This window comes from Corvus moneduloides, chromosome 2 (genome assembly GCF_009650955.1).
Source record: "Corvus moneduloides isolate bCorMon1 chromosome 2, bCorMon1.pri, whole genome shotgun sequence".
Taxonomy (NCBI): Eukaryota; Metazoa; Chordata; class Aves; order Passeriformes; family Corvidae; genus Corvus; species Corvus moneduloides.
In genome coordinates, this window is record NC_045477.1 from 55,583,889 (window position 1) to 55,728,067 (window position 144,179).

General features: G+C 39.6%; 4 protein-coding genes across 6 annotated transcripts; 2 read left to right on the plus strand and 2 right to left on the minus strand.

Annotated features, from left to right (window-relative positions):
* Positions 1–2,885: 2,885 nt before the first annotated feature.
* RCBTB2 (RCC1 and BTB domain containing protein 2) lies at positions 2,886–35,229 on the plus strand. 2 transcript variants are annotated; one of them, XM_032099750.1, is made up of 13 exons: positions 2,887–2,991; positions 11,238–11,298; positions 13,222–13,380; positions 13,877–14,027; positions 15,124–15,290; positions 15,978–16,136; positions 17,198–17,305; positions 19,416–19,558; positions 21,288–21,478; positions 24,340–24,466; positions 27,480–27,616; positions 28,215–28,345; positions 31,617–35,229. In XM_032099750.1, exons 2-13 carry the CDS (start codon positions 11,260–11,262, stop codon positions 31,755–31,757), a joined length of 1,653 nt encoding a protein of 550 aa, XP_031955641.1. In that variant the 5' UTR covers positions 2,887–2,991; positions 11,238–11,259; the 3' UTR covers positions 31,758–35,229. The 2 variants fall into 2 exon arrangements, with proteins under 2 accessions (XP_031955642.1, XP_031955641.1); XM_032099751.1 differs by lacking the exon at positions 17,198–17,305 and having other exon boundaries at positions 2,886–2,991.
* Positions 35,230–36,268: 1,039 nt separating this feature from the next.
* On the minus strand, positions 36,269–107,578 carry RB1 (RB transcriptional corepressor 1). Its single transcript, XM_032099749.1, has 27 exons — positions 107,390–107,578; positions 107,089–107,206; positions 97,088–97,200; positions 94,989–95,123; positions 94,035–94,073; positions 93,151–93,218; positions 91,500–91,610; positions 89,100–89,248; positions 88,290–88,367; positions 84,513–84,622; positions 83,508–83,585; positions 82,116–82,203; positions 81,542–81,658; positions 80,805–80,861; positions 80,685–80,716; positions 80,530–80,606; positions 80,112–80,314; positions 44,350–44,468; positions 43,817–43,962; positions 42,977–43,122; positions 42,325–42,429; positions 41,174–41,287; positions 40,923–41,089; positions 40,030–40,060; positions 39,563–39,708; positions 39,261–39,310; positions 36,269–38,275 (listed from the first exon to the last, which is right to left on the minus strand). Exons 1-27 carry the CDS (start codon positions 107,476–107,478, stop codon positions 38,202–38,204), a joined length of 2,760 nt encoding a protein of 919 aa, XP_031955640.1. The 5' UTR covers positions 107,479–107,578; the 3' UTR covers positions 36,269–38,201.
* Positions 63,778–66,702, plus strand: LPAR6 (lysophosphatidic acid receptor 6). Its single transcript, XM_032099752.1, has 2 exons — positions 63,778–64,061; positions 64,174–66,702. The coding sequence occupies exon 2, from the start codon at positions 64,419–64,421 to the stop codon at positions 65,439–65,441; it is 1,023 nt and encodes a 340-aa protein (XP_031955643.1). The 5' UTR covers positions 63,778–64,061; positions 64,174–64,418; the 3' UTR covers positions 65,442–66,702.
* A 7,060-nt stretch (positions 107,579–114,638) lies between the features above and the next one.
* On the minus strand, positions 114,639–141,513 carry ITM2B (integral membrane protein 2B). 2 transcript variants are annotated; one of them, XM_032099753.1, is made up of 6 exons: positions 141,249–141,513; positions 124,222–124,350; positions 121,929–122,135; positions 119,870–119,980; positions 116,647–116,797; positions 114,639–115,366 (listed from the first exon to the last, which is right to left on the minus strand). In XM_032099753.1, exons 1-6 carry the CDS (start codon positions 141,345–141,347, stop codon positions 115,278–115,280), a joined length of 786 nt encoding a protein of 261 aa, XP_031955644.1. In that variant the 5' UTR covers positions 141,348–141,513; the 3' UTR covers positions 114,639–115,277. The 2 variants fall into 2 exon arrangements, with proteins under 2 accessions (XP_031955644.1, XP_031955645.1); XM_032099754.1 differs by having other exon boundaries at positions 121,929–122,132; positions 141,249–141,471.
* Positions 141,514–144,179: the final 2,666 nt, after the last annotated feature.

The window sequence follows — 144,179 nt, forward strand, 5'->3', positions numbered from 1 at the left end:
TCTAGCTTCTGTCCTGTTTTCTCCTGTGTACATAGTATGATGTAACTCTGAAAGAAAACTGTTTTCAGAAGTTACATGGACATCACTAAAGTTTGTATTTCACAGACTAAAAAATAATTTAAAGCAAATTTTTCATAGGTAGAATCTAAGCAATGTAATCATGGAGGTAGTGGAACCTTAATTCTTTGCTCACTGAGACTAATAGTGAAACAGTATTTCTGTTAAAATATCTGGAAAAGATCAAAAAAGATTAATTAGGCTGAAAACCACTACTATTGAAGCCATAAAAAGAATGATACTCAAGGTGAAGAGGACCCAGAGATTATCTGTTGAAATGCTTACCTAAAATAAAAAGAACGAAGATTTACATTTCCATAATCATGATTTTTCAAAACTAGAAAAATCCTGATTTGTTGCAAACATAATGGGTAGTATCACAAAATCACAACAGAGATGGCACCTGAATATCAACAAAGACTTGTCAGCATCAACCTATCAGACATTACTGAATATAGAAGCAAAATAGATGGTTCTTCCTAGACTTGTTCTATCAGCCATGTGATATCTAACCTGTAGTCTGTTATTCCATTCTTAAAATATTTCATCCCTGCAATAAAGAACAGTGAACCTTAATGGCTTTTTAAAGGGAACTGAGCCACTAAAACTGCTCGAGTATTTTGAATTATTAGGTTATTGTGAAATAATCTTTTTATTAATCAACATTTATATGAAAGACACTTTGTTTTGATTAAAAACTGCTATTTGTTCCTATTTTAACTACAGGTTCTATACCTTTTATTGCAATTTTTTTTTTTTTTCATTTCCTGTACACGGAAACTATAATGGAGGTAACGATATAATCCTAAAAGTGGAAAGTACTTCAACAGGTCATCTGATAAATTTTCATTACATGAATTAGGATCAACAAAAGTTACTTTATTTTTGGTCTACAATTTCAAATCATGGAAACTACAACCTCACTGGGCAATCTATTCCCAACTTCCTTATTATCACTGTGAGAGCAGTTTTCCCTCTTGCCAAAGCTGAATCTCCTTTACTTCAGTTCTGTTCCTGATCATGCAGCGATCAAAAATTCTCCTTGCTCTTTGCAGTAGCATTTTCTCACAACTTGGCAATGTTTCTTTTCTGTCTTAAGATACTATTTTTGGATGCCCCAGTATGAGGTTTACCTGTTTTGCAATGATGTGATGCTACTGTATAAACTAAAATTAGACAGCCTTGCCGTGCACCATCAGTCCTTCCCGGCTTCATGTCCAACAAAAATGGAATGAATATCATCCTAGTCATTAACTGAAATACTGGAAGGACCTACAAACTGCTTGTAAAATGAGACAGGCAAATATTAGAATCACACAATCATAGAATAGTTTTGTTTTGGAAGGGACCTTTAAAGGTCATCTAGTCCAACCCCCCTGCAATGAGCATTCCTTTCCATTCCAATTCCTTTCCATTCATTGCTTCTGAGTTCTAAATTTGGCATTGCATTTAGGAAAGAAGAAAAACAACCCAGGGACAGTTCAAATGAAACGAAGAAAATGAGACAGGAGTTCAACAAATGGCATGTAAGAAAAGGCAGAAATAACTGGATCAGGTTTTCACTTGAAGGCATAAAAAATGGAGGCCACTTTCCACTTTCACTGTCAGAAATTTGTGCACCATTTCTGGTTTGAACTCCTGAGGTTTTAATTTCTCTCCACAGCTTCTTATAATGGCTTTTTTTCTTTCCATTAAATTAAAACGCCATTTGGTACCTAATATTTTCTCATTGTAAGGAACCTATAAACTGCAATTACCTTTAAACTGTTTTCAATAAGCTAAACAAATAATCCCTCTGTCTCTTATTTTCAAATCATTGATCATTTTCATTCACCATATCCCATTTTCAACGTCCCTATCAAAATGCATAGTAGCATTATGTGCAGCATCCTAATAGCTGGTCTAAAAAATACTAATTACTGGATGCAAATTTCCTTTTAATTACTGTTGATTCCAGTCTTGGCACATTCATGAATTAAATTAGCCTTTTTCACTTCTACATTCTCTGGCATTCAGCTGTTGTTCACTGAATTCAATCCTTAAGCTAAATGTTCCAGAATGCACTTTCTCTGCTCAGAGATCTACATCTATTGCTTCTAGATTTAAGGGCTTCACTGTATCAAACTGCATTTTGTTTCAGAGGATCGAATACACCACGTGTTCCACTGCTTCTAAGTGCGACCTTCAGCCTGATGCAGTACATAGCACTTCCATGAGCCAAATCGAGCATAACTTCTAGAAAAACATTGTTTTAAAATATGCATATTGTTTTAAAATACGCACTGAAGAATCAATACACAGCTCACAGCCCAAGATGAAACTTGTTCTAGGGGACAATTACTCTTTGCTTTACTTCCAGTCTGAAAATTAACAGCTTCAGCTTCCACTGGGTTTTGCTACCACTGTCTGCTTGGCTGAAATAATCACGTATATGATTATTCTTATACACTCATCTGAGATCCAGCAAGGTCAGGCTGAACGGGGCTCTGAGCCGCTTAGTCTAGAGGAAGATAGCCCAGCCTATGGTGGGGGGGGAGGGAACTGGATGATCTTTAAGGTTCCTGCCAAGCCAAACCATTCTGTGATTCTTTGATTCCGTGCATTGGGGAGCATGAATTTTCCCAAAGCAGCCATGTCATCACAAAGGGCCAGGCCCCGGGAGTGCTCCTGCCTCTCCCGCAGCTCTCCCCGGCAGCCAGCACTGCCCCTCTGCCGGGGAGCCCTACCCCCGCCGGGCTGGGAGGACAGCAGCCGCCGCTCTCCAGGATCCTGCTGCAGTGGGTGGACCCCTGGGAGGCGCCAGCCGCTTCCCTCCCCTTCCCCTCTCCCTCCCCGGCTCCGCGGTGAGGAGGCGCCTGAGCGCAGCAGCATCTTCCCTTGGCTCCCTGGAGCGGGGGGAGGAGCCGGGGCCGCCGCCGCCTGCGGGGAAGGAAGGTAAGCTGCGGAGTACGGGGGTGGGAAGGGGAGGGAAGGGGCTTGGCTCCCCCCCTTCTTTGTGCTTCCCTTCCCTGGGCGGCCGTCAGTGGGGAGCGGGGCTGGGGCAGGGCGCGGCCGCCCGTGCTGCGTGGGCTGGGCCGGGCTGGGGCTGCTCTCCCCGGGGCCTCGTTTCTCAGGCACCCGGTCTGTAAATGGCCGATAACGGGGACGGCGGTGTGTCTGTCTGTCTGTGTCTGTGTGTCTGTCTGTGTGTGCTCCACTTCCGTCAGTTCTCATCTGTGTGGTGGCGGTGCGCGCTGCCCGCAGGTGCGCAGAGGTGTGATGGTGGTGGCGGCACTACGGACGAGCTGAGCTTGGCGACCGCTTACGGTTTTAAGGAAAACAAGGGATACTTTGGAAACCAAGCATCGTTTATTTATTGTGTGGGAGATGGGAGGATTTCGTGGCGTTTCCTTGTGCAGGTGAAATTCTAATATCAGGCACAGTCAGCAAAGAGGTTTTACTCAGGTTATGAATGGGGTGAGGTCTGTAGGAAGTGATGCTTGTGCACCATCAGAAACCATTTGGGCTGATGAATCAATGCGCCTTTCAGTACATGAAGGGAACTTGCAGGAAAGATAGGGCAAGACTATTTACAAGAGAATGTAGTGACAGGACAAGGGGGAACGGGTTCAAATTGAAAGGGAGTACATCAGATGTTAGGAAAAAATCTTCACTGTGATTGGTAAGGTACTGGAACAGGTTGCCCAGAGATACTATGGATGTCCCATCCCTGGAGGTGTTCAAGGCCATGTTGGATGGAGCTCTGAGAAACCTGGTCTAGTGGAAGGTGTCGCTGCTCATGGTAGGGGTTGGAATGAGATGATCTTTAAGGTCCCTTCCAACCCAAATCATTTTATGATTCCATGTTGGAGGATGTGAAAGCAAACACAGGGTAAAGGAAACATTTAGAAACGATCATCCTGCTCAGTGTTGATAGAAGAGATAATACTGTCCTGGTATAGGAAATAAATGTGACAGAATTATGCAGGATGTGAATGATGTGACAAACTGTAAAATAGCAGAAAGAGATTCTGTGGATAAAGAGTCACTTCTTTGAAAGAAGAAAATTATAAGAGCTTTTGATGATGTCTGCTATAGACCATGGGAGTTGGATTTGTATAAGAATATTGCTTACTGAGAGAAGCTGTTCAGGAATTATGTCACAGATGGATTTCTTTCTTAGACTGTAGAATCACAGAATGATTTGGGTTTGAAGGGACCTTAAAGATCATCTGGTTCCAACATCCCTGCCATGGGCAGGATTGCCATTCACTAGACCAGGTTGCGCCTGGCCCCATACCGTGGCTTTGAACACTGCCAGGGACGAGGCACCCACAACTTTTCTTGGCAAACTCTTTGTGCCCTCACCGCCATCTGAGTAAAGAATTGCTTCCTAGGATCTAATCTGATTCTGTCCTCTTGCAGTTTAAAGCCATTCCCCCTTGTCATATCAATATCTGCCTGTGTAAAAAGTGACTCTCCCTCTTTCTTATAAGCCCCCTTTAAGTACTAAAAGGCCACAATGAGGTCTCCCTGGAACCTCTTCCTCTCCAGGCTGAACAACCAACAGATATAGATGATGGCATCATTTAGACATGCAGTAATCCAGATGATCTTACATGCAACTGCTGTAAACTTGCCAAATAAGCACTGAATTGTCTTAGACTTGCTCTCAATTAAGCAGTGTGAAAATTCTGGGAAAAGGTGGTTCGTTAGTCAGCTTGGGGTCTTGGATCACAGTTTTAATTAGATTAAATAAATAGAAATAAAATAGGTGACTAGAGAGGTTTGAAATTCTTAGTTTTAGAAGGGCAAACTTGGAAAAATCAAGAGGATTAATTAGTGGTGTTGGTTGTACAGGAGTCCTGAGGGCCCTAGAAATAAAGAAGGTAGACAGCTGTATTATGCCATAGGTAGAATTCATTTGGAATTTACATCCAAAAAAATTTTAAGAAAGGTCTATTGAAAACAACTTCTAACCATGAAAAAGGATTTTAGAAATAAAGACTAGGAAAAGGATAGTTAACTAAAGTGAAAATGAAGAGGTAAATTGTCAATTTCACAGTAAGAATTGGCAAAAGTAATTCTGAGTTAGTTATAGACAATTGTTTTTTTAAGCTTCTTTAATCATGTAAGTGAAAACAGTAATAGAAATAAGACCTCTGAGTGATAAAGTTGAGGTAAAATGGCCTTGGCATCGTGATGCATATCATGTTGCAGTTTGGAGGAGGCTACTGCAGTGGGTAGACTTAATGTTAGATGCTCAAACTTTTACCTTGAAAGAATGAGATTTTGTCTCTTAATTATTTTTTAAGGATTGGGAAACCTCTGTGTGTTATGTCTGATCCAATGCTCTTGCCACTTAATGTTCAGCAGTTCCACTATCAGAAGACTGGAACAGTACATTTGGGTATTTAACAGTCATTTACTGGTAGAGGAAGTGGGGTAACTTTTCTTTCACATACACATTCTATTTACCATTTTGTCTCTCTTACATAACATGCACTATCCTTGTACGCAGACAGCATTAAGAGTTTTAAAGATCAGAGTTCTTAGCTCCAGGTATATAATACCTGTGGTGTGTGTATGTGTATAATCTATAGTATTTTTACATATGCATTTATGTAGATGTGTGTTTGATGTATATACCTAGTTAAATTCTGACTTTGTCAGGCTCCCACATGCAGGTACAATGCCACCTGACATCTGAAGCTGGTACATGTTTTATCCTGAACAACTGACCTGTTGGTGCTTCTTAAGTTCTTAAAGCTTCAATATTTCCTGTACTACAATTTCTTAAATTTATAAAAAATAGTTGAGTTTTTTGTGTATTTATTGCATTATTTTGAATTGTTTTGTTCTGTTGCATAGTCAGTATTTTTAAGAAAGTTTTTTTTTCTTAAACTGAATCTTCGGATTAATTTTGTTTCCCTAAAGCTGGTTCCGTGGCCTCTCATGTTGGAAGGTCAAAATGAAGATAAGTTTTCAATTCTACCAAATCAGTTGTATGGTAAATGAAGTTTTATGTAGAATATAAAGTAGGCAAGAGCCAACAATTGCATCAGTTGTATTTTGTTTGTGTGTCTGTATGGATTACAGGAAATGAAGTGTATGTAGAGCTTGGCTAACAATTCAGCAAAGAGAAGGAACTTCTCAGGTTAATTTTCTGAAGATCTTGGATTAACCACATCAAAATTGTGAACAGATGCTTTTCTATAGCATCTCAGGTTAGATTTAGGATACATTAGATTACATTAGGTTAGATTTTGATGCAGGAATGACATCTTGTTCCCAGGAGACTGTCTGACAAAATGTTTGATTATTTTATTGATGATCTCAAGGTCTGGAGATAATGCTCATTTTATTTTTTTCCTTTTACTGGAGAAGTAAACCACTAATTATGTGAAAATGACTCCAGCACTGAAAGTAGTTCTTGCATTGTTTCCATGATCTGAAACACTTGTTTGCCTCCAAAAGGTATTTTTGCAAGTGTAGAAAGAAGTGTAAATACTTTTAAGTGAAAATGTGTTTAGATTGACATTTTCTTAGCAGGCTTTTTTAGCTGCTGACTTTGACATTTCAATAAGTCTACTGGAGGCTTAATTTTTTTATAAACATTACTATTTTCTTGTCTTTGTATTTCTGCCTTTCATTTGTTTGTTGTATAGCTTCTCCTTCTTAGTAGTTGCCAGCCACTTTCTTCAAATCTTTTTTTTTAAGTCAAGTAGATGGATAGCCAAAGCTGTGGGGTTATTTTTTCAGATTGACTATAGGGTTTGTAGCATGAGAAAAGAATTTGGGATTATTTTTTTATTTCTGCTTTAAGTATTTTCCTTCTGGTATATGATGATGACTTTTTCCAGTTGCTTCCACTCTTTTTTCTGGCTGGTCAACAATCCACTATTCTATATCAATGATATTCATTTCTAAGGGGGAAAAAGTAACTGATGTAGGAATAAGAAAAATTAAGAAACTTAATATGAGCGCTTGTCTTACCACCACTTAGGATATGCATTCTGCATATGAACCTCTGGAAATGTCAGTTGGGTCATGCTGGAGGTCCATCCCTGGAACTGGATGTCCACCTGGAACAGGTGGAACTGGATGTCATGCCAGAAGAGAGGTGGTGTCTGACAAGATGCTTTTGACTGAAGTTTTGCCTCTGGAGATGGAGCCAATAAAGAGTTTCTTGGATCTAGCCTCTAAACCGTGTGTTGATTTGCTTCTGTAATGCATAGGCACGCAGTGGAACTTGTGTCAGGAGCAAAGAATTCAGAGTCTGGTGTCATAAAGCAAGAAGGGAAAGAGAGAAGATGATGCTTTAGTTGGAGTTAGTTTTTTGAACAACCACTCACTGTTTCTGAAGGTCTGCAATTTCTTGATAGTGGAAAATGACACATCAGTGGAAGAATGAATGACAAGCTGAGTTCTGTCAATTTATTGTCAGCACTGGGTGTAGTACTGACATCTCACTGTACATGAAGAAGGAAGATAATTTTGAAAAGAGTCTTCCTAGAAGGGAATGTGACCTGTTCAATAGGAGTACATGTTGGCAGTATTGCTGATCTGATCTCTCCTGCAAAATTGCTTGGACAAGTCAGCATCATGTCATGACTATTCTGGTAGGAAACTGCTGAGAAATCAGGAATATCAGAGGAGATTAGGTTCCTTTTCTAAAAGTGTCATCAAGTCCCTTTTCTCTGTGACTGTTTCTTCCTAATCTTTCCTAAGCTTGTGGTTAGAGTCCTTGGGGAAGAAGCTGCAGACAGACCTTTGATTCAGCAGATGAGATTCATAAATGCCCAAGTTAAGTGGGAGGAAGTATTAAGTGGAGTTCTGAAAATTTTTGTTTGCTTGCCAAGTTCCTAGAGAGAGAATCTACAAGAATGTTTACATTCAGATGAGTCAGTGAACCTGTTTAAATATTTAGGGTTAAATGGTCTTGGCCTGCTAATAGAGCTTGGCTATTAGGATTAGTATTTATGTTCCTTAACTCAATCTTATCAGAAACGTGTGTGCCTTACCCAAAGGCCTATTGTGGCTGGACCAAAATAAGTGTCAAGCCTTTCAGCTTCCAAAACCAAAACTCAGACTGCCAGAGTATGCTGTCCAGATTCTTAATTGTACTTGGATTCCAGATAAGAGATTTGTGGAAGTTCGGTATAAATATTTTTTGTATCAAAAGGCTGTGCACGTCCTCAAGAAATGGATGTTTACAATAGTGTTATCTCCTTTAGAGCTGCACTGGGGAATTTTTTGGGGAAACACAGCTAGTGAAAATTATAAAAAGTTTTCATGCATGAGAAATATTTCTTGCTTGTCTTTTCACTTTCTAAAGTGAGTATTGCATTTTTTTTTAAATGTAGTGGCTAGCTATTTCTAAGTAAGGGGTTTTAGCAGTTATGCACGTATTATAAGATTTAGTAGATGAACAAACCCAGTAAGTCATCTAAAATAACTAAGATATGTTTTTCTCCTGTACCTGATTTACTCAAATATACAGGTTTTTGTCTTTCCATTTTTTGATGAAAATACTGGTTTTTTCTTTGCTTGACTGTATTCACAATGGTTATTTTTCTGGAGGAAAATTCTTGCAAGTAGGCCAATATGAGTCATTGCTAGTATTTTAAAGGTATATGGATAAGAATGGTTCTTAAACAGGCCTAATTTTTTTTCCGTCTATTTTTGGGATCCCCAGGTGGATATATACTCTTAAATCAATTACAGGTTTTTAAAAAGAACAGCTTTGCAGATACAACTATGTGGCACTCAGTATGTACTTTTATTAGAAGACATGAATCTGAATAAAAGAATAAACTGGCATAATTTTAGTCACCCCATGTGCTCCTATGGGGTTGCTCAGAAATAAGGTGTCCTTGTTTGCAGTGTAAATTGAAAATGCATTTGCAGGGTAATTTTCTTGTCGTTTTAGATAAGATGAAGCATGTTCTAACTTTTGAGTTGTGAGGGCATGTAACTGATCTTTGTTCTTGAAAAGCTGGAACAAAATTGTGCGGAATCTGAAAAGTGGTGAAGTGGAGCACCTTCTATTAGGTAACTGAGGTGGTTAGATCCTGATGTATCTTTATACTAACAAATCAACTGCTTTTAAAGTCAAACTATGCATTTGTCTGAACAGATGCAATTGAAGAGAAGTACTAGAACCTGAAGAATCATGGGTATCAGTTTTGTATCAAGTGGCTTGAGGAAGGAAATACGGAATTCTACATTTGTTTAACCTAGAAAATTCATAGTTAGTAATTATTCCCTTGGGGGCCTGAGTGTAGGCTAAGGATGCCCAAGAAGTGGGTAACATATGTCAGCATTGCTAGGGAATGCTGGAAATGGATGCTGCAAAATATTGGATAGCCTCGATAATCAGTTTCACAGTAGGACTACTGGCATACTTGAAATTAAATGCTTCCAACCAGTTCAGTAGTACAGGCAAAGGCCTTGATTAGGCATATTGTTTCTACTTCAAAGAGAGATAATGTGCACAAAATTAACTGGTTGCATTCTTGATGTTTGAACAAGTATGTTGAAGAAAACAAGAAACTGCTTAACCGCAAGAGTTCAGCAAGTTGCCGCATTTCCATGAAGGTGTGAAGCTTGATAAATGGCTGTGTGTTCTTATTCAGGGCTCTGCTCAGCTGCCCAGGCAGAACTGTCTGGTGCCATTTAGTTCTTAGCTGCTGCTCGAGCTTGGCATGGATACATGGATATCCCATGGGTCCTGTATCGTATCCGCCAGCGCCGTTCAGTGTCGGGGATCCCAAGGTCATCTCAAATAGCAGCAGGTGCTGACGTGGAGGCAACTGAGTCAGCCCTTGAGTCTTTTCCAGTTGAAGGGAAATATAACTTAGCTTCTAGTTATTTCAGTTTGCTGTGTGTTTGAGCCTTGAGCTCAAAGTCAATGTGGACTTTCACAGGAGCTGAATTCATCATTTAAAGTCTCAAACTAGGTGTATAAAATACACTCTGTGTGTGTAGATTTGTGGGTTTTGTTGAAGCTTAAGCTTAACAGTTGTGCATATTCAGTGGTCGAGCTGCAGTAGTTGTTCAGGTTTTCATTTGTTTCAGGAAAATAATTTTTGTTTGTTTATTCAGTAAATTACATTGTATTTGTTGAATTATTAACATTTATAATACTTAAGTCATACTAATTTGAGGTATTTTGTGTCATTGGATTAGGTCTTATGGCGTGAAGTCTCACATAAGAGACATGTTTAGTAGTAAGGTAGTTTCATGCAGCTACATTTGATACTTATTTTAGTGTGGTATTACTCTGAAAATTAACTCAGTGAAACAGTAACTTGTTTGTTGGATGTTATTCTGCCTGTTGGATGTTATTCTGCCTGTAGTCAGAATTTTACAGACATGTAATTTTATGTAAGAAGTAAACAGATTTTTAGCTATGTCTGAACCAATGTACCTCAAAGAAAATGATGTGTACAACTTCCATAATTGTTCGGTGAAAGTGGCTTGTACAGCTTCAGAGCTGCTTCTCATTTTTGTAGTTTTATTGAAAACAGAGTTGCATGGCTTTATGTTAGGCAATAATTTTAGGATAGTAGAGTTGTGCATATTTGTGAAGAAACATCTGGTCTGAAAATCTGTTTCTATTGATAATGTACGTTGTAGAAATTATACAGGTAATTTACAGAGCTGACAATATTTTCTGAAGTAGAATGAATTTTTTAGGAGGTCTCAGTAAACCTGAAAAGACACAAATGTTTTTCTAACATTGGTTTCAGAATGGAACTGGAATAAGAGCATTTGAAAGCTTAAGCCAGAAATTGAATTCTCTGAGGTGTGCTTTTTCTTTGCTGAAAGAAATGTCTTAAAGCATTCTGTCAGCAACGTTTTCGATTTATTTTTACTGCAATAAAAGGGCGTTGGAGTATGGTGCTCATAAAACATCTTTCTTTCCAATCACAATCTGATTGATTTTCCTACTTGTTTTAAAAGAAATATTTTGTCCAATGATTAGTATTTTAGGTAAGAATACAGAAGAGCAGGGTCTGCCTAACTGATCATTGTACAATTGTGTATAAAAGCAAAACTGAGTGAGCTTTGTATTTCTTGTTTTCTCACCCTAAAGAAGAAGATAGTTCTGGCTTAATATTAAGTGTGTATAGTTTCAGAAAGTATTGTTGCAGCAAAATGATATGATGATTTTAACCACAGTTCTCTCTCTGCAGGGGGACACAAATACAAATCCATATGGAGGATGAACCTCCTCCTCAAGGAGTCAGTGCCAAGGTCAGAGTGTTGATTTGTATTGAGAATTCTGTACTGCTCTGCTCAAAAGGTTCCATTTAGCAGTAGCTTAGTACATGCAAGTAGTTTTCAAGGTGGACAGAAAACAAAAGCTATAGGTAGAAGCAATGATACTAGCAGAAGAAATCTCGCTTAAGTCATCCACAAAATATAAGAAGAACAATATATTCATACAGCATCTGAGATTCATGTCTAAGTCTGCCTTTCGTGACTTTGTGCAATATAATGAGGGAACTGGTCACTTATGGGATATAAATATTGGTAGGCTAAGAGTTCAAGCTGGTTTTCATATTTTTGAAATAAAATATAATGTAGAAGTGTATGAAGGGAGAAAGTCTTGAAAGGTGAAAGAATATCTCTTACTGAGTTGAGTGTAAGTAATAATTCCAGAGACAGAATTTAGATTATGGATACTTTTTTGTCTGATAAAGTTTTGGTTCTTTCTGTTTTTTAAAAAAAGATCAGTATCATAAGTATTTCCTTGAGTGCTTTTTATAAGAGTAGTTGGGGATTTTTTCTTTCAGTGTATTATTTTAGTGTTAAGAAATGCTACAGTTCAGGGGTTTTTTTAACCTGTTAATTATGAGGGCAGGACATGAATGCTTTGTAGAGTGAGGTTACAGGAAAAACAACTTTTCTATTTAAGAGGAATGGGTTCTGACCCACTGAGCACTTGGAATTTAGAGCCCACATTGTAAAGAAACCTATATGTTATTCCAATAAAGGAATCTGTAAAATTTAAGGACATCCTGACTGTCTTTTTGAATCTCAGACTTCTTCAGTCATGAGCAGAAGTGGGATGCAGTTTTGTTGATGCAGTTGGAAGAGTAGTCTGTGATGCTTTCAGTATTTATCCATATCTTAAGAGGGCCTAAAATTCTCTGTAGAATAAATGGTAGCCTCTTGACATAGAAAAATTACTCTGCAAACAGCAGATGAACGAAGACTGATTCCATATGGATTCTGGTCCTTCGTCCCTTATGACCCTGCTATGTGTCACAGAGAACAGCATTTGCTAGGATTAGCTTGGACCTACTTGCTCACTGACTTATTTCATAACATAATGTCTGTTTGTCCAGTTGCCTGCTGCTAAGCCTATTGTGTCAGCAGAATCTTACTTCCCTTTCACTTGCCAATTTGGCTGAAGTTGGTCAGTTATTTGCTGTGAGGAGATGGGGAAAGGACTGGTGTGATCAAAACCACAACTTTTTTTCCTGTGAAGATGGCCAATCCTTCTTTCCCCTCCTCAGAAGTATATAATAAAGAAATGTGTGATTAACTGCTATTTGTCTAAAGAATTTAATTTAGGATTAATTTAGGGTTTCAGTTTTGGATTTCTAATATTATGTTTGTGTATATTTTTTCATAGTAAGTGATACTAATTGAAAAATTCTTAAGGCTGATATAACATGCTTCTGACTCCAAACTAGAATTTATTCACATCTTTGTATGAGTTGGAGGTAGAAAAAATACATACATGAGAACAAATATGCGTATTTCTCAAAGGTAAGTGTATTCTTGGGCAGACTTCTTTTATGGTTTCTTATTTTAACAACAATTGTAGCACCAGGGGAAAAGACACAGGTTTCAAATTTTGAATATAGACTTTACACTTTATATTGGAATCCTGTACATTGAATTCTGTAAGATAGCACTTAAGTTGTATGAATGTAGTCAACCGTTTAACTTCTTACATGGTACTTTTCTCCATTAATATAGATCCTTTCTTTCTAGATCATGATATATTTTGTTTGTTTATTTAATGTCTTCCTTTCAAGTATTGTAGAATTAAAATACTGGTTTGTGGCTGAAAAAGGAGGTGGTGGTATTTATCTAATTTTTTACTATGCAAAGGCATACATTTCTCTCTGTGCAAGTATTTGATAGCATTTTTTATAATACCAGGCCTTGGAGGCAACACTGTTGTCAGCCCTGAAGATGCTGGATGTTGGGAAATGGCCGATCTTTTCTCTGTGTTCCCCAGAAGAGCTCAAGTTAATTCGCCAAGCCTGTGTATTTGGCAGTGCTGGTAATGAAGTGTTGTATGCAACTGAGAATGATGAGGTAATTGTCCAAGAGTGTGTATGAACATGACATGTTTAATCAGTTATGTATCAAGTTATTCTGAAGGCCAGCAGTAGGATAGTACACCTAGAGAAAGTACCTAGAGAAAGTTGCATGCAAAAATGTCTGATTGTTTCATTTGCTACTGAAACATTTTCAATTTAAATTAAAGGCTTCCTACCACTGTCACAGAACAGAGAAGATGGAGTTAGACATTTGTTGCAAGTGCATAGTGACAGGATGAGAAGCTGTGGACACAAACTGCAAGATGGGAAGTTCTGATTCAATACTAGGATAAAAATTGCCGTAAGAGGGGTTAAATCCTGAAGGAGTTGCAAGATTTGTTTTCCTTGGAGCTGTTCTAGAATCTTTTGGACATGGCCTTGAGTCAACTATCTGTTTAGATCTTTGCTGAGCATGAGGGTGGACTAGTTGACCTTTGGAGGACGTTTTCCATTGCAACCTAAATTATGAGTCTGTGATTCTTTTATGACAGGTTTTTGTGCTTGGCATGAACTGCAGTGGCTGTTTGGGAACAGGAGACATGCAGAGCACTATAGAACCACGGAGGTTAGATTCCCTGTGTGGCAAAAAGATAGCCTGCCTGAGTTATGGAAGTGGCCCTCATGTTGTTCTTGCTACAGAAGGTAAAGTATGATCTGAATATTGTTTTTTCAGAGAGTCCACTTAAATTCATCCAGCAGGTGTGAAAAGTCTGGGCTGATAATGTGTGAGAGAGAGTTGAGATAAGTATTCTGGACTGTTAAGTCCAGTGTATTTTCATTGGCAAATATGACATGTCAGCTTTTTATTTTTAGAAGTTTTTCAAACCCTACTTTGATCTTGTTACTACTTCAGTTACTACTATTCAGTTGCGTTCCATCATTTTCTCCAGTCTTCACGGCAGACCATTCTACTTGCTTTTTTAATGTATGCATCTGTATTCCTCTGAGCTCTGTTGCTGGCAGATCTCACTGACACACTCATACTCCTTACTCTGATGATGAAGTACTGCCAAAGAGCAGATCCAGAACTGATCCTTGATGATTTTTCTTCATAACTCCATTTGCATTAATAGCCTTTTTTAACTTGCCTTTTAGAGGGCTGTGATACGTTACACAATTCTTGTGTTAATTATTGTCATTTCCACTTTGCTGTATATTTCTGTGCCGTATGTTTCATGTGTTTACTGAAATTTGTATTCACATGTTGGTGAACTGAAGAAAAGGTTGATTGCTGTTGACAAGATAAAGTAATTAGACTTAACCAGTTCTTACAGAAAAGTATTGGTTTAGTGTAGCATTTTTTGCCTTTATAGTTCTTAGGGAATATGCATATTGTCAGGGAATGAAAGCTTATTATTTGAATTTTCCAAAATGGGAAGCAGTGCCAGGGCATAGACAAAAATTCTAATCAATTGTCAGTAACAAAGAAATTTAAATGGGGACTCTGAGCGTCGTTTCATCCTTTTCTCTTCTGTATTGCACCATCCCTTTTCTTGCAGAAATACGTTTTCCTTTACTATGATTATGGTGATACTATCCTTTTGGATTTGTGGTTAACACTGTGAGAAGGTAGCATTGTTACACCCATGGGCTGAAGAGCCCCAAAGGACATGTATCTATTTAGACACTTAAGTATGCATATTGTTATTGAATTTGACTTTTTAGTTTGTAATTTTATGTTGTGTACTCGTTGGAGAAACAGAGATTTTTCAGCCAGCTCTTTACGTTTTTCTTGTAGAAGGAGAAGTGTATACATGGGGTCATAATGCTTATAGTCAGCTGGGCAATGGTACAACAAATCATGGTTTCATTCCCTGTCAAGTCTCTACTAACCTGGTGAACAAGAAAGTCATTGAAGTTGCATGTGGCTCTCACCATTCTATGGTGTTAACATCTGACGGAGAGGTGAGTGTAGTGAGAATAAATACCTGTTTTCTCTTAGTGGAATTCACATATGTGAGAAACAGGAGAACACTCTGCACCTGTAGCATTAGACCTTGCTTCTTGCAATCCTCACAGTGCTGATGCAACACAAATGTTCCAAAAATATTGAAACTTGTTAGGGTGTAGCTGCTTTGAAGTTCATGCAGAACGTTGATTTTGTGTCGCATCTGCTTGTAATAACAAATTATGCAGCCAGTTCCTTCCTATGCTATACTCTACTTTAAATGCTTAATGGCATTAAAGCTGATGTTAACGTAAATCACATTCACTGTAAGGAATTCTACCTGCCAAAGTAGAAAGTTTCCTGGAATTTGCCTTGAGGTGCCATTTGTGCCACTTAGCTATTCTACTTTGGATTCTGGAAGAGTAGCAATGGATTCTTCCAGCATTAACTGCAGCCATCATCTTTCCTCTTGCCTTTGTGTGGAGGAACATAAAGGAATGGAATATATAAATACTTAGATTGGCATGTTTTTGTTAGAAACAGTTCAGTTGTAAACCTATGTGTCTTCCTAGGTCTGCAAAACAATGCATCCACTTGCACATACAAAATGAAATTTTTTCTGCATACAGCTTTTTTCTCTCTTGAATATGTACTTTGAACTCTACATTATAAAGCCATCCTTGATGACAATTCTTTTGCAACAGGTATACACATGGGGTTATAATAACTCGGGCCAGGTTGGATCTGGTTCAACAGCAAATCAACCAATTCCTCGAAGAGTTACCAGCTGTCTGCAGAATAAAATAGTAGTTAATATAGCTTGTGGACAGATGTGCTCTATGGCTGTGGTGGAAAATGGAGAGGTAAGAAATTTTAAGTGAATATTTGAACTGAATTTTATTTTGTATAATAACTTGGCATGTAGATAATTTCAAGCCTGGTAGTAATGAGCTATTATTCTGAAAGAAGGTTTACCCTTCCAGACTCCCTCAGGGGTAGCTGCTTATACTGCTCATAAAAACCTTTGTTTTTATACCACTGCTGTCTTTAGCATTCATAGACAAATAAATTATTGTCTATACTAGAATCTTAAGTGTTGTGTGTGAGAGTAATCAGTGAATGTGAGAATAATCACTGAATGATATTTTAATTTTCAGTGCTCATATACACACATCTTAAGAGAAAACAAAGAAAATAAAAGTACATTGCATATATTTGTTGTACGGGAGTACCTGTTGAATCTCTCTCATACTTTTTTGTCCTCTTTGCAAAGACACAAGGAGGTTGTAGAGTTCTTCATTTTGTTCATATAAGCTGATGGTGTTGGGCAGCATACATCCTTGCTAGCTCCATTTCTCCAAACACTTGAGTTTAGAACTGAGTAGCTATTGACTGTTTGCAGTAGAACATACGTCACTGAAATTACCAGAGCTCAGTATTGTCCCTTTTTCTTATGTCTGGCATAAAGCTGCCTACTCAAACTGTTGTGCATAGCTTCCAGTTTATACTTGTTCTAGTGTGTTTTCTGTTAGAAGATTTTGGAATGAGAAATTAGCTCTTTGAAGAAGGGAAGTATTATGCTGGATTTGCTCTGTGCTGGCAGGCAGCCATATGAATCACTGAATTTCTGTTCTTCATATTAAAATATTGTAGTCCTACATAATCTAACTCTTAAAGAGCATGAGTATGGAAGTTTAGAATTCTAGATGAACATGTAACTGGCATTTTAAAGAGAAACGTGTATATATGTGTTTATATAGGTAGGTATATGTGATCGTCTGTGTGTATCTACATATAAAGTACTAAAATATGGGGTGAGAAAGATTGAAGAAAATTACTATTATTCAAACTTTGAAGCAGTTGTATTGCTTTCAAAAGAAGTGAATAGTAGCAACCAGTTAAAAGTCCCTGTCTCTGTTTTAAGGTCTATGTCTGGGGGTACAATGGGAATGGCCAGCTGGGGCTGGGCAGCAGCGGCAACCAGCCCACGCCGTGCCGGATCGCAGCCCTGCAGGGCATTCGTGTGCAGCGGGTACGTGTGTGCTGCTCCACCTCAAACCCTCTAGGAACCTCTGCAAGTGTCCTATAGGCAGCATATGCTGCCTTTGAAGGAGGTAGCCCTTTGTTTCAAGTGACGTCAGAATGAAAAACACGTGTCCTAAAATGGACCTCCGCCAACAGGGGAGAAACTGTGACCCTGTGGAGTTCAGTGGGAATTTTGCCTTTGACTTCCATGAGGTCAGGATTTTACTTAAAGAGGACTAGACCATTAGAAATGTTTGTTTTGGTTTTTTTCTTCCTTGTGAAAATTAATTTAAAAAAAAAATCCTGTTATTTTAGTAGATAACAGTCTTTCCAGGATGTTCCATTCTTCATTAACCCCGCCTTCTTTTCTGGAAAAATGCCACAGTTTAGCATTTTGTCTGTCTTGCAGACTGAATTTCCCTTTCAGAACTGCACTCCAGCCACACTGACTTACTGGTGTTTGGAGTCTGAACAAATTACCTCCCACTGCATTTGGCTAACATTTGGTATGATTCCATGGTTAGTCTTGACCTTTGGAGGTTATTGCACTTTACCAAATAGTGGGGCTGCCACCAGTGTAACTAGCAAACTGATAACTTCTTTTGGCTAATAAGAAGTATGCAAATGGACTGCAGGACTGATACTGGAAGTCTTTCATTGATTTATGCAAAAAAGAGGATACTGTCAGGAAAATGATACAAACATTGGTTTTGCAACCCAGTGAAAATTTGCAAGAGTGTTTTGAACTTTGGATCGTATTTATTGCATTTACTCAGGGAAGCTGTGGATTTTTAAAGTCTTTTAAAAGAAACTCATTTAATTACATCATTTTACATTCAGTGCCTAGGATGTAAACAGTAGCTTTGCTGGTAGCAACTGGTGTTGGATAGTAATATAATAAAGTGAGTATTATGTTCCCCTGTATTTATTCTTCTATTTAGAGAGTGCTCCAGCAAGTTTGGCTTAGATTCTATTTCCATCCACTTCATTTACTTGATATTGATTAATACCATGCTGTAGATCTTTCTCTTTAAGTAAATAACTTAAAGGTTTATTTAATTTAAATTACATCACATGCTTCATGGATGTCAGTGGGGTATATGTAGTTATGGTAGATCTGCTTTGCAGGTCATATAAAGATAGGTGAGCTAGTTTTGAACAATGTAAATTGGTTTTTGATAGCCATCTATCTCTACTAAGTTACACTAACTCCTGCAGAGCAAGACTGTTGCTGGTAGTGTTGCCACTGTGTATCTGTCTGTATGTGAGGCATGTGCTGCATATGTAAAGTGGACTTTTGAACAATCCGATGTGAGGTTCCTGGGGAGGCAGCTCAGCAGGACCAAGAGGGTTTCCCGCTAGAGGTTATGAGTTGACACAGTTGTGTGCTGCCATCAAAATGGAGAGTTTTGTCTCTTCCCTCTCTTTCCTGGCAGATTGCTCTTGTTGCTTACCTTGTGTGGTCCTTAGACCCTACTGTGAGAGTTTTCTTCCAGTGATGTAAGTTTAGAGAATGGCCTGGGTTGGAAGGGACCCTAAAAATCATCCAGTTCCACCCCCTGTCATGGGCAGGGAGACCTTCCACTGGACTGAGTTGCTCAGGGCCTCGACCAGCCTGGCCTTGAACACTTCCAGAGATGGGGAGTTATGTCAGCAGAGGGTTCTCTGAGCACTAGAGCTGGCACAGGGAGGGGGCAGTTCTGTGTGGCTGTCAGTCGGGGATGAGAGGAGCAGACAGGGAGACCCCACCTGTTTTTCCAGTGGTAAGCTCTTCATATTGGAGCGATTGCTCGTGGAGCAAGGCCAATGCAAGGCAGGCAATCTTCACTTTTCTGCATGTTGTTCATATTTGTCATAAAGCTTTCCTTCTTTCTCAGTTTCCAGCTATTCTTTTTGCTCTGCTCTTGAGATTATCTGCCAGGGTTTCTCATTGGTATATTTTTTCCTCAAAGTCACCTCATCTAATTTCCTTCCATTTGTAATCAACTCACCTGTATTTATAGTTTTTACACTGGTATAGAATCAATGGCATTGACGTATAGCATAAGATGCATCTATCTGTATTAACTTACAATTACATAAAAATGAGATTTTCTTCTTTTTATTATTCCTTATAGGTTGCCTGTGGCTATGCACATACATTAGTGCTAACAGATGAAGGTCAGATATATGCCTGGGGAGCCAATTCATACGGCCAGTTAGGTACTGGGAATAAAAGTAACCAGTCTTACCCTACAACAGTTATTGTGGATAAGGACAGGTAATACTTACAGTCTTGCAATCAGACATTGGTTGACATGCTCTGAGAAGAACTACATAAAATTATGGTATTTTTAATCTATTTTTTGGGGAGAAGGAGCCTATAATTTTTTTCAATGGTTCATCTGCTAAATGTGAACAGAATTTTCACTGAAAGTGCTTGAATCTGCCCCATAACCATCCCTGTGAAAAAGAAACTGGATATTCTGAGCCTGAATGTGCTATTTTCTGCTTCGGCTCACACTGTACTTTACAGGCCTTAATTGCAGTTTCCCTTCAGTGGTGTAGTTTCATTGTTTGTTTGAAGTCAACAATAAAAGCTTTATTGTCTGTGAATATAAATTGTATTTTAATGTGCTACTTTTGACGAGAAGCATACTCAGAAGTAGTGAAGGGTGGACATCAGCAATTTGTGTTTTTTCTGCTATTAAATCTGGCTCATAACCCAGGAGAGAGAGAAAGGGAGGAGTTCTTTCTTAGCATTGTTGCCTAAAAATTAAGCTTAGATTTTTGCAAGTTTAATATTTTCCTCTGGGTCCTCGAGGGGTTAGTGGGGCAGTTATTTCTATTGCTATTGTAAAGCCATGTATGTATATGATCAGAGGTCTTGATTTTGGCCTCCTGTTGTGAATAAGAAGGAAAGTGAGATGTCCCTCTTAACCCTCTGTCTGAGCACGTCATTGTGAGGAAGTGGCATCGCTGCTCTGGTGATGAGACATGGCCTGATCTTGAACATTGCTATTTCTTTGTGTCTATTTGTGGTTTTGCTTAAAACATTGATTTTGTTTTTTCCAGACACTTAGGCCTCAGTTAAAATGTTACAATAATGATTTTAATACAAGTTTTAATGTTGCATGCTGCCTTTCCCTTTTGTTGGTCAGAATATGAATTCTTGGTGCCAGTGAAAATCTTGCCTCAATAAAGCCTGCAAGATTTGTGCATACAGCTTTAAACAAGTTGTTACCCTGCCATTATCCCCAGGCAGCTGGAAAACAAGTAAACAAGCAGTAGTTCAGACTGCAAAACAGTGGATTGTGTAATGCTGTACACAGTGGGAGTTTTGAAGTCCTAAATCAACCTTAGAATTAGAGACATAGCCTAGCTAAAAGACACTTAGAAGCAACTTTAAGTGCTGTTTGGTTCTAATATTTAATTTTAAAAATGAAAGTCCTTTACATGTAAGTAATAATAATTATATGAGTAAGATGAAGATGAAGTATGTTTAACTTTTTGGTTTATAAGTGTTACCAATAAGTAAAAAGGCTTTCATTAATTTTCAATTATAAGCCAAAAGGCAATTTTTTTTTAATGCCTCCTCATTTCCTTCTTCGTCTTCTCCAAGTATTTGTTCTCTACGGCTCAATGCAGCCACTCACCTCACTGTCCAGCACCACCAAGGACACTCAGAGACTTGAAACTCATCATAGCTTTGCTTGAGATGGCTGAGGGGTCAGCAGTGTGCTGCAGCAGATACAGGGCTCTACTGCCACTGTGGCTGCTTGCTCCCAAGATGCTTTTCCACAGAGAAAGTTTGACTGCATTCTCTTTGAAGAAACATTGCCAGCCCTTTTTAATTTTGCTATGTATGACCAGAAAGCATCCTTACTTACATGTGTGCTTACAAGCATGTCTTGCACCAGCAGAAGACAGGAGGCCGTGAGATTATTCACTGCATTTTGCTCTTAATGGGAGTGACCTGCTTTTATTCTTTTGTTTGCTTGTGAATTCAGAGTTATAGAGATCGCAGCCTGCCACTCTGCGCACACGTCGGCTGCCAAGACGCAGAGTGGCCAGGTGTACATGTGGGGCCAGTGCCGGGGCCAGTCCGTGACCTTCCCCCACCTCACCCACTTTGCCTGCACTGACGATGTGTTCGCCTGCTTCGCCACTCCCGCCGTCATGTGGCGCCTGCTCTCCGTAGGTGAGCTGAAATACTTCTTTTTCTGACATCTTCTAAGTAGAATCATTACTTCATAAAACAGTTGTGTGTGTTTGAAGCCTAAACTTAGTTTCTCTCAAAAATTTACACGGGGAAGTGTAGTCCTAGTGACATGTTACATATATGTAAGTGTAATACAGAATTGTAAAAAATTGCTAAAGCCTGATGGCAGTGCTAAGTAATTGTCCATTTTATTGATGTCGGTTATTTCTATGGGGAAATGCCTTAGGTTTGGGATGGGGCTTTTTTTGTATAACCTCTGTATGTGACTGTCCAGTGGCTCTGGGTGGAAAAGCTGAGTTTTAATTTGGAGATTTGAGGAAGCCATGCAGAACCTTAGGAACTCTGAAGCTTTCTTTGATGCTCTTAAGTAGACTGCTAAGAATTGAGGGACCCAAATTCCCGTGTTCTGAATTGGCCACAAGCATTCAATCTCATTACAAGTGATCATGACCTGGTCTTCTGAAGAGACAAGTTGCTGGATCTCAGATATTTGGTTAGCATTAAGATCTGTCTTGCTGGCCTTGACTAGAAAGAGTTAAGTATGCAGCATTGGCTACCAGAGAGCTCATTCTTCAGCTACAATTTAATCCCATAATGGTTTCTAATAAAGTTGCTGGGGTGTTGCTGGGTTTTTTTGTTTGGTTTGTTGGGGTATTTTTGTTGTTGTTTTTGTTGGTTTGGTTTGTTGTGGTTTTTGTTTGTTTGTTTGTTGTTGTTCTCGGGGGGTTTGTGGGGCTTTTTGGGGTTTTTTTGACCATGACTTCTTGGTCCCTTTGGAAATACCACTACTGCAGCAACGCTGTACCAAAGCATAAGGTGAAGCCTTACAGGAGGAAAAAGTTACTTTTCTTTTTAAACAAAACAAGTTTCAGATGCACTTTAAAAGCCACATTCTGATATGTGCCAAGTGGTCTGTTCAGCATCCCGGCACTATTCAGGGGCTCAGAGCAGGGTTCCTTGTGATGACACAGGGTATAGGATGCTGGCTATCAGGCCCTTATCATGTCTCCTGGGTTGTTTTTAGTTAGATGACTGTGCTGGTTTCAGATGTGCCTTTTTGCACACTCCAGGAGCTGAGTGTGACTGTCCTCTTCATCCTGTCCTACCTTGGCTAGTTGTCAGGACTGACTCACTATTGTTTGTTACCTGATGTATGCGTGGTGAGAATCCTCAGACAGCTGTGTCCTGGGATCTTACATCTGCTGACCTCGGTGCCATGGACATCTGCCATGCTTACAGCCCTCTCTGTTTTATTCTGGTGCTTCCACACCCAGGCATTCCCATTCTCTCCATGTTTGTGGCAGTTTGGACATTTCTAATACAATTCTTAGCACAGGCTGCTAAGGAGTTTTCTTGGCTTTGTGCCTTGTCAGTGTGAACTGCCTCTTCATTCCCTTCCTCTGGTTCCCCCTTCACTGCTGTAACAGTGAAATAAAAGCATGTGGTTTCCCTCTAAGCTGAACCCCACTATATTCAGTTCTCCTCTCATGGCTGTAGAAGTCATCTGGAGATGTATCTTGGACATCTGGATTGCCAGTTAACTTTGAAGAAGAGTTTCAGCTTTGCATTAGTTGTTAAAATGCTTACTTGTTTGGATAGCAGAGGTCTGAATAAATAAACCACATATTGTACAAAATAAAAACAAACAAAGTATTTTACAGTATCATTGTTTCAGAAATATTTCATTTTTCTTACCACTATATTGGATTTTTCTCACCCATCCATTTTACCTGTACCAACCCAAATTGGGTATACCTGACATTCTCTAAATGAAATGCAAAATGATTGTGCTAAACAAAGTGTAACAGTATCAAAGTGTGTGTGTGGGTTAAGCTTTTTCTAGAGCTTGTGGAGAAGGTCTTTCCATTTCCAGCTGAATACTATTATAATTTCTAGCTTGCTAGGTTACAGGACCTAGCATTTATGTAATTTTCTGTAGAGAACAACTAATTACTGACCCACAAGATCTGTATAAACCTATAATGAGTATTTATATGGTAAGAAGACAAAATGTTGTGATGGTTAAGAATGAGATTTGGGGGTGGAAGGGGTTGTTGATTTTTTTAGTAGTATTAAAGAAGATGGTTCTCTGAGTGTGATGAAGATTTGGATCAGTTCAGGAGGTAAAATTTTGTATGCAAATGATGAATGACTTCTCAAAGCTGTCTGGTAACTTTATAATGCAAATGTTATGTACACAGTGGGATATACAGATATATGACACAAACAGGAATATGCAGACATTGACACACTATGCTTCTAACACCATTAAGTCTAGGGAAAGCTATCCTTTTAGAATAGACTTGTAAGTGTTGGTATTTCCTTTTAGGGATATTGCACTGGGCAGTTTCACTGCAACCAGCAAGTTGTTTCTGTAATAGATTTATTTTTGCTGTAATATAATGTCTCCTCATGAGAGCATTTCAGAAAATTTTGTTATGATTTTTAATTGATCTTTTGAGGCTCTTATAGTAACTAACAGTTTTAATTTGAGATAATTTACTCATTAATGGTTGACAGTATTTTCTATCAGATGCAGCAGTAAACTTCTGAGACCTTTTTTTTTTTTCTGGCCTGATATAGATGAGTTAGAGGAGTGGAATTTACAGGTTTTTTAATAGAGATATTTTCTTGGAGCAGGAAACTAAAAAGAACTGAAGAAAGCTGTCCTTTCTTTGCTTTTCTGGCTCACACAGAATGCACAGGCTGCTGGGGGGTTTTACTAGCCTTAAGGAGATGTATTTATTAAGAGTGTTAATTGCTGACAGATACCCAGAATGTTGTAGTGGGAGATACTTGTATTGCTTACTACTTTATAGTAAGTCCCCTATTTATTCTAGAGCCTGATGACCATCTGACAGTAGCCCAGTCACTAAAGAAGGAATTTGACAACCCTGAAACTGCAGACCTGAAGTTCCTAGTGGATGGAAAATACATTCATGTTCATAAAGTTCTTCTCAAAATTAGGTAAGGAACAAACTGTATAAATTGTATAAACTAAACTGTGTAGTGTAGTCCACTGTGCTGAGTCATCACTGAAGAAAATTCTTGACTTATTCTTACAAATTCCCTTTTCCCTGAGTCAGGGATTCATCTGCTGTTCTTTGCTGTTACTCTCTGTCACTCCTTGTAATTATCAAACATGTTGCTCTACTACCTGTCTTTCCATCACTTCCCTCCATCTGACATCTATCCTCCTTTGTGCTGCCTAAATGGCCTTGACCATGATTTCCAATAACCTTGGTTATTGCTGCTGAGGAAAAGGCTCACTTACTTCTGCTGTCTTCCCAGTAGTTAAAATCAGTTTTTTTCCTTCTTTATATGTTTGGCTTCCTCCACCAGAATGATTTGAGGGGATTCTGTTTATTCTTGGCTTTCTTTCCTTCCACAGGACCCTTCAGTTGTTTCAGCAACTTCTGTAGGTGCTCTCCAGATTATCTTTTTTCTCCTTTTATGACAGATTTCTTGTTCTACTTGTTTTAAACCTTCTTATCAGTGAATTTGACTTTTAAGCTGGCTTCTCTTTTTGCAAGTTAAAACCACTTTACAGTGAGATTTGACATAAGCAGTTCTACAGAATGATCTCATTATTATTAACATGCAGAGAGATTAATTTGTTACTGCTGATGTGGTTTCTACTGGGATATTTTAGAGACACTGCTTTAGATCTCTTCTGCCTTGCCAACTGCTTCTGCTTCGTCCTCCTCATTGTTACAGTATTTTTTTCTCTTTGCTATTTTTTTCTCAAAATGCTTGGCTATCTCACTCAGTTTATCACCACTCTCATCTTCCTACTTTTGCTCCTGAGTCCTAGTAGTGATTTCTTGTATATTACTGTGTAAAATTGAAATTCCCTGTTAAGTCTTGCCTGTTCTTTTTTTGTTGGAGTTTTTTCTGCTCTCCTCTTACTGCATCGATTACCTGTATTACTTTTGTCTTCCCTTTACTGGCTTCATTGCTTGTACATTACACTCATGCCTATAGTCCACCCTCTTCATTTGGAATGCCATGTGTTCTCTATCAGATACCACCAAACCAAAATCAAATCTTGTGTATGCCCAAAATGTTCCTGAGGTTCTTTTTCCTGATAATCAGACTGTATGTAGCTTTCTGTTACTTCTTTTTTCTTGCTCTCTTTCTCAGATTATGTGGCATTCTCTGAAGGAAATATGTCTAATTCTAAAATAGATTTAAATATATGGTGTTACCAAAATACTATGAAGGAATAATAAAGCATCAGGCACAGTCTGTAAAATTAATATTTTGTTTGAGTGTCATGATGCAACTGGATCAGGGTATTTAAAATGGTATTTTGCAGCATTCGGCCTCTTCCAGAGCACTGTCATGAAAGCAGTGCTGGTACAAGTTCCTTTTCATTATCCAGTCCTTTCTTTACTGCTTATGAGGACTGCTTTCCATCTTGTCCTATTCCTGTTCTTGAACTGGATCCCCTTGTTGGTGGTTATTGGCTGGCGGTGGTGGCGAAATGTCCGGGAACGCCCGGCTCAGTGAGAGCAGCCCAAGGGCAGCGCTGCCTGCAGGAACAGATACATCCCAGTGTGTGGGTGGGACTCATCAGCTCTGCATTCAGCCAGCCAGAACTGGGCTGGGCTGTCCCTGATGGTAACAGGGAGAGAGACACTCCAAAGGATGAGTCACTCCAAGATGCTTTTCAGGCTGGAGGATGTGTGCTAACCAATTTTTATTTTCATTTACTTATTACTTTTTCAGGGATCAGTGTGTACCACCTTCTCTCTGACTTTTGTGTGGTGCCATTGGCGAACAGACCATTCCCAAGGTCTGATCCACGCTGGATGGATAGCATGGTCACCACTACTTAACATGAGGCTCTGGGAAGCAAAACAATGAGGTTTTTTTGGCTTCTCCCAATGCCAGAATGTGGTAACAGATATGCAGAAGCTAGATAATGACTTTTTCTTTCTTTATGAATTTGACAAGCGTTTCCATTATTTTACTAAAAGCCCCAAAATACTAAGATAAAAAAAATTATTTCAATAACCAGTAAAATGTGAAGAACTTAGGTGATTAGTTAATTGTTTTTCATTTGGATTTAAGTGATACTGTCTTTCGGTTGTAGTCTTGTCTCAGAGACATTAAAAGGAAACCATCCTACTTTTTATAGAAAAGTTTGAGTAAAAGAAGAGAAAATTTAGATGTGGGAGAGTTATAAATTAGTGTAGTACAAAAAGGTACAATTAAATTGTGGTTTTTATAGGAAAAGTTATCAGAGGTGGTGATATTCATTTATATCAACAAAAATTTTGAAAACAGTGCAAATGTTAGGATGCTTTTTAGGGAACAGTATGTTACACTACATTGTAAATTACTGTGAACAGCAAGTTGCAGATTACAGCTGTCAAAGGCAGTGCTTTGTCCTTGTTTGTATCTGTTACAGAAGTATTCAGACTTGTAAGAAAAAGGTGATGAAAGATCTGAGTGAGAGTGTCTTCGCTTTCAATAATTTATCCTTGAATATAATGATTAATGCTAAATTGTGTATGGACTCTGACACTGGAATAAATGATATCTAAAACTATTAATGATTTCCCTCTTCATTAGGTAGTGTTGGAGAAATCAGGGTCAAATGTCGGAATTATCTAAGTTAATTGTAAACTTTATCTGCTACGAGACAGGGAATAAAATTGATTGCTAATGTACAATGTAATTAAGAAAATGGCATCAAAACCAGATGGATAATCCTTATAGATATTGTAAGTAGAAATGGATCCTGCCATAAAATATTAACAACAAATAAAATTCTGAATTATATGTATCAGGCTTATAAGCCTTATAAGGCTTAAAGAAATTAAGATGTTCAAAGCAAGAAATCATGTAGCTAGAGGTTCTGCTTGTGTATTTAGTCTGTTAGGACTGATTTATTTTTTTACCAACTTCTTGCTGCAGCTCATCTTTCAAGCTTAACTCTTTACAGTGTACAATCTTTGTTCATGTTTTGTAGGTGTGAACATTTTCGCTCCATACTCAATAATGATGATGAAATTATAGAAATGAGTGAATTTTCTTATCCTGTTTACCGAGCCTTCCTGGAATACCTGTATACAGACAACATTAGGCTCCCTCCTGAAGATGCAATAGGTATTTGTCATAAATGTAAATTACTCTAGATTATTGTTTTTGAAAAGTTCAGTCTGTGTCATTACCAGGTAAGGAAAGCAGGGCTTGTTAATTTTAGTTTCATTAGCTCTTAAATCTTGAGGTTGGCAGGTGTCAGGAAGAAAGGATGCAGTAGCAGGAAACATGCCCAAGGAGAATGAGTGGTGGGCATGCAGTGAGATCAAAGATGCAAAGTTTTCAAAAAGAGCTCGTTGTTGCTCTTATTAAGAGCTTTCTTTTATTTAGAAAGGCACTAATGCCATCCTGAAACTTTTCTTGTTTGAGTAGCTATAGCGATTTTTGTTCCTGAACGAAAAGGGAGCTCTTCCCTGCATGAATTTAAGAGGATGTAATTGATGTCCAGAATGGGAACAAGAGAACAGAACACTTGCATAGTAATACAATGGTTCCTTTTTTGATACATCTGTAGGGGACCTTAAAAAATGCACACATCAGCTAGGGAAAAAACCAGAGCAAGTCTTTGATTAATTCAGCCTAAAACAAAAGGGTAGTTGATTAATTTGAAGAGACACTTGTATATTTTGCACCACAATAGTTAAAGCTGTATGAATTTTCACAGGGCTGCTAGATTTGGCAACACTGTATAGAGAAAACAGACTGAAAAAGCTTTGCCAGCAAACGATCAAACAAGGCATTTGTGAAGAGAATGCCATTGCTCTTCTTTCTGCTGCTGTCAAGTACGAAGCTCAGGTAAGAACTTCTCTTCAGGTAAGCAGTTGTTTTCTGAGAAATTAAGCTGCCTAATGTAAACATGACTGTATTTAACTGGTAAGGCATGATTACTGTAATTTCCCTTTCTGGCTTTCCAGATATTTGTTTTCCCCTTTTTAAGCTGTAAAATAAAAATTGAAAAACCCCCAGTTACTCGTGTTTTCTTCCTGGTCTTTTGGCTTGCACCTGTGAGTCAGGGTTCTTAATCTGCTTCCTGCTTTGTTGTGTGGCATGCAAATTTCTCACTGCCATTTACATCTCTGCCTTTGGATTTTGCCCTGTCTTTCAGTCCCTGAGTTCCTCACCCACTCATTTTGTCTGCCAGTGTCTGGTACAGTCACTCTGGTACTGACTTTTACAGGCAGTGGGAAAATTTACGTATAAAGTCCTTGCATATTTACACTTGTGCTTATATAAAAAAATCCATTTTGCAGTATTGTTTTCAATGAATTGTGCTGACATACAACAAATCACCTATTGTTAATATTCTCCCCATATCCTGTCATCCCCATATCCTGTGGTCCACCCTTGATTGTGGAATGTGTCACTAGCACTCAGCCTGTTAGCAGTGCTTTTTGGGTAAACAAATACTTTCAAAGATATTTTCCTTTTCTCATCTTCTTAGTGCTGTGATGATTGTGGAAGTAACTATGTGGTGGGTTTTATTATTCAAAAAGTCTGCTTATGTATTTTAGTCATAGGGGACATTGTTATAAATACCTTTCAGGTGTGGGAGGCAAGTAGAAGGAAGAGACTGAAACAAACACTGAGTTAAAAATGTTGCAAAAGTCAGTGCTGTATGGAGACAGCAAACTATAGGAGATAATTTTGTGTAGGAGTTGCAAAGGGGAGGCTGGAAGTCAGTGAGTTCTGTCCATTGAAAGGGGATAACAAGGGATTAGTAGTTAGTAAGATTACCAGCTGCCAGTTACAAGGCATTTGTAACCCAGGTGTCAGAAACAGAGGGCATGAACAGCTGGGGCAAAGACGAGCTGTGCTTTCAGTGTGCTGTGCTGGTACAAGCCCAGCATAGCAGGGAAGACTCTACAGGAAGGCATGACCCAGTAATTTGGTTCTCTTAACAGCAGATTTTTCATTAAAATTTTATTCTGTAGTTTCTCCTCATACAAGCTTTTCAACATTTTTGAACTCTTCAAAGCAGAAGTATTTTTAGTTGATCTGCATCTGGTGAAGTAGTTAAAGAGTAGTTAAAGATATGTTTATGTGTGTTGTGAAGTAGTAAACCTAGTCTGGACAAAGTACCAAAGTTCATAATGGCTGAGACATAGTAAAAGGGATTGGCTGGATAACTAAATAAGTGTTATCTTCCTTCTGTGATTCAGTATTTTACTCTTTCAAAACATGTTACAGTTTAACACAATTGTCAGATGATGAATTGGTTCACCTGCCCTGGCTGCAGCATGTGCCAAACTCGGGAGTGCATTGTTGCCCTCCTCCCTACACCCACAGCTCAGAAAGGGATGGAGTAGAATGGCTTTGGGGGAATGCAGCAAAGATTTCTTTATCAAAGACATGGGGATAGCCTCTGGCTAAGGATCTTCCAGTGTACTATATTAATATAGTAACTCCTGTTTTGAGAACCACGTGCAGTGTGTCAGGACTTCAGTAGAAAACTGTCGAAAGGATTATGAAAGAGGCCTCATATTTTGAAAGTTTGAAAAGATAGAATTCAATTTTTTTTGTCAATAAATGTGAAGACTGCAAGTGAAAGATTATAGTGGTGTGTGATATGCCATTCACATTACAAATTAAGACTGACTTGACTACTGTATGCATTGTTAGGATTTAAAATGCTTGAAAATATTTTTTCCTATCTTCAGAAAATACAAAGAGTTGCAACTACAAGTTACTTTAAAGCATATTTCTCATATACTCTGTAGCAAATTTTAGACTAATCATCTTCTATAAAACAGAATAAAAAAGACAGTATTTCTTGAAACTGCAAAATGAGTGACCAGGATTCTCTGTAATCTATGGTCGGTCCTCTTCATACCAGCACCAGAAAAGGCAAGTGCTGTTCATTTTAGTTAGCATAAAAGTTCACACATTGACTGTAAAGCAGCTCAGGTTCTGACAGTACCATTTCAGAAGTCTGCTGGAACTTAAGCTGTCACTGTCTTTGACTGTTTACGTTTTTTATTTCCTCTGGTTTTTTGCTTCTGCTATTCTCATTCCGTTTCTACTTTCCCAGTAGTTGATGAGAGATACTTCCTATACCATATATCTTCTTTAAGGATATTTTGTGCTTCATTTAAAGCTTTAATTAGATCTTGAAACATGGAATCTAAGGAAAAGGTTTCAAAAGGAAATGCACAGGTAGTCTTCTGAGTATCTTTCTACTATTAATCCCAGGCTACAATGTTTGTGTAGTTAACATAGAATTAAATTGGCATGGGTTACTCTTTTTGCTGTAACCCTTGAAGAGTTTATAGTTTGTGGATCAATTCTGACTTCCTTGCTGCTGGCTCTGGCTCTGGCTGCAGAAGGTAATGAATTTTCCTTCAGAGCAAGTTGTTGCAGAGGACCCAACTAAAGGAGACTGACCCAGTGTATGGACAGAAGGATTGCCACTGTTGTGAGGAGTTTGGGTGGGAAAAATGTGCGGTGTGCAGTTGTGGTTGTATGGCTTGTACCCATCCTGTGCTGAATAGCTGAGTGTACTCTTACAGTGAGACCAGAACAAGACAGAACCTTTTGTGCTATCCGGGAATCCCATTAGACAGAGGGATACAATTCCTAGGTTTGCCATGAAAGACACGTGTATCCTAACATGCTGTTTGTGTTCAGCAAGCATCATCGCATTTTGCATCATATTTTGTTTTTATTTCCAGCATGACTAGGATATCTGCTATTTTTCACAGGACCACTACTGAATGCAGTGCAGGGAGGAAAAGAAAGGAGTTATTGATGCTCTAGTAGTTCTGTGTGGGGCAAGTTGATGGTTTCACCCACTAATAACTTTTCTAATGAATGTGTAGTAAGTTCTAGTAAATGTGATGGAGTTCTAGAGTTGATTTAGGTGGCTACTCCTGTTTTTTCAAGTTGGCTTTATTGAGTAGTTTGTGTGAACAAATTTCATCCTGTCATTTGGGATCTCATCAAAAGGATCAGAAAAGGGTGAACAATCTGGTATATTCTCTGCTAAGTAAATGACAGATTTGAAACAAAATAATAATGTTAATGGATTTATCAATCATTCATGTTACAAATTACTCCAATTTGTTCCTAGGACTTGGAAGAATTTTGCTTCAGATTTTGCATAAACCATTTGACTGTTGTTACACAAACTCAAGGCTTTGCAGAAATGGACCATGACCTCCTGAAAAACTTCATTAGCAAAGCCAGCAGAGTGGGAGCATTCCGAAATTGAGGTCTGACTACTACCAAGCTGAAGAGCGTGTCCTCTTCCTTCCTGGAAATACTTCTCCTTTGGAGAACTTCTCCATGGTCAGAATGTGCAATGCTTTGGAAGGAAAGTCTTGGTGTCCATCAGCTTAGGGAGTGTGTGGAAGTCCACTAACATGTTGGCTTTGTAAGGACGGCTACAGTGTAGGTGTGTGGTGACTGTTGATTGCCAACAGCCAGAATTTAACACAAAAATCTAATGTAGTAACTACCCTTTCCCTCTCAAGCAAACTAAGCTTGTCATTATCTAGTCTGTCTAATTTTTAAATTTTTTTTAAACAGTCTGTGTTTGGATTTTATGGGACAGTGACCTGTTTGCTGCTAAAACTTCCATGGTGTCCTTTTGTCTCAAAACTCAGTTAATATGCCATAGTGGGCTTCTTTTTGTCTGGTTATAATTCAGTGAAGATACAAACTTGTTTTTCTGGACGTGTGGTAAAACAACGTAAGTTCTTTAGGGTGAGAGGCTTTTTGATTTGTAGGAGGATATGTCTCACTTGGTTGTTGTTTGGAGTTTATTTATGAGGAGCTTCAGCAGGGTATTACACTTCTGAGTTCCCAGCACCTGTCTCATATTTTAGCCAGAATGTAAAGAATCTCCCTTTCCATTATACCAGGCATGGTCCCTGGCACCCCAATGGAAGCACTCACCAAGTTTGTCTGGATGTGAATTGTCATGCTGTGAGTTTTGCTACTAAGAAAACCACCTAGTTACAAACCCAAACAAGATTTCAAAAAAAGGAAGTTCTGCTTGAGGCTTATTTATTCCTGTCTTACTATCTCTCAGACAGATCAACTTCAGAAAAATGGAGAAAAAGGTGATTTTGAAGTGGTAACTTCAAATTAATTGAATTCATGAGTGAACTGACACTATATTCCAGATGGTGATAAAGGCACCTTGTCCAAATACAGCGTTTCAGATTCTCCTGTGGTCAGAGCTGCGAGGTGCCCATACCACTTTCCTTTCAGGGCTGTTCAGGAGAGAGGAGGTGCCCTCTGGATACGCCTCTCTCCCAGCACTGATCATCGGTGGCTAAGGTAGAGGAGATGCTTCATTTCTAACTGGCTGCAGCGAGGTAAGGTGAAAACCCCATCCAGTGCTGCACGGAGGGGGGTCTGCCCCATTACAGAAGGTGGGGAGGAGCTCATGGAGCATTTACTTGAATTTTCTAACAGGTAACTATGAATTCACCCTGAGAATTTCTCTTAAAGTTCTGGCTGCGTGAAGTGACTTCAAGTGCCTTTTGCAGTATTTTATGGGAAAGACAAAAAGCTGGATGCCAGGCTCAGTACACTAATTACATAAGTAGTCATGCAACCTTTCTGCAGGTCCCTGCTGTGCCACAGCATCCTTCAATGACTTTTTCTAATCCTCAAATGTGGTCGCTAAGAACTTAATTCCCTTAAATTATCACATCCTCATGTCTAAGGTAGAAATAGCTGTTCCTTACTATATTGGAGGCTCATTTCTCAAACAATCCTGTTCTTTGAGGAAGAGTAGGAGGAAAAGGAGCAGAAAAGCAGTAGTGAGTAGTGCCCTCCACCCCAGACCCTGTGGGTGTGAGTGGAAAGGTGAAGCACACAGACAGCAGAATTTACTTAGGAGGAGGGTGATGAGCAAATATTTTGGAAAATGCTGTGGTAAACATTTACTTGTGTTTGAGACATTTGCCTCAGACTCTTACTAGAAATACACTGGATCATCTACTGCTAACAAGCACATTCTGCCACCCCCTCAGTGATGAGTACGACTTCCTCCAGCAGCATTAAGGCTGTTCTTAGCAGCTGTGTCAGTATTTTGTATTCAAACAGAAGTGGTCAAAACCTTTCCAGTACATAATGCAGATTCATCAAAACCACAACGTTCCTGGGGGAGGAGATGAGTTTTGGTAAGTTTGTGTTGAGAAGCACTTGACACCAGCACCCAGATAGAGGTTACTGCAGACAGTAAAACAGGGTCCTGGTAGGGCACAGCTTTACCACAAACCCTGTGTGCTCTAGCCCAGCCCTGGTCATACCAAAGCATGGACGCGAGGAATTCTATGTCAGCCAAGGCTGCACATCGCTGGTTAAGCCTGGGATGCCAGATTCACCTGCCAGCATTTCCTTAAGAGTAGCAGTCCATGGAATGAGGGTGTACAACCACATCCCAGCCTTGGGGCAGCAGCTGGCACCAGCCCGATGGCATCACACTGGCACACATCCAGTCTCACTGGGAAATGGAACCAGCTGGGCACCTACACCCCTGGTACTGGCTTGTCAGTGGTCACTCCAGCTTTCCTACAGCATGTGGTACAAAAGGTCTCTCCACACATTTCTGTTTTACTCAAAAGAATCAAACAAAAAACTATAAATGTGAAATGATGAGGGGTTTTTGACTCAACATCTGATAAGAAACCTTATCTGGCTCCCTGGAGGCACTACTGCATGGAATGATAGCACTGGAGAGGGACACCACTCTCCAGTATTGCCTCAAGTTCATGAAGTAGTTGAACAGTTACTGCAGCTGAGATGGCATGCTGCTTGGAACAAGGCATTTTTGGCTTAATATAACCAAGTGCCATTTTTTTTCCAATTTATTTCTTTGCTGCTCATAACTTCCAACTAACCATACACATTAAAGCCTACTTGCACTTTCAGAATAATTGACAAAGCCTGTAATTGTGAGAAAAGGCATCTCTGGACTGAGTGAGGGTGAGTCTAAAGATCCAGTGTGTCAGCATTGGCTTTTATTCTGTGTCAGCTGACCTGGATGTAATAGTATTACATTCATAGAAACATTTATTTATTTAGTTTTTTAATTTTCGTTGCATGCATTTTCAGGTCAATGTTCAAAAAAAAAAGTCCTAACTGGCTTAGGTGGTTAAATGTGGGTGCATGGATGTAAATATGTGCTTGAAACCCAACCATGGGACATTTCAGAAGAAATTAGGGATGCATTTTACTGTTGTGAGATAGTCTGCAACCACCTTGTTTGTGGATCTTGCAGGTTAAATACTTAATAAAGTATTGTTCTGTTTTAGGATACCACAGACAAAAGGTATTTATTAAAAAGTGAAAATATGGTCAAGCATAAACTGTGTCTGGGGTTTAAATAAAGAGCAATGTTCCACTTTCCAGAAAGGAGTCTGGAGAGACAAAGAAATTAGATGGGTAGGGTCATTTAAAGGTTCTCCTAAGTTACTGAAGCTAAAAGCCAGCACTGCATTGTCATCTAGTACACACCTGTAGAGTTTTGTTACAATGCTTGGTAACTATGTAAACTGCTGTTTTTATATGATCTGAACAATTATTTGCCCCATAGAGGCAGGATTCATTGGCTACCACCCAATGATGTAGAAAGTTTACAGCCTGAACATAAATGATTTTTTGTTTCTTTACAAACTTACCCGGTTTAATAGACCATTAATAAAAATGTCATAGTATTTAAAACAGTACGAGTGGGATTTTTTCCTTTCTTTTCAGTAAAAATGAAGAAAATTTGATGCTTCTAGACTGAGTTAACTGTGTGTGGGAGAAAAGTAAACCAGATTAATATTTCACAGAGGTACCTTAAAGGTTATTTGTGTTCTTCAGGAAATCACTGTCACCAGATAACACATTTGTAAGCTGGAGAATTTGCTCAAGTGTATCAATGCCCTTATGCCTTATTAGTGACTTAATACATTGCTATTAATAAAATGGTCCTCAGAACACCAATCATCATTTCTTAAGCAAATGCACATTATGACCAGCTTGTTACATTTTAAAATATTTCAGCTTGTACTGTGCACTGGTATCACACAGCCATAATCTTCTCCAGCTGCTTCACATTTGATACAGGTGTCTTCCTGCAGCCACTCCTGTACCTGAAATTGTGCATTTACACGTTCCCTGCAGCTGTCCCAGTACCTGTGAGGCACCTGCTGTTTAGTGCAGCCCCTCTGCACAAGCACTACCTAAGCACAAAATTCTTCACTTGCAAAGAAGGCAAAGGCAGTGAGGAAGAAATAAATTCCTATGACATATAAGAACAAACAGCATTTGGAAACAGTGGACAGCAGGAAGATCATAAGGTATAAAACATCAAATTAAGAGGCTGGGAGTCAGCTCATCCACCTTCAGATGGCTACACAGCCAAACCAATAGATTAAAGTCCCTTAAGCACGAGTGGATAGAACAGGCCTTTCCAGGATGCAATTTACCTGACCTCATCTTACACCCAGGGCTTAGGCTTTCTACAGGAACGGCTGCTTGTTGTTAAGCACCTAAAATGGCCATCGTATTTTGTGTCCAACTTCTGCTGTGATTCCTAATTTTCTTTTTTCCTGGAACAGTTTCAATTTTCCAGGCCATTTTTAGTACAGCAAGGTCTCACTCTAAGAAGAGTGCTGTAAAACACAGTAAGATTTCCATATCTAATAAAAAGCCATTGGTTTCAATACACATTTATTTGCATAGGTACCATATGAATATAAGAAAATTACTGACTATAAATCCTTTAAAAGCTATTTTATTTATCTTGAAAGGAGAGAAACTGATTAGTTGTATAAAATAATATTGTACATTTTATGTAAAGCCTTCAGTCTGTTTGAACAAAAAAAAAAAATACATTGTCACAGTAAAGAAATAATGAAGCTGTTTAGATACTGGACTGTATCATCCCTCTAGCCAAAGGAAGAGTCTTGACTGCTGTAACAGAGCTTACAGTCAGTGTACCCCAATGTTAACATATATCCTGTCTGTAAAACTGCAAAAAGTGAGAAAATAAACATAAGGTACTTATGGAAGTCTGGAAACTTCTGTACATTTTTCAGTAGGAAAATTGAAGCCATACTGAGTCTAAAAAAACCCTCAATAGTATTTTAAAATTAATTTACAATCAGTTTGCTGCTCATGTAATTTTTAGTAGCTCTAGGGTTAGCTTTGAATTAACACAAGAATGGATCTTTAAAAAACTTCCTACTATAAGTATTCTAGGATCAGCTAAGCAATCTGTAAATAAGCTACCTGGAAGATGTTGGTTTAAAACATTTGTGTCATGAACACCATGCTTTTCTACTGTACCCGTTCCTAATTTAAGTAGCTGCAAAAGTTAAATTTAATAAAAATGGGTAATTTTAAAGCAAGACAATTTATTTGCTTATGTTTTAATCCATTGTAAATAAAACATGTGCTTTTGTTAATTGGGTATTTTACAAAACTTTGTTGTGGCAAGGAAAGTTCCAGTATCTGAATCAATAACTTACAAACACAAAAGATGAAAAAAGTATTGGATGGTTTTGTTTGGGTTTTTTTGCTAGTTGCAAAATTCACAAGTTGCTCAATTAACTGCCTTTTCAGTGAAGTAAGGCAGATTGATTTTCCCAACGTGGGTTTACCACGTTCAGGTATTTGCAGATGCTGCAGTAAGGCCAATGGGAGATGCCCTGTGCTTTTAGAGAGCAGGCTACCCTTACCTGGAACCCAGCTGGAGACACTCAGCTTCCAGCTGTTTCTCAAGCTGTTTGGCTTGGCTACAGTTAGGTGGAAATTCAAAGAAATCAAGAAAATTCTACATCATTAGAATTTTGAAATCTTGTGTGTACCAGGTATGGTTTGGGTTTGTTGTTTTGTTTGGTTTTGCTTTTTTTAAAATACTTGAGATTTCCCACGATAGGAAAGGGCACATCAATTACTCTGCATATGGGAAGAAACTTCAGCTTCTGGGAAGATTCTCTGTAGGATTCTGGGGTGAATCTCTGTGGGATTCACATTCCATGAAATTCAAACTGAGGGACAGTGTACCTGCCCCTCTGAAGTGACAGTGGGGTGAGAGCTGGGGAAGCAAAACTACAAAATGCCAAGTGTTGGTTTCAGTAGTAAGGCTGCGAAATGAGTTCACTTTGAATTCAGGTTGTACTCCTGAGGTGAGGCCCCGACTCTGCAAGGCCCCCAGCTGCTCTGCAGTTTAATTTCATGGGAATTTGATGTGCTAATTATGACCAGAGACAGAAATCTTTGCAGTAAGTGGCCCACCATTTTCAAAATTTTCAAGTGATGAAAATCTAAAAATCAAATCTAAGAAACAAAATTAGTGCATTTCAAATCATTCTAGCTAACATTTAATCTTCAGACATAAAAAAATCAATCCAACAAGACTGAACTGGCTTAAATCAGTAATGCTGCAACAGGAAATTCAGACACTTTCCAAGACTTTAAAAATCCTCAAAAAAAATATAAATTAAATTCAGTGGCTTACATTGTATGTATGCTACATCATAAGACAAAGTATCATGGAAAACATTTAACAATTTAAAAAGTACAAATGCTTTCAACTAGCAGTTTGGAATTAAAAGCAACTAAAAAAGCAACTCTATTAATGAAGGCTGTAAAACAAAAACAATCTTAAGAGGGCCAGCAGTGCAGCCCCTTGTCCTGAGGAAGAATCTCACTTTTCTTCACTGGCTGAGGTATCATTTCCATCATTGAGCTTCTGCTTTTGCATTCTTGTTCGAGTAGATGCTACAAAAAAACCCAACAAACAAAAAGAATGAGGTATTTTCTTCATAATTACTTCAGACTGATTATTGGGAAAATTTGTAATGACACAAGGAATAGAAGTACATTCTATTGTAAACGAACCAAATCGCTCATTATAGGATAAACACCTAATTTTGGATTGTTTCAGCCGTTCTTGCTCCATCTTACAGATCTTACGAAATTCATTCCATCTGTTCACTCCAGTTCTCATTGTCCCTGTCCCCTCACTGTGTCTGTTTCCATCCTCAAGGAGGGCAGATGGTTTGTGTCACACCGGGAATCTCGCCTTGTAGCCAGGCAGATGCTGTGGGCTGAGCACTGCCCACATCCCTGAGACAGCCTGCCCAGGAATGCCTTTTCCCCCCAGTGGCACACACTAACACCACTGGACATGAGACAGAACTCTCCTTCTTAACCTCTGCCATAAGTAAACACTGAAACATTTTCCCTATCTTAAAATAAAGGAGAGGTGCCTGGATCCACACTCATACCTATTTTGATGAGCAAGGTAAGAGTTTTTAATGGGCAAATCTGCTCAGCTGCAGAGCTCAGATTCTGCCATAGAGTAAGAATGCCTGGCCAGGCCAAGTGTGCTCCTTTACATGAGTGGAAAATACAACTCAGATGTGGGGGTTGGGGCCGTTTTGCTTTTCATGAGCTAGATTTGAGTTTCATTTTGAAACAGAAAAGTGATCCCATAAGATCTGAAAGAAATGCTGACCCACAGTAGAAGAAAAAAGCAGTCTCAGACGTTTCAATATAAAAGACAGCAAAGCAACAAAACCACTCTATATGGTTTTCCTGTGTACATAAATTTCCATTTTGTAATCTGCATTTTCAAGATTAAATGCAGCATGTACAAAAGCTAAGCAAGCTACCCAAATCACATTGGTGTTGAGCAGTGTTTTCATCTGGGTGGGCCCAAGGCACTCAGTGCTGTGCAGATTATGAGAAAAGTAATACTCACTCATTTCTGCAAGCTTTTGTTGGAACTTGGACTCCTGGGGTAGGTGTTTGCTGCAGACAGAAAGCATAAGGTTAAGTTAATAAGAACAACTTTTTACCCTCGTAACCTAAACTTTAAATCAAGGGGAGTGACTTCTGACATCGAAGCATGTAACTGAGGGGCTTCATGCTTCCATCTCTCTTTGATACAGCTGCTAAACCTCACGAATTAACACAAGATAGGATATCAGGAAGAAGTTAGGATGAAGACCCTGGGAACCAAATATATGCAAGATCTCTGAAAAGACCAGGACAATCTCTCACCTTCCATCTGCCTCATCTTGCCCCTCTATATCAAAGCGCAGCCTCTTCAGTGGCTTCGGGGCAGCAGCACCTACTTCTGCACTGCGCTTCAGCTGGCACTCACTGTTGCACAACATCTGGTTTATTTTTTGAAACTTTTCAGAAGTCTGAAGTGACAAGAAAATAGGGAAAGAATTGCCAATAAATCCTGAAACCACTCCAACTTCCAGATGATCCACAAAAAATTAGAAGTTCTAAAACACTGGAGTTTTAAGAACTCTTATCTTGTGCCAAAGCAACTACAATAAAACGCAACACATTTTAAAAATGAAGTCTGGATATTTGAAAGGAGTTAACAGAACTTCCCTATAATTACTATATTAAAGCAGACACACTCACTGGCCAGCTCTAGAGATGTGAGCAGGCTATCCCATTCCTCCAAAAGTTATATGCATTTAAGACCAGACATTGAAAACATTAAAACTCACCCCAAATGATTCTCCAATTGACACCAAAATTCTGCCAAATGAAGAAGAAAAGTTGAAGCTACATTTTACAATAACAGAAGCATCCACTAATTTGCACAGGTTAGCACAACGCATTAACAAGGTCTCTTCCTCTCTCCCTCTCTGCATTAACAGTGCAAATCCATACTGTGCTTTACTGTGTTGAGACATTTCTCTTTGAGCCAGTGAATGCTGAATCACCAAATGAACTGAATCACACAGACAGAAATGAAATTGTGGCTTGAAAGAATCAGAGGCCCCCATAGTCTGTCCCGTAGGAGCAGGAAGACCCTTCAGTGCTGGGTACCCAGACTATCATCCTCTTATCTTTACCTTTAGGTGTTTGCTAATCAACCTAAAATACACAATAACATTTAAACTTCTGTGCACGGTGGGACTCACTTGATCCTAGCCTGAAAAGCCACTGGAAACTGGTACATTTGCTGTCATCCTCATCTGCTAAGAACTAAAACCAACAGTTTAAAATGTTCTGTTCAGCCAGCTAAATGAACATTTTGTTGCAAAAAAGTATTTTCCCTTTAAACATGCTGACAAAGCTCATCTGTGTTTTTTGGGAGTGATGCAGGGTCCAAGCCAACAACATTTAAGCAACCAGGTGAGGAAACTCCTCTTAAGTGGGAGGTAAAAAAAAAAAAAGAAAAAAAACAACTAACAAAAAAAACTCCTTGAGCACAACAGAAAAGCATTGAATGATGAATAAAGATTCCAAATGCAGGACAAAAACTATTAACCAGAAATTGCATGATAGCCACAGACTGCTGACAAACTAGATTGTGCAGGTTTTCCAATTTTCTTCCACTAAAATCCCTCAAATACCTTAAATTTAGTCAAAGAAGTACTTGTCAACAACGTACCTAGACCTTGGAGTCATCTTTGTGGGTGACTGAAACCCATCAGAGAATTTGTATGGGCTCTTCAGAGGTGAGATGTAGATGTTATTGCCAGCAGGAACACGCCGAGGAGAGTTGGAAAACTGGTAAGGACTGCGAGGAATATGTGGGATAGGTGACAGAGTGGGAGGCTATAAAAATAATAAAATTATCATAAGGATTTATTGCCTGTATATTTCTAGTCTGTTGAATAAGGAACAGAGCTAATGGCTTACCCTGCTGGAAGCATACTGCAAAATGTTTGTTTTCAGCTTCTGCATAAACACTAAGTTGTAAAAGACTATGATGGAGTCATACTGTTCTTCCCGGATAAGAACACGTTTGAAAGTCTGCGTAGGGTGAGAAAATCATACACAGATTTAAAAAAACAAAAAAACCCCGGAACGATAATTTTACATTTGACAGACTCATAAAGTCACTCAAAGTCTGTGTTAGATTAAGAGCTAGGATAGCACATGGGTTGTATGCAAGCCATTGTAACTTCTCTGAACTGTTGGGGACTTTTCCAAACATGTATGAGCACCAGTACAAGCACCTACTTCATTAACTGGCACAGCCCCTTGGTGGGAACACAGTTCTAACATTTTCCAAATTTAAGAACAATTTGCTTTCACACACACGTGTCAAAAAGTCTAGACTACTGTGCGTGCCTTGGAAGGCTAAAAAACTCATTACTGACCTGACGGGGATAAAATAGTTCTCTAGGCTTGGAGACAATAGCTGGAGTTTAGCCAAGATCCACAAACACACTGTGAGAAATTCTGCTACTGAAAGGATGCTACAGTTCCATTAACCGGTGAGGGTTTTTCTATTGATTTCATTACTGTGCTGTGCAAAAATTTCAGTACATTAAAACTCCTGTGAAGAAAGGAACTTCTTCATGTTAGAATTAAGCCTGCAACTTTAATACATACACAGCTGTTTGATATATAGCCATACATCTCTACTAGGTATCAAACCATGTTTCTATTGAAAGCTTCACTAGAAAGTCATCTGCTTCTCTTCCCTTAATGCTCCATGGAAGTTAGACAAGTCATAAAGGAACTTGGGTTGGTTTTGAAAGTCCTATTAGCTCTAGACAGAAAATTTTTATCTAGACTCCAAATAGAATCATAAACCTTTTTTTAGTATCTTTCAAAAGATGGAAAGAAATTTGTTTTCTGAGGAGAGTTACCAAACTATTTATGCAAGATGTTTAAAAGAGATACTTAGTATTAGTCAGTTTTCTCCTCCATAAAATGGAGATGCAGTGCAGCAGAAGTTTTCTTTTGTATGTCCAAGTGTAGTTTGTTTTATTTTGATTTCAGAGGAAAATAATTAGTTTGTAAGATTTTTATGGAGGAGTAACATTTAAGAACTTCCATACCTCTTGATTTGTGTTGCAAAGCTCCTTGTATGCTGAAACTATTATTTTAAATCGAAGATCTACATTCTTCACTTTGCATATGCCATACATGGAACACATCATGATCTATTAAAGAAACAAGACAAGACAACTGAAAATGCAGAAAATTAATTCAGCTTCTTCATTTCAAGTTAAGAAATAAGCTTTCTATTACGGATTGTGCTCTATAAACTAGCAGCCAACTCAACTTCATAAGAACTTCCAGAACATAAGTCAGCTACTGCTACCTCCATTTCTATGTGACAAACAACTAACTGGAGCTGACAGTATCTTCTCAATACCACATGCTGCAGTTTTAGGGTAGAATAATGAAATATTTATCAGCCACACATGTTGTTTTCCCAAGAAAATCACTATATTTTAATGTAAATTATTAGAAATTGTGGTCTCTCATCATTATTTTGAAGATAGCTGAAAATGGTATTTGAAGGTGCCGTATTAAATAATTGCCAGTGCTTAAAAAACTGAGATGACAGATTTCAGTCTAAATTAAGTCCTCCTTTCAGTGATCAATAGATTAATAGAAACTCAGAGTACAATTTCTAATGGCTGAAGAACATACAAGGAACATTTTGTTCAGGAGAGCCTTTTTAAACTTTTTTGTTCATGTTACCTGGTCCAGGTGCCTGTCTCTCATTAGCTCATACTCATTTTGCAGGGTGTGCTGGAAGAGGGTCCAGATTAAGGGTTCCAGGTCAGGATGTTCGGAGAGAAGGTGAAGGAACAGGGTGTGGAGTCGACGATAGGCCAGTAGATACACTTCAGAAACAAAGAAAAATAAACTGAAATTGTTGTAACAGGAGTATACAAAATGAAGGGAGTGCAATTGAGGAGGGACAGCATTGGACTGTTCACCATCTCCAACAAAAAAAAACTACCACACATCAAGGGAAGGTAGTAGAAGCCAAGTTCAAAATAAATGGAAAAGGTTTTCACATGAGAGAGTGGACACATGGAAGGCCACACCAAACAATGCTGCACATGTGTGTCTATGCCAATTCAAAAAGAGTCTGAACAAGCACCTGAAACATGAATCTGCTGAGAGTTACTAAGCAGACACAGCCACAAAAAGTTCAAAACCCACCCCAGCTGGACAAAGTCAAAGCTTGGGAAAGCATTTAGGGGAAGCACCATCCATGCCTGCCCAGTTGTTCAGCTTCGCAAGACATCTCTTTATGGTCACTGCCGGGAAAAGGACGCTAAGGCAGAGCTCTCTGAGCCCATATGGACATTCTTACAGCCAGGATAGGTAAGTTTTTAATTCAAACTCACAGTGGGCAGAGTGCACACAGTAACCACCTGTTGGCACCATTCTGCCCTTTCTCCCAGAGGTTTGCATGGTGTTCATTACAGATCCTACAATGAACTTTTCAGAAATGCTGAGTGCCAAAACCCAAAAAGGATAAAAGCAAGAGAGAACTTTGCAATGTCAGCACATGCAGAAGGAACAAACCTTTCTTGTAGAACAGAGAGAGGGAGGTAGATTTCTGTGGTTTCTGTGTTTGGGGGATCACAGCAGGCTGAACATCTGGAGTGGAAGCAGCACTTAGAGGAGGTCCAGATGCTTTCTTCTTAGGAGATTTCACAGGAGAAAGATAGCTGGAGGTTCAACACATATTAAGCACTTAACATCGCAGGATAAAGGAACAATTCTAGATGAATAATATTTGCAGGAACTCTTCCTTCTTCCCCATTAGAAGAAAGGAATTGCTATTGTGACCTGTTATCCCCAACATTTGATGCAGGGACTTATTTATTCCTAGGCAAGCAATGTAACAGTTTACAATTACAAGTTTGATAGGGCTGGGGAAAATATATTTCAGCATTTGATTTAAATGTTTTATGTATAATAAATATCTGCAAATACAGTGGTTTAACAAATCTTAAGTGCCAAGCCTAACAAGTAGGAAAACAGAATACAGGTGGATTTGAATATTAAGGGTAATATCAACTTCACATTTTCCTAGACCTCAGGCATTCACTTACAGGTCTGCAGCAGTGTGGTTATGCTGGAGAGGCATATTGAGAGTAGAAGTGGGTTCAGGCTGATCAGCTTGACCTTCTCGCTCTTTTGACTGCTTGATAAGATCAAACAGAGGCGACCCCTAGAAAAATTACAGGAATCCTTCATTACACTAAGAATAGACCACCACTCTGAAGGAATTTTGTTCCTTCTCTAAAACCAACCTCCAAAATGTGAACCTCAACAGAAGATTAAAGCTTTGAAGTACTTAAGAACACTCATACTTGGCAAGATAAATTTTAACCATTTAACTTTGAGCTATTAAATACTTAAAACACTTTTTTTGCCTGTTTCAACAGCAGTCTATTAGATATAGGTTAACTACAGATTTGAGACAGTTGTATTAGTTGTATTCTAGAGTCCCTCACTACATCCTATTGAAGTAATTTCCGAAAAGAAATTAACACAAGAAAACACATGAAAGGAGACATTTCAAAAAACACAACACAATACAAACAAAAAATCCTCCCAAACCCCAAAAAACCTCAAAACCAAACCAACCAACCAACAACACCCACCAAAAAACAGCTAAAGGAAACCTCAACCCATTGGTGACTGAAAGTTACTGCTGTACCTACTGTCAATCCATTTCTGCTACAACATCTACCCAATATTTTATATTTGATAATACATAAACCACAGTCACTTAACTGCACTGGGGACTATTTAGTCTCTGCAGTATCATGTTCCAGAGCCACCGCTGGAAAGAGTTAGACTGACTCTGGATACATTAAGTCTCTGCCCTCATGGCCCAAAGCAAACCCTATTTTGATTTGAGGCTAACTATCAGTCCTTTAACCAAGTCCTTCGGAATACATCTGAGACTGAGAGCTCGAGGTAGGAGGTGATGCAGAGGGAATGTAAATGGAATGGAGAAGGTTCTGGCTGAAACCACACTGGCCCATCTGCTGACATTAGTAATAAACAGCAGTCTTGCAGAAACAAAATCTCAGCCTGCTTGCGAGTCACACAGAGTGTAGAATTATGCTGAGACAGCAAAACTGCACTGGAAAATATCCATATTTCTAAATAACTTTGAAAGCACAGTGTTGATGGCTTCTGTTTGTTTTATTTTCTTTAAACAGGAGACTCATCCTTGAGTACAATGTTGCCTCTCAATGTTGCAGCATCAGAACTCCTGAAACAACAGAGGAACATTTGAATAGCAAATATGTGCCTTCTTGAGAGTGGGAGGTGGGGGAAGCAGCATCCGTAAGACTCAGGATGAAGTGGGCAAAACCAGACATGCAGCATTTTCCTCAAATGATCTCCCCAAAAGACAGCAGTAAAATCTGTCAGCACATTGCTCTGTGCACAATGCACTGTCTGATGATTTATGGTCTGTTTGATCCTCCAAATGCACATTTTTAGTATTAAAATGCACTGGCACAGATGACAAATCTGTAGCTATGAAGAGGAGCACAGCATGCATGTAAAGCATGAAGGATCACCTGGCTAAGGCAATAAGAAATGGCCTATTAAAACTAGACTAGATTTACTAGAATTAAAACTAGCATTAAGATATTCCTTATTTAGACTTATTTCCAAAAAAAGAACACTTTTTTTTTTTTGAGTGCATCAAATAAAAATTCAGAGTGACAAGATGAAAGTGATGAGATTTACAATTTTTCACACTGCAATTTTTAAATTGTGATTTTGGCAATACTGGAGCTGTTTCATCCACAGCAGAAAAAACATCAGTTACTGATTAGTAACCACATAGTTATTTCTCCGTCATTTTTAATTACTTCAGCTCTTGGGCTGGTTTCACTTTTCCCTCCATTTAGGAGTGCACACACTTCTCGCTTGTGTCTCTCAGTGCTGCCCTTGCTGGAAATGCAGGCACGTGACCTTTTCCATTTCTCATTCTTCTGGGCACTTGGCCTCTTCCTTTTTTATTATTCTCACCACCACTGCACTTTGCTCTGAAGAATCCAAATTCCTTTCCCAGAGCAGTCATTGCTGAGATATCTTGACTGGGAGTGAACCCTGCCTCATTCATTTCACATTTTAGCGATTAATGACTGGAAAAGTATTGTTTTTAATGAAGGATGAAAAGGGGTTGATAAAAGGGAATGAGAGGTCTAGAAAGACAAGCAGAAGTTATTATTCTTGAGTTAGCACTTGAGACCAACAGCTCCAGGTCCTCTCTCACCCTTGCTCCAATTCTGCTCGCACCATTCTGAGTGTGATTCCATTAAATAAGGTATGGGGGACACAGCCATTTGCTACACACAGAAGGGATCTGCCTACTTCTGTGTCATTTCCACTCCTCTTCTACCTGCCAGCCTCAACAATCAGTCAGCCTCCACATAAGTCAATCAAACCATCAGAAAGTTAACAGAGAAAGCAAACCCAGATTTAAGTCTGCTCCGCAGAGAATCACAAACAGAGCCAGAACAAGCAGTAAGAACAGACAGGGCAGCCACACCACAAAGGCTGGGAGCAGAGTAAAAAAAAGCAGGAGACAAAGTACAAGATGTTGTGCATTTACTGACAACAACATATCCCATAACCTGATTGGCACGTGGACTTTTATCCGACAGGAATGTACAAAACTAACTGCTGTTTTCCATCAGTTAGATGAGCTACATTCAGCAAGAGGATATTCTTTGTGTAGAAACATCTACCCATAGAGCCCCAACAGCAAGATGCAGTGAGTCCAACACATCTCTTTTGGTTCCCACAAACGCTAATTGATGCTGTGGTTAAAAAGGTGGCAAGACAAACAGGGTCCTACAACCCAGCTGGCCCCAGCAGTGCAGTGCTGCCAGCACCAGCAATGGCAGGGTGTGAGAGAGCGCCATTCAATGCGTGTCCCTGGGCAAAGCCTTGTCACCTGTGCTGGCTGCACAAACTTGTCAGCCCTGTGGCTGCACGAGCAGAGATTGTTTAGCTTTCAGACCTGGTGACATTTAAAGTGGGTGTTTTGTTGATCACCACTTCCACCCTCCTCTCAGACTTTTAGGTGCATCCCCCTGTGCTCTTTCCCCAGGGACCCCTACCACTCCCACAGGTACCCTTCCAAATGCATGGCCATGTAGTTGGAGAAGCAGGTGCTGCACTGACAAGACTGATACCTCACAAAAAAAACCCTGTGTGCCACAATGTAGAAACACAAAGAGATAGGTTTTCTCAAGTGCAACTACCCCTTATGCTGCAAAACTGATGGGTTTAATTACAGCCATGTCTCCTTTCTTCATCCTTAAACATGAAAAACACTTCTACACCATGAATTCAAAGCACATTCTGCAGCTTGCAGGGCGTTTTCAAGCTTATCAGGGCAAACTTCGGCTTCAGTCCCATTATTTGATACTCAACACTCATATGACAGAAATACAGCATCATTAACCAGGCAATTACCAGTCCTCTAAGTAATAGTCACAAAAGAACTTTAACCCCCAGGGCCAGTTTAATCGAATAGGAATGTTTATCAGGAACTCGTTTCTAAAGCGATGTTACTCATGCTATCTTTTACTAATTTCATAGTGCTTTTTAAAGCTTTTAAGCAGCACTTAACAGGTGAACAGGTCACCTCCACTGCATGCCTTTAACATGAAAGGAGATTAGCAATTTTTATTTTAATTTAATGCTCAATAAGTGATTAATATTACTAGATGCAGCCACAGAATAAATTTCACTAATTAAGCAAAATGTTGCTTTTTGTTTAAGACTTCCCTGTGATGGCTACAGAACTTCCATTTTATTAGTGCAAAAAGCAAGAAAGCAGTGAAGACTTAAAACTTCTCAGGGTCAAAAGGCCACTGGCATCAGAATGAAGAATAAGAGTAAAATTTGACTCAGTTCCCTCTCACAGTACCCAGGGGCTAACTAACTCTCCATGGCTAAACTCCGTGAATTAAGTGGGGCTTTGTTAAGAGTGGCTTTGCAGGATGCTTCCCTGCAGCAATGCCTCCATCACAAGCATCTGCAGTGATTTTTCCCCATCTGAAAGCTCCTTTTATGGACAAAACAGGCTGAAATTCTTATTTGGTACTCTTTATTTGGCTACAGTGAAACTACAGGATACACAGGTGCTTCCCGGCTTCTCAATCTTTGTATTGGCTCTATCCCAACTACATGCTTAATTGGACTTTGGTTTCCATTAAAAGATTAAAAAAAAAACCAAAAACTAAATCCTTAAATATGGGGAAGAGCTACCCTGGGGTTTGGATGTACTCCACTGACTACAGAGGAAAAGCCCTGAGCAGCTTTACTCTAAGCAGTGCTATTAGTAGTTCACTAATAAAAAAACTGCTTTTGTCTTTGCTTTCTATATGCTTTATATTTTTATTTGGCAATAATTTCCTAATAAATTTTCAGGATGTAGTTATCTGTTCACGTTAAATTTTAATGCAGTGTTTAGCACTTAACTACGCATGTATCTCAATGCCAAGGTCCCTTGGGTGGGGTTGTTTTTTTTTTTTTCCGCCTTGGGCTTGCTTTTTTTCTTTTGCTTGTTTTCAAATTATTGAATCAGTCAATACAACACAATGTTAAGAAATGTTCTTCTTCATAAGGTGATAAAAGATGGCAGTGATTTTACAAGGCAAAACAAAGCCAGTTTAGAACTGACAGCTTTGGAATGGGAGTACAAGGACTGGATCAGCACAAGCTATTTCCAACCCTCTTTCCCAAGGGAGAATTGCATGCCCAGAAAGTTGGTTTTTGCGTGCAACTGTGTTTTCCGAAGTTTCATGTGACAATTAGTTACCAGAATTCTGAAACAACACAGACCTGCTAAAAAAAAGCAGACTTCAGAGTCTAAACTGAAATAGTACTGATCATGAAAAAAACCAACAAAATTAAGGATCATGTCCTAATTTCACGCATGAGTTGTGTTACATAAATTATGTTCGTACTGGGGCTTGTTCTTACAAAATTTATAAAAAAACCCATTAACAACTACAGTGTTAATAGTTTAATTCATATAAAAACACTGACAGATCTGCTTTTAACTCCTTACAGTGTGTGTATGTTTAATACACGTCCTATTCCTATGCCACTCATCTTGAGCATTTAAGATCAAGTAATAGAGTCATCCAGCTTTGTGAGGATCTCCTTTTATCTAGTGATAAAGGAGTTCAGATCTCTCCAGAGAAGGAAAGCCAGGCTGCCACAGCCTGGATATACATCTTACACTTGTGTTGCTTTAAATGATGCTGCAAATCCATTCTCCTCACAGCTCTGCAATTATCTACTTTTCCTCAGAAGTCTCTAGAGCAACCTGGCAAATCTTGTTTAAAATGGGGCATTATTTCAGAATAATCTATACCATAGAGTTTTCAGCCTCTCCACTCCTGAAATTACTCTTCACCAAATGAAGACCAATTAACCAATTCTTCATGTTTTAGAGTGTCTCTTAGCAAAGGTCCATGGGACCCACCTCACTGTACAAGAGTATCATCCAAATATCCTTCCTAGCAATGCAGAAGGAATTCTGTGAAAACACTTTTTGGCCATAAAGATGATAGAACTTCTGTGTCATCACAGTAACTAAAACTATTGGTTACATTCAAAAATATTACACAGACCAGTGATAATGCCTGGCAAACTGGGAAACTTCTGACACAGTTACTGGTTTGTGTCTCTGCAACCAATCACCAGTCGAATACTGAAGGAAAAAAACAAACCCTGGTCATTAGGACTGATCCTGTTTGCCAAGCCTGTAAGACTTTTTAAAAACCACTTTGAAAGGAATTTTGAAAGAATCTACAGGCAGAACTACACTTTCATACAACTGTTTTGTTTAAACTGCTCAGAATGACCTGGGCAGACTGCTACTACACAGTTTGCACCTCTTGCACCACTTTCTGCAGCAGTTTTCCTGCTCAACTCACACAATTGCACATGCAGGTACACAAAGCACTACAAAATACAATAACCCTTGCTATTTTTTGCTGAACATTATCCAAGAAAATACCGTTTCAGGCTCATCTGCCAACATTTTTTCCCCCCCGAAGCAATTGCTATGAGCGTCTTCCAGAGGGATCTGTGTTCTGCACTGGCAGTGCTGCTGCAGAAACAATCTGTATCTGAAGTAATTAGCAAGTTTATTACCTAGCTCCACAGGGCAGCCAGGCTTCAGTACGACTAATTCTTAGACGAATCTCAAGATTTTTAGGCAAGAGCCAAAGGTCTCAAGGACAACTGAATCAATATCAGTTTCCCGCCACTCTCCACACAGGAAATTGTGTACAATAAACCAAAACCCACCTGATGTGAGCCACTTGACTGTTGGAAAGGACAATATATCAACAAAAAATCTAGAGGTTGAAAAGTTTTGCAACATCTTTAAGCTGTGAAAAAACTACAGGGTGTAAAGATTTTCAGTACAGTAAGTAGAGGAGAGCTGCTTTAAGGGACCATTATCTTAAGTAACATCACACAGTACTAGAAATAACAGTTCTATAGTTATTTCTGTGCAGGAAAAAGTCTTATACTGGGGAGAAAAACAGCACTCAAGTACTTACTTTCTTCAGAGGAACTTCTGGGTCACAAAATGCCTATCTTGCTAAGGACAATTTTACATAATTACTACTGTAACAATCAAATTGTCACAGTATAGCATCACATTTTCTATCAGTTTCATTTCTAATTGACTTACACAGTCCCAGTTCCCAGAACAACAATTAAGAGTGGTTCTGGAAAATATTTTCACAAGTACAAGTGGAAACATGACAATGAAGTACCTCTGAGACTTTCAGTTAAAGCCTGTGATTCAGTTTCAAGTCTTGTTTTCTTTCCAATTTCTCATTAGCTGGACAAATTCAGGTACAATGTACCACCAACAATCCTCTTATCAACCTAAAAGCGGTAAGTGTGCCAGGAAACTTTATAGACAGCAGTTTTTGAAAGAGCAGGGCAATATCTTTTACCAACATAACCAAGAAGTCAAAGAACTATGAATTGAACAAAAAAAGATATAACAGATGATCTGCAGAGGACAAGAGCAAGCTGCATGCACAGAAAGAGCAATTCCCCAGAAGAAGTAATACTAGGTAGGGGTTGGCACATGTCTTGAAACCATTAACAGCAGACTCCTTGTGATATTTAAAAGAAAAAAATTACTATAAATGTCTTGCAATGTACTTAATATAATCTAAAAGAGAAAAATAGCCCAGAGAAATTGGAGTTCCAGAAACAATATGCCATGTTTTATAACAAAACACAACAACATGAGCATGAAAACAGTTTTATACAATGGATTTATCAACCAGTTTTGGAAAGCATTTCAATATGAAGAAAATTACATAAGACAAAGAAGAAAGAAAAACCTGAAGGTGTAACAAAACTATCTGTGTCACAACATTTTGGGCAGAAACCCATCCTCTGAGAGGAGTTTTGATCTCAATTTAAGCCAATACTTGTATGACTATCATTACAGGGTATCTCAAGCTCAGTTGGTCTATAACTTAATGTGAACTTGAGGCAGACAAGACCTGGCAGTCACCCTGCTGTGCTTGGCTTTCAAAGCAGAAGCAGAGCTTCTGAGTGCTCAGTTGGGAGAATTTAAGAAGATATCTCCACATATGCATTTCTGCCTCACAAGCAGTTATTTAATAATCAGTGAAAATGCAGCATAATAGAGGTGAGGAAGACTGCACTGGAAATCAAATTAACAAGAAAACATTACAAAAGGTCTTGGGCTATTATTTAGAGTTTATTAAGGAAAAAAACCCAAAACATTCTTCCCAAACTGAAAATGAATAATTAAATTTTGACAGTGTGATACAGAATAGTATAAAATTATACTAAAAACACCCCAAACTTTTCAATAAGTTGTCCTAAAAGACCTGAAACAAAAACTTGGAAAGCACTAGTACCTATGTTTTTTTATGTTACACCTGTTTCATGCTCACTTTTTAGTAATTTTATACATCTATTGTTTTATCAATTACTAAGTGTTTTTCCATGCTGTTTTCTCTCAAATAATTTCAGCTAATTCTGAGGCAGATCACAGAATGAGTTGGAAGGGACCTTAAAGGTCACCTAGTTCAACCCTCCTGCCATGGGCAGGTACACTTCCCACTAGACCAGGTTGCTCAGAGCCCCATCCAGCCTGGCTTTGAACACCTCCAGGGATGGAGCATCCACAACTTCTCTGAGCAACCTGTGCCAGTGCCTCACCACCCTCACAGTAAAGAATTTCCTACTAATATCTAATCTAAGCCTGTTCTCTTTCAGTTTAAAGCCATTCTCCCTTGTCCTGTCACTGCATGTCCTTGTTAAAAGAGGTAAAGGGTATTACAGTGCTTTCTACTAAAAGAAAAAAAAAAAAAAAAAAATCCTTACCAGCCCAGCTTTTTTCTGGTTGTTCCTTCACTTCCCACCACTTGTCTCAAGGGCAATTTCACTGATCTACAGCATTAGTTGGCTTCCCTAACTACAAAGTGTAGATTTGTATAACCATATGAGAAACAATACAAGAATTACTGTATCAGCAGAATTGCTAGGTCAGCATTAGCTTTGCATCGATCTGAAGCACAGAAACAACTGTAACTGGTCTTATCAAATGTTAAGAATATCCCTTAGTAAATGATGGGAGTCAGAAGCATCTTACACTAAAACATGTGGAATATCCATGAAGTTATTCTAGGATTCTTAAAAAGAAGACTAAAGAAACCTTAAAACAATGCAATATACCTGCTTTAATTTTTTTGTAAGACCAAAAAATGTAGCTGAACTAGTAAAGAACAGCAAAACCAATAAAAAAGTGCAAAAAGATCAAAACGATTTATCCAAGATCTGAATGTGTAGATGTGCAGACCACACTTGGACCACATCAACATCTGCAAGAAGTTTGAGCTCACATTTCTGCAAACTAGACCAGTACTATTTTCCAGAAAACAATGTAAGACATGATATTCATTTTTCCATGGCCACACAAGAATCTTTTATGAAGACTGATCAGTGATGGCCAGCTCAGGCTCTGGGAAAACACACTGGAAGGCATAACATTTCCCCCTTAGATATTTGGAGCAAAATCATGTGGGATATTAGAAAACCACGGAATGGTTAAGGTTGGAAGGGAACATAGTGGGGCATCTGGTCCAACCTCCCTGCTCAAGCAGGGTGTTTAAAACCCAGTGCATTTCTATTTGGATGACTTCACAGAGATCTAGGAAAGCAACATTTATCTTCTTCAAGTTTTAAAACTTACAGCTATAAAAAGATAAAGATCATGGTTTGTTGGGTTTTTCCCGTAACACCACAAACCAGATCTACCCCCACCCCCCTCTTCACCTTAGAGAAGCACCAATGCAGAAACTTCCCTCCCCACAGGAAACCCTTGTGCTACACATCTATGCAGTGAAGGACCCATACTCAGCAACCCATCTGCAGCCCCTTTGGCCATCCATTGTGGAACCTGAAGCCAGAAGTTGGTTTGGAGGCTTTGTGCAAGACCCATGAGGGCAACCAGATGCCTCAGAGAGGCCCAAAAAAAGCCATGCTGAGAAGCACACACCCAGCTGGGGACTAAAAAACAAAAGCTTGCCCAGCCAAGGCACAGGCATGTGGGTCTTAGGCCTTCATAAAGATAATGAGGAAGTCAAGCCTCCTTTTAAAATGACAACATTTTAAAAAGAAAGGATGTCAAAATTTTTGACGCCCCCTTTTGTTTTGGTGCTCAGATACTCCTGAGTAGGGAGTGGATGTGTGTATGAAAATCAAGGAAATTTCATGGCCTCTGCTCTCTCCTTCCTCTGTGCAACACTTGCTCCTTTTAATTATATGACCTTGGCATATAATAAAAACTGCACCACGTACATAAAAAGAACTTACGAGACTCTCCCTGAAGCAATAAATCAATGACATTAGGCAATACATGAAGAGTACATATCAATAAAGCAGTAAAACTAACTTAGGTGACAAGGTGCATTCAATTACTAAATGATCAAAACATGTTTCCCCTGATCTCATTAAATTAAAAATCTCTTCTTTGGAAAACACAAATGAAAAATGTGAAATCCTTCAATAACAATGCGCTTTTCTATTAAAGCTCTGCATTTTTATTGTGAGAAACTCTTGGTCATTTGTAAACAAAGCAAAACCCAAGTTCAATGTTTCTGAGGCAACCACTATGCTCTACATCCTAATTTGAGAAAATTCAAGTCTTTTGATCCTTAAATTTAAGGAAAGCTTAATTAGCTTCTTAAAATTTTTCTTTTACTTCAGTCGGCCTTTTTGGATTCCAGCAGAAACCCGAAATTTTGCTAATGTTTTCCAACAAAAGCATTTCAAACTCCTTCTACTAGTACCACCAATCTGGTTGTAGCATCTCTTTTAGCAATTTCAAAACAGGAGCTCACCAAGCAGTGTTTTAAAAGGTATCATATGCTCATTTTAAATCTTGATCATGCCATGAACTGTCATTGTACATGACTTAATCGAAATATTTCACCTTAGTTTTACTGAAGTGACAAACGACCACACAGAACTTGTTACTGTTTACTTCCTATGGGATAAGCAGATGCAGGAAGGTTGGGGTGACTGGGAAGATTTTCTCTCCTGACAGGGGATTTTAAAGTGCTGGGCTTATAGAAACCCCCCCAAAACATTTCCCTTTAGCTCTCAAACTCCAGAGTGTGTAAAGGTCTCATATTATGTAGACAATAATGTAATTCCAAGTTCTGTTGAATTTTATAGCTTCTGATATTTGCTCTAGAAAATAACCAAGCCCGAACTGCAGCTCAGCCATTTCTCCTAACCTGCCTCTCACATATTTTCACATGAGATTAAAAAGTCATAACTCTCATAGATTTATGTTGCATTTTAATCAGGATAACCTGCCTGCCTCAGAAAGTATAAAGAATAAAAGGAAGACTTAAAGCCACAACCTGACCTTGAAATTTCACCGCATTGCTTCTGGTAAAGAAAGAGACCATTTTCACGCTGACTTAGGCATATATACCAAGTTTTTCTGTGCATCTATATGTATACTTTTGATATTTCAGAGGAGGATGGATGAAGAACACATTGAAACAGTTGTCAAATTTAAAAGAGTTACTTTGATTTGAATGCACTTTTGCTCTGCTATCTTTACTTTCACTGTAAGGAAAATGCTTTTGGTTAGTGTAGGATCTTTTATGGGCAGCTCCACTCCCCGCAGCACACATGTACTGGTGTCAAACTTGTGGAGAAACCAAAACCCAGAGTGTGCCCACAAGCACAGCAGAACACCAGCCAGAAGCTTTACATATAAATGTCTTGTTAAGAAAAGCTCACACAAGGGACCTCAACTAAGATACTTCAATCCAGTAGGAGTCCTGCTATGTGGACTTCTCTGGTTTTTTTTCTTAAGTATCTAACAGGCTCTTCGTTTGTCATTCAGTGGGCATTTTCTCTAGCAGCTCTGAAGCATAGAAACCAATGACTGAGCCACAGCAAAAACAAAACAGGTTTTACCATTTATTTCCAAGGAAATAAGAGGCAGGAAATTTATGCATTTCTGAAGTTAGAACCACAAATTACAATCTCAGCCTGAATCCATCTCCCTGCTACCTGACTCTCTATTTTGTCTATTTTAACTGCAGGTGATACGAGGTACCTGTAGCATATTTATTTGTATGTGATTTTCTGACTCTCTAGACTGGTTGGCCTGAGACAATGAAAATGAAAATCAACAGTGAAGACAATTGGTCCACAACATCCAACACCCTGAAGTCAATAAGAAAACTTACAGCATCTTCAATGCACTCTGTATCGGCTATGTGCCTAGAAAGCTGTCATCCTTTATCACCCCTATCAATCCTTTATAGCAAAGCATGACTATGCATACTATGTCTGTATTACTGCTCATTTTTATCCTCTTTTGTGGAAGAATCAATTAGACATACATGGCTCTCTTTTATTACATTATAAATATCATTATTGCAAACCATTTACATGAAAATAAATTACAGGGTAGTAGACCAGAAGCACAGATCTCACTCTTGAGCTTGGCTGAGGCTTTTACACCTCACACAGCCAAACACTATGCTAATATCTGGCCAAGCATCAAAACAATACAGATTTGAAAGCCTCAAAGCTGAACATCGCCACAACACACATCACCAAACTTCCTGCATAGTTTCACCACTGGCTTAAATCAGTTGAATTGTGCTGGTGCTTCTCCAAATTACACATCTGCACTTTTTGCCTCATCCCTGGCTTTAGCATTAGCACAGCTATGACTGCAAATTATGTATTTGTTAGGATTAGTTTTAAACCAAATAATTGTCCTCATTTGCTGAGTGCATATGTACACACAGCACAAGGGAAGAAGCAGAGAGGCTTAAACGGACAGCAGTAGGATTACTTCGAGCAACAGCCCACATTTACACTGTTTAAATCAACCCTAAAAACTGTATCAGAAGCCAAGGAATTCAAGAAGTACAGAGAAAGTTAAGGGAATATTTGTAAGCAGAAGTAGGACTTTGGCGATCCTTCCACAACAACAGGTACCTCATACCTACTAAACCATCACAGACAAGAGCTGAGGAAGTTTGGCAAAACCCAGAGACTTGAGTAAGGGGTATGCAGGACAGTGTAGGCTGCACAACACTACCTGGAGCTTCCTCTACCACCTCCACTGGAGGAGCAAAATATCATTGCATGGATATCTCACCAGGAACTGCAGCACAAAGGTTCCGTTCTCAGTGTAGTGCCTTTTTCTGAGGCTAAATACAACATCACAGAATGGTTTGGGTTGAAAAGGACTTTAAAGGTCATCTAGCTCCAAACTCCTCACCAGAGGCAGGGACATTTTTGCCTAGACCAGGTGGCTCAAAGCCCCATCCCCCTATGAGCTTGAACACTTCCACAGATGGAGCACCTTTCTTTCAGAGGACTCACTCCCTGACAGCAAAGGATGAGAATCCCTCATAACAAGAGCACTTGCTCAGGGCATGACATGTGGGTTTCAGTCTCCCCTCTCCTGCCAGGGTCAAACCAATGTCTCCCAGATAAACACCTTGCCACATCCAGGAAGGTTATTAACAGAGATTCAACGAAAATGGATTGTTTATGTTTTCCATTTGAGAGCATCACTCCATTTCTCTAAGGCTGCAGCAGAAAAATTGTAATTATCACATGAGAAGCATGACTTTTGTCTACCCTACCAAGTTTTGACATTTCCTTTCTTATGTTCTAGGTATTAGCTGATTGCCACATTGAAAAAGCAACTGCTAAATGTGGTCAACAGTGTAATAAAATGGTTCATAAAGTATCGAATTGGTTCCATAAAACTTCAGGATATGGGCTGGGAGGAAAGATTTAAGAGGAAATCAACTCAAGTATTTGTAATTGCTGTTTACCAGTACTAATGATATGCTAAATAATCATTTAAGTGATCTTATCATGCAGAATTTAAAGAGGTTATTTGCTGACTTACACATTTAGAAAGTAATAGTTCTTCACATTAATCAAGCCCAAGTTCTGCTTTTTGGCAGCAGTTCTCCCCTGACAAGCATTTTCATGTCAGTATTTATCCAAACTAATTAGCTTACCAGCTTGAATAATTCTTATGAAACTTTTCTCCCCCCATTAACTTCTTACATTCCAGTTTTGTGAAGGGAACAAAATTAATATCATGGGGTTTTGAGTTTTTTAAACAATATGAACTCACATAAATTTTACTGAATGACTGTGGCAAATTTTTTCAATAGCTTCACAATGTTACACTTTATAAAATTCAGTATAGGAATGTGACTGTAGGATTTGTGCTGCCTCTGACAAGAAGAGGTTAAAATCCTCTATATAAAGTTAGAGGCCTCCATTTGGCCAAAACTGAAAGAGGTTGTAAACACTGGATGCAGTATTTGCAAGCAATTCAGCATGAAAGTAGAATCCTCCAGAACCAGTGCAGTAACACCAGTAATCCTGACACAGAACCAGACTACCTGAATCCTGCCCAGAGAACAAATGTTGGGCAAAAACTGACACTAAAGATATGAAAAATAGTAAGCAATTGCTTTAGAACTACACAAATTACAGATGTTCTTCTACAAGTTCTGTTGCTCCAACCATTTCACCCCCTATGCTTGGTTTAGTTTCCAAAATAATTAATGAGGCTTCTTCTTTCCTATCATTCCTAATATTTGCTTACTATAGCAAGTGATTTTTAATTTATTTTAGGTTCTTAAAACAGTCATGTTCTGCACTTGAGAAGTATTTTGAGTAAAAAGTTTTTGGCCATGGAACATCTGGTAAACTTCTGCCAACTCAAACTTTGAGTTTCTAATCCCAGGACTTAAAAAGTACAAGCATGAGTAGAGCCAGAACGTGCCGCAGTGTTTGGGAAAGGCATTTAACTTATTTCCTGCATCTACAGCAGACAGAAATTTCAAGTATTGATGTTATTTCAATCACGTCTGCAGAGTAACTGAATAAACACTTTTTTTTAAGTTAAAAAAAAATGCAAATGAGAGTTTAGGAACTCAGGTATTTTGTTCTCGTTAAGGCATTTCTCTTCCTACCTGACATTTTAGAGATTCTTTTCATTCTATTCCTATCCACTGAAAATCATGTTGTTAAGATTATAAACGATCTTTTTGCCATTTTTCTTCCCTTTGAAGAACATCAACATACACTTTTCAAGCTTTTAATCTCTATGATCCTTTCCTTTGCTGTTTAGTCCATCCCTTTTAAACCAATCAATCCACAGATTAAAGCTTGAAAAGATTTCATGTTATCTAACCTCTACTAGCCTTCTATGAGATCAACTAGACTTACTCCATCAACCCAATGGGGGGGGGGGGGGGAGGGGGAAGTACTCTAGCAGCCTAAAAACTCATACAGAAGGAGAGAAATTGTTTCCTCTATCTACAAGCAGGAGAGGAGCAGGTGTGTCTCTTTCAAAGGAAACTGAAACAATTTAAGAGAAAAGAGAAGCATTTTAAACACGCAAGAAGGACGAAGTCCAGAGTTTTATTCTGAGCTTCCTTTTCCCTTTTTAAGCAATTACACAACCAACTTTTACTTGTAATTTGTATGTGTGATTTTATTTGCATTAAGCTAACAAGTTTCCTGACATGGGGGAGAGCCTTTAACTGCCTCTGCAACAGTCGCAAGGGATTAGGCTGGCTAGATAAAAATACTCTGTTCATCCTAAGTTTTATAATGCTCATTTGAAGACTTGCCTGCCACATTAACAGGAGGAAAAAAAAGGGACTCTTCAGTGCCATAACAGCTTCACATTATCTCCATAGGTGGACACCATCACCACATTTTAATAAAGCAGTCAGCCATTTCTCAGAAGCAGTCTTACAGTGACTTAGGGGTGTCTGAGCAGGGAGCTCCAAAAGACAGCTGAGAAGGTCAAAATGCCCAGCCCTGCTTCCTCTACACCTACTTTTCCAGAGACTTACGGAGGTGAAACAAATGAAGTCTCTTAATTGATCCTTTTGCTTGGCTGAAATCTAATCTAAAAATAAAAAAATTTAATCTGTCTATATTTTTGTCACATTCAGCTGCCACTGTAATTATCTCAAGATCATATTTAATAGAGGGTTCTCCATTCAAGGGCTTCAAACTATATTTAGCAATTAAGACAGCCTCAGATCCCAGTGTGGAAGTGAACAAGCTCTTAATGTGGAGGGAAGCTAGAGCACAAAGCTATAGAAAACTTCGCCAGGATTGGAACAGAAAATCTGTGGCACAGCCAGAAAGACATCCTGGCTCTCAGCCCTACTTGTCAACCATAATAAATTCCTTCCTGTACATACACATGTTCAAAGAGAAACTCCAGTAAATAGACAAAAAAAAGCCAAAACCCATCAAAATAACTGAATAAATAACAGTACTTAGGTCAAAGAAAATACTGTCCTGTCAGAGTTTGTCTTCACTGCACCAGACAGCACAAGTTCTTCTGCATAAGACTGCTTAACCCAAGTGAGAACAAATGCCTGCACCATGACACAGGTGTGCCTCTAAAAGCAGTAACAGTAGTTACGGAATAATGGTCCCAACACAGAGCATTTTGTGCACCTGACAACCCTCATTTAACAGTGCATACTCTGGCCTTGGAAACACTGTAAGAATTTATTACAACGCTGTTAATATTGAAGTTGCTTTTTTCCCTCTTTTAAGAGCTTTCAGTATTAGCATCAGCACAGACTGAATGCAGTACATTAGACAAGTTCAAATGCATTTCACCTTTGACCACTTAAACTTCTATTTAATTCCAGCACTGAAGGTGAGGGTACCACCAGAGGAACATACAACACTGGTCAGCACAACTCTAAAAGCTTGGAAAGCCTTCAAATACTTGTTTTATTTCAGTGAAATATTTCTTTACCAGTCGACTTGGACTTTTGAATTTAAGGGATCCTGCCCCCATGTCCTAAATGAGAGCAAGTATCCAACTCAGTGGCGTCTTGGGGAGGAAGGAGCAGTGTCCTACAGCCACTCTCCAAGCACACTGCAAGGGTTATAAGCACTTTTCCTTCTGACCCCATGTGGTGGAGCAGGTTTGCCACACAAATCCAAAATCACTTAAATGGTATCTAAACTCAGAGAAGCAGAGTTATGTGGTCACTGACTGAAGCAGCGCACAAAACTTGCTCGCTGCTAAAGTGAGATGATTTCAAGCACCTCATCAGCTCCTGGCTTTAAGGAACCCATTCTTACTCTGCCTTTGGTGCCTTTTCAAGAGCCACAGGAAGCCTGTTGATGGAAATGCAGACTTTGCTCATCTAGCACTAGCAACAAATGACAGGTCCTAACTCATTCCCATCTCTAAGGCAGAAAGGCAGACAGACTCACATATGCACTTCCCTGCAGCAACAGCATCGTTTCCTTTGGAGACAAAAACCCCCTCAGTGTACAAGGCCCGCCCTGCAGCTGCTTCCTCCTGCCTACCCCCTCCTTCCCATCCCGAAGGAAAATTGCCTGTGGTGAAGGGCTGTAAGCGAGACTATTACCATATCAATTCTTCCTCCATAACTGTTAAACTTCTTAAAATTTAAGGTGTTGGGGGCTACTGAAGTCCTTTCCGAACCTGTCGGCACAAAGCCCAACATCTTAAAACATGATCCAACGAAAGGAGAGAGTGAAATGAAGCTTCGCCCCTGCTCATGCTGGAGCCTAGCCAGAAGGGAGGCCACTCCTGACTCCCAACTGCTCCCAGTGAACTAACGCAGGTTCTTCAGCTTGGACAAGCTCACACAAATTAAAACACTGCTTGGTAACAATCAGCTGCATCTAAATTAACAAAGTGGTATAAAATTCGCGTTTGCCGTTCACACTTCTACACTGAAATGACTCAGCCTGCCCGCTCAGTCATAACTCTCCTCGCTGAAACAGGAAGGGAAGGAAAAAACTGTCAATTCAGGGGGTTCACATTTTCATCTGCAGCTGAATGGTATTTCTGGACATATACAAATATCACTTAGGTCGTCAATTAGTGCAAAGTGCATGTACTGTACTGCACCAGAAGGGTACAGCAGCAACAGAGTCCTAAAGACAACGCAACCATACACACAATGCCATAAATACAGCTCTGAGTAGTGTCCACGCTTGTAACAGGAGCAACAACACAGGCCACAGCAAGCCAGGAGCTCTGACAGATGGAGCAAAGGCTGAGGATGCACCTTCACTACTGCTCTAAAGCACATCTACAGTGGTAAAAGGGACCAGACATCCCACTCTGCCTCTGCACACCCACACCTTTGTCCAAACGCCAAATCAAGTTCTAATCAGTGAGATACGCACTCACTGCCATTAGTTTCTCTCTCTAAACGTGAATTATTTCTTGAGCCTTTGACATGTGACATCAAATTTCTGTACTTCAGGGATTTTTGTTCCAGTAGCTGAGCCTGCCCCACACAGTTTTCCTGCGCAAACAAAGTTGGAGCAGCAAAGCTGAGAGCGGAGCTCCCATAGCCCGATGCAGAACTTTTGCAGGAAAACCCTTCTTTCACCATGCAAGGTTGCCAGGAACAGAAACAAAATTTAGGGTGAGATGACTGCTTTTGTGAGAAAAGCCAGGAAAGCCTTTATGCTAAGGTACATATTAGTTGGACACGAGAGACTCTGCCAAGCTCACATTTTCATTTCCTGACTGACTTAGATGTCCAAGATGCACTATGCTTTACAGTTAAGCATGAATTTCAAGAATAGTCAAAAAGGTTTCTTGTGGTTGTAGCCTACTGAAGTTAAACTGCCTGATTTCACCTCAAAATCAAGGTGAAAATGTTTCACAGAAAACTATAAAGAAAACCTGAAATAAAATAAGCAAGACCCACTTTTGTATGTTTCTGAATTTTGTCTGACATACCTTACATTAAGAAACTATGCCAAAACCCTGTGAAGCGCTATTATTTACTCTTTCACAGCAGACTAGAAAGGTTTTGCCCCAGAGCCTTGCTTAGGTGCAACTGATTAAAATACAGTTCAAAAGAACCATGCCACCCAGCCAGATATGAAGAGGTTTGTTACTCTAAGACTTAGAAATAGACCGTGTCTGATGCCAGAAGTGAGTCTATCCAAGTTGTTGTTTAATAAATGAGTCTGTCTAAACTGAGATTTATCTCATATCTGCCCCTAAAGGCAGTAAGAGCAGCTTTTTTTTTAATATTTACTTAACAATGTAATTAGTTACAACATGTTTTCCTTTCAATTATCAGTGACTAATGGGAGTATTTTGTGCATATGTGGTAACTGTCCCCCTTTAAATTACCAGAGCCACAGTAGAGTATATGCATTTTGCTGTATTAATTCTGTGCTTAGATATTCAAGAAAACACTTTCTGCATCACAACATTTCAAAAAAGCACTGGAATCAATTTTTTTTGAAAAAGAACCACCTTTCTGATTAGAAATAAAGCTTGGGATGTGCTTTCTAATATGGAATATGTTAAAAAAAAAAAAATCTCTCCACCCACTGCAACACATCTCAGTCCTGTGAATATCCAAAAGCAACCCTCTTTTTCAGTAATTATTTGGTGCATTTATTTAATTATCTATCAATGTTACTTTGTCCCTCTTGAGGTTTGTACTGGCGTATTGGGGGAATTTAGACAGAACTACTCAGCTGATTTCTGATGATTAATGTGTCCTCTATTACAAGCAAAGCTATTAACAAAAGGCATAATGTTAGTTCAACCCTATATAAAATCCCACAATTACTACTATCTCCAAAGAAAGACAGGAACTTAAGGGCATGGGAGCTATTTAGACACTGCAAAGTCTTGTTATAACTGAAAAGTTTTCGGACCCCAGCAACGTTGACAAAGGACCTCTCAGGGAGCATGGAAAGAGTTAAGAGGCAGCTGCAGCACTCTGCAAGCTACATCTGCAAGGTACAGCAGAGACAGGGGAAGGCAAACAAACCAAACTGAAACCATTCTTCGGCGCCCGGCCTCTTCTTCCTGTGATGTCATGCTACAAATTGCCCGGGCGCTCTGCTCTGCTCTCCAGAAGGAGCTGGGCTGGCAGGAGCTGCCGAGGGCTGTGGGCTGCAGGAACGAACACGCTCTGGAATTCGGTTTCTGCCCTGGCAAGCAGCTCCCTCCCTTCTGCTTCCTGCCCCATGGGGCCAGGCAGCGAGCCGAAAAACTTGCTGTACAGAAAGAAGGGAGAGGGGGAAATGCAAGTGCCGACACTTCGCAGTGTCCAGGAAAACACTTCCTAAAGTACATGCTCCCAGTAAATTCGGATGGACAAGCCTTCGCCATCACAATCTGCAGCCAAGAGTAAGGCAGAAAGTCCTACAATGGCTTCATTGAATCGAGGCGGGAAATGGAACTAAGCAAGCTTTGGGGTGACCTCATCTGCCACAAATGATGCATTTTCTGACTTTTGCAGACTGGCTATGTGATTACAAATAGCACTCGGCAGAGAAGAGAGACTTCCTGGTGATTTCTGCTGGAGATGTACTCCCCTGCCACAGAGTTCACCTTCCTTCCCTGAAGTTTCGCAGCGTAACAAACTCGCCAAAGCACGCTGTTCAAATACATCTGACCTGCAAGTTCTTCTGGAATTCCAAAAAAGTTGCAATAAAAATACCAGAGAAAACATCAAATCACAGGAATTTTTAACATACCATTATAATGGTAAGCTCTAATTGTTCCACTGAGGACTCCTTTAAATATACTTTATATGGGTGTATCTTTAGCATGGTGTTTGTTCTTGGCCTCATAGCAAACTGTGTAGCGATCTACATTTTCACCTGTACTTTAAAAGTGCGAAACGAGACTACAACTTACATGCTTAATTTAGCCATATCAGATCTGCTTTTTGTGTTTACATTACCCTTCAGGATTTATTACTTTGTAACCAGAAACTGGCCATTTGGAGACATTCTCTGCAAGATTTCTGTCACTCTCTTTTATACAAATATGTATGGGAGCATTTTGTTTCTGACTTGCATCAGCGTGGATCGCTTTTTAGCCATCGTACATCCCTTCCGATCCAAGACTCTCCGGACCAAAAGGAATGCAAAGATTGTCTGCGTTGCAGTATGGATAACTGTGCTAGCAGGCAGCACACCAGCAAGCTTTTTCCAGTCCACAAACAGCTGGAACAATACGGAGCAAAGGACGTGCTTTGAAAACTTTTCAGAGGACACGTGGAAAACCTACCTATCCCGGATTGTTATCTTCATTGAAACCGTTGGGTTTTTTATTCCTCTCATCCTGAACGTGACCTGCTCCACTATGGTTCTACGGACTCTGAATAAACCGCTTACATTAAGCCGGAATAAAGTAAGCAAGAAAAAGGTACTCAAAATGATTTTTGTCCATTTGGTGATATTCTGCTTCTGCTTTGTGCCTTATAATGTTACCTTAATACTCTACTCCCTTATGAGAACACAGACCTGGGTCAATTGCTCAGTGGTGGCTGCAGTCAGGACTATGTACCCCATCACTCTGTGCATTGCTGTTTCAAACTGCTGTTTTGACCCCATAGTCTATTACTTCACATCCGATACCATTCAAAATTCCATAAAAAAGAATCGGTCCACCAGACCACGGGACGTCAGATTCTCTGAAAGGCCAGTTTCAGAAAACTTCATTCAACACAGCCTCCAGACCATAAAAATGAAAATATTTGACGGTGACTCTACAATATGAACTGTATTAAAAGACTATTGGGACTAAACTGGAATTAGAAGCCTGCACATTTCTTAGCTGTGGACATATATTTTGATATGTAAAGGTTGTGCTTCCTTCACATCTGAAAAGCTTATTACAAGGCTGTAAAAGTGTTAAGCATAACAGCACACAGAAAAAGTATTTTAAAAATCTATGTCAAAGGTCTGTTCCTACAGATTGTATGTTAGAAATGAACTTTAGGGTTTAGACTAGGTTAACCAAAGTCTAAAGGCTGTTTGTCAAGTCAAACACAAATGAAAAAGTAGGTTGTTTTTCCTTCCTGAAGTTAAAACAGTTGCTCAATTTAATTGTATCAGTTTCCAAGTTACTGAGGATGGGGGTGAAGTTAACCTGCTTTGCACTGCGGAAAAACTCCCCATATTGTCATATCACTTCAGCTACCACATCTAGTTCTCTAGAGTTTCCCTCTTGTCTCTTACTTCTCCCCGTCTTTTTCTCTGCACTTTCCTTCTTAGGGACCATTACTTTCACAGGAGGCTTCAATCAGTGGGTTACAAGAACCCTGTTTCTTCCAGGCTTATCTGATAAAAATACATGCTCTCTCCACAAGCCTGGCCCCCATAAAGCAATTAAGTCTGGTAGTTTAGAGCATTTGGAAACGTCTCAGACAAACTGGTTTTCCTTCTCACCTCTCCCTCAGAAGCCTGTGGTAATTAGAACAAAGTAACTTGTGATGACTGAAGTTAATGCTTTAGGTACAATACCACTTTATTAAACTCTTTTGTGAGAAGTTCTTCGACTCAGCATGACTTTTGAGGAAAATAACATCCTCTGAATAAGTTAATTCAATCTCAAAGTACAGTTTCTTAGAAAAACAAGACCTTTTCTAACCAGAAATGAACGTGTGCATCAAGTCAATTATTTCTTCCAGGAAACTATTTGGTGTCCCATAAATTCAAGATGCAGTAATTTTGGAGAACACGAGCATTTAAAACTTCAAATGCTATTTTCTTTCAAACTTTAAAAAGTTTTAAAAATTAAGTACTTGGGGCTCTGTGCTGGCAAAATTAATCAAGACACTTTGAAAAGTCAGCACCATGTAAAAGGAGGAATATACATATATTACTGTTACAAACAGGAATACATAGACAAAACTGCATTACAACATCCTGCTATACATGTTTCCCAGCTACTAGAACACTGTGTACATTTTCTGCAGAATTAATTTAACATCACTGTAAAATAAAATAAAATTTAAAAGGTGAAATAAGTGTTGTTTTTTCCTCCCCAAAAACAATGGAGTCAAGAATAAGAACTGAGTCCGAACAAATTTGCTCTTAAGATTTAGGGCAGTCAACTGCAACACAGATACAGCCCTGAGACATTTTTACACCAGGGCTGTATATACAGAGGAGTGAATCAATGTTGAGAAAATGCATATTGAGCCATCAAACTATATGGTAAGTTGTAATCTGGATGAGTTTATTTCCCTATGCAAAGCTTCTGTTTAATTGTTATAAATCAACCATACATTGCCTCTTACTTCTGGGAAACCGAGTTACTCAATGGCTGCTGGGAACCAGAGTTGATTGAATTTTAAATTCAACAGGATTTTCAATCTTTAGCCACAGAACTTAGGAAAATTGAAATAGTATGGGCTTAAGCTACAAAGATAGCATAGATATAAATGTCTGCATAACATCTGAGAATAAGCAACTATCTTTGTTGGGAATCCTAAAATCTTCTGATTCACATCTGATTTCAAAAAAATGCACAAAACTCTCAGCATGAGTAGAAATTCTCTATTTTTTCCATATACCACTGACAAATCCAAAGTCTAAAACCAGATATGCCCCTCTAAGGTCTCAATGCCTCTCTCTCTGAAGGGTCTGTTTAATATTAGACTCCCTCCAAGAAATGCGAGATAATAGCCCCCAATGTCACTGCTGGGCTATGTTTCCAGGGCACTACTCCCCTGAGCTCATCAAAGCTGTTACTCATTTGAGTGACAACTTGTTCAGCAACAGCCCTCTGCCTTACAGCAGTGAGCACCCCAGAGCCTCACCCCGGTAAAGAGAAGCTACTCTGAGATTACAAAACTGAAGGGAAAAGTAAAAACCCATCACTGACTTAAAAGCAGAACAAGCAGACAAAGTCACATATATGAGCACTCCCCTTTAAACCAAACCTTTCCTTGGTGTATTACCTCAAGTAGCCTGGAGAAGCACAGACAATAGCTCTCTCTGCTTTGCACTCACACTCCAGGGCAGCAGCTTCTGTTTTTTGGGAAGAGCACAGTGCAACACAGTGCAATACCTTTCCGATCAGCTAATAGCTCAGTCTCCAGAAGCTATTTGAGGAAACTTTGTATTATTTTTATTAAACATTTCCACTCTTCCACAGAGGGAAGAAAAACCAACAAACCAGCAAATACCCAAACGAAAAAACCCAATGCAGTCAAAAAGCATCATCTGTAATGCTGAGAATCAGACCATTACTTGAAAAATTCCTGATCTGATTGGGAAGATGGGGAGTAAAACAGTACCTCCCACAAGCTGATATAAAGACAGGGTACCAGCTATTCAGGACTGGATGAGGTTTTCTCCGCCTTTTCTGGTTCTGCAACAGATTATCCTGGAGAGGTGTGGATGGAGCAATGCTTTCACTGGTAGATTCTGCAACAGATGCACTCCCTCTCTCTGCTCTTGTCTTTGATACCAACTCTTCTGTCTCTCTGGTAAGGTCTTATGCCAAAATTTAAATGTAAAATGAGAAGTTATGCTCCTAAGTCATGCCAAGACATCTCAAATGAAAAAAAGCTTACATTGTCAGAGCTGCTGAGGATCTGAATGTGTTGCAACCAGTACTTCCTGAAAGTGCATTATTTTTATTCACATTCCTACAAAGGGAGAGTTAAGAGTTCAGTTTTAAGACCAAAACTTGAGAAATTGTTCTTTTTAGTGTGGTTTCTTCATCTACGGAGTGCAGAAAATGCCCACTTCCTATAAAAATAAAAGCAGGCCAAATTTAATTGATTCCAAGGATGTTTTTGATCTAAACCAAGGCAGGTAGATATTGATAATTAGAGAATTAACAAGTAGTTTTAAAAGACAAGGAAAAAGAAAATTTACTATAAACACCTCAGATTTACCATTACTTCAAAGTCAAAAGATGTCCTATTCTATACTTTCTATATTCAGCTTGAAGTTTTAATTTCTGGCTTTAACAAGAACAGAATGCCAGGCAATTTTTTTTTTCACCTCAGTACACAAGTCTTTTACATTTAAAAAAAATACCAATACCAAGTCAAATTCCTTTTTCATCTAAAAGTGTGTAAAAAAATCCCTACAGAACATTGTTCAGGCAGGTAAGGAATCCTTAACCAAAATCAACCTCCAAGCTTTTGTTTCTTAAGGAACTAACCTCAGTCACAGAAATGCAAAAAATTGAAAAAGAGCTCTTGAGATCAGGTGAAAGATAAGAATGACAGTACTGGATCAGACCCCAAACATGCAACTAATCTACAATCCTGACTCCAAGGGCAGATGAGGCTAGATGCCTGGGGAACAAGATAAGAGTAGGAGAAGCACACAAGGCTTTCTCAGGTGCAACACCACTTCATCAGTCATATCTCAGGACTTTCTGGGTCAGATATATTTGTGTGTTCAGCAAAATTTTTTCTTCTGTGAGCTTGTTATGTCCTCCTTCAAATTTGTGTAAAGTTTTTAATGTTCACAACAGTAAAAAAGTTCACACTCTGTGTGTGTGTGTGCATTGGGGGAACAAAACTAAGAAACCCAAATTTCCTTTTGTTTCAAATCCACTGGTTTCATTAGTGCCCTTCTCATTTCTTTTAAAACACGGCAGGGAGCACTAGATTGTCATTCAGTCTTTACATGTCACTCGTGATTAGACAGTCTTGCATCATCTCTTGCAAATGACAAAGTGATTTTCATTTGTAATTTCAAGCACCATCATAACCAAAGATGAGACTTCTAGAATTACACAAAGAACTTAGCTAAAATTAGAGAACCCAGTGAGGCTCACTTTGAAACTGGTGATTATGAAAATCCCACCTGATCACAATATCCTCTAGCCTTATTTATTCTTTCAAGTTATTTTCTAAGAGTTTTATCAGTGAAGAGCAATTTGTTCATACTTTTCCAGCAGTAAATGTAATATTATAAGGTTCTTGCATCTAAGCAGACCTGTAAATCCTGACAAGTTCCCTTTTTGGCTAGGCTATTAACATTTAGACCTCAGGGTTTCTGGCATTTGAGCACCACTGACAAAATGAAAGAGGATACATTTCAAAAGCTAAGACAAAGTCTAAATCAGAACGATTCTAAATCTAGAAGACAGAAATGCCTGGGCTGCATTTTTATCCAATTACCAGAATGTTGAAAACATTGTATAAACACAACTATCACTGCATTAGCACATTTACAGAACATACTCAATAGGGCTCATTTAAGATGAGCCAAATTCAGAAAGCCAAGTTTGCACAGTCTAACACTTCTGCAAGCTGGATGGAGAAGTTTTGCTTTGACAATTCTGGTTTGACTGAAGCCTTTCATATTTATCACCTCACCCCCATCCAGTTCCTGTCATATAGCTGCTTATAAAGCAAGCCCAGTTCTTCCCATAGGAAAACTGAACTTACCACAAAACGAAAAGAACCCTTCACACATTTTCTGGTCTTCTATAAAACCTACTACATTGCTGGAAAACTAAAAATTCCAGAGCTGAGAATTTAGATTTTAAATAATTCTTTTTCTTCTATTTAAGAAGCAGTCTGCCCACTCTAGTTCTATCAAAACTAAAAGCTGTTCAGCAATAAGAAGGGGCAAATTTTCTGTAGTTTAAACCTGAGAATCAAACCACAAGCAATGACAATGGAAGGCCTCTAGAAAGCTCTAACCCTTTTATGATGAGATAAAAAGAATATTTTTGCACACACATAGCTTTAATATTTCCCCTAACTCTATCTTTTTTAGACAGTGAGTTCCTGCCTTAAAGAACAAAATTCTTAAATAACAATGCTAGCAACAGGAGGCATTCTCATAATGCCATCATTTTGGGAATAATATTAAGTCTATCTCACATGAAAACAACTGTGGCTAGGTTAAGTCTGCTTTTCAGATGAATTCTGCAAATACTGCTGCTTTATGAAAGGAAGTCTATTGGAAAAATTTAAGTACATAGCAAAACACAGACAAAAATGAGAATATTGATGGTGAAGCAAGTACCAAAATATCTGCCTTTTTGGCCTAACAAAAAAAAAATGTTTCATTAATGAAATCAAATCCGAAAACTGCTGGCCTACTTGTATACTTAAGTTATTTCACACTTCTTACGTGTGAAAGAAAGTTTACCACATAGACTGCATGCTATTGTATTTGTATTGCTCCTGTGGGTAGCAAATGCAAAACAAAAAACTCAGTACCTGCTGCTGTCCAGATAAGATCTGTGAGTTCCTCCCAGCTGCTGGAAGGTGCAACAGGCACACAGAGAGCGTGCCAAGCACGGGCTCTGGTCTGAGCAGGGTGACTCCCAAACAGAAAGGACAGGGCGCTGGCAGTCCAGGGACGTACCCAAGCCAAGTTCAGAGCAGGCAGAGTCTACCTGGGTGAGCCTCAAGTCTCTGCTCAGGGTTCAGAACACCAGGCACGCAGCTGTGGAGGCTCCACACTCAGCTGTGCACCTACCAACCTGCACCTAACCCCATCCTGACAGGCAAATCCAGCCCAAAGGAAAAGCTTCCACCAAGCCTAGAGGGATTCCCTTTCTGGAGGATGGTGAACATTATGCCTGCTGAACAGCTGTGAACAGGGGGATCCACATCCCTGACAAGGGCTTTTTATTGCTAGAAAGTTACTGTAAGATAGTGATACAAACACATAACTGAAATACTATATATATTTATATAGTAAAAAAACAGGCACAAAAGCACTTACTTGGTCTACAAAAAAGCAACTCAAAACAAACTCCGTGCTTTCATGCACACAATAACTTAAAGAAAGTGCAGCAAGCAAAGAAACAAAAACATCTTCCAATAATATGTAATTTGACAGTTTGACAAGATACTGGTTTGGCCTAAGAGCTTGAAAATTGAGCACACAGCTGGGAAAAAAACCCCAAACCTCCACATTAGAATGTTTGTTTGGCACCCACTTTGCTTCTTAACATAAGCTAATTTTACTTCCATAGAAGAGTTAGCAAGTGAGTGAGTCAAATGACACAGCAATCAGGAAAGAAAGAGTAATGAAAGCTTGTGACAACTATTCAGGACTCTGGATCAGATGAAATAAGCCAGACCAAAACAAAAAAACAGATCAACCAACAACAATAAAACCCCCAAAACCAAAACAAAACTTCATTCTATTCATTTTACCAGTTTTGCTTCACTACAGAGACTTACAAAACTACAAAGTCGGAGAGCATAGTCCCATCCAAGGAAGGAGCAACAGGGATACAGTCACAGAGCTTAACCTAAGCTTTATTTACTTTTGTATTTAGGGAGACGTCACATCAAATTTGCCACAACTCAGCAAGATTTTACAAAACTGAAGAATTGCAAAGATACCTCCCTGAATTCTAATATATTTTTCCGTCATGGGCGACCTTTAAACACTCCTACAAAGTATTTACAATGCAGATATAACAGTGTTGCAGTAGGAAAAGCTGAAGTTCAAACTACCTAGAAACACAGTAGGACTAAAATCAAATTCCTACAGGTGTGATATGACCACCAAAACATTGGAGAGTATTAAAAAAAAAATTTAAAAACCCCAACAACTTGAAAAACAAGGATTCCTAGAAAACTATTTCACTATTCCTTATTACTTATAATCAGGCAATCTTAAAGAAAAAAAGACTAAAGAAAAGTCTATCATGTTAAAGCAGACTTATTTCTGTGACTAAATCTGTACTTGGTACTGGTGTACAGACAAGCAAGATACGTTTATGCTGCACCAACAGAGCTGGCAGCTCCACTGAGCACAGCCTGTAAACCCCAGCTCCCTGTTACAGCTGTAAATCTATAACCAGAGAGATCCTGACACAGCCTGGGTACATGACCTCCATGTGAAAACACAGCAGCGGCTACAGGCAAGATACACAGCACAAGCAGCCACCTAAAGCAAACCTAGGCACAATTACATAACCACCTCTTGCTAATCACCCTTCCATGCTTTAAGGAAGGGGGAAATGCAGTTATGAAGAAGAGAGTTAAGCAAATGATTTGCTCCTACTAACCTTAACAGACAAACGCTATAAATCTAGTTTAGGTTTGTCATTGAGTCAGATGACAGTGGAAAGTGAATAATCCCACTGTAAAATACCTGTTTAAAATAAACAGAATGAACTGCTTCCTGGAAGTACAGCTCTGTCTCAAGTATAGAGGAAACCTAAATGTCTAAGTTACAGAAGTAGGATTCATACCCCCTAAAGAAACTCTATACCCTAAAGCAGTAGATGCAGTAGGGAAAAACTTAAAATTCTTAATCAAGAATGGAATCTAAACTTCACAGAATGAAAACTCTGCATAGTTGCTGTGTCTTAGGTAATCCCTTTAGTCGTGTTTGTACTTGAACCAAGAGCATCTTAAGGGTTGGGCTGACTTGGTATACCTGCAAAAGATAAACCTGTTAACACTGTGCTAACATAACCAAAATCCTCCAGTCCTAGTGAGTGCTTTATACACTTTGTGAGTGCCTACTAAAAAGTGAATACACTGTCAACACAGACAAAAGCAGGAAACACAGGACCTCAGCTTTAAATGTTCTGGCTTCTCTTCCAGTAGCCTAGAGGATTTTCTCAAATGGTAACACCCAAGCATGAACAACAGTTTGAGTCATCCTCACGATAAATAGGAGTGGCAGGGAAGATTTTCAAAGTGATGGGAGAGACAGTGAAGAGTGTAATTCGCTGTTCTTCCTGGTTTTTCAATTTGCCTTCAGCTGTTAAAGCAGATAAGTTTCAAGCCTCAAAAAGCACAGCATGATTTTTATCAAAGGAAACTCTTCAGGAGTACTAGAAAGGCATGGGATAAACACTCTTACATATTTCATTTAAGCATTTATTAAAGAGTGTGTGTATATATATAGCCAAAATTTTTTTTAAAAAGCTTATAAACATAAATATATTCATATATTTATATTACATTATGTCATATATTCACAAATACCCCAAAAGCAATCATCTTATAGATTCATAAAAATGTGTCCTGTTATGACAAAGGTAAAATCACAGAAGGCTTTCCAGCCACAGCTGTGACAACTGAAATGTCATAACCTTAAAAAAATTTTAAAAAGCACATGCAACAGAACCAGTATGAGCCTTTAGCACTATCACGCCAAGGAGGAGTGGTCGTGACTTCTCTCATCCCACATGCTTCTGGAACACACTCATGATACAAGCAGAAATATATTTAGTATGTACAGACAGAAAACCTCAAATATGTTCTCAGTTCCTTTTTGAAGGTTAAAGCTGCATACTCCTAATGTAACTTTGTAGAAAGGAGCATGGTGAGCACATGACAAACCATTGTTTGGTGACCCTTATCATGTTTTGTCCCCAGCAAGAAAAACACTAGAAAATTCCATATTACAAATCACTGCCCATTGCAGCTTCCAAGCTGAGACAAGATACTACGTGCCTAAAATCCAGAAGCCCACAAGACATGAGTGATGTCTTGAGCAATCTGATGACTGCAATTCCTGAGGTGCCTGTCTTTACACCAGTGAAGCTACCTCTGTAGATTGTATCCTGCCAGTGAGCATGCTTGCAGATGTTGTCATTCTGGATATGCTCAGCAATTTTTTTGTGCCTAAGGCTGTCCCCCATTCACAAATTAGGCATTCCTGTATCTGAGGAAAGGCAAAATTTAGCAGGCATCAAAGGAGTACGCCTGATACAGACCAGCTTTCCCAGGAGAAGCCAGCTGCTGTGCAGAAACACGCACGAGTCCTGCAGCCCAGAGGAAAGACAGCACAGGAACGCGTGACTCATTCGCCAGCACTAAAGTCACTCGTGGTTGAGCCCACGACTGCATCTGTGGTTGGTAGCACAACAAGCCACAGCCTGTCCTGAGGCCTCAAGGGCAAGTGGCAAAGCACAGCTTGCACCCACATAACTATGCACTCTCCACTGCTAATCCATACCAGCAGCTGAAAATAGTCCCTGAGCTGCATCATGCCCCAAATCTTGCCTAGGCATTGTCCAGAGGAGAGCCGACAAATGCCAGAACAGGCCAGGGAACACGTTAGCAATGAAATACCCCCAATGACTGTGGGGCAATACTTAAGCCCAAACTATTGTCCCTTTGAGGCCAGTACTACAGACTCAGCCCCAAATACCCAGCCCTTGCTGCCTGCCTTTACTTGGCTGCCTATCAACAAGATTTTAGATTCATTCTTTTAACACAACAGTAAACCACTTATCCAGTAACCTAATGTATCAAATCGTAACAGTGTGACCATTCCTACTTCTTCCTCGTTTAAAAGGAATCACTTGAGATGTTGAAACCAAAGAGGACTTTAAACTGCATGTAGACACCTACCTTCACAGGAGCTGCAGGACTTCAAGCATACCTAACAGAAAACCCTACTGAGAAGGATAAAAAAAACACAAGAAAATATATTAACTCCCCTTTCTAGATGCTCAATTCCTCCTTACAAGGAGCACAGAAACCTAATATGAAATTGTACACTGCACCCAAGGAAAGAGGCACTAAGCACTGGAGAACAGTGAGCTCCACAGTAAGTGTGTCCTTGTACAGCCAAAGACCAGGAGGCTGCATAGCTAAGCCTGCACTATTCCAAAGTACTAAGGAGCACTAACTCACCTGTAACTGCTCACAGGTTTTACCATGACCTGGATTTGTCTAACTCTTTTTATGCAAATCTCAAACATACCTACTTAATATTTTTCTCTTTAATGCATGATCAAAGTAGGTCTGCTGTTATTCCAGCTCAGCAAGTTTGTCATATTAATGCAATAATATATTCTTTGGGAATACATGGTTTTGAGCACAAAGGCACTTCTGCCACAATGAGCTGCATCATTTAAAACCAACAGAAGTCTTTGGTGTGGGATGAGGTATTTAAGTATAAACACCGACTATACAGTTAGTTGACAAATACTTATTGTGAACATCAAGTTACAATGCGTGATAAAACAACACTGTAGATCTCATTGCAAAATAGAATAGAAACAATAAAAACCACAGAAAAGAAGAAGCTAAAAAAGGAGAAACATTATGGAGCACAGTTTAAGCAATGCTACATGAAAGAAGTTATAAATAAAGCAAAACACACTTGTCTACTTCTAATCGTATTTTAGCCATTAGGAGAAGTAACTTTGTGAAGCCATCTTTATCTTTCATCAGTCATTAAATAAACTCCAAAACATACTGCAACTCCAAATCACAACACATATCAATACTGGTGTTCCTTCCTCCTTTGAAAAATACAAACACTAATTTGGACAGCATGTATTAAAGAGCAATACAGCCAAAGAAGGCTACAGTGTCAACAGCTGCAGTGCAATGCACTGCTTTGGTTTCACATATGTTTGTTACTCACACAAAAACAAACATGAAAACCACAGCTGAAGTTACCAGACCAAATCAGGCTCTGAATGAACTCCCTCTAGCCTGCCACAATGAACCTTCACATTCTGTTCTGAACTGTCGGCAGGTTGCAGGTGGTGATGCAGCTGACCCTCATCCCTGCTAACAGCAAGGGCTACCACATAACCTTTTAAAACTGCCCTCCTAAGAGAAATATCCCTTGGAATACTAGTGCTCACATGGATAAGTTAACAAGTTAAAAACAGAACACTACTGTCTACAGAACTAACCAGGAAAGTGTGGAGTGCTTCTGCTTTATCTTCAGGCAAGGCTGTGGTTGGCCTGCAATTCCAGTGCAGAAGAACAAGACCCTTTCACTACCCCAATACTGTACCCATGAAAGGGCATTTGCAAGAAGCACATTCTCTAAGCAGCAGCGTGAAAAACACAGTACCTTGCTTGTACCTCCCCATTCAGAGCTTGTGAGCAGAATGGAAGCTGAGAGGCAGGGAAATACAGCTGGATTGTTTTGCAGATACACATAACAAAGATATGCCATAGGCATTTATTTCCTTGAATGGCACAGCAAAACCAACAAAACCCACAGATATTTCACTCAAAATAGATTGAAAACTGACAGACTTTGAGTTTGGTTTGCTTACACTGAAAACCTGCTCTTTCTTGTTTATTCCTAACAACTGCAGCAAACAGCAAAAACACTTCAGTCAAAGACGTGACATGGCAGTTGACAGGGCTTTCTCTAAGGGAAATTCAAATATTCTGGAATTTGTTCACATAACCTTGATTTGAGATATTCAAAACAATGACTTTTTTGGGTGGCCACAATTGATAGAATTATGGAAAAGGCTGAGCATGAACTCCCAGGCTGGCAGGTGACAAGCTATCCCTTTCATAGGAAACAGATTTTAACTATGGAAGGGTTTAAATCATATTTCTGTAAGTATGATAAAAATGAAGCAAAGGCTATTCAGCATCTTTGAGTCTGAAGTAATTTCAGTTCCCTTTAAAGTTACAAAATCAAAACAGTGCTCAAAATACTGTGAGCACAAACTCAAAGTAAAGAAAGAATATTGTACAGTGTATTTCTATTTTGCAAATAAAAATTACACATCATATTATAATATGATCTCCACATAATCATCTGGAAGCATCATAACCTCACTGGTAAATATTTGAGTGGTTAAATGGGACTTCTCCTTTCAGGGTTCAATAAGGATTTAAGAAAAAGGAAGTACTTTTCACATGATTTAGTCAGTACGTACTTGCCCCTTTTTAAAATCAAGAATTATTGAGAAGAACCTTCAACTGGTTTCCACCCTTTATTTTGTCTAGCTATGCTTATTTTGTTGTTAAAAGAAAGGATGACCTAGAAAAGTTTCATTTCCTTCCTAAAGCACAGATGACTAAATCAGCTAGCTATGCAAAAGCAATAAACATATTCACAGTGAGTAGCTAAGGAGTAGTATTTTATCTTCAGAAAACAGTAAAAACCAGAATCTTTTACATTCACTTGATACAGCTTCCAAAGTCAGGTAAAGGTCAGATGCACTTGAGACTTTTTTTCAGAGAAATTATACAAGGCATTTTTCCTCACAAAAGCTCTGTGACAAGTAAAACTACAATAAATTCAAGCTATTCTGTATTAAATTGCTCAATCCTTTTAAATCTCTCATTGAAGTTCTGTTTTTTAAAGCAGTCAGGAGAATGAGCAAACAATGAAGCAGACAAGCCTTGTAATGAAATGCGCTACCTGGGAAGGTGGAGGACACAAGAACTAAACAAAAATACATAGCAAGTAAGTGGGGAAATCAAAGTTGCATTATACAAATATTTGTAAATAAATGTTTTTCAGAAGTTTCTATTCTTATTTACTAAGCTAGACGTTTTGGGGGTTTATTTGCATAAGCTTTGCTCAATCCATGCTTTTCTTCTTAATTTTAACACTTTTGGGGGCGGGGGGGGGGGCGGGGAACAGAAACCAACAGAAAACCCCCCAAAAACCAAAACCACTCTCTAACCATATGAGGACACTTGAACTTTATCGAGAGTCCATCTTTCTTGGACTGCTTAAAATTAATCCAAAGCAACCACTTATGGTGAGACATTCTTTATGAGTAAGAAGGCGGCATTCTGGCTTTTCTCTCCTCCTTTATCAAGTGTTTGGAGGTTCAGAGGTATTTACTGGTGTGAACTACACTTCTCCAATTGCCTGCCCATTCTTGAGGGAATTGCTAATTAAGCTGACACTTGCAAACCTTGTACACCATTGCATGGAGACAATACCCAGATAAGGAACTGCAGAAGAATACAGTAAACCATTATTTTGTTCACTAGCTGAGCCTTTCTGGGATACCTCAACAGCCTCCTGAGTCAGCCCTGTAAACATTTTCTCCCGTTTCTAATGAATTAAACTCTGCAGGCAAAACCAGCCAATATTCAGATGTGAGGAAGGGGTAAATTTTCCACACTAGAGGACTCATGGCTTTACATTTCCATGTGGGGCTTCAGGTCCTTTGCTGCAGTGAACCAAAGACTCAGCAAGACATTTTGGCATAGAAAATGCTTCAGTACTCCTCCTCCTCTCCTGAGCACTCTGCTATTTACAACTCACAGCCCTTCCTCCCATCATGGGCAGCCAGAGGAGGCAGTGGAGGCCAGCACAGGATCTTGCAGTGCCTGTCCTGGCTGCCACAGCTGTCCTCAGCTTTTGCAGGAAACCTGCTGTGCCCTCTGGTGCCAAGCCTCCAACAATAGGAGACACTCACTGTCTGGAGCCTGGGGAGACCCAGACCAGGGGATATGGAGATCAATGAAGCAGCAGGGCCTTTGGACACATGTCATGCACACTTCTTTTCATTCCCTCCACTGGGCTCCACTCCACATATTTCTCTGTCATTAGGTGATTTTTTTTTTTTAGGCCCCTTCCAACTGAACTATTCCATGCTATTAACACTCAAATCAGCCACCCCAAAACAGTACCAAACATGTCCCTCTAGAAACTCAAAAACAGAGAGTCAAAACATTAAAATACATTCAAGCAGAGCACTCAAAAAACCTGAAATAGTCCTGTGCTTGTTGATGACATTATAATTTGTTTCACAAAAGCCTGACATACCCATAATTTTTGAAAATCCAACTCTTTGGATTTTCCAGTTTGAAAGCCCAGGTCTAAATTAGATTATCCTGCATGCCTTGTTTGAGTTATTGGGTAGAAACTGGTGGATATGGTGTACTGCTGATCAGTAAGCTGGCTTCAAGCTGGTTTGTAGAGGTAGCAGGAGCCACTTCTTGCTCAGAGAGTCACACCCTGGTATCTGTACCTCTATCTTTTGTCCTCTGAAGGTTACAATTCTCAAACACCTTTTACATGCCTGCAAGTTTCCTAAAATAGTGTCTGCCTCTTAAAACACCCCTTCCTCTCCAGAACTAAAAGATAAGGATGGGTTCTTAAATGGTTGCTTTGTGTTTCTCTGGTCAAAACTACCAGTCTATATAGTCTCCTGCTTTGTGGCATAAATAGCCTATTTCTGGTTTATAAGTAACAAACAATGAAAAGAAACAATGTTTGATTTACTAAAATACAGCCAAAAAAAACAAGCCAACCTTCCAGCATTTTATTTTAATGGCATCCAAAAATACCTAAGTGACTGAAATGCAAACGACAACGCAAAACAATATTTTAAGTACTATTAGCAAACATATCAGATGCCCAGAACTGAGGTGCTATTGCCAGGTAGGAATAGCAACTGGATAAAAATTAACTTTCAAATAAAAGCATAGAATTTATTGCTGACTTTAGTACCAAAACACAGTTAGGGGTATTACCCCTACAATTTGTGCCAGACTAGTAAGATGATGTTGATTTACAATCACGTAAATCAGCAGAGCTATGTTGACTTCTTCCTCTGATACCCTCCTTTTGTTCTAAAACCAGAAGACATGCCAAAACGAATCCTATTTTGCTCTTGTAATTTATTTTTCTACAACTAAATCTCAGCAAGACCACAACTTATTTTACAGAGTTGGGCGTGACTTCTTTTTTTCTAAGTAAGTATGTTATGCAAGGGCAAATACTATTTTAAAGTGTCACTTACCGACTGCCAAGCGAGAGACTCCATAATTCGATGTTCACAGTGTTCTAGATGCTTTATCATTTCCCGTGTTAGGCTGGGCTCCGCTCTAATAAAGCTTTCGATCACCTTGTAGAAGTCAAAAGCTTTTAAATCAAATACATTGAGAATCCATGGGAAAGACAAGTCTGTTTCAGCACTGGTACTGTCACTTTGTGAAGCATTTCCTGAAGGGAAAACAGACTAAAATTATCACAAATTCTACATTCTTCCACTTTTGATCTTTCCTCCTTTTTCTATTTATTGACTCATTGCTGGCTCAGACATTTCAGGGAGTTGCTTTTTGCATTTTGGGCAGTTTTTTTTGCTATTTACTCTATTTTACAGATTAGAATAGATGGTAATAATTATCACAAAGTACTGGACTCTAGATTTAACTTACTGCCATACGTAGCCATGACAACCTCAACAGCACACGCCAGAAGAGATGTGTGGAAGATGTTATCATTCAGAAGTTTGCTGAAGAGAAAGGAAGTTATTAGTACTTGTCCCAAGACTTAAAATAGCAGACTTAAATAACAAGTTATGGGTAAGTACCTGAAATTCTGCACTGAGAGGCGCTCTTCCTCCTGAAATAAATAAATCAGACCAAACTTGTGAATATTCTTAGTATTTCTAGATGTAGTGCCAGTGCTGAGATAGCAGTACAAAACTTACCGACTTCAGCATGGACTCCATTACTCTGTAATACAGACGCACCCCAAGCTTGTACCTCTGTTAGAATGAGAAATTAAGGAATATTACAAGATGTTTTAACACACTACAACAGGCAGACTCTCGTGTTTTAACAATCCAGAACATTCCAGTTTTTGACAGAGCCACTATAAAGAAGTTACGGTCCCCAGTTCCACTTGCCAATAACATTGGAGAGGCCTCAAGGAGTACTAAGGTGTGTGACTACCCCAGCCATGTGAAGATTTAACCAAGTGTAACAACATGAACTGTGCTCACGTTGATTCACGCTAACAGGATAAAAAGCAGGGCTGACAGACAGGAAGGAGACTGTCGAGTACAAACTTGGTGGGATTTACTTTCCAAAATCCTTGTTGAAAGCACAGCTGCCCTCCTGATTTTATAAGGAAGTGAGTCACCTTTTGCAGTTTTAGGCCAAGTTAGCTTAATGAATGCAAATATATGTTTCACTTAATGTATTTTAGCCAGCAATTTTCCCGTTCTTCAGTAAAGTGCTTCCAACATACTTCCATCCAGTTCCTTATATATAAAGAGGAATTTGTTAAATACTATCTTTACAGTGCTTCCTCAATTTGAAAAGAATACTGTTACTTTTTACCTTTACTGATCTGCACTGAATAAGGATGGTCAGTAAGTCAGGTCTCACATTAGCCAGTGCTAACTAACAGTTCAAACAAGTGATACTCAGCCCAAATACCTACCTGTGAGCCAATTTCAGCCCATCCTTGTCCAACTGCTTCAGCAAATTTCTTTTTGAAGATGTGGTCAAAACTTTCCACTCTTTTCAGGATACTATCCTTAGGGTTCACTGTGCAATTCTAATAAAGTACATGAAGCAAATTAGGGGAAGGAAGGGCAAAGAAAAGAAATTTTACTTCAAAAACATTTTAATCATTTAAATGATTAAAAGTCCTGCTTCCCTTTGTAACACCTCTCAATAAGGTCATCAACATAAATAAAAATGGAGTATTTAAAAGAGTGCAGTACACATTTTTCACTTTTTTGTTTCCTGTTTATACCCCCTTTTATTTCCCATTCAGTACATACATAAAAGAATTTTAATTTTTAGCTCAGTAACTAAAGTATTTAAGCACTTATAAAGGTTCCAGTACACAACAGTTAGAGAGAAGTGCTTTCTACAATGAATGATGACATTTAAACCAACCCAATAAAAATTTACTCCTTCAAAAACAAGTGCATCAGATCTACAGGTGTATATTTTGCTTCAGTGATAATTTCAAGAATCTTACACAAATCCTCTTTGTAGTCACTTACATTGAAATACATGATGAGAGTATCTGATGGTTTATCAGTTGCTGAGTTTAAAATCATAATCAATTGCTGAATGTTATTCATTGCCGCTCTGGAAAAACACAATAAAATGCATAATAACCATTAAGGTGGGCTTTACAGCTTCCAGAAACTGAACAGCAAATCCCCACACAATAAAAATTATGATTTCAGTTCTCACTCCAGTTATCAAACTGTTGAGAAAATCTATTGCACTGTGCTAACTATTATGAACTCTAACAATGCAACTTATTGAATTATTTACATACAGATTATGATAATTTTAATAACCAAAAGAATGGCTTAACACCTAAGAAACAGTTTGATTCTTCAGTGATATTACTTCCTGAATTTTTCATTGTCGTTTTCGTTTTTTGGTTGAATTTTGTGTGTTTGTCTGTTTGAAATTTCTGTACCACCTAACCTCAATTTGGCTCATATCACCAGTCAAACAAGTGCAAAACCAAGAAAAACATGTTCAATCATTACAACTGTAGCAGTGCAAAGATGCATTTTTCTTTAATCTACTTTTCACAAGGTATTGGTGAAATAAATCACGTCTGCCAGAACTCTAGTAATGACAAGGAAAAGCATCAGAACACTGGAAAAACATAAAACGAAACACATACAACACATCCTCATTATGCTTTAAACTAGTACTTACACCCTTTTTATATACTAATTTCTACATAAATGACCAGATACAAATCCACTGATAAAAATTATTAGATTGTCTCAGTTTCAGGGGGCTTTAAAGAAGATTCTATGAGTCTAAGTTCAGAAATACAACGCTGTAAGGTAATTCAAAGCAATAAGCATGATGCTTTCAGCATATCCTCTACAGAGTTCTGTTTAATCAGGGACAGATAAGGATACACTCGCCACTCTAAGTTGGTGATCAAAACTTTGCTGCCATCTACTGACACTTGTGGCTTCATGAAAAACAGTTACTACAGCCCAAAATCAGTGCTGGTGAATGGGCCTTCACATGAATTGCCTTAAATAGCATCAGTTTTGGAAAACTCAGAGCAAAGCCCAGGTGTGGATGGAGAGAATCTAAATATCACTACACTTTCTCTCAAGATCAAAGTTGGTTTAGCACATTTAAAATTTTTACCAATGCAGAAACTATGTACTCCTGGACTTTCTTAATGTCAAGAACTTTAAGGAAGCATCTTTGCCACTGTTAGAGGGCTTTATATCTACTACAAATAAAAAGTGTCAATGATCAGAAGTACAGAATGGTTTATGGAAAAAAAAAAAAACCAACAAAAACAAGCCCACAGTTCCTTAAAAATTAAAACAGACTACCCTAAAGATGAATATTTCTAGCTACAATATTAAACAAAAGAACACATTTAAGAGAAAAACTCATACCGAACAGGAGTCTGTGGAAGCATAATATTGACTTCCTCATCTGAATTGTTTTTTAGTGGCGTCCTCTCCAACTGTGAGCTACAGAAATGGAAAACAAACTTATGAAGAAAAAATACAACTCAAAAGACAAGGTTTTCTATAAAGACTTACCAATCTGAAGAGAAAAACATGTAACAGATTTTTAGACAATCTAGATGTCCAATCACTCCAGTTGTTTAAATTCCCAAGTAGATCTGCTTTGAGCAGGATGTTGGACTAGACAACCTCTAAAGTTTCCTTCCGAGCTTTTTTTCTTTTCTAGAATTCTATTTACAAACAGCTTAATTTATATGTAGAGATAATATTAGCTCCATTTTAATCCAATTTTAAATTAGTGTATTTTCATAGCATAGATAAATTCAGACTCACATGGTGAGCCCACATTAAGTTATAGAAATCCTGAATTGTCAGAAATTGCTAGTGTTTAACTGTAAGACTGAAAAAAAAGATAAAATCAAACAATCATAGAATGGTTTGGGTTGGAAGGGACCTTTGAGGGCCATCTAGTCCCATCCACCTTCAATGAGCAGGGACATCTTCAACTAAATGGGGTTCCTCAGAGCCCTGTCCAGCCTAATCTGGAATGTTTCCAGGGATGGAGAATCCACCATCCAAGCCATTCAGTGCCAGCTGGCTTCAGAGCCATAACACAACCTCTGGCACATCTAATCAGCTAGTATGACATGCCTCCTCCTCATGATTCCTCAGCTTTTCCCTGGCCTTGCACAGAGTAAGAGTTAGAGCAGAGCTTCCAAATCATTTTGGGCAGAGTCACAGTCGCATGTTCTCTAATTATTTAAGTGATAATATAAAGCAAGGCTGCTGCTGCCAGAAATACCTTAGCTGAACTACAAAGCTAGCAGGTCAACAGGATACAGAGATCTCCATTTATAACACAAGGGGGCAGAGAGCAACACAAGTTCGCATTTTCTATTACAGAACGAGAGCAGGAAATGGCAATATTACCATGCTATGACGGCAGGCTGCAGGGTTTCGTCGTGGGTCAGAAATAGTCTTGCGTCTATATCTTTGTTTTTGAGATAGAGCTCATCATACTGTTTCAAGATAACTTCAACCTCAAAAAGATATTGAAAAAAAACCAAATTTATTTTACAGGAACAAGTCTGACAATTTACTGAATAACGTAAGTTACTCCTACCTCATGATTACAATGCTGAAATGCTAAAGAATGACCTTGGAGGTCACAAAGTTACTTCTTACACAACAGCTGAAACATACCCAGAGGGAAATTATTGTTTATAAGAGAAAACAATCCAAAATCATAAGAATTTTTTGAAGAAATGTAGGTATTGACACTGGAGAAACAGCTAGAGTAGGAAACAGACCTGCAAATCAAGCTAACACTTCCACGTTTTTAAATCTTTCCTTCCAGAAAAAGGGGTGTCTCCAAGAGCAGGAAATGTAAAATGCTTTTTTTAAGAACAGCTGTCAGGCAATTTGCTCAGTCCCTGTCTTTGTTGGTTTGGACAACAAGGCCTAAACCCAAATCTTTTTCTCAGTAGAAGTTTCTTCATTTTATATGAATATTTTTGCACTGGAGTAGTTCTTAAGAGACATGCCTATTGCTACAAAAATTTACTTGTTATTTCGTACCCACACTATAGTTTTTTTAGTAACTGTTAAAAAGTTTCTTAACTGACTAAATCCTGGATTGATATGACTTCACTTTGCATGGAAAAGCTTATTGGATTTTTTTGAATTTTTTTTTAATTGCTTCATTTTATTTTTACTTTGAGTGACTAACATTAACTGCAAGTCTGCAATTTTTTTATCTGGGCTTCCGAATCTGCTGCTGTGCTCATGCAGAAGTAGGCAGCCACTTCAATTATCTGCTCCCTGAGCCCTTAAACATTAAATGATGATGAGCTCTGGCACTGTTAGAAAAACAGGCAACAGTGCATATGAACCTAAATTAGTCCACTCTCAGTCCCAAGAGAAAGTTACAAATACTGTCCCCACACCTTTGCTCCTTACCCTCTTCCTTACCTTTGCCAAATGGATTTGCTCCAAATTGATCTCACATTTAAAACTTTGAGATTAGGTCTATTAAACCAAAGATTATATTTCAGTTTTCATTATCACTATTCTTTTTATTTAAGAACTTAATTATATTTTCATTTTTCATTACCTTCTTAATGGCTCATGCATTCTTTTCTTCTAAAGCATTTCCGTATTTCATAAATTTCTCAAAAAACCAGCAGCTCTTAGACAAGATGGCTGTACTGGGCTAACTCAGAAGAAAACTTCAGTCAAAAATAAGAGTTCTGTATCAATCGATTCATCAGTGCCTGATAAAGCCTGACCAGCAAACACATGGTAAAGACAAACAAAATACCAACTTTAACCCTCAAGGGCTTTTCTTGCTTTGGAAAGAACACTGAAATCTTTCAAAAGCTCAGTGTTTTTTTAAGAAAAAAGTCAATTTAAATTAAAAACCCACATTACTAGCTATTATAAAATAGCTAGTAAAATTAAAAAATTTAAATTAAAAAAACACATTACTAGCTATTGTACTGATGATCTCATCCATGATTACTGGTTAGCTGATTACATGTATGAACCAACTACCTCTGAAATACAGCTCTAACTTTCTGCTCTGGCACTCAAGGTTAAGGAGCAAAGATCATGTGACTGTATTTTTCTTCAAATGCAACATTTTGTAAAATTTTCACCAGCAAGTCCTTAGGCTAATAATTTTGATATTATGCTTAAGTTGTGCAGCCTTGGATGAAAACCCTCTGATTCAAGAATAAGCTGTAAAATGACCTTTGCCTGGAAGTTCATATAGGGTTTCCCAACTATACGTACACACATAAATTGAAAAGTCTAAACAGGCAACTGATACCCTGAAAAATTAACTTAGGAAGAGATTAAGATCTTTAGTGAGTCCTGTACTTTGTTCCTCACCCAATACACTATGAAACTGAACAGAAGATACTCTTGGTTGAACCCTGCAGACTCATTGCTCTGATCAGCTTCAGGGATGCTTATTTTCAGGTTACCACATCTACTGGTGACACACAGCTAAACCTACTCTTTTAAGAATGATGAATGTAAACACACTGCAAGAAGTTACCCATTAAAATGCACTCTGGATGCAATTGCATAGAAGTAGTCTGCTGCATCCAGGCTACAGCTCAGCAAGATGAAAGTAATTCTGCACAGACACAGCAGTCCAAACTCTGCCAAGTTGTGAAACTGAGACTAATCTTTTGGATATCTTTCCAACAACACTACAATAACATGTCTCATTTATATTTAAATTAAGGTGTGTAATTTAAGACTTTAAGCATTTATTGAGTGACTTCAGAAACCTAATATTGTAATAGTTGTATTTTAGATGAATGGCCTTACCAAGGTCATGGATATGCAACTCTTGTGTTTTGCTTTGAGCAAAAGCTTTTTGCTTTGAGCAAAGCTTGGTTTAGCCTCAGGAGATTCATTTATTAAATTCAAATGTATAAGCTAAATATACTTTACGAATACTGGAATCCCTGCTAACCCACATTCCTGAAAAACAGTTCATTTTGCTAAACAATTTTAGAAGAACCTATTAGAACTCCATCAATGGGTAAAGGGCATCTTAAGTAATTTGGCATGAAGTTAAACACTGTTGTTGAACTGTCTGTATTGAGTTTGCATGGCAAGGCTTTGGTAGCTGGGGGGGCTACAGGGATGGCTTCTGTGAGAAGCTGCCAGAAGCTTCCCCCATGTCTGGCAGAGCCAATGCCAGCCAGCACCAGGACAGACCTTCTCTTTTGGTCAAGGCTGGGCCAGTCAGGAATTACAGTAGTGCCTCTGTGATAACATATTTAAGAAGGGAAAAAAGTTATTACACAAAAGCAATTGCTGTCTGAGAAAAGAGGAGCGAGAATATGTGAGAGGAGCAACTCTGCAGACACCAAGGTCCATGGAGAAGGAGAGGCAGGAGGTGCTCCAAGCTCTGGAGCTGGAATTCCTGCCTGTGGTGCAGACTATGGTGAGGCAGCTGTGCCCCTTCAGCCCATGGAGGACCACGGGGATGCAGAGGTCCATCTGCAGCCTGTGGAGGAAACCCACACTGGAGCAGGGGGATGTCTGAGAGCAGGCTGTAACCCCATGGAGCAGGGTCCTGGCAGGGACCTGCAGACCCATGGAGAGAGGAGGCCACGCTGGAGCAGGTTTCCTGATAGGGCTTGTGAGCCTGTGGGGGACCCACAGTGAAGCAGGCTGTGCCTGAAGGACTGCACCCTGTGGGAGAGTGACCCACAGCAGAGCAGTTCTGCTATGGACTGGACTCATGCTGGAGAAGTTCATGGAGGACGGTCTCCTGTAGGAAGGACCCCCCCACTGGAGCAGGGGAAGGACTCCTCTCCCTGTGCAGTGGGAGGAACACGTGATAAACTGACTCCCCATCTCTTGGCAGTGCTGATGGGGAGGAGGTAGAGCCTGGGAAGGAAGGAGGGGTGGGGCAAAGGTTTTTTTAACATTTATTTTACTTCTCATTATCCTGCTCTGATTTTGTTGGCAATAAATTCAATTAACATCCCTAAATCAAGTCTGTTTTGCCAGTGATGGTATTCGGTGAGCAATCTCTCTCCCATCCTTTCCTAAACTCAAGAACCTTTGGTTATATTTTCTCTTCCCATCCAGTTGCAGAGGGGAGTAAAAGAGTGGGTTTGGTGGGTGCCTGGCACTTAGCCAGGGTCTACCCACCACACTGTCTTAAATTCCTCCACTTACCTCTGGTAGTCCATTTGAAGCTACAATACCAGCAGAATTCAAGAAAGGAATGAAGCTTGTGAAATACACATTTTTGACCTTAAAAAAAAATTAAAAATATAACATTATCAAGGTAGAGAGTCAGCCATGCATACATTGCTTTTGCATCTTTAAATCAAGAAACTGAGACATTTCTGTAATGCATTGTGGTTTGTTTTCAATAAAGCAAGAATGAAGCTTGTTATATATCCAAAACACAATGATATGTCAGCATGCAAATGCAATCCTTTGCTAGAATATTAAGTGATTAAACTGGAAAAGAACTGCACTCTTTTTAGCCCTCTCATATTTCTGCTTCCATCATCCATCTGGATATTCAAAAATCAGTCCTTTCTACACGAAAATAGATTTAACAGCAAAGGAAAAGGCAAATGGGGTCTTTTAAGATCTCCCACAGAAGCAATATGCTTTTTGCATACATTTTCTTGTCATGGGATACAGCTGTGAAACCCCATCAGAGCAGCCCTGCATCCATATGCTACATGCTGTGATCAGCCTGTTACTTCATATTGTATTCTTCACAATTCAGTTACCCTGGCAAAATTATCACCCACATTAAAGGGCTTGTTTGGGGTGGTTTTGTTTGTTTTTTAAACTACTGACTAGAGAAACTATAGAAGGTATTCTCTCTTCACTACAGAAGGTAGCTACTTGACGAAGAGTTAATGTGGCACAAATAATGACACTTTTAAAAAAGACCATTTAAATAAATACATATTCCAGATGGAGTCTAGCAGCAAGATCTATCAGACTTTAAAGTGCAGGCATTACCTCATCTAAATTACAATCATGCTCTTTACAAAGGATTTCAATAATTTTTGTATCTGTATCAAGCTGCTTTGCAGTACGCGAACTCCTGTTCTGGCCTCTTCTTGGAGTGCGAGCTGAACCATTTACAGTCACTGCAGACACAGAAGACTCTAGAAAGATATTCAGAGCCATCACAAGGTTAGAGCCAGCTTAAGAAAGATAAATTTAAGTTATTAAACCTAGAAGATTCTATTTCACATATACTTTTTCAGGTCTTCTCCTTAAACACATTTTCTTTTTCACCCATTTACCTAGGTGAGAAACCTTCATTAGGGGAGATATATATCAAAAAAAAGTTAATTTTTGAATTCCTCTATCAGTATTTGGACATTTTGTTTTTAAGAAGCTACTCTACACAGAATACAACAGCACTCTCTGCAGGTAGCTTTAAATGAGAATCGGTTTTGCAAAGCTAGGAAAGCCTTATCTTTTCACAGATGAGTTACTATTTTTTCTATTTTTACAGAAGTATAAAACAAGAAGCTGAAGGACAATAAATCAGTGCAGGACTTAAGTGCTGGTAGGAACCTGGAATATGGTCCTGGAGGGAATTCCTCCTTTCCCCAAATGCCCCCAGGCATACAAGCAGAAACAAACAAGTCCACCTTGAAGAAGATATCAAAAAACTTTAATACAGCAAGGTAAAAATATTTCATTTTGCTAAACTCAAAATAGATGGCCTCAGTGGCTGAAATATGCAAATTATATTAATAACATACATTAATATGATTAAATATTGTTGGTTTAGACCTGACACTGTAATCAGCACGCTGCTCTCACCTGTAACTTTATTTGCATTTGACAACTGTTCTGAGAAACTCTGACAAACTACACTGCAGGGCTGGTTGCATCAATCCCCTCAGCCTTACTCAGATCATAAACCTTGACATCATTTATTACAACACGAAGCCTCTTGGTCACGAGGGTTTGGACAATACATTGTGTTATTTTCTCAAGGAATGCAGAGCTCTTCGACAGTTCATACACAGCTTCGCGTTAGAAACCCAGTGCTTTGCACTTAGGACAGTGATACCCATATCAGCAATGTAGTGTCAAGTGGTACCATTTTTTTTTCAACATATGGTGCACAGAACCAAACTGTTTCTAATAATGAGCTCCTATTCTGCACAGTTTCACTATGAAAAAATAAATCAGCATGAACAGAATTCAAAACCAGGTAGTTTCAATTCAGTGGTTTTTTAAAAGGATCTGCTTTTTAACACTGGAAATAAGGAGCAGCATGTATGTCTGTCCTACTAGGAAGGACAAATTTAAATTCAAAATAGTATTGGAGGAAAGCAGGCATCTGCTTGTCCTTAGTCCATCCTTTCCCACCCTTTATTCACCTTCACATTAGAATAAAAGCAAGGTTATTTGTTCTTACCTGCAACAAATAATCACTAGGTCAGATAAATATCCTCCAAAACATGGAATTTTAAGAATATAGTAGTGAATACCTTATCTATTCTATGACATTACAACCTAGGTGGATGTTTAGTTGCCAAAGAAAGAAATAAAGCAAATAGATTTAGGCTAAATATACTAGGGTTGCACCTTAACCCAGCAGATGATAAACTAATTAGTAAAGAAAAAAAGTGAGTCACATCCTGTGGCTCCAAATATTTCAGTATATTAATTCCACAGCTTGCGGAATAAAATTGTTAACTCAAATAGAATTCTGTCTTTGAAAGTTGCTATAAATATTTACTTTCTCTACCCTTCTAGTGAGGTTTTCCAAGTTTTAAGTATAAAAACTTAATGGATAAAAACTTACTGCTATTCTACTGAATAGAAGTTTCTATAGAGAAGACCCATTATATTTTTACTTAAAATAGTGACACTTCCAATAGCAAACAAGATGTAATAAAAGCAAAGCTGTCTATATTTTACCTTTACTCTTGTATTTTGAGCTGCTATCCACTGTTCTATCCATTTTTTTTAAATATCTGTACAGTCCAGTATCTTGCACATTTCTGCTGTTGTGATGCTGTTACACATACATGAAATAAGAGTCATAGCACCACATTTTCCTTTTGTAACTCAAGACAAACCTAAATAATAGTTCTCAGTTATAATCTACCCAGAACCTGAACTCTTTTACCAACTTAAACCTGCTGTTTTAACAGGTCCCTAAACAACTTGTATGGGCAGAGGACATAGCAAAAATTATATTAAATATACTGCCACATTCAGGTAATTGAATTCAAACTCACTATTATCTAAATTGAACTAAAACAGAAAAAAATGCATTTTAATAAGCTTAAGAAGCTTTATGATATTAATTATGAATGTTAGCATGACTAATAGAAATTTAGTAAATTTACTTTCTACTTCAATGAACAAAAACCAAAAAATTCTTACTGTATGGTTCCTTGAGCATAGCAGGAGGTGACAGTTTGATAAAATAATCTAAGACACACAGCAACAACTGGAAAGAAATCACCAGGTCATCTTCCACTTGCAACACTTTACCTGAAAATATTTCAAAGGGTAAAGAAAACCTTTTTGAGATGTTTGACTTAATTTTAGCAGTAATTTTGAAAAACTGAAAAAAGCTTTGGAAGTTCATATAGTAAAACACTACCACTAGAATTCAGGAAGCATCATACGGGATGCCAGTGTTCTTTAAAGCCTATTGATTTTAAAACTCATGGCTCTTAAGTTCGTGGCTTTAGAGACAGCATACATACAAATAAAATTACTGTGCACAAAATCTTGCCCTCAGTGCTCAGTCCTGATTTCTTTTTCTTTTTACTGTAAAGAAATAACCTCTTATTTCTGTGCAATTCCTCATTACTTTCTTTTTTTGTGGTCTTATGCAAGCTTTTCGAAAGCTGCTAAATACTCAGAAAGCAGGAGCTGCTAGTATACAGTGAAGAGAAATTCAAAACATGCTATCACACTGTATGCTCAGCCTGTCAAATGTATATGAAATTACTTCAAAATCACACAAGTAATAGCATGAAGAGCACTTTTAGAGCTGCATTATTCCAGTTTTTCCCAAATCATGATTCATATGCCAGAGAAGATCTACAGGGCCATCCCACGACAGCGTGCATTGCCATGAAAAATTTAGCAAGTCGATAGTGATTTTGAACAGCTACAGATCATTACCTGTACTCCACTTACAAGTGCAATTTTTGTACTTATTTTCAATCAGAAGTAGCAAGCATCACCCAGGCTCTTCTGAAGCTCCAACTATTTTCTAGTAAATTTTAGCTTTCTTTGTTCTCAAGAAAAGGCAGGCTAAAAAAACTTTAGTAGGTTTTGCTTTATGCTTATGCTTGGAGAATTCTAGTGACAAAGCTCCATGAAACTCAGCTGATCCAAGTCCGATTTTGATATCGGGGATGCGTACACTTCACTGATAACACACACCTGCAGTAAGCAGCACTTGAGATACATGATTCACTCCTATTAGCAGGAGGAGTACAATGAGACAGGAGCTCCATGAACTATTACAAATGTTTCATCACTCAGCATTAACTGTAACTGATGCCTTTTAAAGACAGATTCATAACACTCAGAGGACATGCTTTCAGGGACTTACTAAAATACCTTATTATTAAATTTGTTTTATAAAACTATGTATATTTATAATATATGTAAGTCCATTTAAAAAAATGTGCCAGGTAATTATTTTTTAATAATTTTTAAACAATTTTAAGGTAATTATCCATTATCAAAACACTATCAGACTACAAAGCACCTCAGAATAGACTTAAATACAGAATGGCAACCTTTAAAGTAAAAGAAAAAAAAAAATCATAGCAATTTTAGAAAGCTTAAATATATATGTTTATATACAGAAAGTAGTATCAGTGAAAAGAACAGCCAAACTGCATATAAAGAAATAACACTAAGTAGTTACAAAAGCCAGGCAATCAAAACATTCTAGGTCTGCAAAATATTTACTTGTAATAAGGATACTAGTCTCATGCTGGACATGTAAAACAAACAAAGTCACTTCAAAAATATTCATCAAAATTAGTGTGTTTTAATCAAAACTCACCTTTTGCCAGCAAAAAAGTAATCCAGTAATTTTTTAGGACTAATACAGAACTGAGTTCAGCAGAAATCCTGTAGGGAAACAAAAATACTTTGCATTGATAGCTCTGTAATAATTTAAACGACAATGTTTGAAAACGTGCTTCAGTCTATGGAACTATTTAACAACATGCAACATTTCCCATATTGTTAAGTTTACTAAAAATCTCATTCCATTCCTTTTGTAATTAGGACTACACATTTGAAAAACCTAAGTCCTGGTAAAGCCGTTCAAGAATCAGGAAATGTCTGTAACATCCTCAGAAAAGAAAGTGAACGTAGACAATTCACTGAACTGCTATGAGCTGTTTTCTCTTGTGCCTTTGACTAATGCCCTATTCTCCAGCCACAGCATGAACTCAAGCTCATTCGAGAGTTGCTAAGGCATCTTTTAGTACACTCGTTTGTTGCTGGGATTAGGAAGCTCACTCTCCATCCACATATTCATTTCCACCATGCTGAGACATATGCCACTGGGTGGCAATACTTCGTGGAGGAGAGATAGACATATAAAAATATACTTATATATAAATACAATATAATACATATATACTTTATAGATACACTTCTATGTGTATACATATACACTATATATTTTTATAAAAATATACTTACATAATATATATAACACATATGTATAGCTCACATATATAGAGATATACAGATAGATACATAGGTAACATATATGATTTCTGCATCTCCCATAATCTCGTTGAAATTCAAAGTCCACACTAAATCTAAAGTAAACACATGACACTCTATAACTTAGGTCAGTCCTGAAGAGTTAAAAGATAAAATGCTATCACATTTTACATCTTGACAAACACAATTTAGGAAAATCAAACTTACTCACTACTAGGTTGTTCCAGATAAATAAGGCCACAAGTCCTACAAAATCAAAATAAATTCTTAGTTTTGAACACACTTCTGCAAGCAAAATATGCAATATCTTTGACTTCAATGTAGTTAAAAAATACACCAGTTCACAAAACAGAATTCTAACTTCTAAAAAAAAAAAAAAAATCTGACTCAAAGAACAGATTAACAACAGATCAACTATGGCCCTGGCAAGCCTGAAATAATGTTGTTTGCATATTTATGTCAAAGCTTAGACAGCAAACAATTTTAACTTGGTATAATAAAATTACTCTTTTCCAGAAAGACACGATTTGTACATAGTTACTCAGTGTTCTGTACAACACAGCAAAGTGTGCTGCAGCTGCACAAAACACTCTATAAAAGGGCATTTAAAAATCTTTAGTATTTCTTCAGTGTCACTGAAAGCCTTGTGGTGTAATGCTGCTTCCCAATTATTCTAGGTACATATAATTTCAAGAAAAAAATTCAGTTTATGGAAAAATAAACTAGGATAGATATGCCTTCATTCTACAAAGTACCAAAGGGTGATCTCCTACTACTGTCAAAGGTTATTTAAAAGATATTTGAGAGTCTTTTGTGATTTGGAAGGCAAAATGTTAAATAAAAAAAAAAAACCCATTCGATAGTAAACCAATCCTCTTTATATCTGTAAAAAGCCTAAAGTGAGTAGTAATAACTTGTCATGCTAGTCTTACTACTGTTTGTACTGCAACAAGGGGATTGTTTAACAAAGCATTGTGATAGTTACGGAGTAAAATGTAAGAGGTGTTTATTTAACGCATGTAAACAGCTCAATTTCACTGTTCTGCAAATATTACCACACACAGTTTAAATGGGCTCCTATAATACACAGTTTGAAAAATTCAAATACTTAAATGTTGATAGACAAAGAAATCAATTGCCAAATGAAAAAGCACACGCTACCTTTCAAACTTGCGGTATAGTGCAAATAATACATCGTATTTCTTTTTCAGCCTTGATACAGTGCTATCAACTTTAGTGCTTACAGTATCCATGTTAACATCCACCTCTTTCAGAAACTGAAAAAATGTGCATACACTGAAAAAAGAAAAAAAATACATTATCATAATTCATGAAAACAAATATTCTGAAATAGCTCTTTAAAAAGAGAAAATAAAAACACATCTACATGAAAACCCATTGCCTTACTTCACTAGACTCCAGCATGTTTTTACTATTATTACCAGTGACTGAAACCTTGCCTTGGGAAATTTTACTTGTTTACCTTGAGCCCCACCTATACGTTTCCAGACACAGGTATACTGTTCAGCCTGGCAGCAGAGGTATCTCATGATACAGGCTCTACTACAAAAGGAATATTTTCTTTCCTAGCACAGATATTATCTCTGGAAGTCAGAACTTGCTAACTAGACACACCTTTGTTCTTGCTCTGCTGGTAATACCACAAATATCCAACACACACCTCTCAGCGCTCCTGTTCTACTATAGAAACGCTCCTACTACTCTAAGAACATGAACCTTGGCTCCATCCATGTTAAAGAAAGACCTAGGAATGAGAACTGAGATGAATGCATTGAATTATATGGAATTTCAAGTCTTTCAACAGGTATTGGGGCAAGGAGATCTCCAACCTTTGGAAATATTATTACACATGGGATCAAAGCTCTCCCTACTCATCCATGTAATATTATGGCCATCAAGGAAGCATTTTGTTACGTTCATAACTGAAATGAGCAGATTGCTTAAAATTAAAAAGCAGGAAGCTATCAAATATATTCAACTATTTCAACTGTATCAAATATATTTTGATCCTTTATAATAATATTCTGAGAGACTTTTTGATCTTTGTCAGATTAAAGAAACAAGATACAAAACCAGTCAGAAGCTCATATAAGACTGGAATGGAATAAAAGATCTTTCCAATATATCTGAAGGCTCTAGAGGATAAGATGACTAGCAGAAAGCTCTGCCAGTTTGACCTCACAGCTGACAAAAAGGCCAGGGCTAACAGGCAATTGAGTATTGCTAAAAACCACAATCAGCAGAGTAACACCTTACTCTTTGAAACCCTAAGAGAAAAAGTCTCTCAGTTTTCAGCACAAGTTGGTCTGTGGAACTTGGGTGGAACACGCTGAATGTTGCTGCACAAATGCAATTGGCTTTCAGCCACATGGTTCCAAGGCAGTCAACACTGAAGAGATTAAGTCAAAACATTGGACTTGACCCTGCTCTGGGAGATGATGCAAGGCAGAAGAGGGCATGGAGAAGTCTAATCATAACAGATGACTTCAAGGAAAAGGATATTCTGGTCCAAGGTTATTGCCAGGACTTAGCCTCCTGCCCTAGAGCATCGAGAGGCTCTGCTCCTGCGTATGCTTTCCACACACGGCACAGTTACTAGGCAGATGGCACTGGAATTCTTTCCCTTAGCTGAATCTAACACAAGCTATGCCTAGTGCTTTTTCCACCTAAATTTACCTTAAAAGCAGATACTATAATCTTAATTTCTGTATTATGAACTTAGTTAATATACAATATAACAGTAATACTCCCCTAGCAGAAAGTATGTATGAAAGCACAAAGTTTAGACTGGCATTAAAATGTCTGAGAAGAGCAGCATGCTGGCAAACCGTTTGAAAAGTAATATTTTTTTTCCCTACTTCTTGATTTAGCCTAAGCCTAATGCTGGGAAAAAGGTTTTATGGAAATTCTTCATAGAGGGAAAGAAAAATATTTTAAGTGCAATTTGCACCAACCTAAACTGATGACTACTTCAGGGAGAGCAAGAACAAGAATAAACTGTGTTACAACCAAAGCCAGCCATAGATGAATCAAACAAGTATCACTGTTCCCTCAACTAAAATATAGTAGCAAGACTTCTAGTTTACCAATATACTCAGAATTTCAGTAAGTAACTTTCATTTTAAAGTCAACTAGTCTGATATGCACAAAGATTCACTACGCTTTAAAGACAGTCTCTTTATAAAAATGTTGGTGAGTTAATTGTTGAAATCTAAATTCACACACTTAAACTCACTTACCTTATGTTTATACTTTTCAAAAGCTCAGTGAAAGTAAATGTCACTTCATCCAGATCAATTGCTACAATAAAGATACATACTCCCCATGTTTCCTTTTTCTTTTTGTTACAAGCCTTTCAGAAAAAAAGAGAGGAAACACAGTTTTTATTATTCAATAAAAATGGGTAATACATGGAAAGCATTAATTAGTCCAAACATGATTAGAAATGGTTAAACAAAACATCCTCAAACAAACACTTGACTATGACAGCCAATTATTTGATAATGGGAAACCATTCCAGGTTTTACAATACAGGTGAAAGACCAAGCACTTCAACTCTTATTCCTACAGTACAAGATCAGTTTTACCCATATAATTCAGCAAAGCTCTGAAATACAACCTTTGGTTCCATGGAACATTTATGAAAAGCAGAAGTCGTGATTCCTTTTTTTTTTTCCCTAAATTACCATATTTGACCATAAAAAGACACTGAAGGTTAAAGAATAAGAAGCCAAGCCATAAAAAAATAATTAAAACCTTTACAATGACAGGCAATAAACACTCATAAGCGATTTCAGTTGTGTCAACCACTCATCGCTGCTGGAGCACAAACCCGTCTCTGCTTAGTAAAGCATGACAGTAACAAGCACTTCCAGCCATTTTCCTACCATACCTCTACGTTTAAGGTCTGCCTTCTCCTACTTAGAAGGTACGAGTTATAACCAATCATCCTTCATCAAAAGAAGCCAACCCACAATGACAGACATGGCATCCACATGGAGTAGAACTCCTGATGATGGTTCACAAGCCACTCACTTGGAGCCAGACAGGCAACACTTAAGATTTCAACACCCTTCCACCAAAACAGCATCACAGTGGAAAACCTCTGGAGAACACTGATTTGCAGAAGCACAGAAAAAAAACCCCTTAAGTAGGTATAATCCAGACTTTGGAAACAAAGCTATTTTCAAGATAGAACAAGGTATGGGTGCAGCCCTGCAAAACTCCAGAAACAGCAAACTTGTAGAACACTTTTCAGACATCCAGCATCCTTGTGAATAAAACTCCGACACCACCCAGGCCCACAGCAAAGGAGCAGGATCTGAGTGCACATCTCGGCAGCTCTAGGTCGGACATGACATCTGTTGGAGGACAGAGGTGAAACGGAGCACCAGGAGCAAGTGAATGGAAACACTGAATTCCTGCTCTTCTATACTGCTTAGCTTTGGCCCACTCCCTAGCCCACTTTTTTATCCTTTCCCTGATCACTCCACCTAGCTGCCTCCTAGACAACACCGATGCAAGTTGCAGGGGCCTGTTAACTCTAGAAAATGCTCCCCAAAGGCAACAGGAGTAAGACCGCACCAGACCTAGCTCACTCCACCTTATGTGGTCTTCCAAATCTGTGCCAAAATCCTCTGCACCACTCATGTCCTTGCTTAGTCAGCACTAACCATGACCAATAACCTGCTGTGCCCATAAATGATACAATTTCACTCATATTGCCAACAATTTTTTTTTTTTTGGCAATTGTTCTGTGGTATTTTTACATCAGGGAAAACTGACTGGGGGCCTTCTCCAAAGAACAAAAAGTTTCACTGGCTTGTGCAACTGTTAAGAGTTATAGAACAGGCTTCAAGGAAAAAGTAATCAGCCACCCTCAACAACATAGTAACTGACAATTATTTTAGTCATTACTTTCTTCCTGCATTCCCCTTTGAGTGTTTCCACAAATCATGACTCCTTGCACAAGAGAAAATAATTTTGAAAAAAGCTATTAACAGACTGAGATGCATTTGTTGATACTTAAAGGGATGTAAAAAATGGTGAAGGTTAATGCTAGCTAATGAACTACCAAGAAGAAGGATGACTACACACAGAATGAGCATACACCTGACCTTGTTTAATAAATAAGTTCCCTTCACTCCATGCTCCTGCAAACTCAGACAAGGATGTTGTCCTGTAAATACAACACCTTGTAGGGCAGGAAGACTGAGTGCTACCAAGTGGTGAAATTGTTCCTGGTTTGTTGCCTATCCAAACAAGCCTGGCTTTCCTGGGCAGCCCAGCTCAACTCTGGCAGCATGAATGCTAGAAGGCTGTAGCAATGGTTTACTCAATAGGAGAGAGGTCTGGTTTTGCAAGAATGACCTTTAAACTCCTTGTCCAGTATGGTTTGGGATAACAATTCATTTGTTTCTACCACTAAACAAGAAGGCAGTCTCAGAGGCAGCCTAGCAATCCACGAGATCCAAACCATTACAGTGAGTCAAACTTCAGTATCAGGACTACTCCCACACCCATTGCTGATGGTACAGGATGCTTTGGACACCTTCTCCTCAACACAACATTTTGGATGACTCCTGGCCTAACAAGAAAAATTATACACAACCCAAGATAAATAGATTATGGGTTGGGCTTTTTTTCTAGTAGCAAAGGTGAGCAGCACCTAAGCATGCCTGCCTTACAACACAGATGAAGGAAGGAGGAGAGAAAAACATGAAAGACCACTGGACTGGGACTATCCCACCAGCTACTGCTGGTTAAAACAACCAAAGACACAGGTAAACAGCAGTTTTCTCAGAAAATAAGGTATCTGCCATAGCCATGCATGAAGATTTGAGTGATTTTAATCCATAAATATTGTCATGGTTTAACCCCAGCTAGCAACTAGGTGCCACACAGCTGCTTGTTCCCTTCCCATCCCTGCAGTGGGGAGGAGAATCAAAAACCAACTGTCATGGGTTGAGAAAAGAACAGTTTAATAACTGGAACACAATAAAATGCAACAATAATAACAACAACATTAATAATAATTGCAAGGGAAATGAAAGATAGAGAGAAGCATAATACCCAATAGAAACAAGTGATGCTCAATACATTTGCTCACCACACACTGACCAATGCCCAGCCCATCCCTGAGCAGCAATCAGCAACTCCCAACAAAACTCCAAGAATTTATCTACTCAGCATGACATTCTGTGGAATACCCCCCTGGCCAGTTCAGGATGCCTGTCCTGGCCATGCTCCCTCCAGATCTTTGTCCGCATGCCCACAGAGCACAGGAACCTAAAAAGTCCTTGACTTAGAGCAAGTAGTATTTAGCAACAGCTAAAACACCAGCGTTACCAACATTCTCATACTAAATCCAAAACTAATCCAGCACTATACCAGCTACTGGGAACAAAATCAGCTTTATTCCAGCTGAAACCAGAACAAATACAAACATCATGGGGTAGAAGGAGGGGAGAAGGGATAAGGAGATATCTTCCTGGCAAGTCACGCTCATAAGTACTCCCCTCTTCACACCCCTTCCCTCCTCAAGTTCACTTCTTTCCTACATGAGTGAGTTAAAGTTGCCTGCTGAACAAAAACATGGCAGCATCACTCCTTCCAACTATTTTGCTTTGTTCACAGCCAAAGCAGATGATTCATCTCAGATGGACTTGAATGCATGGGAATGAAATGAAGACAAATTTATAGCCAGAAATTAACTTCTGAGGGTTTTCTTCTTCACTAGTCTGACTCAAGATCTTTGTTGATACAGCATCACTACAGAAAATGGGCAAGACAACAGCTCAACATCTGCCCTTGGCTGTCCTTCAGTTTCAGTAAGATGACTTCCAGTGACCTTAATTCAACTGATAATGAAGCAAAGCCTACCTACCAATCACTAGCCCTAAGATTAATTAACACCTAGTAGTCTACATAGATTTCTTTCTCTTTTTCTCATCTTTTATTTAGGATTCCGAGGAACCAATACTATAGCTTTGGGCAATGTAGATCAGTTCTGTTGAATAAATAGAGTTTTCTGTAGGAAAAAATCTAAAACTCTTACAAAAGCTTTCAAAATATTTCTCATTCTGGACCTACCATTGCTTTTATTTGATCTGGCTTTTACCAGATTACTAGTTTACTTAAATCTAGTGAAAACAACCTGGGAGGAGTCATAAAATGGCTTAAAATGCTCATCCAGCACTAACTATTGTGAAACGGGATCCTTGCTTCTTTTCTTTCCAGATGTAGCTGCAAGGTGTTAAAGGCACTAACAGAAATAACTTCTGTTCTCTGCCTCAAGAGATTCTCCAATGCTCAAGCAGTCCCAAGGAGGAAATGGCCACAGGAAGTCTCAGCTCCAGTATGCAGCTAGAGATGTTTACTCTTCTGCCAACACTGATAACGATTTTGATGACAGCCTACAAAAGTGATCCAGAAATAGAAACTTCAAATGATGCTGCATAAAAGAAGGTCAAGGGAAATGTACACGAGAAACATGCAAAGACAGATGGATACTTGAATCAAATGGGATATAGGATGTCTCACTGTAAATACCAAGCACCTGATCTTTGAACAGAAAGATGTGGAACCTGGCTTACTAAAATCTCAGTTACTACATTCCAATCAATACAGAGAACTAGCTTGACGGTACAAGAAACATTCACAGACATTAATTAGAGAGAGTCCAAAGGAGGCTATGGAGATGATCAGAGGGCTGGAGAGAGTTGGGGTTGTTCAGCCTGGAGCAGAGGAGGCTTCAGGGAGATCTTACAGCATCTTCCAGTACCTAAAGGGAGCTCTAAGAGAGCTGGAGAGGGACTTTTTACAAGGGCACGTAGAGATAGGACAAGGGGAGATGGCTTCAAACTGAAAGCGAGCAGGTTTAGATAAGATATTAGGAAGAAATTCTTTTCCTTACTGTGAGGGTGGTGAGACACCAGCACAGGTTGCCCAGAGATGCTGTGGATGCCCCATCCCTGACAGTGTTCAAGACCAAGTTGGATGGGACCCTGAGCAACCTGGTCTAGTGGAAAGTGTCCCTGCCCATAGCAGGTGGTTGGAATGGGAAAACCTTTAAAGGTCCATTCCAACCCAAACCATTCTAACTTTACATGTTTATGATCACAGTGGGTGGAAGATGACTGCAGAATAGACTCAAGAAGCTCTCACAACAGAAAACTGTTCAGAATAAAAACCTGCAGGAAAAATATCCCAGGGGAAGAAAAAAAATCTGATAGTGACCAATTTACCCCCTGTCTACATATAAGAAGTTCTGTGTAAAGACAATTAGATCCTCCATTTTTCAGCAATAGCAGTTTTAAATTTTCTATTGAACATTGTCTGGGATGGAAGATTATTATTAGTTCTCAATGGATGAGATCAAATTCAAATATAATACCAGCTAAAAGTAATGAAGTAAACGGAAAGTTTTGAAGTGGTGAAAATAGTTCATCTGATATGCAAAGTTCCTATTATACTTCTGCATGTAGCAAGACTGGAAGGGTCATCAATCTTTCCCCAAGATAGGCAGAAGATGTGTAAAAAAAGAAACTATACCAGTTGCCTGAGCTTTTAAAGTGCAAGGGCACATACAAGCAATGCATCTGCTGCTAAGATACTGAATATCATCAGCAAGAGGCCGTGGCAATGATTTGTTTGTTTTGGGACTTTCAGTAGCTCTTTGTTTTTTAATGACAGAGGATCCTAAAATATCTGTAATTTTGCTCATCCATCCAAAGCTTCAATGTATGCATGTTCAGATCAGCTGCAGTTCTATAAATCAGAGACAAAGTCTAGACAGAAAATACTTTATTACCTCATATGTGTTTCATGCTTTTGCCAAAAGCAAGAGGCCTCTCTGTCTTTTAACATGAGGATGAGATGGCTTACCAATGTCCTCCTTTTAGTAAGAAACCACAACTAAAAGGACCTGATTTAATTTAAATGTGAACTTTTAGGGACTGGGGACACTTGGCCTGCTGAACATGAGCACTTTGGTCTATACAGACCAACCTTCCATATTTAAGTCGTCATTACTTCATTCCTCAACTTAAGCTACAGTTTACCTTGTACGTTTTCTTCACTAAGCAGTTCAACTCCTGCTCAAATCAAGTGCTCTCCAACATCTGCATACCAGTGTAAGTCACCAGTTGGAGAGAATTTCAGGATATAAGATAAGTAATTAGAAACAAGAAAAACCACCTAAAACATCTTCAGATGCTAGAGATTTCTGAGGGAAAAGAAAAGGCAGCAATAATACATTCTCATGGGGTAGAGAATTGGCTGGTACAGAATTTTACACCACAGGCTTGAATTGTAACAGAAACAAGTAGTACAGTACTTGGGGGAAAAAATACAACGGCAAAGAAAGCTACACTAGGAAAAACTAACTATGCAGACTACAGATCTTTCACCATGACAGTTTTTTAATAGCAGGTTAGACAAATACTTGATAGAAATGGTTCAGGAATTCCTGAGTCTGAACAGCTGAGCTGCAGCAGGAGAACAGTGAGCCATGTCTCCCTAACAGGGCTATGAACAGCCAACAAAAAATGGAGTTCCAAACCCATGCACCACATACTACGGACAACTAAGCTGATGAGCTTGAAGCATACCAGACCCTGTGCCTTAAGGTCCTTGGCAGACTCCAATTTCTATCAATTTCTTAAACCACTTCAGTTTTCTTTGGAGAAGTTTGGTTCCAATTTAGTCACCATGTCATCTGTTCCTCACACAGGTTCTTTCCAATATATTCAGCAACAATTTGCTCAAGCTTTTTTTTGTGCTTGTATCACCCCATATTCTCCTTCAGATTCTCATGTTGTTGTTCTCTACCAAAACAAACAGTATCAGAACATAACAAATGCCCTGAGCTTTTTCATAGCAGTATTAGTATGGCTTCCTGGACTACTTCTAATATCTCTTACACCAACAATCACACGCTGCTCACCAAAGAACATGAGTAATTCCACTAAATCTATTCACTCCATCTAGAATTTACAGGCACTATTGGTTCATAATACAGATTTCAGGAGAGCTACAAAAAATTAAGAGTACAAGAGAAGCAAGCACCAGAGTCAACTGTTAAGCGAAAACCAATCAGTGTGTAAGAGTGTTGAAATTAAGACAATAAAACTACAACACTAAAACATTCTGTTTACCTAGGCAGCTTGGTTTGGTAAAGAAGAGAAATGACAGAGAGGAAAAAAACATTTGTATGACACTAATGCAAAAGCTCTCTTCACAGTAAGCTTGCGTGGGAATTCACCAGATATCAAAAGAATTTAAAAAGAAAACCTTTTCCTGATCACACATCAGACACCTTCCTTCAGCCCATACACCAAGAGCACTGGCTCAGTACAACATCTCTGGAACCACAGTTCGGGGTTCTGTCTAAGAGATTTTGAGTTACCATTTTATTGTAGAAGAGTGACATTAAACTCTAGCTGTCACAGAGGAAATCTTTAATGTTCTCCCACTACGAAGGGAAACACCACCATATTTAACAGATGGCTTTAGTGCTTTTTAACAGCCCCTCTCTGAAGATCCAGTTTTTACAACTACAGGTCAGCCACATTTTCCAGAAAAACTGTGTTACCATCTCTCTCTTGTCACCCTTCTCCTCCTCCACACCTCTCAAAGAGGTTCAGCTGTTTCAAGGACTCAAGGCCCAGCTGCAGTAGGGTGCAGCTGTATATCCTTGACTCACATGCTGCGGAAACAGATAACTTGAGAGCACTGCAAGGAAAGCTACAGTGCACAGAAAGAACGTGCAAGATAAGAAAGCTGACATTTCAGAGAGAAGTATCATCACTAGTAGCTCAAATGCTCAAAAGAAAACATACCAGTGTGGAAAGGTGACATCCTGAAGGAAAAAAAGCAGTGGCTCCAGTGGGCATTTGCTTTAATTCCATGGAGCAGCAGATAAGTTCTCCCCTCCTGGCTGATGCCTGCCTAGCCAGTAAAGTGTCTCACTGAAGCACAGGCACATTTAGGCTGATAGGTCACTACATTCTAGCAATGTTTTTGAATGTGCCTGCCAAAAATAATTGCTTTACACTTTTAGGCCACATGTACCTGGCTTGCAGAGTCTCTGTACATGCACCCTAAGTGACTCCAAAAGGACAGTACTACAAGATGTTTTCACTTCAAGTCACTAAATATTCATTGAGCAAGGATACAGCAGATGATCAGACTACATCCAAACCCACATTTGAACCCTGAATATCTGCCAGTTATCACAGTACCTAAAGTCTGGGCCACACTGCTTCCTAGTTAGCACTATGAGTGCCCTTCACATCCTCAGAGATTTGGCAGGCACAATTCGAATATCAACCACAAAGAACAAGGCCAGTGAGCCAAGAAAGGTAAGGTTTCAGGTCTTCGTATTTTGTAAGTAGCTTGAGAGGGGGATTCTTAGATGCTACCTCTATTTCCATCAGTGGCCTGATGATTTAAAGCTTCCTCAAGTCAAACCAACTACACTGTTAAACAGAAATGTTCTGGTAAGTATTTGTCTCAACTGGTGGCCTGGTGTTTCCCTTTTTGCTTCAGAACAGAAAGCTACTAGACAGCTTCTGTTCCAGTTCAGAACTGAACAGGTTAGTACTGAATCTCACTGAATAAAACATATGCAGCTGGTGCTTGCAGGACAAACCCTGGGACAGCCCCTCCACCACAATGCCTTCACCAGAGGGCAGAAAAAGAGCAGCCTCCTCCTGAATCCCTGCAACTTGAACTAGAGAGTCACCCTGAGAAACCAAGCTCATCATGATAACAGATTGATTTGGGAAAAGAAGCAGCAATTAACCAGGCTGTAATTCACTTGACTTCAGAGTCAGGTGAAGCCTGCCCTCAGCTAGAAGTAGCAACTCCAATACCTTCCAGGTCCCCATGGAGGCACACACTTGCCAGCTTACTTATTTCAACACCCTGCAAATACAGCTGTAAGTTTGAGGAAAGGGTCTTGGATTGAAACACAGTACAATGTGGATTTTTTTTCCTGTTAATTGAAAGGCTCTCAGCAATCAGTTTTAATAGCAAGACAACAGATATTAGCTATATATAATAATGAAGGTTTGGTTCTGAATAGGTAAAGGAGGCAATCCTCCAATGCCAAAAGGTTTCAAACACTGTGTATCTTACCTGGCCACTGCTAAGTAACGATCAGTGAAAACAAAACTTTACCTGTAAATGAAATTTGCAGGATTATACTGAAACCTGCCTTGTTTTTTTTCAGTCAAGGGAATTGAGTAGTCCTGTTTTCATTCATATAAGAGAACTCAACTATGCTTTTAGGGAAATGCTTCCCATGAACGTCCATGACCAAAAATTGTATCTGTTACTGAAAGAGCTGTGCAGTCTCCTTCCCATGCTATTATAACACTGTGATGTGAATGCATCAAGAGCTGGTATATCCACACTGCAGCTTAAAAAACACAGATAACAAACTATTAGTAGTGACAGCATAGATGTGGTAAGTCAGCTCAAGTTGCAGAAGGCTAAGCAGAAGTCACATGTACAAAAATGCAACTCCACACAGTGGGAATAATACCCCAGCTAAGTATTACAGAACTACAGCTGGACTCTGTAACAAAGCTTCTGCCATGACTTAGTTCTGTTCTCTTGAGTCAGCTTGTTGACACAGCAGTCATACTGAGGAGAAGGAAAAAGTAAAAATCAAGAAAGGGCCTAACATTTTATTAATCTGTTTACACATGCCCAATGACTAACTTTGAACAGAAATGCCTCAATGATAAGCACACGTTAACATTATGCCATAGAAAAGAAAAGTTTAACATACAGACATTCTTGTCTCTGCAATAGTGTTGTCTGTACCTTTTTCATGGCCTCGTAAAAGAGGCAGAGGGAAAAAATACACAGAAACACAGAATGAGACAACCTGTATAAAGCTGACTACGACATATGTGAAACTACTTGCACTTCGAAGAATTAGCTGATCGCATGGTGCTGTTTTCTACTGTCACTTGTTAGTAATCTAAAAGGATTCCTGAGCACGTACCTTTATCGCAAAACATTAACAAAAAAGGGGCAATCTACAGAAGCCAGTTTACAGAGACGTGAGCATGGCAACATCCCACTTCAGTCTACTTTCACTTCGAAAAGCTAAGTCACAGTATGTGAGCTTTGGCTGTGGGACCCTCGGCGGCCGCTGCCGCAAAGTTACAGCTCAATACAGGACAGCCACTACTGCGGAGCGATGCTACGAGCAGTAGCTACTCACTAGAGCTCCATCCGCTGCCGACAAGCTCTCGTACGTCTTCCACGCTTTCTCCCTCACGCTGTCCGACACTTTCAGCGCATCACAGAGCACGACGAAGTCCGCTTCGCCGACCTCGAGCCTAGGAAAAGCATCACACATCGCCAGCGGGGACACGGGACCGCGAGGCGACCAGGGAACCCACGCCACCCGCTGCCGGAGCCGCCCCGGGGTGACACCGCCCCACAGCCCGGACCCCCGGGCGCGGAGAGCCCCGGGGCGGCCGGCCCGCCCCCAGCCCGCTCCCGGCCCGGGCGGCGCTTACCGGGGGGCGGCGGGCGGCGCGGAGCCGCCGTCGGGGCTGTGGCGCTGGGTCCTGGCGGCGCCCGCCCTGCGCGAGGGCTTGGGCGGCATGGCGGGAGCGGCTGCCGGGAGCGCCCGCCGCGGGCGGCACTGACCAGGGGCCGCCGGCTCCCGCTCCCGGCCCCCGCCCGCCGCCCGAACCGCGGGAAAACGGCGTCACCGCCACCGCTCCGTCACTTCCGCGCCGGCGGCCGCGCCCCCGCCCCGCCCGTCGGCCGCGGACACGGGGCGGGACCGAGCGGCAGCGGCGGCGCGGCCGCGCGCAGCGGGCACCGCGGCCCGGCCTCAGAGAGCCGCCCGGCCCTCGGCCGCCGCACGGACGGCAGCCCATCCGTGCCGTGCGTGACACTTCAGGTACTCAAGCCCCGGCAGCCGATACAGCTTTTCCGTGAGGTGGGCAGAAACGCAGAGCTCTGTATAAGGATAACTGTACAGGTGGAGAGCAGGGCAGGAATTGCAGATCCTTTAGGACCGCTGGTTCAACCAGACCAAGTGCTGGGTCCTGCACTTCGGCCGCATCAACCCCTGCAGCGCTACAGGCTGGGGGAGGAGTGGCTGGAAAGTGGCCCATGGGAAAAGGACCTGGGAGTGCTGGTCAATAGCAGCTGAACGTGAGCCCGAGTGTGCCCAGGTGGCCAATGGCATCCTGGCCTGTATCAGCAATAAGTGTGGCCAGCAGGACCAGGGCAAGGATTGTCCCCTTGTGTCAGCACTGGTGGAGTTACATCTCAAGTCCTGTTTCCAGTTTCTCACTACAAGAAAGTCCAAAGAAGGGCAGCGGAGCTCAGAAGGGCCTGGAGCACAAGTCTTGTGAGGAGCGGCTGAGGGAGCTGGGGGTGTTTAACCTGGGAAAAGGAGGCTTGGGACACCTTACTGCTCACTACAACTACCTAAGCAAAGGCTGTAGTGAGACTGCTGTAAAAATTCTGGATTTAAGAAAACCCCCCAAAAAATCATCATGAGCATTAATATGTTATACAATTAAAATTCACTAGTATCTTTGCATTTGTACATTTTAGTAATTTGTTCAGGCTTTTCCTTTATATTCATTAACTTAAAACAGGAGAAAAGTGTCTGGCTTTCTGCTTTATGATTAGAATTAAACCAATTACAGAAAAGTGAATACAGAACAAATCAAAGTATGTAAACTCCAAATTAAATGTTTGAGTTGTAGACTGTAGTGGGATTTAGACATTCCTTATTATGATTCTAGTAAAACTGCGGCAGTAACTTTACCCTGCTTCTAAGCACATTTAAATACTTCTTGTATTCAGATGATACCAGATGCTGTGGAAGGTTTCGAGTTTAGGACAGTCTATCATCTACAGTTGAACCACAGACAAGTAGAGAGACCTACCAGCTTGGAAAAGTAAGCTAAACCCCTAAACCACAGCTGAGTCCATTGCCTTCTCCTCACAGATGGATTTAAGAGCACGAAAGAATTTAAAACAAGAGCAAAACATTTCAGAAAACTTGGTCATAGCCAGTGGAGACCATGCCAGCTGTCTTCAAGAAGGAAACACACCCTCCTGGGTGGCTTCCCTCGCAGCTGCCTTAACGTGCTGTTAGAGCCAGGCCCTGGATTGTCCAGATGGCAGGCAAAGAATTTGTTTCGTGGCCCTCTGTGCTCTGCTCCCTTTAAAGAGTTCACAAACCAGCTTCAGTGTAAATACTAAGTTTTTTAAATTGTTAGTGCACCAAGCACCTTCTCAAGTCAAATTTTATGCACTTTTTCATCAAGCAAGGCTCTTAGGGCTCCCCTTCATAAACAGGTAAAACCAAAATATAATCTCAGCATGCTTCAGGTTACAGCTGGAGGGAGACGAAGGGAGGTAGCAGATGAATCAAGCAACAATAACCTTTAATCATCTATCCTGAAGCCTTGGCTATAGTAACTACATCTAAACTGCAGTAAGAAGAGTTAACATGTATGTATGTACTTCCAAAGAAAGGCACATCCTTGTGTAAAACCATATTTAAATTGCTGCACTTTTTTCCCTTCTCCTTTTTAGAAGTACTGATTTGAATGTTTTAATCCTGTATAAATGAAGCCTTTAGACTTTTCAAATAAATTACAAAGGAAAGAAAAAATCAGCTCCTACTGGGAAAAAAAAAAAGAAACAAAAGAAACACTGCAAGGTCAAATAAAGTATTAATGATAATTTTCACATCTGACCTGACAAAATCTTTATTCTAAACATCTTGCTACAACTGCTTTTAGAGTATAGGTCATAGACATATGGGAAACATTGTCCAGTCAGGCAGTCCTGACTCATTGTTTCCAGCTGCTACACAACCTTAGGTAATTTTATTATCCTAATTTTTTCACTTAAAACTGTTGCTATAGTTTCATGGTAATTGCCAGTGGGAATAAAAGCCATGATTTCAATTATAGTAAAATCAGTTTTCCTGAAGTTGCATGACTGAAATGTATGCATTTAAAAATCCACTAAGTTGAGAGCTTCTGGATATTAGTCCGAATACTAATTATTGGCAGAATTTTTGCTTGAATAAAGCCCCTGGGCTGTAAAACTCACAGATTATAAAGACGTCTGCCTGAATCACACCCATTTTCCTGCATGTAACAGGCAGAATTAACCAGTGAGGGGGCATAGCCTCTCCTGCCAGCCTTTTCTGTGCATTCACATTCCTTGCAGAGTGTAGTGGCCCCCAGCCCCCTGCCATCAGTGTCACCTGGAGCCCAGCTGTCCCTCTCAAGCCCCAGCACAAGTGCTAATGGGAGCAAGGAGGTGACAAACCTGCAGGCCAACTTTTCGCCAGCTGCTGCCCTACAGGCCCCAGGCCTTAAGAAGAACCTCGCTGGAGAAACACCTGGCGCAGCAGACAGACCCAAGTGACAGTCTGGCTGCAGGAGTGCCTCAGGGACACTCAGGCCATGGCTCGAACAGGCCCTTTCCACGCCACAGCATCACCTCCCCTGGTAACGCTGTGATTGCATTGGCATCAGCTCTGCCTTTGAACCTGGAAAGGGTTTACTGGGGTGATGGTGTGAAGGTGACTGGTTGTGCCCCTTGGTGGTGGTGAGCCTGACCTCTGTGTCGTTGTTTCCTACAGAAATACACAGCTTGAAATATGAAGAATAAAAACCATTTCTGTGAGGTAGTATTTTTACAGTGATGTAAAAGCCATAGGGACCATAACAAACCTCAACCCATTTCTCTTTAAGCCAAGAGGTATTTGTCAGATGTTGCCTCTTCTAACAGCTCAAAGCCTCTCTCTATACATAGACATTATTAATAAAAAGAATATTTTTCACTCCACAGTTATACACATCTGTGGCTCGCTCTTCTCAGAGCACTACACAGGGCACTGCTGGACTCTCAGTACTGCAGTGATGAGTTTAAGGCAGGAATCTCTATCAATAAAGCATTTGACCAAACTGCCAGTGGGATCTGAAAGGACACCATGACTTGTCACTGAACGGGGAAATGGCTGCACGTAAATTATGCCTATGTGCAGAACCTCAACCTTTCATAGATACTTCTAGTTCTCTTGCTTGGACATCAGAGAGGTTTTGCATTGATGAAAGTTTTTAGACTTGAGTGTCACTTTTTTCTCCTTTTGCTCAGATAGTTGTATTTATCTATTTATAGAAGAATCATAACTACTTCCACATTTCTTGTTCTCTGTGAGAATGGCTGTCAGAGCTGTGTCTGATCTGCACTAGTGCTGAGAACCAGGGCACTCAAAAATAAAATCTCTGACTGATTCAATTTATCAGATTAAGCCCTAGTGACAGTGCAATTACATCAGAAAAAAATCATCATTCCCGGTACAGCTTTCCTTGCTTACGAAGGCTTCTGGACATCAGTATAAATCATGCCCTTGCATGCACAGCTGCATCACACCCTGTGCTTTGTCACACAGGTACCACCCTGTGTCCCTGGCAGGCAAGGCACTTCAAACCCTGGGTACCTTCTGCCCCATGAGGGTGCAGGGCATTCTGCATCCCCTCTGCAGGGCAGTTCATTTCAGCTGGTACTGCCAGCTGGTAATGAAATAAAGATCAGCCAGCAAACCACAGCCCTCTTGTTGCTTGCAATTAGACAGCCACATCAATGACCCCTTCCTTCCTGTCCTTCTCAGTCCCAAGTTCTTCCTCTCACCACATGAGAAAATGCGCTCTGGCACAGGCAACACCCTGTCCTGCTGCTGGCCATCTCCCCAGCAAGGATGTTTCCCATGTCTCCACTTCCAGGATTTCCTAAGCCCACAAGAAGCAAAATGCACTCTCCTGGAAGTAGTTCTTAGGAATCAAATTAATCTTAACCAACAACCTGAAAACCAATTGAAAATCAGCAACCTCAGCCCGTAGTGAGTGAGCACAGGCATTTCTCTGAACTAAACCAACCTGTAATTTTGTTTCTTTTTGTTAAGAGTGGGTCTAAGAGAAAGACATTTTTAGTAAACCATGGCAGTGAAATAGCCCAATTAGTGAAAACATTTGTGTATAGCATTCCAGAAAAACGCCTGTGACAACAGCGCTATAGGCTCTTCTATGTTGCTTCCTCTGTAGCAATAAAATCTCCTCCTACCAACCACTAGAACAAGCCATGTCAGTGAGAGTGCAGCTCTGCTGATGTCTCTAAACCACAAGCTTTTGCTAACGCTGATGTGTCAAATCTCCATCCTCCTACCCAACCCATATGAAGAAAAGCACGTACGCACCTTGACAGGCATCAGGTAACCAAACTCCTGCATTTTCGGTCTTGCAGGCCCGAAGGATTTTCTGCATGCCAAAACTTGCCCTGTGCCTCTTTACTAAAACTGGAAGACTTTAGCTGGAGGAGGGAGGCCTTGGAGCTTTTATTGTGCTATGCAAGCCCAGATCATGATCACGTTGACTGGTCACAACAACTTTACATGTGCAAAGACCAGCTGAACATCAGAGGCTGTTTGGGATGCATAAGAGAGTAATACAGCCCCCTCCACCACCTAAACATGGTGGCACAGGATAGTGATTTTGTTGCTTCAGTAACTAAGTATGCCTCAGCATTAGGATTGATTTTGTTTCTTATGAGGAGTTTAAAAACTATTTGCAAAGATAATTGTCCAATGAGGTCATTTCTATACTAACCCTTTTCTGGAATTCACTGGCCTAGAAATGTGGTTTCTTCAGTGCAGCACAGCTATCTTTGTTTATTAGCCTCTTAACTATTATTATACTGGTATTTATTATACTTTTGTTATTTAAAAAGGAAAAAAGCCCATGTATCTCCAAGAGCTAGTTCTTTCCATGGATTTGTGTCCCATGCTTCATCGACTTGGTCTAAGAGGGCAGAAGTTCCAACATGAGCTTTCACTGCACTCCAAGTGTTTTAGGTTGTCTTCCTACACAAACTGCCTGGCATTTAATAAGACACAAGCACATGCTGGGAGCTTTTCCTCAGTGCACACGAGTTTCTCCCTCCTTCCCCATGCGTATTTTCATACTACTGAGTGAAGTAAATTTCCTTCCAACAGGCACAAAAGCTATTAGGGACATGGGCCTACAGCATGGTCATAGAAACCTCCCATCTGTAAGAACAAATCTATTTCTCCCCCTGCTCCACCATCCCTTCAGCAGCCTCCTTTGCTGGTGTCTCCATTAAAGGGCACATCACAGATCACCGAGTTTGGCCACTGAGTTTTATTTTGAAAACAAGTTAAAGACCATATGAAGCTTGCTTACAAATTAACAGGTTTTATGTTTAACTTAGGGAAAATAGGAACAGAACACTCATGAAAAGGTAGGAAACATCCTTAAAAGTACTTCAGCGTGAATCTTGCGTCATACAGGGCTCCAAAGAACGCACCAGCAAACTTGTGCTGACATATACTTGACCTTTGTTGCAAGCACACAATTGCAACATCCTGAACGTCTGTAGCTAAAAGTTTTCCCAGCAGGTTTTCCAGCTTGCTTGCACATATACTGAAGTACAGCTATGTAAATATAATTTATACACGAGTGTCTAGCCTGTATGCATGTGAGGCCTTATTTGATGTTCATGATTACCATGCACCATCAAAAATGGATTTAAAAAGTCCAGCTTTGGAATACAGTATACTTTTCATTTTACATATGATACTTACACCAGATTTAATCTGTAAATTAAGCTACATGCAGATGAAGAAAAAAAAAGTATTGTGTATTTAGGAAACTTCCTTTAAAACAAATTATTTTATCTCAATCCAAACATTCACAATAGCAGGAAGCTGGATCATAGCATGTTTACAATTGTATAATAGTTCCAAAACCAGTAAGCATCCTACCACTGTGTTAAGAAAAGATCCTTTAGAAGATGAAAAATAAGATTAGTACAAAGCCTCTTGACCGAATTAACCTAAGACAAATGATTTGGACACCTATAGTGCATATTATTTAAAAATATGCAGGGTTTTTTTTTTTTTCAAATATGCAATTATTCTATAAACATTCCTACTTTTCTGATGAATCAATGCTCAAAATTTGGCCAGAAGACAAGTCAGTTCCCATGTCATGGAAGCTCTCAAGTGGATCTGGAGGGAGATTTTCCAGCCTTGTTTTTTCAATGTTACTCCCTTTTTTTTCTGTCCTATATTTTTTCTTGCAAACAGCTTCAAAACAGCAGCTACTATGACACATCTTATTCTGCGCTCTCCCCTACAAAAGTTGGCTTTACAAAGATGCAAATCATATTAGAAAAAATAAAATCAATCTTGCTTTAAGAATAGCAGTTTTAAGTGTAAATGGCATGATACAGGGATGGTATTGGTGGTAACTGAGCAAGCCCCAGATCAACTGGCAAAGCTCAGTGGCACAGGCTGGCAGGAACACCACAGTGGGGAACCAAGGGAACAACACAGTCCTGCAGGTAGCAAACACATGGCTCTCAGCTGGGTCAGCCTGGCTCACAGCACATGCTGGATGATGCCCATCATTTGACAAATACTTAGGAGAGGGATTTCAGACATTAACAACAGGTTAGATCAGCTTTGGGTCTCCACTCTGATCAAATGTATTGTGGAAATACCCATTCAGAATTTAAACAAGCAGCACAATATTGCCTTTAAATGAAAAGGGACAGAAAAGCATGCTTCTCTGTTCATATTTCATTTCTCAGCCATCTATTCTGTCTTTAGAAACAGCAATTCAAGTAAAATGCATTAATTTTAACTGTAGTCCTCTCCTCTTAAAAATAATCCAGTAGTAGCAGAAGAAAACACAAGACTTTTAGACAAACAGGTTTATAAGGTTTATTTTCCATTGCACATACATGGATTATATACAAGTTAGTAACATAAGTTACTTCTTAATTTTCTAAAAGATTGTTACAGCAAACACTTGCCATTTTAAAACATCAAGTCAGAAATCAATCTCAAAAAGGTAAATATGACAATATTTTAAAAACAAAACAAATTGCACTTGGTTAGGATAGTCAAATACAGGTTTGTCTATATGCTGTAACAAACTATATAGCAGGTAATATTACAGTTAGAAGTAGCTCTTGCAGTCCATTTGTACATTATTAATGTTTTTCAATTTCACTTATTTAAAAACTGATGGATATTTCAAAGACTTCCTCTTCTTCCTAGTATTCAAGATTCATCACATGAAATGCACTAGCAACTAAGTCTTTATACAATTGCTACTCAAATATAAGAAGAACACCACACCTGAAAATAAGGAGAAAACTAAAACGTATTGATTTTATATGTATCATGAGATGACAAGTATGGAAGGTGTTCAGCAAGAAAGCCCTGTCCACTACTTACATTAAAGAGGAGTTTAAAAAATAATCACTGCACACAATACAAAGGGTGGGGTCATACTGTACTTTTTAAGTCTCCTGTAACAGTACTATTCCTCATTACTGTTCACAGATGAGTGTTTCCATAGCAAACTTGTTCTCAAAGTGTCGAATCTTTCGGCAGTTGATGGCTTCACGCTTCTGAATTCCTGTTGTATTGGTAAAGAACAGAGTGTCAAGAGGAGAAGGGCTGAGGTACATCAGAGACAGAAGTTTTATGTTCGCTATGGTAAGATGTCGCCAGAAATCACAACTTCCCCTCTCCCATCCAAGGAAACACACACAGGCACACATTCAGACATAAAAAAACCCAATAAGCAGGGAATGATCCCGAAAGTGTGGTGGACCAAATCCAAGTACTGGTTTAGTGAAAACCAACCTGCCAAAACCCCCCACTGGCTAGCTTTCAACCTAGATCAGTTCCCAATCTCCCTCTCTGTGTGTCTGTAAAAATGCTTGTGGTGATGTGAGGGAGGGAACAGCAATAGAATTAACTGCTACACACAAAAAAGAACGGACTTGTAGTATTTAAACATTATCTTGGTATCAGCAAAAGACAGAATTTAACCAAATTTTAGGCAAACTTACGCTTACTGCCTACCTATGCCAATCATTTATTACTACAGGATAAACATACTGAATTTTTAATTGGATTTTGCTATTAAGACCTTTTAATTTTCAAACATCATTCTAAACTGCTTTCATAAAATGTATTTCTTCTCTTTGTTTTCCCAAGCAGTCAGATCTAACAATATGACAGAAGCAATTAAACTGCTTTGGTGTGTACTTGCACACCACACGCTGATTAAACAACAACAAATCGACCAACCAAAAAGCAAAAAAACCAAACAACCTAAAAGCAAATCTGAGTAACATTTGAATTGAAATTTTAAGGCAGTATTTAATAACTTTTCAAGACTCTTCCAAATAATGTTTTTCAACCATTTTTCCATGAAAAACTACCAAGCACTACAATTTTCCTGTGAAGACAGCTCTTACTCACATTTCACTGACACAAACAGGAAGACATGGAACAGTGTATAGATGGCTTTAATGACAAGAAGAACCTGCAATTCTGTACTTGGACTACAAGGCTAAAGCTTCTCCTGTATTAAACATTTTTCTTTGATTTGGGGTGGGGTGGGTGGTTTAGGGTTCAAGATTGAAGAAGAGCATCAATGAAAGCCTGAGCTCCAGGAAACACACCCATGCACACACACACATTTTGGCACTTGTAGCTCACTGGGGTCTTGAGCACTTTTGCAGCGGGACATGACTTATTTCCATACCTACACAAGAAAATATCAGACACACTGAGGCTTGTTACTGCAATAAGGGACCCTTGCTTTAATTAGAGTCTTTTCTTTGAACACACTCAGGCATCACTGAGGTTTTTGCCAACACACAAGACCGCGGGAGGAGTGTTTACCTTTCATGGCTTCTTTGCGCTGTAGTTTGTAGGTTTCCTTGCCGCGGCAGAGGCGGTAGATAAAGAATCCCAGCTGATCCACATTTTCAATGCGATCAGTAACAATCATCTGCTCATGAATCAAATAGGACTGAGGTAAGTATGTTCCAGCCTGTTGAACAAAAATGTAACAGCTCTGTCAAAAGCCATCTCTTCATGGTCTAAGTACAAAAGAAACACTTCGCAATGTTTTTCTTCAACATATCTTTGAATTATTGCAAAATATGTATTATCCACAGACTTCTACTCTAAATGTGCAAACTTCAGTACAGAAACATGTAACAGTTATATTCAAAAAGGTCACAGAACTTCACTGATGCTAACACCCACTGTCCTCTTGCTACAGTAACATCAGTCTTCAGCAAGTTTTTTTTCTAGGGGCACCCACTGTCACAGGTCACTTCTCCACTTATCACTCGAAGTTTTCACTTAATTAATAACAGCCTACCAGACCTCAGCGGGAACAACTCCCAAGCAAGAGTTGGCAGAAGCATGATCTACGTGCAGATACTCCTGCTGATGAAGCAGGCCAGCTGCAGTATAATCTGGCTGCAGTCCATGGGGTTGGGAAGCCTTGAACTTATTCACAACATGGGTAACTGCTCTCCAGCCAAAGCCAAGACGAGATCACCCATACCTGTAAGTTATTGTGGCAACTTCCACAATTGTTTATGTGGAAAGGTATTACAAAGCCATGGTGGGAAATCAGGTGTTTCAAGGCAATACACCGAAAAAGGGGAGAGCCACGATGACATGCAAAGGCTTCCCAAGCCCTCCCTAGTCCCTCCAGTATTATTTTGCCAGAGATGAAATGATGAAGGAATCTGGCTCTGTGCACACCTCACTGCACATAACTGAAGATGCACAGATTTAGCTATGAGCCAGTTTTCTAATACCACCACTATTAAATAATCATCAATTTTTAAAAATATTAAGAAATCCTGTTAAGAGTGGTTCTAATTTACAGCAGTAAAGAAGGTTCTCCTTGCTTCCTAAAAATAAAATGATCACTTATTGTCAAAACAAATTCAGCTTCTGTTGTGAAAGATCTCTGTATTTTTTAGTGACAATAAACAACTTGAAATTTCCACTGCAAAACAAGATCATCTTTTCAGCTTCAGTGACATGCTGAGAAGCTGATTAAATGCTATTCTTCTCAGTAAAGAAAGGACTGTATAAAATTCACTTTAAATTTTACATGAATGAATAAACCACGAATATTTTCTTCAATATATACTATGAGGAAAACAACAGCAATTTTTTTTAAGTAACAACTTAGAAAACATCACTCTCCCAAATTATCCCACTCATAATTTTGTAATTAAATCTCTGTAAATTACTGTATCTCAACTCCTGGTCTCTCAAATCTCAGGGGGGAGCCCTGAGGGAGTGCCAGAGCAAAGCAGTAGTGCAGGGCACTGGCAGGGTGGGTAGCAGTGCTGAGGACTTGGGGGGCAGCCTGCAAGGACACTCCTGGGCTTATGCCCTCCAAACCACAGGACCTCCTGGACCAGACCCAGCCTTCTCAGCCCTCCCTGGGTGGGACAGGAGGAGAGGAAACTCAGTGCAGAGATCTCCTCTGCCCAGTTGCTGCAGCAGCAATTATCCAGCTCTGGGATCCAGCATAGCCACATATATCATCATCTTTGAGACATCCTGTGCACTGTGTACAGTTAAAATTAGCCAGTTGGCTCAGCAGCAGGAATGAGGTGGATGAGCAAATATATCTGGGTTTCAGTTTTGCTTCCCAAAGAAACAAAGGAGGCCTTTCATGTCTGCACATTGAAGCAAACTGTATCACTATATAGAAATGTGGTTCTTTAGGCTAAAATTATGGTGTTTCTTAAACACCAAAACAGCCCAGAGCTCCTCCATTTTCATAAAATGCTCTCTGTATGTATTCAGAGCTCATTTTAATGAAACTAGCACATCAGTTTCATACATTTTTTTGCTCGTACAACCAGTGTGACTGCAGGACAGTATTTACCCACTTTGTGTATCTGCAGCATAGTTTTCCAAATTCCAGTTATAAATATTTAGCCTGATTTTCTGCGACATCAAATGCCTACAGCTTTTTGTTAATACAATGAGAATTAAACAGATGTCTCATAAAATTAGGGCACCCACTGTTGGGCACAATGACCAAAACTCTTTGCTTTTGCACAGATTTTCAGTTAAGTGCGAGATGCCTGGTTATCCTCTTAGTTGTAAACCAAGCAATTTTGATTCAGTACTAATGACAAACTAGGAAATTAACAGATTTTAATAGTGAAATTTGTGTGATCTAAAAATGGAAAGAAAATACCACACACAAAGTTAAAAAAAAGGGGGTCACTGAGTTTTACAGACACCACACAATCCTTATGTACAGGAAATGAAAGTGTGGTTAAATAGCCAGTCTCAAAAAAGCAGCAGAGGACTTACTTGTGGTAACTTTTCACATGAAATTTATTTATATATACAAACCACTCAGAAATTGCTAAAATGGTTCCTGGAGTCCTAATTCCAAAGCCTTTTTTGAAAGATGCAAACCCGAAGATGACGTAACAGATCTAAAGTTACAAAAGCCCAGTAAAATATTAAAACATTCTCCCTAAGTCTTAAGTCACATTTCATAAGCTCTCTTCCTCACCTAGACTGTTTTGCTGTTCTGTGAAGAAACCCAAAGGCCAAAAACCAAGGTAAATACTATTTACATCTGCATTAAAAGCATACATTATGCGAAGTGCACACCCTCAAGCCACTGGATTGAAGTGGGGGCCAACCCTAGAGACCAATGCCCCTGTTAAAAGGATTTCCCAGTCTTATCTACTTCATGCCTCTCAGCTAACCAGTCTTAGTCCAGTGCACACATGCTTTGTAGAAACTTTAGTCACAATGGATTATAAATTAAAAAACACACAGACTACTTTCAAATAGTCCAGCTACACCACATTTACATGATTTTGTCAGCCAAATTTACAGCACTGAAGAAAAGGGTTTTTTTGCCTTCCTCTGAATTAGTAATTCCTTCATGATTGTAGATCATTAACTAAGTAGGTTATAGACTTTTTTTCTCTTTGAAAAGACCTCTAGCAATCGTATGCCTTGTGTGAATGTCAGAGGTCTGCAGAAGGGAAAAAAAAAAGAAAAACTTTTACATTTTTCCTGTCTTAGAAACAAACTACTTGTGATTTAATCATACCTTGATATTGATGAGCAGCTCCAGGAAATTTTTTGGTGGCATAACAACTGAAGTGTTCAGAGGAATCACATAGCACTTATCCAGGCTAAGGTCAAGATAGGCAGTGAGTCTCTGTTGACAAAACATTTATTTTAATCAAAATAAAAAGAACATCAGAAAATTGACAGACATTACTGAACTGCTATTGCCTTGTGCTGTTCTTCTTTTGTTCACTGTAAAGCCTGTCCAACAAATCCCAATCTTAGGGCAGGGAAATGCACAAAAAAAGGGCAGCCTTGATGACAGTTTCTATCTATGACAGGGATTTGGGCAAGGCAGCAGGTGATGCGTAGCTCAAATGCACTAAGCAAGGAAACTACAAAGGTGCATCTGAGCTGTTGTGGAAACAAGCACAGCATTCATTTATGCCTAGTGCCTGCATTTCAAAACAACAGGGCAAAAACCTGCTCTAATCTTCATGCTTTTATATTTTGTTATAGTCTAAAGAGGAAATGCTGCTGTAAGAACAAAAACAGAAGGAAAAAAATATTGCTACAGATAATGCAACAAAAGTAGTTTTAGTTTCAAAAATACTACTGAATTGCAAGGTTAATGATTATTCATAGTTGAATAATTATCTTTATACAGTACCTGAACTGCAATACTTGCCAATACTTGATAAAAAGCTCAGGGAATTATCCTGATGAATCCTGTAGCTCTGTTCACTGAGCTGTGTTTTACTGCACCTGTTCTTGCTAAAGAAGACATTATCTCTAGCTGCTGAAAGCTCTGAGGCTGCAGACATATATAAAACACTGAGCACCAGGAGCCCAGCAGTCAAAATAACGCCAGGACAGCAATCATCAGTGCAGCTAATCTCATTACGTGGAGCAAGTGCTGTACCTATGTTGAATGACCCCTGCACTGACCTCTAGAGCAAAGCCTTTAACTTACTAAATCAAAAAGTAAATTTCTAATATTATACTGCTCTTACTTGCTTCTTAGATGCTTTCCTTTTTTAATTTTCTAGTTTTCCCTCTTAGAGTCTTTATTCTAACTCTTAACAGAAGCTCCCTAAATATATTCTGAAATATTATTTAAATTACATAGCTTGAGCAAGCAATGTTTTCCTCCAAATCTGGCTATGAATATTTGATAGATAGCACTTTAAACTCCGAAGTTTGCATAAAAAAATAGGACACTTCCCTATTCTTTTTCAGCTTTGCTTAAAAAAAGCTGTTCGGCGAAGTCTTCAAATGTTCACAGAGATTCAGCTTCCTGAAAACCAGCTGTACAACATTTCATCACCATCAGACAGCTCCAACCATGCTGATAGAGAAAAGGAAGGCTTCTAATTGTTTTACAGCTGCTCTTAACACTGAGAGCTGTAGGCCTGACAGCTGCCTTAACAGAAATTCATTACCATGATTCCTATCAATCAAGGTTATTTCTCCAAAAAAGGAAGACACAGTTTTGAAACCCTAGTTCAGTGCCTCTAGGAATTGCAGTAGCCTGTGGTGCACAAAGAAATTAAACTTTGGCTTCCTGTGGCATCTGGAAAATGAGCTGTCTTCCACAGTCCTTCCCTTTCTGCTGCTGCTTTGGGGTTTTGAGCCATGCTAGGAGAGCACCTCTGGGGGTGCTTGAACACACCCAGCGACATCAGATGCAATCAGCCGCTCCAAGCTGATGTCAAAGCTATGACAGCCCTTTCCAAATTTCCCTTGGCACCACAGCAGTTGGTCAAATTCTGGCCCAGTGGACTCAGCAGAGAAAGAACAATATTCTCTTTCCTCATACTAAGGAAGCAAGTAGGTCTAAGATCTTTCTCTTTCTAAAAACAGAACTGTATTTGCAAATGGTGGTTTACACACTACCTGATGATGACTGTATTGTGCTGTACTTCATGCCTGGTTAATAACTGCTTGCAGCCTGCTGCTGATCAAAACATTTCTGCTGCCTCCTCCACCCTTCTGCTTTCCCCCACCATAATAAATAAGGAGTATATTTATCAGGATGACTGAGGGGGAACATTTTTCAAGTTTTAAATGCTTTCAACTTCTTCAGACATATTTCTTACCCGGTGGAAGTCATGGACGATATCAGCAGGATCGCTATCAGCAAATTCAGGGACTGGCACACTGATAAACTCAACATCTTCCTCCTCCAGGATCTGAATATTTTGCTCAATTGTGTGGTAGCGAGCACTTTGAGCCTCTGCCCCAGGCTCAGGTAAACTTAAGCCATCTTCAATGTACTTTATTCCACAGAAATACACACCACCCTGCTAAAAATAGTAAACAACCCAGCAACAAAAAGATCAGTAACGTAGAAGTTTAAAAGTAATATTCTCAGAGCAATGAAGAGAAGAAACACTTGTCAGATTAAATGAAATTTTTTGACTTTAATTTGATTCGTATACCACAGTAGGAGCCAGCTGCTATCTACAACAGGACCACAGATAAAACCTCAATTACACTCACCCCAGAGGGAGTTCTTCCCTTGAATTCAAGGAAAACAGGATCCCGTAAGGAGGTTCTTAAAATCCATTCTTACATGTATTTTTAGAAAGATAATGAAGTTCCTACATCTATATGCATGCATATTATTATTATTAAATTATGATCTAACTGTAGTCAAAATTATGATAAAAACATTAAAACCATTCAATGGTCATCCAAATCACCTTTAAAAAGCAAGTCTAACTCTAAATTTGGTCCTGCTTGCAGCAGAGGGTTGGACTAGATGACTTCAAAACTTTCCTTCCAAACTCAATTATTCTGTGAAGTTGCTTAGTTTTACAAGACTTCAGGAGTCTGGAAAGTCAATTTCTAAAATAATTTTTAAACAGTTTTAAAAGACAAAAAGGTAAAAAGAGAAATTAAAACAAGCAATTTGTGTCCTTTCGCCACAGCACACATGGCAGGCTACCTAAGTGAAGTGTAAAACAGTTTTGAGTCACAGGAAGTCACATACCAAATTTACAGGCCAGATAGTTTTAGAAATAAAGAACTTACGCATATGCACATGCCATCAATTTTAAATTTTACATTGAAAATGTGTTTTCAGTGCAATGTTAGCTCAATTCCTGAATGTTTCCTTTAACGCAGACCTGCCACGTAAACAAGGAGCACAGGTTTGAATTAAATGGCACTTTCAGCTCCATCTCACTGGCAGGTGAAAGGTGGAGCACCCAGCGCTAAGCATGGGTGAAATGTGCATTAGAAATGCAGCCGACCTTCAGCTCCTCAGCTCGTTAATCCACCGGGATAAGCTGTGCTGTTTACGCATCATCTCATCATCGTTTGCAACACTACTGCTCCCCTGTAAATTTGGTTAATGTGATAGCCAAATAGACTACAAACTGCAAGTTCAGCTAGAATTTCTCAAGCTTAATCACTTGGCTTTCCACATTAGCAGCTACTAAAATGGGGGAAAAGCAACAATCCTGCTATCAGGGAAGAGAACATGAATTTTTACCTTATAATTAGGTGCACTAACCAGTGGGCTAGAGAGATTCATGTTTGGCTTATCCTCTCCCTTTCTAGTTCTGTGATCTTGCAACCCCAGCAGCTTCTGCAGCAGGGAGGGTATGCTTGAGCCACTTGGGCAACAGCCCAGCACATACAGCACTGCCCAGTGACAACTTCCCCCAAGGGAGACAATATTTAACTCAGATTCCCAATGTTTCAGGTAAATGCTCCGTTTCCCCGGCACTGCTGCCTTCACAGAGCTCCTCTTGCAGCAGTGCCATTTGTTAAAAAGACTGAAAATACATTTTGTTAGAGGTCTGATCTTGTCAATGTGGATTAGACTTGACAGAGCATGTTTAAACCACACTGACTGTGCTTTTCCCAAGTCCCCTGCAGGGCCCATATTTCTTATCCTTGTGGAAGCTAGGGAAGAGGAGAGTCACTGTGTTGCTTTGACAAGCAGTCCCTTTCCTGTACATTAACAGTGCCACCTGAGTTAGGAAACCTGGGATCAAACAAGGAGGCTTTCAAGGGGTTAATCCACCTCCAGTATTTGGCACTGCAAGAGAGAAAAGAGAGCAGATAAAAATCTGGGACACCACTGGGGCTCCTAAACCCAAGTCCTATTTAGATACAATCTTTTCTCTGCAAAGTGAGGTTTTCAAAAGTGTTGCTCCCTTTTATTTGCCAGCTTCACTTCTGCCCTCCTCTGCTGATAGGTAACTTCAGAGAAGGCCACACTCTGGCCTTCAGAAAACATGAAGTTTTGGAAAGAAAAAATAGTTTACTTCCTTTGGTTTAGTCTGTTGTTCCTCTTCTAAATGTAACACAAAAAGAACAGTCTGTTGCTCCTCTTCCCACAGAGAAAAACAGCCCTCTCATAACAAGTATGTGACTTACCTGGAATGCAAAATATTTGTACAGATAGGCACCACCCAGGAACACACCAGCCAGCATAAAGGCCAATCCAAAGCACATGCACCAGCACCAGGCCCTTCTCTGTCCAACAGGCACAGCATCCTCAGGGTCCTGCAAGGCATCAGAGAGACCTTCAACACACTGTTCCCAAGGCAGGTTAAGAGAGCAGATACTTCAGGCCCAGCAAATACAAACACTGCATCCACCAGAAAAGGCTGTATGTACTTCAGCATAAACAAGTGTTTAGAAACTTACTTTATTTGGTAAAGTTTAAAACAAGTCTATTTTAGTTGAGGTTTAGTAAAACGTGTACTATCAGTCACTTTTAAAGCCACAGTCACTGACTAAATCAGTGGACTTAAGAGAAAAATATAACAAAATCTGCTGAGATACCTAATAATACACAGTGAGCCACTTCACAGGTTGCAGGCAGAAAAATACCCATTCTCAGGCAACCTCCATGCAACAACAACAGAGCAAGGAAGTCAACTCAGAAAGGTCAGATTCTTTTTTACCTTAGTATATGCAATGTAAGTGAACCTGAAGAACCAACAAATGATCAAAGGTAACAAGAGCAGCAAAATATACCCTTTACTATGTTTGTTCCATCAGAACAAAACAGCCTTTACCACAGCTTGGCTGGCAGAACAGCAGAGTGGGAATGAAAAAAAGATGCTTTGTAAGTTGTTGTTAAGGAAGCTTTCTGCTCTAAGACAGCATTTGCCATGCCTCTATCTGCTGTTCATGTAATACTAAAGGAATGACAGGATGTTTCCCCTTTAGGGCACTAGTTTGCATAACCATGCAGTCCCCACAGGCATCCTAAGCAATAAACCGCTGCTTGCAAAATCTTTCCTCTATCAGCCACATTACAATGCTCTTTCCTCCCCCAAGTGTTTGCATAACTCATATCCAAAGAAAAAAAGAAAAAAAAAAAAAAAAATCCAACTTTGAGCTACCCTGTTCCAAGCCAGGTTTTCCTGGGAAAACATCTGAATTCAAATAAATACAAAGAAATTAATTACCCTTTTGCAACCACAAAACAGTAACGTAGAATGAGGACCAGGGTAAAATCATTACGACCAAATGAACAAAAAACCACCAAACCAGAAAGCTGAGGAAGAGCATGAGGGAAGCGCCTGAGAAGGCTTTGACAGCCATAGTTGCTAGTCAGTGTTCTGCCTGTTGGGTTGGGTCTTTTGGCTGTATTTGCTAATTAAGATGATACCCCACTTGAACAAAGTTGTGGGTATAGTCCCCAGCTGCCTTGACCCAGTAGGGAAGGAATTCCCCTTATCTGGCTGAAGCCATCTAAGCAAGTCTGACACCAAATGGAAAGGGGACCCTCCCTGTAAATGGTGGGAGAAAGTGGCACTTCCTGGGAATGACTAAGCCATCCCAGAGAGGGATAAGTAGCATTTTGGAGGGACTTACTTCTTTTCACTGATTACGGAGGGAAATTCCTTGGTTAACAAAGTAGGTACCTAATTCATATGCAGCTAAAATTAAGTGATGTGAAATCCACCTTTACAGTATACTGCAATTATCTTTCATACAGAAGTGGCAATGCAGCTTCTTTGCCAGGCAACAGCTGCCAAAATCTGATTCAGAAATATTTAGAGTCAAACTGAAGATATTTCACACATTTTATTTTACTTTACCTTGCTGAATACCACAGTAAATCAGATTGTGAAATCTCCATCTTTGGAGGTTTTCAAGACTCAACTAGAGAAAGCCATGGCTAATCTTCCTTTGGCAACCATCCTCTTTCTAAAGGGAGGCTGCAGCAGATGACTTCCAGAGGCCCCTTCAAACCAACATTTCTGGGATACATTACAAGGCAAAGTGAAATTGGCAAAAAAACATTTGCTGTGGACTGAAAAGGCAGAATATAAAGACAAGAAACAACTTTTTAACACTTTTAGAATACAAATTATTTAAGGAATTCAGTGTAAAAAATTACAGGATTACTAGCTGCCTGATTTTTAACCTGGCTCTTTGCAAAGACTGAGGATAGGACATAATACCCATGCTAATCTAATTAACTCTCAGGTCAGGTTGAGAGTCACTGTGGATTCTTCTATAAATCATCTCAATTACAAATCTAAACCAGGTAAACCAAGGATTTTTATTTTTATGTTGCCCTGTATCATTAGGTAACTATTTCCCTAGATATTTCAAAGCATACAGGACACCCGATTGAAACTGTTTAATAATAGCTGTCATTTAAACTGTTTCAAGTTAACGACAGAAAAAGCAATAGCAAACTGCCTTTCAGATACAATATCAAAGTATTCCCTAGTGAAGAATATAAAGAGTATCTTTATTCTTTCCTAGTGCTGCATTTACCCCCTACACCTTTTTAACTTCACCCAGAATTATCCATTAGTAGACTAACTGCCTCTTCCATTTTTTTCATTATTTTTTAAATTCAGAAAGACTAAGAAAACATGCATCTGGGAAATGATGCAGAAGGCATACAGAGTATGAACACCTACCTGGAAGTGGGGGTTAATGTCAGATCAATTTTCCATATGCCACAAAAATAATCAGAAAAAAATGAAAGTAACTTTTACACTTTTCCCATGCTAGGAGGAACCTGAAGGACAAGTTTATCAGTATTCCACCTTAAACAATTTTGCTTTGATATATGAGATGACAGATGTAAACAACAGGTTTAATACAACTCTTTTATCCTTTACCACCAGCTAATGGCTATCATTATTATTTCTGAAGGTGTCCCTAGTGGTGGCATGTTAAGCTACTTTGTATTTGTAGTTGCCTATTGCATTGATTTGTCCCCAGCCTACCAAAAACAACCCACCAAATTCAGAGCAATAGTTCAAGCCCAGTTTAGGCTCTTGCTTAGGGGAATGAATGAAAGCACGGCATCTCAGCACAGGCAGAACCTGAAACTGACAACACTGAAAAGATTTTATGCTATTGAAAGAGAACACAGAATTGATTTCCTAGTTTGAAAACTAAGTATATTATCAAGCAGTTTTAAACCAGCTTAAATTAAAATATTATAAATAATTTACTGAAGCCAAATTATACTCATATTTGTAGCTGACCCATGGCTAAGCTCTCTAAGCTTTTGTATTGTTGCCATGACAGCTTAGTTTGGGCTGTATTGACCCAAAAGAATAATCTTCCCTTGCTATATAAATCTGACCCTCCACAGTGCAAGAGAATAAAGCACAATGAATGCTCACCCTGTTTCCAGGTGACTCATGTTCTGAAAAAAAACCCATTAAGTGAAAGCAGATCCCCACTAAGAGGAACAGTGCTGAATTAGCGCTTGCTTCTCCCCACATGGTTACAACTGCACTTTGTTCCCAGGCAGCAGCGCTGGCTTCTGAAGCCACAGCACAACACGACACTGCAGCCTCAATGACTAATTTTTCTCTAGGCCAGCTTTCCACTGCCAGAGGTATCTCACAAAAAGAAAGCACTACGTATTTGAGGTGAAGACTGACCTCTAAGAAGACACCTCTCTACTTCTGTGAGCGGTAATAATTAATCATTACTGTCCTGGTCCCTTTCTTTCCTCTCTTCTGCTTCATCCCTGCCCCATGTGCTTTCAACTCCCTTGTGAATCCCCAGCCTTAAGATGATGTCACAAAACTCATCTCTGATGCGAAATGCCTTAGGAGGAACTGGATGCAAGCCCAAAACTAGCTTGTTTCCCTTGATGAGCTGATTGTTCTAATTGGAAAACATTTGATTAGCCTATTTCCAATGGATAAGACATGAAACAGAAGCATCTCTCTGCCACTTGTACACTAAATCCTACAGTGTTGAAATTAAATGGTTCAGAACTTCCCAACCTGAATAGCTTCAAGCTCTGCAGTAACAATTTTCCTTTCAGACAGAAAACAAGTATTAAATTCTCTATTATTTGAGACTAGCAAGATTCAAATCTAGAGTCTTCTCACAAAGAAGTGACAAGATGACTGCAGTTTTCAGTACAGGTCCCTTCATCAGTGACCACAGCAGTGAATATAAAGCTGCTCTTTGTCTCCTTACTAAAACCATGAAACACTTCTGAGATGGGCACATGATACCACAAACTGTTTACCAGAACACCTCTCAACTATGGAGAGATCTTAACAAGATCATAAAGAACATCACTTTACATCACTTAATTTTAGCTGCATATGAATTAGGTACCTACTTTGTTAACCAAGAAATTTCCCTCTATAATCAGTGAAAAGAAGTAAGAACATCTTTATGACAATTAGCATTAACTGTTCTGCAGTAGATTAAAAAAAAAAGTTAATAACCCCTTAAACCTGCAAACACTAGCAGTTATTAATGGCTAGTGGCCATATATTCTCTTGCTCTTTTCAGCTCAATTTTAATGCTACTTTTTTTTTCTTTAAGTAAATGCTGAATTATAGAACGGCCAAATTCATGTTTGGGGTAATATCACAAATGTATTCTAAGAAGCTCCAATACTGAGCTACAAATATGTATAATTAGACTTGGTAATTACTTAGATTCTTAGATTTTCCCCTTGTGGCTTTTTGTACATAGTGGAATATAATTGCTTTAACATTATAAAAGTAAAGCAGTCTGTAAACTTACAAGGCATGTCTAGTTCATATTAAAATGAGTAAGAAGATCATCAGATGTTGTTCCTTTGCAGAAATTAAGGACACACCTATCTAAACCAGGTATGATGGACAACATGCTGTGAGAAGTCCAGAATACTGTATGACTGCTATGCAAAAGATAATGTCCCAAATTTAAAAACAGATACTACAGCAATAAAAGTCATTTTGGGAGGGGGAAACGTCTTTCAGAATGAACAGTTTTTGATCCACAGAGAAACCAGACACAGAGAATTACTGAGTATTACAAGTATTACTAAAAACGTCTGCACCATAATACACAAAATGTCCATAATCATGCATGTGAGAATAATACCTAACACATATACACAAACACATATATAAAAGCTTACAGTTAATGTGGGTAGAACTGGCTGGAAGCTGTTCAGAACAGTTTTCCTCCAAGGTCCTCTGCATACCACTTAGCTCACAGGGATGGACAGAACACAGTGGGACAGACTGAGCTTCCTGAAGGCAAATATTGACCAACTGCAGCTTTAATTAGTAGAATAGGAAGAAGGGAAGTTAATGATGACTCCCTAGAAGTGTTTTTTAATGAGAGAGGCTAAAAAGTCTTTAAATAAAATACTGACCAATGGCTGTATAAACTGAATTCTGTTGGTCAGGCTTGCCTGCTCTGACTTGTCAATCTGACATCTGTAGAAAATCCTCACAAAAGAAAGTAAATTTAAAACGAATTTAATTTAGAAAGAGCTCTGCATTCCTTCGATGGTATTCCTGCCTGAAGACTGCTTCAAGCCTGATATTCTACTTATTACTTGTTGCAGATGGGAAATTAAGGCAGGCTTTTGCAAGACTCCTCACTTGGCAGATGCTGCCAATCTGGAAGGAGATCATACTAATCTGCCTCTAAAACAGCAACTTTATCCTTACTAATAAAATTAAATTTAAATTTTAAGTACAATCATCTTTTAACTTGCTAGTCGAAAAAAAAAACCACTCTATATACAATAGATGCTTCAGAGATTTCTTGCTTGTCCAGAAAACAAGCTATGGCTGTTTATGTACAGTTGGTATCTGAACATTACAACCCTTCAGTGTCAGCACTGCCAGTTCTGTCACAATGGGCAGGGACTTGTCCATCTGACCAAAGGCTCTCTGCCTAAAGAACAACATGAAAACACGACCTTAGTTTTGCTGCCATTTGCTGTAGTAACATAGCCTGAATAACTAAGGAGATTAATCAATTAGAATTATCTATTAGGCAGTTGGTACTATTAGCCTCTTCTTGTATTTCTCATATCTGTATATGGTCTTTGAAATAGTATTGTAAATACAAAATCTTTTAGACAGCACTAGGAAATCCAGAAGTACGAAGAAACTGCATTCCAAGAGCTTTACAAGTTCGAAGTTCAAGGTCATTTTAATTAGTTGAATGCTACCTTTCACGAAATAATGGGGGAGTTTTATTAAAACGTAAGGTGTCTGTCAAATGACTTATTTCATTGTTCAAACATTGTAACTATAACAGAATAAAAACATTAGTATAAGCAGCCAGCTCAAGATCATCCTGAAAGTGGAATGAGTGCTAGTGGGTAGGAACGTAGCTGCAGCTGCATGTATTGGGAGAGACAGAGGTGTAAAGAGAACAAAAATTGGAAAAGAGGCAAGAGTAGGGGAGCAGGAAATAAAACTTAAGAGAGAAACATGTTAGAACATGAAGAGTTCAAATTTTCTGCAGGAAGTAAAGCAAAATTACAACTGTAAAGTGAATGTTAAGAACATGAATCAGCAGTTCATCCACAGCTACGTGATAGAGGGACAACAAAAGAAGCGTGTCCTGAAGAGTAATCCAGCAACTCCTAACCAGTGTGAGTAATCCTGATTTACCTAAACACTGCCTTCATTTCTGAGATAAGAGACTGCAAAACCTGATGGCAGTCAACAATTAAAAACAATGGGTAAAGAGGGAAAAAGCCAGTAACTATTCAAATTGTTGCTTTGGTTAAATTTTGGACTAGCATTAAGATTTGTCATTGTTAGCTTTGGTCTTACATGTACTAGAAAGTGACAGGGTACTTAAATGGCCTATGGGTATTTGTAGACCAGGCAAAGACTTCTTTTCAGGTTGTTCACATGCACTTTTGGCTATATCCTCGTCCCAGGCTGTCTACAGCAAGTGTACAAATAACCACACACTGTATTTGACTGTTTTAGTCTAACTGTGTTCCCCAGATTGTTCCTCTTCTCTCTCCAATTCCAAGATCTTCCAACTTCTTTCTCTGGCCACTTATCCTATGTCTGTGCCCCCTGTACCTTTCCCCACCCCAAAGCAGAGCTCTCCGGTATCCGCCACGTGCAGAGTAACTGGGCACACCTTATTTCCATTTCCTCCCTTCATCATCGTCCAAGATATACCACTCACCACTATGCTCTGGTGATGAGGAGCTGGGCTATGGCCACAGAACTGCTCTGTACTTTGGCCTGCCACATCAACCAGCACAACACTCCTGTGCCTCTTGGCCTGCATTTTCACAGTAAACACTCAGGACAAGGATTGCCCTCCTGGGTCTTTTTCTGTACAGATGCTAGCACCACAGGATCTTAATACCATCTTATACTCTTACTGAACATGAGGAAACACTTCTTCTGCTGTATGACCACAAACACTGGCACAGTTTGCCCAGGGAGGTCATGGAGTCTTCCATCTTTGGAAATACTCAGAAGCTGGCTGGAGATGGTCTCAGGCAATCAGCTGCAGGTGGTCCTGCTAGAGCAGGGGAGTTGGCCCAGATGACCTCCAGTGCCAGCCATTCTGTGATACACATCTACAGTTTTTAAGTAACACTAACACTATACATTGAGGATTCACAAATAACTCTAACCACTTGCTGCATTAAAGAAAAAAACCCCAGACTTCCAGGAGTGCTGGGTCTGTGCTAGACAAGTAATAAAGCTCCACACATCCTTTATTTCCTTTGCTTTGGAGTTTCATGAGTCTTCTGCCTTCTCCTCGCTCCCCAACATGAAAACTTCAACAAAACCTACAACATTCGGAAAATGTCTTGCCTCTAAATGTCTGGAAGCTTATGATGGAAATCAGGTTTATTTATAAAATATATTAATGTTGCTGAATTTATCTATAGATTTTCATAAATTAGAATGATGGAAATTTGTTCTGCATTCCACACTTCGTTTTCTCAAATACTTAAAGAAAAGAGAGTGTTCTGGTGCAAGTTTGCAAGTCATAGACCAAAACATGCAGGTGGAAAGCCTGAACAGATATCCAGCAAGAGGGATTTTTTTTTTTTTAACAAAACCCTTCAAACCTACGAAGTCATATGGGACGTTCTTCAGAATGCATTTTGCTTTCAGAAAACAAAACCACCACACCCTTTATAGTTACAGCATACCAAACATGGCATTTCATTAAACTGTCCAATTTTGAAAAATGTTTCATTTTAAAACATTGCCAAAATAAACCCTTTATTCTTTGACTTACAACTGAGTTGCATTCTACCATACTTATAAAAACTACACTAAATCAATCTATAATTTTAATGCAGTATTTCTCTCATCTTTATCCTGAATTAGATCAGTGTTTGAAAACAGGAACTTAGAAGGTTCCTATTCCACTTAAAATGGATCAATACTAAATTATCTCTTTGACCTTGATTGTTCCAGTTCCTGTTTCTGCCTTACCCTGCTTTCTTCTCTGTTCTTATATATGAAATTTCTTTTTTCCTACGACTGCCTGATTCTCAGACATCAGTATGACAGAACGCTATGTGAATTTAACCTAGATTTCTCTCAAGGCTATTTTCCCAAGCGGCATTGGCTCTTTCACCCAAGAGATCTCATTAGCATGCACATATGCACCACTGAGCCTCGGAATTTAATAACTCTATTCCCAGTTCAGCCACAGATGGTATGTCATCTCAAGCAAGTTACAAAGGCTGTTGTGTCTCAATTTCTCTCAAAAGTAGAATCCAGCATCACAAAACCCATTTGTGAGGTCTGTAGTCCTGCTTCAAAGGAGGGTGGACTCTGAAGCCTGTCAGGGCTGCTCAGGGCTCTTGACCAGTCAAGGTTTGAAAACCGCTAAGACTGACACTTCAAAGCTTCTCTGCACAACTTCCTCAACAGCATTCAGTTCTCCTCAAGACTGAAAAATATTTTGCTTCTATCAGTTAGAATCTCTCCTTTTTCAATTTATGACCACTGTCTTTTCAGTCATCTCCCCAGGTACTGGGAGGCTGCTGTGAAGTCCTCCCTGCAGCACTTTCACCTCTGGGCTGAATAAGCCCCCCTCCCTTGGCCACTCCTCACAGGGCATAACCTCCAGCATCTGACTACCGTGCTGGCCCCTGCTGGACTCGCACCAGTTTGTTGCTATCTTTTTTTGGATCAGAAAGCTCTCAGCCTTCAGTGATGTCAGTGACTAGTGTCCAGCTGACTGTCCACCAGAAGCCCTGGGTCCTTCCCAAGTAGAGCAGCTTCCCAGCTAGGTGGTCCCCTGTGTGTCCTGATGGCTGGGATGAGTCTGCTCCAGGTACAGGACTTGGCATTTGTTATTTCTGAAACTCATGAGATTTTGTTCAGCTCATTACCGTAGCCTGTTGAGGCTCTTGGGAATGGCAGCCCTGTCTCCAAACACATATAGTGAATTAGAATGCATAGTACCTGTACAGCAAGCAAAGCTCTCTGAGTGGAAACCATTCTATATGCAAATACAGAATAGCATTTAATTGTAGCAGTTATGAGTATCAGCACAGGAGAGCTGACCTTGAAAGGCTTACGTTTAATTACACCCTCTTTCTAGACAAAACCTTTGTAACAAACTAAAGGGCTTCAGTGCAATTAAACTATTCAAAGTCTGAAGTGGAGCACACACTCCAGTGCCCAGCACCTGGCAGCATCGCACCCTGCAGGATCACAGATGCTGGCCAGTGTTCAAACACCTCACTAAGAGAGCTTCCCAAAACTGCAAACCTTAGGCAAGACAACTCACTGCACTGTGCAGCAGCCTCCGAGAGTCATGTTTGGCCTCACACCCTGCAAAGGCTGCTGCATTTTCAAATGTGTAAATGCAAGGGTTTTCTATCTCTGTGTAGGCTTTATCTTTTAAAATAAATAAATAGGCCTTAGTGATTCAGCAACTATGTGAGATCCACCCCAGAGATCACTGACCCCTCCCAGTTATGATCTCCCCAGCACGCTCTTTTTTCACAGTCATTCCACCATGTCATTCTACCCACAAAAGGGCAGAAAGCTGCCATCAAAGCAGGAGTTTGCTGAACCCTAGGACAAAGACAACCACAAATTAACCAAGGATTTGCATTCAACGAACTCTGCTCTTAAAATGCCTGTGGGTTTTATTTTTATGTGTGTATATATATATATGAAATTATATGTTTTGCATACTTAATAACATATAAACTTTGTAAAAATATTTGTGTACACACACACACCCACTGACACTATATGCAAAGGGCAAACCAGATACCAATTTATTTTTTCCAGGATCTCTATAATAACTGTTGGGCAAATATGACTTTGGCATTTTGTCATGACGAATTTTGCACAGCTGTTGCACAGAGGACCCCTGCTTGCAGATGACACATGGATCACTCGGAGAGGACCTAGTGCTTTTCTGTATGTCCGTTGTGTCCCAAACCCTGCCTAGATCACGTGATGTCTGCCACAAAACCATTTCTGACTTCATTGCAGAGCTCAATCTTATTAATTATCTCATTCCTTTGGTTTACCACATCTGTAAAATTAGGACAGATAGCTGAATTTTATAAATTAGCATGCTTTTCATCTGTAGATTCAAAGTAATTTCCACTGAGGATAAAAAGCAGTACATAAATAGTAAGAAAATGAATGTTGTATTATTCATACAGATCAGGAGACTAAAAGCAGATAATGCTAACCTTTGTCAATCATAGTATAAGGGAAGGATGGGGAGAAAAAAAACAGGAAAAAAAAAGGAATCTGTGCAATAAGTAACAAAACACATAATTACTTATCCCAGCTGTTGTTACATTTTAAATATGTCATAATGTTTTTGGAAATACAGAACAAAGAACATTTAGAATTTCTAGGACTGAAAAATGCAGTATTTGCTTTTGAAGGTATTTCTTGAGAGTCACAGAGAGGACTGTTTTCTTTTTGTGAAGTGCTATCAGATGCCTGTAAATGCTAGCTACTACATAGAAAACAAGTATAAAGCTGACAAATATTCCAAAATCACAACTGCAGAACAGTCAACTGAAAATATTACTGGAGGTAAGTATGCTTATCATTCTTATATACCCCCCCAAAAGTCCATTAGCATCAATATTTCCTAAAATGCTGATAAGAAAAAGAAAAAAAGGGGAAAAAAACCTACATAAATAACAAAGAAAATAGATTTGAAAATAGAAAATAGAATTGAAAATAGAAATTAGTCTATAAAAACACAACTGTTGGATTACATTTGCAACTGCAAACATTTCATTAAAATACTTAAAAGAATAAAAATGTATATAAACATTATATTTTGAAATTAAACTTTTCTTGAAATAGATGTTCATATGTTGGATTAAATATTCATTATAATGGAATGAGTCAAAACCATTTCCCTTGAAAATACTGCTGATTCCAAGAAAATTTTCTTTCAAATGATTTTCACAGGAAAGCTCAGCATTTCATTCTGATCCACATCTTCAGAAATGAACCAATTTAACTTGATCTTTCCCTTTCAACAGAACTTTCACTCCAACAGCCTCTGTTTAAGTGGTATGCTTCATACCACCACGCAATGTTAACATCTAAACTAGTTTCTTGAAGCTTATCAAAAAGAGTATTGCAGCACAGAAAGACAGGAGTGAACACAAGAGAAGTACTTATGACATTTACTATAAAGATACATTACAGTGCAGGATGGTTTTTCTAGATACTGCACTAAATAAAGCATCATCTAATTACAGACTTTTCCACATGATGATGTTAACGGGAAAAAAAAAGTTCTCCAAATACATTTTTAGGGCAAGGCGTCTCAGCCAAGCGAAAGTTTGGGAATCTTAAAAGAGAAACTATTTAGAACTGCAGGAAGTATTTGCATTGTCCCTCTAGTCATCCCTGCACTGAATTCACACGAGCTGTATGGTACAGCCATCAGCTCTTGCTCAGTCAGCCAAAAACGTGAAGGATACAAACAACTGACGAAGCAGTTATCACAAAGGTCTGGCAGAACACATCCTGTTTGAAATATTAAATATCATTCTTCTGGGAAATGGTTGTATTTCTCAACCAAAACTTTGTATTTGTTATTCAGGTTGGGAAGTTATGAGAGACAGAAAAGGAAGTGAGATATGAAACACTGACAGAACTCCTCTGTCCCACAGGTTCATGTCCACTGCTGGGGGATGGGGATGACACAAGCTCTTCCAGACCACATTTTGAACTTTGCAATTCCAAATCCCTAAACTCACTCAAAAATAGCAAGAGATTGTCAGAGGAGCACCACAAACTTTTAGAGGTCTTGGTTTTTTAGTATTCTCTCAATTGCTGGCAGCCTTTAAGGAATAGCTTTAGGAGCCGAAAGTCTCAAGATCACGGTTACCTTATTTTCAGGAAACGGCACTATTTCACCTGTAGCACAAATTCATAATGTAAAATTAGGATGCAGGGGAAGATATCAGTCACAAGGCTTCTTTTCTTAGGAAGAGTCCCTCATTAACAACATAAATTTTGTTCAATAAAACTCAATTTACCCTAATTTATGTTTTTGGGTATCCATAAAGTCAAATAAAGTAACAGAACAAACCCTGGGTACTCTTTGTGCCTGAAACTGGAGGGTTTTAATCTATGGTTTGGTGGATTTTCATTAAAATTTTAGCAATGTCTGGGAAAAGAGGGAAAAAATTCACTTTGTTAGGTTTTTTTACTTCTGGTCCTCTTTTAAATAATCATGTTTTAATCTCCACAATGTTCTGACAGATAGCAGAAGCTGGTTGGTTTAATGACCTAGTTGCATCACAGAAAATAGAGGAAAATACAAAGACTGCTCTTTTCCCAACGGCAACTGATGAAAGGCCTATAGAAATTTGGCTGGAGAAAGCCTATAAAGGAAATATGGGAACTCCTGCAAGAAAAAAAGAAATGAAAAACAAACAAAACAATCCTAAACCACCCAGCTACAGACACATTCCATAAAGTGGGAAAACCTGCTTTCCTGACAACAAAATAAGCGGGTAACTATTCATTAGTGGATATAGTAACATATATACATGTAAAAAACGTGTAAAGTTAATGCCTTTGTTTCAGAAACATCCAACACCAATTGCACAAAATCTGAGGGGTTTTCTACACAGCAAAATTTCTACACAGTGCTTATTAGTTGTTGCTCAACAGTATTTCATAGGTAGATCCCTTCATTCTGTGTTAAAAATGTCTATTTTAGAATGCTTTTGGCAAGATTAAGCTAAAGTGAAAAAATTAGGTTAATTTTAAAGGTCAAAGTAATAATGTTCCTATAATGAATAAATGCAGAAAGCTGCTGCTTTTAAATTCTTAACATTTACACTTTCACACTGAACTCTCTGCACATGCAGTTATCCAAAGGTCATCCTCAATACATACGTGTGAATCCACAGCTTCTGTGCACAAATCTGGATGTGGTAAAGATGCACCATTTTTTTGAGCACCTCAGAAAAAACAAAATAGTTTTAAAAGGTTGCCACTGAACCTGGCAGAAGGGAGCAACAGCCTGAGTCACTGAGCGCACAAAGATTTTTGGGAGGGCTTAATCTAGTGAATGGCCTTTACAAAATGTCTGAAGACTTCAGCAATGCTCAGAACCATCTTTGGCTCTCCAAAGATCTATTGTAGGGAGAAATGTTAAAATACCACACATTGTTTGTTTGTTGGGAAACTGGGTCGTAAAACACCCTATTGCAAAGACAATGAGCAAAATGGAAAATGAAATGTGGTCTAAGAACCTTCACTAGGAGTATTCTGTATTTTGGCCAAGAATTATGGTATAGAAGTACCATCCCAACAACAGAAACAGAGTTGTAATGGCTGCCTGCAGTAATTACAGAGACACTTTCACTACCTGCCATAATACTGAGCCATGATTTATGCAGAGACAGGATTAGCACTCCGGATTTTTCAACTCCTTTTTAAGTAACGTGCTCCAAAGCATAAGACCATTGCCTTCTGCAAAAGCACTTTTTTAAGCTGTTGTTTCCATGACATATTGACACATCCCCTACTCTTCTTGCATCTTCCTGTCTTACCTTCCCTGATTAATTTCCGATTAGTATCTTCATCAGAGGTTACTGTGCACATTCTGGAAAGATCAGAGTATTACTATGCTGCATCATCAGCATATTTTAGCTGCAAATGCTCTTTAGTAAGTCCTTGGAAGATTATGTATTTGAGAGTAATCCTGCAATGGCAGAGTGGCAGTCTTCAAGGCACTGTGCTGGGAAAAGCAGCAGAACAAGACTGTCAAAGAATTAGCCCAAAAGCTCATTCCATGAATTTTTATTTTCTGGATATTTCAGAGTATTTGGCTTTATTCATTAATATCAACTATCAATATCTTGAGCTCAAATATTTTTAAGTTCTTGGTAATAAAATTGTTATAGTGCAATTCTGCTGATCCTCTTCCATTCTTCGGGTTTTCCCTTTACTTCAGTCCAGAATGCCTCCCAGGACTTTGTTCATAAAAGAAAGCTTCATAAAATGTTGTAATATTTTTCATGTTTACACTTGTGATCCAGATCTATTTATTTTCCTACAGAAACAATGTAGGAGAGAGGAAAACAAATGTCCCATATATGCGGTTTTGGAGATGTGACCTTTTTCAATCTACCAGAATTCACTCTTCCAAGAAACATTCCCACACTGCCTTCAAACCTCACTTGAAGCTAAGGGTTTTCCAACAACGATGTGATATGAATAATACATTTGTCAGTTGTGGTTTATTTTTCCCCTTTCCTCCAAAGAACTGCATAGGCAATTGAAGTTGTGGAGGGGCGGGGGAAGATCTGTTTCTAATGCAGTTGTATTAGAGAAGGCAAAGTTCAAAGAGTGTATCTTGCATGTACCTCAAAGGTATCAAATTTTACAAGGGCCCTCAGCTCCTTTCCACCCCCCCCGCCCGAGATCTGAGAATAAGCTCTCAGACTGGAAAAATCACAATACCTCTAGAGCTACATGGCATTATTTGTTTTACTACTGTAAATCCTGCATGGATTGCACAGCCTATTCTACAAAAACTACAGACAACACTACTGTACCAGGTCTGCTTTTATTTATGCTCTAAAACAAAAAAAAGCTCCAAAAAAGCTTACTCAAGTGAATTTTGCACACTGTTAGGTGCAGGTCTGCAGTTCTGCTGATAAAAGATAGAAATGTGTCAAGGAGAATGTCAGAGACTTGTCTCTCAAGAGTGCTCGTTTGTTTTTGGAATTTGCATCTGTACTGAGCATCCCCTCCTGGCATGCTATTTTAAGAGTGTTTCAAGCTTCGTTCAGACGTGTTCATCCCCTGACAACAGCGCAAGAACTTTTAAGTAGCTAGTGTGAGACCGCCTTTGGACCCGGTTAATAAATGTTTACAAGTCTCATTTTTAGGCAAGGAAAGCAAAGTTAAGGCAGATCTTGTATGTCATCCTCAGCTGCTAGAATTTACAGCTCTGCATTAAGGAAATCACAGTCAAATGACATGCTTCCGTCAGTATCTGGACAGGGTCAGGAGGATTTGTTCCCCAGTGTACAACTAGCCAGATGTATTTTGTTTGTTTAGCAGCAGAAAAACAAGCCCAATTTGGTAGGCTATCTGGAGACAAACATCAGCCACGGCAGGTCTGGATTCCAAGTTAATAAGAAAACCCCGTTTTCTGGAACATGCAGTTTGTCTTGCTTATGCGATTGGTGTCAAACTGACCATCAAACCTGCTGTCAGGAAGGAATTCTACACCTTAATCTGGGCTCGGAGAAGCGATGACTTCCTAGAGAATGGCACTCCTCTAGGAACACGGAGCACTTAATGGATTTCCCATAATTGCAGGCAATCTGAGTAACAATACTGTCTCATCTGTTGTGGCACACCGTTCTAGAGACTTAAATACTCTAGTCAGAGTTTTACTTGGAAGTGCAGTATGCTCAGTAGAAGTGTGAAATTTAACCACTTGCCGTATCAGGAAGATAGAAACACCTTTCTGGTCCCCTTTGGCTGTGAAATGACAATGGATTCTGCAGGTGAAGAGCCTGTCCCCATCAAAATCACAGGAAAACCTGCACCAGGGCACAACTTCAAGCTACAAACTGAAAGTTACTGTCCTCCTAGGCAGAAATTCATCACAAAGATTTAGGAGATTAATGAACACTATCACTTCTGAAGAGCCAATCTGGTAATTCGGAGGCCTGATGCACAAGAGACCGTGAAAGCAAATGAAAACAGCAAGACACTCTTTATGTGCAATGGGCCATTTTTCAAGTTTTCATTCCCTTTCCAAAGAGCTTAGAGCAAATTACACTTCTCCTAATTAAAAACTGGTTTTGATTACGGGAGCATAGAAATTGCAACCAAAAACCTTTATATTCTAGGCAGTTCTGCACTTCAAAAACTTTAAAAGCCGCTGGTGTTTTGTTCTTCGTTGCTGTTTGCAGAGGGGAGGCGACAGCAGCGCCTCGGAGTTTGGGTGCTGTTTTGGGGCGGGGGGGAGGCAGCTCTTTGTTCCTTTATTTAAGCCAGCCCAACTTCCGAGGCGAAGTTGTCTGTACCACACAACCACCAGGCTCTGCGAACACGCTGCGGCACAAGCGCGGCCGAACCCCCAACTTCACCCTCCAAGCGCTCCCTTGCTCTGCAGCATCCGGGGTCCGGGAGCTCGCCAGCAGCCGGCCGGACCCCGCCGGGCGGCCGGGGGGGATGGCAGCGGGGGGAATAGGAGGCACGACCAGCCTTCTCCACGCAAACCAGCTCCCACCGCCGGCCCAACACAGCGAGGGGGCTGCGGGAGCGGGCGCGCAGCCGGCCCTCAAAGCCGAGGTGGCCGCAGTCCACGCGCTATAGGGGCTAACAAAAAAACCCCAGAAACAAAACCCCAGTTAAAACCCCCAACCAAACAAACAGAAAAAGGGAACCACCACAGAGATCCCCGGAGTCGGGAGAAGCGGAGCCGTGAAGCTCGTTCCCTGTCAGCCATTTTAGAAGCGCGAGCCGATGGGGCGGCGGGGCGCACCGCTGCGCAGCCTTACCCCGGCCGGCCCGCGGGTCATCGCCGCGGGCAAGGGGCGTACAAAGCACAGCATCGTCCCCGCCGCGCTCCCCTCCCCGGCCGGCCCCGCCGAGCGGAGCGGAGCGGAGCGGAGCGGAGCGCCCAGCGCCGCCCGGCCGGCCCCGGAGGGTCGGTCCCCCCGCCGCTCTCACCTTAGCGTCCGGCGGTAGGATCAGCACCTGGCTGTTCTCCTCCTCCTTCTTCGCCGCCTCCTTCTGCGCCAACGCGGAGTTGAACGACACCTTCACCATGGCCGGTCCTCAGCGTCCCGCACGCAGGAGAAAGAGGACGAGAAGCAGCCCGGACCGGCGGAGCTTCGCGGGCTGCCTCCTACCTTGTCACCCCCCCCCGCTGCTGCCTCGCCGCGACTGCCGCCCCCGTCCCCTTGTTAGGCGGCTGAGGAGGTGGAGGAGAGGAGGAGAGGAGGAGGAGGCGGTGCCTGACAGGGCGGGTGGAAAGAGGGGAGGTGGTGGCAGCAGGGCCTCGCCCTCCGCCCACTGCCTGGCTCGGCGCGGACGGGCGGGGGGCTTCGGCCGGGCGGGTCCCGGCTCTGGGCTCGGTAGCTGAGGGGCCGCGGCTCAGTCGGTGCTTGGCCGTGCCCCGGTTGGCATCGCACTGACCTCGGGGCAGAGACCCTCGGGGGCCCCTGCCCCCCAGCCCCGGGCTTGGCTCCTGTGCATGGAGGAGCCCCCGGCTGACGCGCTGCTGGCGCTGCGCTTCCCGGGGGCACGGCTTGGCACAAGCGGGTCGGCTCACCCGGTGCAGTGCCAGCATTTCCCTGGGTGTCATTTTAATTTGGGGCTTTTTGCCGAAAGAAAAATGTTTGAGTCTTATGTTCGTGAAGAAAATCCCCAAAATGCTGTATAGGCATCGTGATGAAATCCACCAGTTGTTAAACCCTTGGGGAAGGATACTAGGAGCACCGGGGAAGTGGAGGTGTGACCTTCCCCCTTCCGCTCCGGTGCAGTCGGGTAAGAACTCAGTGAACTCAGCACACCATCCGAGTAGGGTGCTCTCCAGTAAAACTGTGTGATGCACATATTCGAATTTACATTGTGGATATGGTTGTAGTCTGCTCCAAGAAGTTAATTTTGGTGACTCATCTGGGTAGAGTTGATTTCCTGGCAAGAGCTTGGCAGAGTAGTGCTTCTGTCAATCTCTATGAGACACCAGGCAAGCAAAATGCAGTCCTGGAATTCAGCGGGTGCTCTGCTGCTGACTTAGTCAAAATATGGTCTTTCTCCCTGGAGCATTAGATGGCACCAGGACTGAATTGTCCTTATGCCACGTACCACATCATCAGCATCTTTTAAAATCGTTGACCTAAAATGACTAACAGAAAAGCTAACTTAACCTGCTTCATACTATCATCCTAAAGTGTTTAGAGACCTATGGATAACATAAGGATATTTTCAATGAAGATATAAAATTCACAAAGCAAATCATAGTAATTTACATGATCTTAAGATAAAACAGCTTGATGGCACAGCTTGATGGCACAGCTTGCACCCAAGACTGTAAATTGCCCAGATACTCCAAGAATTCGATCTAACTACCTTAAAATTCAACAGAGGTTGACTGAATTATTTGCAGATATTTCACTTAAGTAGAAAATGTCATGGACCCTAAGGAAGACAAAATACAGACATTTCCCTAGGCACTTTCTGACCATATTTGGTATGACCCTGGAGGTTTTACTTTAGTAGGAACTTTCATTAAAAGTATTTGAGCACTCTACATGAAAACGATAAAGTACTTTAATAAAGCTATCATAAGCTACAGTTTCCCAGGATACTACTATAGATTTTTTATTTTTTGTTTTTATTGTCTCACCCCCAGATTGAGAAAAGCACCAGGTGACATCTCTGCTCCCATTTCAAAGGGAATCTGTGCAGGCGTGCTGTGTATTCAGGACAATATTTAGCATGCAAAGGCTGTAGTTCAGAGTTTTGCTTTGCTTTGTTCTCCTTAATGACATCTTCAGATATTCCTCACAGGGAGATGGGTATGCAAAAGACAGTCAAGGCTAAGACATGGTATCTTATCATCTATGTCAAAGTACATCTAACTCTTTCCCCAGGCAGCATACACTCCTATCTTTCCAGATCAAATATACTCTGTCTGCTCCTTGAATCCTGTTTACAAACCATGGCGGCTGACTGCAGCTGGATTAGAGCAGCACCTTATGTGTTGCCAATTCTGACCTTTTTATTAGTGAGAATTTAGGATATTAGCATTATTTCTGTTAGAGACCAAAGTAAGGATAAAGCATGAAGAGAACCTCCCAACTTACTTCCTGACTGTACTTTGCTTCTATGTGCTTTCAGGCTGTGGTTTCGCAGGCAGCTAAGCTGATAGGATGGCTCCACTTCTCCAAAAGGAGATCCTGCCTCATCTCTCTCTCCTCTTGTCCTTCATCTTACCCCTCATGTCACTCTTCATACTCTCCTCCTTCCACCAGCAATTCTACCCAGTGCCTGTGCTAGATGTATCACCCATGCATATCTAAGTTTTTCTGCATTAGTTTTCTGCTGAGTTGGTGAGTTATGCCAGTTCAGAGAGATATAAGGACCAGCATCAGCGTGAACAGTGGGCTTGTGAGACTAAGAACAAGGAGGAAAGGGGAAGTGGGGAGGAAAGTCTCTCCACTTCTGCATAGATGCAAGTAGTAAACCAGCCTGTCACATCTCTCAAAACCACAGCATTGTTTTTTCTCAGACAAGTATGTTTATATCCAGATGACTTTCTCATTCCCTCTTATGTTTCTGCCCCTTTTCTTTCACATACAAGTCTTCATTTCCTTCAGGCCCTTGCCTCATTCATGTATTGGATATCGGGACCCCCCCCAGGAAGAAATGACCCACACTGTTTAGATCTGTCTGTGTCCTTGGGCACATGTTTTCCATTGTTTCAGCTGACACTAAAAAGGGGGCAACTCATTGATTCCTTGTTTACCCTGAGTGGAAAATGGCTATTACATCCATCAGGACTGGAAGCTGCTTTCTCTTTCTGATGTCCCTCGTAAAATGCCACAATGCTTCAAGCGGTACCTCTGCTTACCCATCTACAGTTCAAAATCAGCC

Coding starts and splice junctions, on each gene's coding strand:
- RCBTB2 (XM_032099750.1), top strand. CDS start 11,260: ATGGAGGATGAACCTCCTCCTCAAGGAGTCAGTGCCAAG. Junction 13,381..13,876: donor ATGCAACTGAGAATGATGAG/GTAATTGTCCAA, acceptor CTTTTATGACAG/GTTTTTGTGCTTGGCATGAA. Junction 24,467..27,479: donor AAAGTTCTTCTCAAAATTAG/GTAAGGAACAAA, acceptor CATGTTTTGTAG/GTGTGAACATTTTCGCTCCA.
- LPAR6 (XM_032099752.1), top strand. CDS start 64,419: ATGGTAAGCTCTAATTGTTCCACTGAGGACTCCTTTAAATATACTTTA.
- RB1 (XM_032099749.1), bottom strand. CDS start 107,478: ATGCCGCCCAAGCCCTCGCGCAGGGCGGGCGCCGCCAGGACCCAGCGC. Junction 107,207..107,389: donor GCGCCGCCCGCCGCCCCCCG/GTAAGCGCCGCC, acceptor TGCTTTTCCTAG/GCTCGAGGTCGGCGAAGCGG. Junction 84,623..88,289: donor CTTCAAATGGACTACCAGAG/GTAAGTGGAGGA, acceptor TATCTTTTTGAG/GTTGAAGTTATCTTGAAACA.
- ITM2B (XM_032099753.1), bottom strand. CDS start 141,347: ATGGTGAAGGTGTCGTTCAACTCCGCGTTGGCGCAGAAGGAGGCGGCG. Junction 124,351..141,248: donor TCCTACCGCCGGACGCTAAG/GTGAGAGCGGCG, acceptor GATGCCTTGCAG/GACCCTGAGGATGCTGTGCC. Junction 115,367..116,646: donor GCGCAAAGAAGCCATGAAAG/GTAAACACTCCT, acceptor CCAATACAACAG/GAATTCAGAAGCGTGAAGCC.